Source organism: Saccostrea echinata, unplaced genomic scaffold (genome assembly GCF_033153115.1).
Source record: "Saccostrea echinata isolate AGI-Se365-2 ecotype Australia unplaced genomic scaffold, CSIRO_AGI_Sech_v1 ptg000086l, whole genome shotgun sequence".
Classification (NCBI taxonomy): domain Eukaryota; kingdom Metazoa; phylum Mollusca; class Bivalvia; order Ostreida; family Ostreidae; genus Saccostrea; species Saccostrea echinata.
The window spans coordinates 3,006,158-3,134,599 of NW_026889835.1; the positions used below are offsets into that span (position 1 = coordinate 3,006,158).

General features: G+C 33.9%; 2 protein-coding genes across 2 annotated transcripts; one reads left to right on the forward strand and one right to left on the reverse strand.

Moving 5' to 3' along the window:
* Window positions 1-27,090: 27,090 nt before the first annotated feature.
* LOC133177099 (ciliogenesis and planar polarity effector 1-like) lies at window positions 27,091-110,766 on the reverse strand. Its single transcript, XM_061312192.1, has 41 exons — window positions 110,667-110,766; window positions 108,768-108,909; window positions 106,257-106,376; window positions 105,235-105,461; window positions 97,219-97,325; window positions 96,736-96,990; window positions 95,491-95,673; window positions 94,865-95,163; window positions 92,119-92,965; window positions 90,835-91,022; window positions 89,648-89,707; window positions 86,183-86,257; window positions 84,896-85,116; window positions 82,385-82,556; window positions 61,718-61,943; window positions 61,247-61,380; window positions 59,013-59,239; window positions 58,449-58,616; window positions 49,260-49,490; window positions 42,617-43,977; window positions 42,417-42,503; window positions 41,910-42,261; window positions 40,914-41,705; window positions 38,736-38,845; window positions 38,601-38,643; window positions 38,240-38,381; window positions 36,888-37,018; window positions 36,665-36,782; window positions 35,880-36,016; window positions 35,350-35,633; window positions 34,180-34,324; window positions 33,714-33,919; window positions 32,913-33,056; window positions 32,386-32,632; window positions 31,373-31,841; window positions 30,775-31,098; window positions 30,513-30,632; window positions 30,252-30,350; window positions 29,079-29,198; window positions 28,619-28,782; window positions 27,091-28,020 (listed from the first exon to the last, which is right to left on the reverse strand). Exons 1-41 carry the CDS (start codon window positions 110,745-110,747, stop codon window positions 27,802-27,804), a joined length of 9,777 nt encoding a protein of 3,258 aa, XP_061168176.1. The 5' UTR covers window positions 110,748-110,766; the 3' UTR covers window positions 27,091-27,801.
* A 3,445-nt stretch (window positions 110,767-114,211) lies between these two features.
* On the forward strand, window positions 114,212-119,590 carry LOC133177105 (uncharacterized). Its single transcript, XM_061312196.1, has 5 exons — window positions 114,212-114,286; window positions 114,945-114,985; window positions 117,686-117,752; window positions 117,990-118,138; window positions 119,167-119,590. The coding sequence occupies exons 1-5, from the start codon at window positions 114,264-114,266 to the stop codon at window positions 119,400-119,402; spliced, it is 516 nt and encodes a 171-aa protein (XP_061168180.1). The 5' UTR covers window positions 114,212-114,263; the 3' UTR covers window positions 119,403-119,590.
* Window positions 119,591-128,442: the final 8,852 nt, after the last annotated feature.

A 128,442-nucleotide genomic window follows, 5' to 3' on the forward strand; every position in this document is an offset into this window, starting at 1 on the left:
TGTGTTTCTAAACTACTGGATCAGTCCATTGGCCTTCTGCGAAAGGGGTGACACATTCATTTCGCGCCAAATGTCACATGTAAATTATCTTCGCGACTTTTTCTTGGATTGTTCTATTGAATGGGTGTGATAACTTCTATGGAAATATTCTTTTAACCTTTTTCTTAAGCTTCAGATTTTTTATTAACAGTAAATTTTATCTCATTTTTAAAACACATTGCATATGGGTAGGCAACACTAAAGCAATGGATTTGCTGATTATTCTTACTATTTATCCCATAAGTGGACAAGTCCAATCATAAAAAACTCCCTCCACCTAGTAAATGGGACATTCCTTCTTGATTCAGTCTGTTTTCCACCTTTTTTCAATAGTACGTTTATTAATAATATACGTTACAACGTTAGGTTTTTAAAAAAGCTTAGAAAGTCAGCCAGTTGCATATTATTTCATGCTTTGTGAGGAACAAGGGCTTCCTTTTAATACAGTGACAAGAGTGTAGGTCAGTACCCGTAAAGGAATGGGCTTCACTCCCGTAAGGTTCAAAGTAAAGAATCGGCAAAATGAAGAAGACATCATGATCTGTACTGGTTTTCATTTCATAAAAAAGCACGTTATTATAATTATGAACAAGATGTTTTGTGAAACACTGATGCCCCCGTATGGCAGCTTATGGCGAAGGTTAAAGTTTCTTCAAATGCAAGTCAAAATCCAGGCCAAAAGATAAAAAATGTTGATACCCAAAGAAAGGTCTTGTCTCGAGGAATACACCCGTGAAATTTGAAAGACCTAGATACAACTGTTCAAAGGTTATGGCGAAGGTTAACGTTTTTTAAATAAAAGTCAAACTCTAAGGTCAAGGTCAAAGTGGTTGGTATCCAAAGGAAGATCTTGTCACAAGGATTACATATGTGAAGTATGAAAGCCCTAGCACCAACCATTCAGAAGTTATGGCCAAGGTTAAAGTTTTTCAAAAGTAGGTCAAACTCCTAGGTCAAGGTCAAAGGGTCAAAGTGGTTGGTATCCAAAGTAAGGTCTTGTCACAAGGATTAAATATGTGAAGTATGAAAGCCCTAGCATCAACTATTCAAAAGTTATGGCCAAGGTTGAAGTTTTTCAAAAGTAAGTCAAACTCCTAGGTCAAGGTCAAAAGGTCAGAGTGTTGGTTGGTATCCAAAGGAAGGTCTTGTCGCAAGGATTACATACGAGAAGTATGAAAGCCCTAGCTCTAACCATTCAAAAGTTATGGCCAAGGTTAAAGTTTTTCAAAAGTAGATCAAACTCCTAGGTCAAGGTCAAAGGGTCAAAGTGGTTGATATCCAGAGGAAGGTCTTGTCACAAGGACTACACATGTGAAGTTTGAAACCCTAAGCACCAACTGTTCAAAAGTTATGGCCAAGGTTAAAGTTTTTCAAAAGTAGATCAAACTCCAAGGTCAAGGTCAAAAGGTCAAAGTTGTTGGTATCCAAAGGAAGGTCATGTCACAAAAAATATACATGTGAAGTTTGAAACCCCAAGCACCAACTGTTCAGAAGTTATGGCCAAGGTTAAAGTCTCATAAAATTTAGCAAAAGTGGGTCAAACTCCAAGGTCAAGGTTCAAAAGGTCAAATATGATGGTACCCAAAGAAAGGTCTTGTCACAAGAAATATACATGAGAAATATGAAAGTCATAGCTCCAACCAATCAAAAATTATGGGCAAGGTTAAAGTTGACAACAGACAGACAGACAAACAGACAAACGGACAAACAGACAGACAAACGGACAAACAGACAAACAGATAAACAGACAAACAGACAGACAGGACAAAAAAAACAATATACCCCCGGGATCTTTCGATCCGGGGGCATAAAAAGGTCCTGAAATCGATTGAAAAGAAAAACTAAACAAATCTAAAACTGTACATAAAGATGTATTTTAAACTCATTTATAATACTTGTACATCTATATGTGGTAAAACCATCATCGCGTGAGTTTTGTCCCGGGGGGGGGGGGGGGATGTTATTAGTATATTGTTTTGCTCTAACTATAAAGTGTACAGGCCATTTACTTTGCGTCCTAGAGTAGCATTGAAACATTTTTGTCTCAAGCACTTCAAGACAACTTTCCCAGTTAAAACGGTTCATAATTTACTTCGTCGTCGAGAACGACGGAAAACAGACCAGTCTATAAATAGAGGCCGTCTCATCAATCTATCACTGACCAGAGAGTGTGCATGAAGAAGCGCGCCCCCTAGTAAGAGAGTACATGTAATATGAATTTCTTTAAAACGAATCATCAAACTATTTTTCCCAGAATTATTATCTACGCTAGCGCACTTGCAGTTTCATCCCAACGTAACTAGTCAGCCAGTGGGCTAACTAATAAATGACCAAATAGTGGCATGTCTTAGATATTCGTTAATCTGTAGTATTTGGTTATGAGAAAGTCAATTGTACATCTTGTGTAATGAAGTATCGCAACTATGTCGCTCCTTGATGACGGAAACGTTTAGCACCTCTCTTGCTTATACGTTCCATAGATATTGATTGATTAGTCAGGCAAGCTTTTTGAAAAGCTATTACTTGTGCAGGTTTAAATGTCAAAGTAAGCCATCAACCGTAAAAGTAGCGCTTCTCGCAAAAGTCCATCAAACGCATTGGCAGAAAATTTAATAAAATTCGTAAGATCCACGGATGCCAGTTATTGTCCATTTTTATACCCACCGTGACTTGCGCTATAAACAGCAATCATGTTATTTGGTGAAATCGAGGATAACTACGGCTAAAAATATAGCGGAATCTCACTATAATACTACTATTGTAGCGGAATTTACCACCACCACCACCCCTCCCACCGTCGCCCTCGTGGCGCAGTGGTTAGAGCGTCTGCTCTAAGAGTCGCGAAGTAAGGAGCCAATCCTTATGTCGCGGGTTCAAATTCATGTGGATACCCGTCCTTCGAATGAGACCTATAAACCGGTCCCAATAAACTGGCACGAAAAAGACTCCTCACTGCTCAATGGCCCTAAGTGCCGAGTAAAGGTATAAATTTGCAGCCCTCCACCGGCAAGTGGTGGCGTCTTCATATGAGTGAAAAATTCTCGAGAGGGACGTTAAACAATAAACACCCCCCCCCCCACCCCGTTCTATAAAGGCAATAGTCAATCATATTGGCAGTCTACATAAACACCGCGTAAATACGTGTTTGATAGATACACGTGCTGTGATAACTTACCTAGACATAACAAATACATATACATGAAATTATGAACATATTCGTTGCAATGCGTGAGTTTTACAGAAGCGGATATAGTTTCTCACTCTCTCTCCCAGCTTCATGATATCCCCATTCCAGTATAATTCGCGTTGCTAGTCTCAGAGAGTAGGATATCCTAAAACATTGCGAGGAATATTGCTTTCTCAATTCTAGAAAATGGGTTTGTCATTATGTAACAAACGACTTTCGATAAAAAAGACTCAAAAGTTCTGTTCAAACGAAAAATTTTACATGTACCATATCAATGCGCATCATTGTAGTTTTCCAGTAATCACTGTGTTTGCACAATGTATTTACATCGCTGATGTTTGTTTTGTTTATGACCCCAGATGGCTGGTACACTGGTAACCTCGGCAACGTGCGATCGAGGGACGGTAAAAACCGAGGTGAATGGTGAATGTACAGTTAATGAACATAAACCATTCTATGCTTAAAAGTTTTATATTACTTTTTTGATTCTTTATTTTAATGATAAAAAACGAAAAATAATCTATTCCTCTCTTTTATTAGAAGGCTTGCTCTAAAACTAAATAAAAAAGAAAGTTGTCACTAAATAATTTGTTAAGAAAACCAACGCCACGTTAAAAACCTCATTTTAGAAGATTATTAAAAATTAGCATTTAATGAAGTAAGGGGTATCATTTATAGCAAGATTGTTTCAGTTACAAGCATGAAGACTTCTCGTTCAGTTGCCGAATGAAAAGGGTTACCTGTTTACGGGTCAAGCTTTTTACTCACATATTACGCAATACTCGAACAAAATAACATTTTCATGAGATCAATAAGATATGAAAGAACAACTTCTCCAACTACATGTAACACCATATCAAAATATTGATTTTATATATCTGTTTTTGAGTCCTAGAACCCTAATTCTAGGGGCCAGTTCCTTTTAAGCAATGTCAAATGAAAACTCTTGAAATTTTGCATAACTTTTATTCTACATGTCTTTACAAAATATTTTTAGTTTAAAGAATGCAAAGGAAAATATGTCTAAATTTTCGCTCATTTTAGCGTCCCAATTTTTTACCCTTCTTTAGCACCCTTTTGAACGCAGAAATCAAAAAACAAAAACCGATGTGCACAATTAAAAAAAATTTATTTTTCAAATTCAATGGTAATTCTGCTGCGGTTTTTGTAGTCTCGGAGCCATTGTCTGGAAAACCAAAGCCTCTGAATTTTCAAACAAAGGGGAATAACTCGGAAAAGGAAAGTTAATACTTTCCATTACTGGAGCTCGGCGCGTTTGGTCGTCTGACTGGCACAACAATGACGTAGCGGAGAATACAAGCATGCCGATCTCAATCCGATTTTGAATGATAAATGTATTTGTCATTCCAGTTAAAGAATAGAATAACTAATAGGCATATGCGACATTGCAAAAGCTCTGAATTTAATATCCACTGATAAACATTAGGCCATTCCAAGTTTTTTTTCTATGTTTAGTGTCCGCGAACGGATTGGTTTTTAGGTTATGAAATTAAAAACAAACACAAATTAAAATCGACAAATACAAATCTTTGAAACGCAATTTACCTTCCATGCCATGGAGGAGTGAGCACGAGTCAATACTCTTTTTGGGAACGATATCGTTCTTTTTTTAAAGTGGTATACCAAAAATTGTTTTCTTTCAATATATTAGTTGTATAACTTAGTTAAAGTGTGAAGGGAATTCTCAAATGATGATGAGAATTTTTACAATTGTGCTCTACGTATCGGTATGAACAATTTTTAAAACGAGGTAAGTTATTGACAAACAAATTGATGAAACAAGAATATCAGCAGTCTCGTTTAAAGTCGTCATTTCGTAAGTTCTATGGTCGATACAATGACTTTGTCAGCAAATACAATTTATCATTAAGTCAAATGCTGACTGATGTTTTTCATACTAATTGTTAGGCCATTATTTACACACTGAATGGTCGACGGGTTTTTTCCGTTATTTCCTCATCATGACAAAGAGCATACGGCGGGTGTGACCGGACGCAATTCATAACGCTCCGGATTTCTTTGTTCACGACTGTTTATTAACTTGAAATTAAACATGTAACACTGTAAATATTTAGTGTGTGGTAGTTTAGTAGTAGTGCTAGTTGTTTTTGTTTCTCTGTTTCCTTTGTTTTTATGACTTCTTAACTTTTTCTTTTTCCTGAGGAAGGGGCAGGTCGTCCCGAAAATTTGACAATTATTATTGTTCGTGTCGTTGGTCATTTTTAGTGCTTTGTATATATATACATGGGCGGATACAGGATTTGTGATGAGGGGGGGCGTGGATAATTTCGTTCAGGCAGGGGGTCTGGGGGCCGCCTTAAGGCCCCCAGTAGGTCCAGGGCGAGCCCTGGTGGGGGCCCAGGGGGCGAAACCCCCGGAAGCTCCTGGGTTTTCGTGCATTTTAAGAGTAAAACCAGGCACAATTATAGGGGTATTGGTTAGTTTATATGGACCAAAGTTTGGCATTATTAATACTAGTCATATCATACTTTGAATAGAGGGGGCCCAGGGTGCGAAGCCCCCGGAAGCTCCTGGGTTTCCGTGTATTTTAAAAGTAAAACCAGGTACAATTATAGGGGTATTGGTTAGTTTATATGTACCAAAGTTTGGCATTATTAATACTAGTCATATCATACTTTGAATAGAGGGGGCCCAGGGGGCGAAGCCCCCGGAAGCTCCTGGGTTTTCGTGTATTTTAAGAGTAAGACCAGGCACAAAATTAGCGGTATTGATTTGTTATATACCAAAGTATGGCATTATTGATATTAGTCATATCATACTTTGAAAATTTTAGGGGGGGGGGGGGGCGTGCGCCCCCCACGCCCCCCCTTAAATCCGCTAGTGATATATATATATATATATATATATATATATATATATATATATATATATATATATATATATATATAGTTTAAAATTGTCTTGAAGAAGAGACCATTCATTATTTAATGTTTTAAGAAATACAAATAGGTGATATCACTAATTTATAATATATAATAACATTTAAACAAACAAAAACATTGTAAACAACGAGACTTTTCATACGACTATGGTATCTCATTCAAACCCTTGACTTCCCTGATATAATTATATATTTACCATTGAATCAAATTTCCCTTTTTTTGCTATTTTCAGTATTGAATAAAACTTCCCTTTTATTGCTATTTTGAGTAATGGCTAGAAGTATTCAAATCTTATACTAACTTTGTCGGTGGGTGCCTTTATATCCTTTCTTTCTTTTTCCCGGCATTTTCCTGTCGTCTGTTGGCGATATTACTCATAAATGCAGGCTAGTCCCCTTCCCAAACTCAATAGAGTCAACACCGTAGTGGTAAGGGGACCAGGCAACCTTTCCACTTTCATTTCTTTTTCGAAGAAATCACTTCGACTGTTTTTACTTAGCCTGATGACAAACTTTTTTTGGCTAATGATTAGGCCTTTGCGCGCCTAAGTGTCATATTGTTATTTGCTATAGAATGCACGCATTAGATGACATAATTAAATATTCAGTTTATCTTTTAACCCTCTGTGTGCATTCACCCCATGCATGGACTGATATAGGATGTTTGGCCTTGGGTTCTGCAGCTAAGGGATTAATGGAGAGTTTACAAGTGTTACCTAGATTTAACAGTCTAAATTAGATAAATTTTTTTCCTGATAAAGTTATGTTCTTATGCAAAATAATTTTTTTTTTCAAATACATTTAAAATTTTATATAGAAACATCAATGTAATATACATGTAAAGTGGTAGCATGTTTATTATTTTAAAACATTACATTTCTAACAAAACTCTTGGAGCAATTTTTAATTACATAGCATTTTATGCACAGTTTTATATGTTAAACGGAGAACTTTCATTCGCTAAACCTCGGATGATTCCGTCGCCTTCATCAAAGGGATGAGGAACGAATCGGCCGAGATGTGCCGAGTGGGAGAGCTTAGTTTTCTACATCACTATTTGTATATAAGCCTTGTTTTATTTACATCAAACTCGAAGTACTGATATAATGAAGACACATTAGCAAATTATTGCTATGTTAAAAATGTAACTTCCACTTTACAAAGTGTGTTCGCATTATTGGACTTTTGCGAGAGGCGCTGACTTCTACAGTCCATAAATTACTTTTACACTAGGACAATATACGGAAGCTCTTTTGCGATATAAATATTTAGCTTGAAAGTTAATTAAAATATAATAATAGGCCATTTCAAAGCACATATAACGTTTTCTAAGAAGGGAACGACAACTATCCTATCTTCAACCCTTTCCCTTCCCACCTTGACCAACTCCTGCCAAGTTTTCTTTCAGGAATGCTTTTTTCTTCCTTATTTGATTCTTTCAAAAAATGAGATTGAAAGGAGATACTACCCCTTAGGAATAACATCTTTTAAGTTATGTTATTCTGCCTCCCATCATCTCTTGTATTGATTGTATACCGGTAAATCATTTTAGCGCCCCTAACACCTTACCTATAATCACTACTAAGGTTTTCGTATCCTTTTTCAATTCCGCACCTCCATACATAATTGCCTGACGCCACGTGCGTCAGGCATTATAGGGATTAATTTTTCCATGATCCGAAACTAAGCGATCATTCTTAATGAACTAGATTTTGTGCAAGCTGATTCACATCGGAATTTGTTACCTGCATTTAAACAAATACAGTTTTCAGAAGAAAGAATCATATTACTGATGCAAAATAATGATGTGTTTAATTCCTTCAGTTTTTTGGCATGCACATGTTTACTCTTTGCGATTCTTTGTACGGATATGTCCGTTTAACATTTTTTCTGTGTTTCTAAACTACTGGATCAGTCCATTGGCCTTCTGCGAAAGGGGTGACACATTCATTTCGCGCCAAATGTCACATGTAAATTATCTTCGCGACTTTTTCTTGGATTGTTCTATTGAATGGGTGTGATAACTTCTATGGAAATATTCTTTTAACCTTTTTCTTAAGCTTCAGATTTTTTATTAACAGTAAATTTTATCTCATTTTTAAAACACATTGCATATGGGTAGGCAACACTAAAGCAATGGATTTGCTGATTATTCTTACTATTTATCCCATAAGTGGACTAGTCCAATCATAAAAAACTCCCTCCACCTAGTAAATGGGACATTCCTTCTTGATTCAGTCTGTTTTCCACCTTTTTTCAATAGTACGTTTATTAATAATATACGTTACAACGTTAGGTTTTTAAAAAAGCTTAGAAAGTCAGCCAGTTGCATATTATTTCATGCTTTGTGAGGAACAAGGGCTTCCTTTTAATACAGTGACAAGAGTGTAGGTCAGTACCCGTAAAGGAATGGGCTTCACTCCCGTAAGGTTCAAAGTAAAGAATCGGCAAAATGAAGAAGACATCATGATCTGTACTGGTTTTCATTTCATAAAAAAGCACGTTATTATAATTATGAACAAGATGTTTTGTGAAACACTGATGCCCCCGTATGGCAGCTTATGGCGAAGGTTAAAGTTTCTTCAAATGCAAGTCAAAATCCAGGCCAAAAGATAAAAAATGTTGATACCCAAAGAAAGGTCTTGTCTCGAGGAATACACCCGTGAAATTTGAAAGACCTAGATACAACTGTTCAAAGGTTATGGCGAAGGTTAACGTTTTTTAAATAAAAGTCAAACTCTAAGGTCAAGGTCAAAGTGGTTGGTATCCAAAGGAAGATCTTGTCGCAAGGATTACATATGTGAAGTATGAAAGCCCTAGCACCAACCATTCAGAAGTTATGGCCAAGGTTAAAGTTTTTCAAAAGTAGGTCAAACTCCTAGGTCAAGGTCAAAGGGTCAAAGTGGTTGGTATCCAAAGTAAGGTCTTGTCACAAGGATTAAATATGTGAAGTATGAAAGCCCTAGCATCAACTATTCAAAAGTTATGGCCAAGGTTGAAGTTTTTCAAAAGTAAGTCAAACTCCTAGGTCAAGGTCAAAAGGTCAGAGTGTTGGTTGGTATCCAAAGGAAGGTCTTGTCGCAAGGATTACATACGAGAAGTATGAAAGCCCTAGCTCTAACCATTCAAAAGTTATGGCCAAGGTTAAAGTTTTTCAAAAGTAGATCAAACTCCTAGGTCAAGGTCAAAGGGTCAAAGTGGTTGATATCCAGAGGAAGGTCTTGTCACAAGGACTACACATGTGAAGTTTGAAACCCTAAGCACCAACTGTTCAAAAGTTATGGCCAAGGTTAAAGTTTTTCAAAAGTAGATCAAACTCCAAGGTCAAGGTCAAAAGGTCAAAGTTGTTGGTATCCAAAGGAAGGTCATGTCACAAAAAATATACATGTGAAGTTTGAAACCCCAAGCACCAACTGTTCAGAAGTTATGGTCAAGGTTAAAGTCTCATAAAATTTAGCAAAAGTGGGTCAAACTCCAAGGTCAAGGTTCAAAAGGTCAAATATGATGGTACCCAAAGAAAGGTCTTGTCACAAGAAATATACATGTGAAATATGAAAGTCATAGCTCCAACCAATCAAAAATTATGGGCAAGGTTAAAGTTGACAACAGACAGACAGACAAACAGACAAACGGACAAACAGACAGACAAACGGACAAACAGACAAACAGATAAACAGACAAACAGACAGACAGGACAAAAAAAACAATATACCCCCGGGATCTTTCGATCCGGGGGCATAAAAAGGTCCTGAAATCGATTGAAAAGAAAAACTAAACAAATCTAAAACTGTACATAAAGATGTATTTTAAACTCATTTATAATACTTGTACATCTATATGTGGTAAAACCATCATCGCGTGAGTTTTGTCCCGGGGGGGGGGGGGGATGTTATTAGTATATTGTTTTGCTCTAACTATAAAGTGTACAGGCCATTTACTTTGCGTCCTAGAGTAGCATTGAAACATTTTTGTCTCAAGCACTTCAAGACAACTTTCCCAGTTAAAACGGTTCATAATTTACTTCGTCGTCGAGAACGACGGAAAACAGACCAGTCTATAAATAGAGGCCGTCTCATCAATCTATCACTGACCAGAGAGTGTGCATGAAGAAGCGCGCCCCCTAGTAAGAGAGTACATGTAATATGAATTTCTTTAAAACGAATCATCAAACTATTTTTCCCAGAATTATTATCTACGCTAGCGCACTTGCAGTTTCATCCCAACGTAACTAGTCAGCCAGTGGGCTAACTATAAATGACCAAATAGTGGCATGTCTTAGATATTCGTTAATCTGTAGTATTTGGTTATGAGAAAGTCAATTGTACATCTTGTGTAATGAAGTATCGCAACTATGTCGCTCCTTGATGACGGAAACGTTTAGCACCTCTCTTGCTTATACGTTCCATAGATATTGATTGATTAGTCAGGCAAGCTTTTTGAAAAGCTATTACTTGTGCAGGTTTAAATGTCAAAGTAAGCCATCAACCGTAAAAGTAGCGCTTCTCGCAAAAGTCCATCAAACGCATTGGCAGAAAATTTAATAAAATTCGTAAGATCCACGGATGCCAGTTATTGTCCATTTTTATACCCACCGTGACTTGCGCTATAAACAGCAATCATGTTATTTGGTGAAATCGAGGATAACTACGGCTAAAAATATAGCGGAATCTCACTATAATACTACTATTGTAGCGGAATTTACCACCACCACCACCCCTCCCACCGTCGCCCTCGTGGCGCAGTGGTTAGAGCGTCTGCTCTAAGAGTCGCGAAGTAAGGAGCCAATCCTTATGTCGCGGGTTCAAATTCATGTGGATACCCGTCCTTCGAATGAGACCTATAAACCGGTCCCAATAAACTGGCACGAAAAAGACTCCTCACTGCTCAATGGCCCTAAGTGCCGAGTAAAGGTATAAATTTGCAGCCCTCCACCGGCAAGTGGTGGCGTCTTCATATGAGTGAAAAATTCTCGAGAGGGACGTTAAACAATAAACACCCCCCCCCCACCCCGTTCTATAAAGGCAATAGTCAATCATATTGGCAGTCTACATAAACACCGCGTAAATACGTGTTTGATAGATACACGTGCTGTGATAACTTACCTAGACATAACAAATACATATACATGAAATTATGAACATATTCGTTGCAATGCGTGAGTTTTACAGAAGCGGATATAGTTTCTCACTCTCTCTCCCAGCTTCATGATATCCCCATTCCAGTATAATTCGCGTTGCTAGTCTCAGAAAGTAGGATATCCTAAAACATTGCGAGGAATATTGCTTTCTCAATTCTAGAAAATGGGTTTGTCATTATATAACAAACGACTTTCGATAAAAAAGACTCAAAAGTTCTGTTCAAACGAAAAATTTTACATGTACCATATCAATGCGCATCATTGTAGTTTTCCAGTAATCACTGTGTTTGCACAATGTATTTACATCGCTGATGTTTGTTTTGTTTATGACCCCAGATGGCTGGTACACTGGTAACCTCGGCAACGTGCGATCGAGGGACGGTAAAAACCGAGGTGAATGGTGAATGTACAGTTAATGAACATAAACCATTCTATGCTTAAAAGTTTTATATTACTTTTTTGATTCTTTATTTTAATGATAAAAAACGAAAAATAATCTATTCCTCTCTTTTATTAGAAGGCTTGCTCTAAAACTAAATAAAAAAGAAAGTTGTCACTAAATAATTTGTTAAGAAAACCAACGCCACGTTAAAAACCTCATTTTAGAAGATTATTAAAAATTAGCATTTAATGAAGTAAGGGGTATCATTTATAGCAAGATTGTTTCAGTTACAAGCATGAAGACTTCTCGTTCAGTTGCCGAATGAAAAGGGTTACCTGTTTACGGGTCAAGCTTTTTACTCACATATTACGCAATACTCGAACAAAATAACATTTTCATGAGATCAATAAGATATGAAAGAACAACTTCTCCAACTACATGTAACACCATATCAAAATATTGATTTTATATATCTGTTTTTGAGTCCTAGAACCCTAATTCTAGGGGCCAGTTCCTTTTAAGCAATGTCAAATGAAAACTCTTGAAATTTTGCATAACTTTTATTCTACATGTCTTTACAAAATATTTTTAGTTTAAAGAATGCAAAGGAAAATATGTCTAAATTTTCGCTCATTTTAGCGTCCCAATTTTTTACCCTTCTTTAGCACCCTTTTGAACGCAGAAATCAAAAAACAAAAACCGATGTGCACAATTAAAAAAAAATTATTTTTCAAATTCAATGGTAATTCTGCTGCGGTTTTTGTAGTCTCGGAGCCATTGTCTGGAAAACCAAAGCCTCTGAATTTTCAAACAAAGGGGAATAACTCGGAAAAGGAAAGTTAATACTTTCCATTACTGGAGCTCGGCGCGTTTGGTCGTCTGACTGGCACAACAATGACGTAGCGGAGAATACAAGCATGCCGATCTCAATCCGATTTTGAATGATAAATGTATTTGTCATTCCAGTTAAAGAATAGAATAACTAATAGGCATATGCGACATTGCAAAAGCTCTGAATTTAATATCCACTGATAAACATTAGGCCATTCCAAGTTTTTTTTTCTATGTTTAGTGTCCGCGAACGGATTGGTTTTTAGGTTATGAAATTAAAAACAAACACAAATTAAAATCGACAAATACAAATCTTTGAAACGCAATTTACCTTCCATGCCATGGAGGAGTGAGCACGAGTCAATACTCTTTTTGGGAACGATATCGTTCTTTTTTTAAAGTGGTATACCAAAAATTGTTTTCTTTCAATATATTAGTTGTATAACTTAGTTAAAGTGTGAAGGGAATTCTCAAATGATGATGAGAATTTTTACAATTGTGCTCTACGTATCGGTATGAACAATTTTTAAAACGAGGTAAGTTATTGACAAACAAATTGATGAAACAAGAATATCAGCAGTCTCGTTTAAAGTCGTCATTTCGTAAGTTCTATGGTCGATACAATGACTTTGTCAGCAAATACAATTTATCATTAAGTCAAATGCTGACTGATGTTTTTCATACTAATTGTTAGGCCATTATTTACACACTGAATGGTCGACGGGTTTTTTCCGTTATTTCCTCATCATGACAAAGAGCATACGGCGGGTGTGACCGGACGCAATTCATAACGCTCCGGATTTCTTTGTTCACGACTGTTTATTAACTTGAAATTAAACATGTAACACTGTAAATATTTAGTGTGTGGTAGTTTAGTAGTAGTGCTAGTTGTTTTTGTTTCTCTGTTTCCTTTGTTTTTATGACTTCTTAACTTTTTCTTTTTCCTGAGGAAGGGGCAGGTCGTCCCGAAAATTTGACAATTATTATTGTTCGTGTCGTTGGTCATTTTTAGTGCTTTGTATATATATACATGGGCGGATACAGGATTTGTGATGAGGGGGGGCGTGGATAATTTCGTTCAGGCAGGGGGTCTGGGGGCCGCCTTAAGGCCCCCAGTAGGTCCAGGGCGAGCCCTGGTGGGGGCCCAGGGGGCGAAACCCCCGGAAGCTCCTGGGTTTTCATGCATTTTAAGAGTAAAACCAGGCACAATTATAGGGGTATTGGTTAGTTTATATGGACCAAAGTTTGGCATTATTAATACTAGTCATATCATACTTTGAATAGAGGGGGCCCAGGGTGCGAAGCCCCCGGAAGCTCCTGGGTTTCCGTGTATTTTAAAAGTAAAACCAGGTACAATTATAGGGGTATTGGTTAGTTTATATGTACCAAAGTTTTGCATTATTAATACTAGTCATATCATACTTTGAATAGAGGGGGCCCAGGGGGCGAAGCCCCCGGAAGCTCCTGGGTTTTCGTGTATTTTAAGAGTAAGACCAGGCACAAAATTAGCGGTATTGATTTGTTATATACCAAAGTATGGCATTATTGATATTAGTCATATCATACTTTGAAAATTTTAGGGGGGGGGGGCGTGCGCCCCCCACGCCCCCCTTAAATCCGCTAGTGATATATATATATATATATATATATATATATATATATATATATATATATATATATATATATATATATATATATATATATAGTTTAAAATTGTCTTGAAGAAGAGACCATTCATTATTTAATGTTTTAAGAAATACAAATAGGTGATATCACTAATTTATAATATATAATAACATTTAAACAAACAAAAACATTGTAAACAACGAGACTTTTCATACGACTATGGTATCTCAATTAAACCCTTGACTTCCCTGATATAATTATATATTTACCATTGAATCAAATTTCCCTTTTTTTGCTATTTTCAGTATTGAATAAAACTTCCCTTTTATTGCTATTTTGAGTAATGGCTAGAAGTATTCAAATCTTATACTAACTTTGTCGGTGGGTGCCTTTATATCCTTTCTTTCTTTTTCCCGGCATTTTCCTGTCGTCTGTTGGCGATATTACTCATAAATGCAGGCTAGTCCCCTTCCCAAACTCAATAGAGTCAACACCGTAGTGGTAAGGGGACCAGGCAACCTTTCCACTTTCATTTCTTTTTCGAAGAAATCACTTCGACTGTTTTTACTTAGCCTGATGACAAACTTTTTTTGGCTAATGATTAGGCCTTTGCGCGCCTAAGTGTCATATTGTTATTTGCTATAGAATGCACGCATTAGATGACATAATTAAATATTCAGTTTATCTTTTAACCCTCTGTGTGCATTCACCCCATGCATGGACTGATATAGGATGTTTGGCCTTGGGTATTATATCATGAAACTATGTCTGATGTACTTAAGGACATACGCAACGTAGTTTGAACTTTATTGTCTTTTTCCCTGGAGTTGAAGAGTTCCAATACTTAAAGGAATTGTGTGCTACATTTGTATGTCTATATATGCTGTAGTACACTTCTTCTAAAACAAGTTTGGATAAACAAAACATCTAGAATATGTGTTTAGTAATTTTTGTGTATTTTTCTTTGAATAATACAAGAATTTTCATCAATTGATATCTTTTCAAAACCCCTGGTAATGCATTCTGATTTTTTGTCGACGAACATCTGATGACACTATAATCTTAAATTAAGAATATCTTGAAAAATTATCAGTAGGTAAGGTACGTTGCGTATGTCCTTAATACTGCATAAATTTTGTAAACATTATCTAATGATGTTCAATGGGCCTTTGCCAATTATTGTAATTGTGTTTGTACCAATAAATATTTATAGAGGGCGGAGCCCTCTCACGGGCCCGAAGGGCCCGTGAGAGCGAAGCTCTCCCTATAGGTAACACGTATGTATGTAAAATATATTGAATTCTATTGTAAACTATATTTTTATTACAATACCTATGGAACTGAGAACCTTGTCGCCAATATGGCGTCCATAGTCAATTCCATCTTGAATCTCGCGACAAATTCCCGCATAAACGAGATGCTGGAGAATCGTAATTTTAATTCCAATCCTGCGTTAATGAAGTTTTATAAATTCTAATAATCAAAAACACCCTTATAGTACACATCCTTGTTACTTTCGTTTTCATCTAGGCCTAGTCTAACTTGCACTCGATCGTCATAGACCTGACATGTGACGTCATTCATTGCATGAATCAGCGTAAACTGTTGAATTTTTAACAACCTGTAATAATTGATATTTCGTATGCGTACTCTCTTTTTAAAAACAAATTTATTCACCTTTTAATAAACCTTAATATGTTTTTGGTGAAGCAAAAAACAGTTTAACGAATTCCAGTGACGTCACTGTCTAGACTGCGTACTACGTACTATGGAGGGGCGGATCTTTCTGTGGTCCCTTCCACCAGACTTTAGGGAAAAGAAACAACTCTAATTTACTTGTTAATAAAATTTAGTAATTACGAATGTCTTCAGGATTATTTTCAATACACAAACTAGAAATAAAAGTTTTTTGTGACTTGGTATAATTTTCCTCTTGAATAATACATTTTAAAAATGTTTCAGTGGTAAAATATTGCATGAAAAGCTTTACTGAATTCTGGTATGAACTCAAGAAGGGGGGAAGGGGTATGCATTTTAATTTTTTTTTTTCATTTTTCATTAATTAATTAATTAATTCTTGTCTTTGATTACCTGCTTCTTCCTATATACATTTGCAGGTGGAGGCCTGTGTCTCATATTTGTTGTTGTGAATTTTTTTTTCTCAAAAGTTTTATCATTTTTTTTAAGTGTCAAATTTAGTTTCGTGAAGTTCCCCATCAAAAGAAGAATCTTTGGACATGTCTGAAGCTTAAACTACCACATCAAACACATGTTCCATTTATGGATACGCTTCAAATGATAAAAGAAAATGATTTCTAATTTTTATTTTTTTTATTTATGTGGTGAATAGGGATGTCACAAAACATTGATACTTCCCAGAAATGTACCCTAGCTATTATTCACAAGTTTTGGTTTTAAAATTCTAATAGTTTTGGCATAAACAATTTAATATCTGTAAAAAAAAAAATCCTTTTATTGAGTTAAATTTGTTTTTTCCAGAAAAGATTTTTATCTTGCTTTTATGTTAGTTTTAGAAAGCACTAAACACTATTCGAATCGGATTAATTTTTTAAAATGCAGAAATGTTGAATTTACTGTACATTTTTTTCGTTAAAATTAAGAAAATAATTCTCAGAAATTTTGCGATGCTGATACTTTTAGCCCTCACGATACACAGCCCTAGTGTTGGTCAGAGGATCAGTTTCCGAGTGTCCTGATAACCCAGGAGTTAGATCATCTTTCTGTAGTTTGGGTCATAAGTTCGACTTCCGATGTATTCGATCCTAACAATTGTCCTTATTTGTATTTGATGTCATGACCATGCATTGGAAGTAAAAGATGAGAATTAAATGACTTGATTTTTCTGGATTGGGATTTTTAAATTAAGTCATGAAAGATAAAGAAATGTTGCTCAGGCATATTCGTTTATTAATATTGTTGGACAGATACATAGGTGAAAGAGTTCTTGGGCTTTGGTAGGTTGAATCCTTGACTGGTCCAGTGCACGCTCTTTCCCCGTTATGCTACTTGATTTTGAGTGGCTAGGCAGTTCATGATGAAATAACTTAGAAAAAGTATTCCAGATTTATAAAACTAAATACCTTAAATTTCTTTATTTGAAATGAAAAATATTTGAGGTAAGAGAACTTGAAGGTTTTTTTTTTTAAGAATGAGGTCTTTGTTATGATTTTCTGACACTAACTACACACCAGTCCAGACGAACGCCAAAAACAGCGTTTCCGGAAGTAAGAAATTGAGACTGAAAAAGACTCCGAAAATAGAGTCCGTGGTCTACAAAAACTGTCCATGCAAAGTTTTGGAAAGTATGGCAATTACACCAGTACTCAGAAATGCTAAATAAAAGACTTCGGAAGAGATTTTTTATTTTATTTGCAAAAAAGGAGATATTTACTTTCAAAGTTGACGTTTGAAGTCAGATAAATTACAGAGAAAATGATACGTTTGAGAAGTAAATATGTATAATAAAAGGGATATATATGCAAAATTGGACAAAATACAATGTAACTGTTAAAATCTTGACTGAATTTTACACATAAATTAGCATTCCGTTTTTTTTTTTATCTGTGTACGATATCTGAATTAAATGCGCAAGTTCTTATCATCGTTAATTACCGAATTTTTATCACATACAAACAAATATTATTATGAAAACAGTTTAAAAACTATAATCTATCAATATGAAAACGAAAAACCACTCTTCTAGAAATTAAGGTCACAACATGTCTTCTAAAAATGAACCTGTGAATATCTCTGCTCCGTGGTGAAAAATACGCAATTTTCTGATTAAAATAAATACAAGTTGGTGTCTTCAAAAACAAATAAAAACACCTTTATTTTAGAAAGGACATAAAATTTAGATCAAGGAGACAATAAATCAAATAAGAAAATAATTCTTACCGGCGGTATTGAATTCGATCTCGTATATCCAATTTACTATTATGCAAGAGTTTGAAGCGATGAATAAGTCAATATCCACAAAATAATTTAATAAATGTAATTATCCATTCAACAAAAATTAAAATAAAGTCACGATGAACTAAATACAGCCATTATGCAGTCGTATATTTTGGAGAAAGCGAACGACAATCCATCGTTTGTTTACATCGGACGCCATTTTGCCGCAATGCATGATGGAGCCAAAGACTTCGTTTTCGGAGTTCACGCCGTTTTTGGAGTTGGTCTAGACTGCACACAATTTGATTTTAACACTGACTTATCATTAAACAATAAAATGTAGAAATGTTCACTTGATGGCTCCGCCCTCACCAACGGTCACACCGTCTAACATATTATTCGTATTTGTATTTTTTTTTTTACCCCGGCATTTTGCTGTCGTCTGTTGGCTATGTAGTTCACAAGTAGAGCTTTTTCAAAAAGCTTACCGTCTTTAGCAACAACCTTAAACAGTAAACTGACCTAAACCTATCAGGCCGTATAATTCTTAAAAATTTCTTGGCTTTGTATTTCTTCATTAGTTTTTTTCTGACATAAGCTCTACCAAGTGAAACGTTAACAGATGTTCGGCTGTCTCCGTAAATTTCGTCTCTGGTGCTGAGATCATTCGCAAAAGATGAGGTACGAATCGGCCGGTGTTGCCGAGTGCTGCCGAGATTAGAAAGACAGTGCAAAACAATGGGAAAAAGAATACATACAAGCTGTAAAGCTTGCATGCAATAAAGATAAATTCTGTTACAATGAAAATATAGAAACGTTTTTTGGAAATTGCCATAAAAAAAAACTAGCATGTTAATTAAATCGAATATATTAATTATTGCCAATTTCCACTGTTCGCTTTGTCATTTTTTTTTACGATTGAAAATCTTGAAAAATTGTTAAGTCGTACAATTAGATCACCCTTGCCTTGAACAGCAACCAATGAAATAATTGAAAATTTTCTCATCATGCAATTTCTACCAATCACAAAAGAGAGGAAGTGCATAGTCCGAAGACTGTAAAATACTTCAACTCTGTATACTGTCTTCCAAGGAATACGGTAACAAAGACTGGTCCCCTCCCCAAAATTCGCTGAAATACCACCGTTTCTTCACATATGAAGGAATCATGAAAAGTAAAACTGATCCCCTCCCCAAAATTCGCTGAAATACCACCGTTTCTTCACATATGAAGGAATCATGAAAAAGTAAAAGGAGTTGTTGTCCTCAATATGTGGACCATAGGCATGTGTTTCCAACAAAAATATTAAAAAAAAATCTTTCAAATGTTTGTTTGTTTAACGTTCCTCTCGAGAATTTTCCACTCATATGGAGACGCCACCACTTGCCGGTGGAGAGCTGCAAATTTTTTTACCTTTACTCGGCATTCTGGGCCATTGAGCAGTGAGGGATCTTTTTCGTGCCAGCACATACTGCGACACGGGACCTCGGTTTATACCGTCTCATCCGAAGGACCGGTCTCCACGTCCCACAGTTGGATTCGAACCCGCGACGTAAGGATCAACTCTACTCCGCGACTCTAGAGCGAACGCACTAACTACTGCGCCACGCGGGCGACGTTTATAATGACAAGCTTATCTTTTAAAAAGATTGGTGAGCTAGCGCTGTAGCATAATAAAATACAGAAGATATCTGAACCATTTGTTAAATTTGCTGAATCGATTAATTATTAACAGGAAGGTAGATTGGTGCACTGGGGGTTGAGTTTGTGGGGGGTGGGGGTGTCACAATTCAGGATGGTGAATCTAAGAGTGTGCTTCACGTCGGCAATGGCATAACTCCTAACTGTGATTTAAGCATTCTGTATTTTACTGTAATTTCAATTTCGAGGTGAAAAATAAAAGGTCAGTAGAACCAATGAGCACCTTCGGGCCTTTCCGGCAAGCTCGGAAAACATATCCGAGGTTGCCGCGGTTTTCCGAGCTTGCCGAAAAGATCCATGAAAGTAGATTAGAAAAGCTATGTATTCATTACAACTTTAGAAATAACAGTCTTGGTTTTATAAGACCCGAGTTACTGTTACTTTTTGTTCATTTACGTGCAGGTTAGACAACAAAACACGAAACTTCAGATCATATTATTTTCAGATGATAAACACTAAATTGACATGTCTTTCCGACATACTCTGAAAAAGATTTTTGTTGTTGCTGTTTTTTCCGAGCTTGTCGGAATTATCCATTAAGGTGGTAAAACTGTAAGGGAAGCTAGATGTCTAGAATCTTGGCATTATATGGCCAAATTTTTTCTTGTACTTTTTTATGTGTAGGTTAGACAATAAATTTTAAAAAAATTCAGAATCCGGATCTAGACTGGTTTTGTCTGTTTCTAACCTACGAAATGTATATCGCGCATATCAGACAGGAAAGGCCAGTGTAAATTCGGATCATTTCTATTTTTGTATGACAAAACGAAATTGTTATCGTACAGTCTATGTACAGTCCCCGACCGTGAAGTCGAGCATGCGTATTTCAGAAATAAAGACTAACGTAGTTGCTAGCGCTCGAGAGCGCTAGCAAAAATATGTGTTGTAAAAAATATTTCTTTTATCTTTAAACATGTTATTTTACAACTAATATTTTAATTACTGAAACTCTAATATCAGTTAGAAATACTTGATCAAGGCATCTTATATAGCCTTGAACTTTAAGGATGAAATGTTGGAATTAAATGGGGGTCATCCATGTATCACTACATGTAAAATGTTTTGCACAGGCTCAGTGTTAAAAATATTTCCAGCTTTAAGCAGTTGTTGTTCTTGACAGGGAAGACATTTCTGCTGAAGAGAGGAGAAATCTGTTAAAGACAGCATATGACACAAAGCCCATAGGAACTGGAAAGGGGAGGGATAATTTTGCCAGTGCATGTACATATGTATATACTTTACTATTGAAAAGAAAGCAATTTACAGTTGTGTCCCTCTCAATAATTTTGCCAGTAAATATTATAAAATTGAAATGTGAACTAATTTATTTTCGTACCCAATCAAGAATCGTCAGAAGACTTGTTTTGCTTGTCAAGAATATCTGTTACAATGAAGCGCACTGAAGTGGTAAAATCAGAATGTTGATTGTCATATAATGACAAGCCTATTTCTTTAGAAAGGAAAAACAACGGTCAAATGGTTCATTCGAATACCTGTGGAATAGGTATTCAATAAATATAATAGCCAATCAAATTGAAAGTCTACATAACACCAAGTAAACGCGTGTTCGACCGATACATCTGCTGTGGTAGCATTAGTAAACAAATTCATAATTATGTACACATATTCGTTGCAATACGTGTTTTACAGAAGCGAAGTCTTAAACTCTCTCCTCTAACTTTATAAAATCTCCATTTCAGTGTAAATCATGTTGCTAGTCGCAGAGAGTGGGGGTGTCCTAAAGCATTGTGACGAATATTTCTTTCTCGTTTCTAAGAAATGGGCGTGTCATTATGTAGCAATTCACGTTCGATAACATATATCCAAACTTTCCACTAAAACGAAAAAAATTACCACTTCAACTCATTGTATTTTGCCCCCTCCCCAACTGAAAATACTCCCTACGGGCATGGATGTACAAAATTAATGCCGGAAGTACATGTATGTCCTATCTTTTGTAGCCTAACCGTCGAATTTAATTTTTTCTTAATTCAAGCTGTAAAGCTATCTCAAATCTTACTCCTTTTTAAAAGATTGCACCATAGAAATCTCTCACTTAACTGATAAATATTTTTTTTTATATACAGTGCATGTGTACGTAAGTATTAATAGTATATTTTTGTAATTTACAAAATTAATGTGCATGTATGAATAAAAGTCTACTAGATTCTGATTTTGGATATGCTGAAATTAAATCAATACATTGTACAGCATTTCATCGAGTTTCAATGATGGGCGAATTCATACATATATTAAAGTACGACGAACTGTCCTAAGCGCAAGTTGTTCTATGGACGAACTACATGTATCTAGCATACTAAGGCATGCGCAGTCTTACTGTACCTTATCGCATCTATATTATTGAGTATCGATCAAAAGCAAGGTCTTGTCACAAGGAATACAAATATGAAGTATGAAAGCCCTAGCACCAACTGTTGAGATGGCCAAGGTTAAAGTTTTCGAAAAGTACATAAAACTCTAAGATCAAGGTCAAAGGATCAAGGTTGTTGGTATTCATAGGAAGGTCTTGTCACAAAGATTACACATTTGAAGTATTAAAGCCCGAGAAACTGTTCGAAAATTATGGCCAAGGTTAAAATTGAGTAAAATTCTGCAAAACTGGGTCAAATTCCAAAGTCAAATATGATGGTACCCAAAGAAAGGTCTTGTCACAAGGAATACACATGTGAAATATGAAAGCCATAGCTCCAACAATTCAAAAGTTATGGACAAGGTTAAAGTTTTAACGGACAAACAGACAGGCGGGCGGGGCAAAAACATGATATTCCAAGAATTATTTCAAATTAAACTAATAAAAGTACACAATTTTATATATCTTGACAGGAAGATCACAGCCAATAGAAATTCGATCAAGAATGTTGAATTATAGCAAAAGCCCGTGCCACCTTTGCAAACCTACGCAACATTTGAAGTCTTCAACATTATCAGAACCAAAAGCAAAATAAGGATATTCAAAACAAATGTTATTGGAGTCCTCCTCTAATTAACTGAGTCCTGGAAGGTGACAAATAAGATCACTTAAAAACTAAATACCTTCCAAACAAGATGTCTCCGTAAGATATTCAAGATATTCTGGCCGAACAAGATCAGTAATGAGGAGTTGTATGAAAGAACACAAACAGCTGCCATATCCGATCAGATCCAAGAAAAACAATGGAAATGAATTGGCCATGTCCTGAGAATGGAAACATCAGATATACCGAAGGTAGCTTTAAGATGAACTCCAACAGGAAAGCGAAACCGAGGGCGACTAAAGGAGACATGGTACAGCAAATGTCAGCGGACAGACAGAGATGGTGGTCCTCGGTGGAGGCCTTGTGTGCTCAAAGCACGAAGAGGACTAAATAAGTAAACTAATAGTTCTAGAACTACTTACTAGTAATTACCAGCTTACATATGTTGACTATGAAACCGATACGATTGCAAGTTTGGATCTTCAAACTTGCAAATTTTTTGAAAACTTTTACCCTCCATACCAAAGGTATTTGTAAGTTTGGAAAAAAAAATGGTACTGAAAGAAGTTTGACCCCTTCCCCTCTCCCCCACGACATAGGATTTTCGCATCTGGACAATTACTATTTTTCTTTCTTTCTTTTTTTTTTGCTTGTCAAGTTTTTTTCAGGTTCGAATTCAATTAGCCCCCCCCCCTTTCAATTTGCTTCCGACGCCAATGTTATTTTTCCACTACTTCCATAGAACATTTCCCAAAGCCGTTGTAAACAGCCCTCCTGAGCCTGGTAAATTTCGCCTATTTATACTGCCATTTGGATGGCAAGACAATTCGGTCCAACGTGCTTCGTACATAACTTGTACATACAATTTTGTTGTGGAAGTAGTAAACGAATTTGTTAGGAACACACGGTTAGTTAATATTTTTATATACATGTATACTGCCAAATAAATCGAGAAGCAGCGCTCTTTTTTGTGTGCAATAAATTCACTTTTTTTTTCAATGGGTGGCACTATAGCTCTCTCTGTCTCTTGCCGTCCATCCAAACTTTTTCAGACCAGCGAGCAACAGATCTGCAGCTACTCCAAATGTCTCCAATCGCATCTCGAGAATAAAACCCCGACTTTTGATAGTAACATAGATCAAGGGTTTTTGAGAAGAGTGGCAGATCAGAGACCCTTGGCTAGCTAAGTTGCAGGTAACGGTGAACTTCATTCCTGGAATTAGCTTGCTAGACTTTTCCTCTTATATCTATTTACCCTACCATGTCTCCTTCTTCTCTTTTCCTGTTCTTGCGTTTTCTTCATTCAGACAAACATACCTGTAACTGTTTCTGATACTGTCATAATAAGGTGAAATACACTTTTCCTAAAACAATCTTTGAAAAAATATGTTGACCTTTTTACTGATTTTCCTCTTTCATTCTTTTATATTTTTAGCGATGACACTACAACAAAACTTTTTTTTTGTACAGGTCTGAACTGGAAAATTGTATGTCGCCAAGATATATTTTTAAGTTAAGTTCTAATGTAACACCCCCCCCCCCCCCCCCTCAGCATAGCCATTGTCTGATTTGGTGGAGGGCTGTCTTTCCTGCTTCTATCCAGGTCCTGTAACTACTAGTTCTTCTGTCTCTGTATGAAATGTAACTGTCATGTCATACAGAAAAATAAATGAAAAAACTGTTAACCCAGTTTTTTTTTTAGATTATCATAGACAGCTACCAACTCGTAAGTTTTTCTTGTTGTGGGTTTTTTTTCTTTTTTTTTTTTTTTTTTTTTGATAGCTTTACTTTACTTTCATGCATTACCACAAAATACAATTTGTTTTACTCACACCGCAAATAAATAAAGGCAGCAATTAATTTTAATATCATGTTGTTTACGGTATGGTACATGGTGTAAACAACATGATTATTCTAAAATTGGTATTCGGTCATTTTTGGGACAAATTTGGCAATATTATGTATCGATCAACACACGCACATGGCACGGGGGTTTTCTCCCCCTCCACAAACTTTCTAGTCTTAGAATTTTCATTCGTTTGTCTCTCCCAAACTTTTTTGAAATATGGTCGATAACAACCCCCCCCCCCCCCGTTTTTTTTAATTGTATGACGTACTTTTTAAGACTCGGTGAGTTTTTTTTGGATTTTTTTTTGTTTTGCTCGTCAATGATTTTCTGGCTGTCACCCTTTTCCCATCCCACTTTAAATTTGAAAAAGCTGCTACGTGCTTGGAACACCAGTCACTTGAGCCTCTGGCACAGAGAAGCAAAAAAACTTAATCCATTCATGTATCCCAGACGAAAATTTAATTAAAATATAGGCCCTTTATATTAATTCCATTATGAATTTTGACATATTTTGTTCAGTAATAAAGTGCCCCGCCACAGCATGATACGCCCGTCAAATATTGTTCAATTGTCATAAACAGTTTAGAGTGCAACAAAATCATGTCAACTTGATACAAGGATTTCAGTGATTTTTCCATTCCTTATAATATTTGTTTATACATCTCCTGTGGTGTAGGCATTAATTATAACAAATGTTATATTATAGATCCTCAACTGGTTGTGTTAGAGCTTGACAAATGCCCATCTGCAGCCCCCCCCCCCCCCCCAGCTTTCAGATTTGTGAGACATTATGCTCTGAATTAGTTGATATTTTCAAAAGATTAAATAGAATTATCATATTAAACAATATCAATTTAGTCTTAACAACTTAATCTATATCAAATTAATATTTAAAAAAAGGCTGGCCATCAAATGACATGCTATAAACAGACAAGCAGTTCTTTTGTCTAATTCCCAAAGGACACAGATAAGAGCTGCTTGATCAGAGATCCTCTAACAGAAATGATTGAGACAGCTAGCCTTCCTACACTGAACTCATTAATTAATCTTTAACTGGATGCATGTCCACTCATTACTCCCAAAGGATGAATGGATCTATACATACTATCTGCTTTGTAGTGCAATAAAAATGCATATTTAAGTCATTCTGAAAATTATATTTGAAAACAAAAATTTATAAAAAGAAAAAAAAAATTGTGTAATCTTGATGCAACATTTTTAATAAGGTCCCTGCATTACTCTTAGATTTGTAGGGACTATCTACCATAATTAAAACATTTTTTTTTTAATTAATACTTGATTTTTTTTTTAGATTTAATGTCAGACTAGTTTTAAGCTGCAATCCATATGGACAACGGGCATGCTGATTCCAACCCCCCAACCCCCCAGAGTATAATTAGTTTTAATTATATTAAACAATATCAAATTAGTTTATTATACAATATAAATTAATTTATTATACAATATCAAATAAGTTTTAATTACTTTTCACCAAATTCATTTTAAAAGTTAGGCTAGCCAACTACATGTATTTAATCCAACACGGCTGATTCTTTTTGCCCAGTTCCCAAGAGATATAGATAACACCTGCTTGATCAGAGATGCTCTACCAGTTAGCTCCTCACACTAAACTCATTAATTTCTCTCTAAATTGACGTGCAATTTTCTGTTATCAAATTCTTCTTGACCAGTGCTTGATAATTACACCCATGGGAGAGGTGGAATTTCTCTTGTAACATTACATTTGTTATAGTAGATTGCTGTAAAGTATATACTGAAAAAAATAAGTATTTTCTTGATTTAACATTTTTTTAATAAGGATACTGCAACACTCTTGCATTTTTTGGGATTGTGTAATCTAATAGTAAGAAGACAGTTTTTTTTTTAAATTTCACTTAAATTAAAGGTCACAGTGACCTTGAAATAGATCGCGACACACCTTCTACCTAAGATGCATAAATTGACCAAGTTTGATGATTCTAAGTCCAATAGTTTTCTAGTTATGAGCCGGACAGGATTTTTCCATATTTGGCCATAGCATCTTCATTAAAGGTCAGAGCGACCTACTTTTTGTGCGCGACACACCTTTTACCCAAGAAGTATCAGCTGACAAAGTTTGATAATCCTAGGCCTAATAGTATTAAAGTTATGAGCCGGACACGAGAAAAGCTAACAGACAGACAGACGGACGGATATGAACGCCATAACATAATACGTCCCGTCTAAAGACGGGCGTATAAAAAGCTGTTCATAGAAATACTGAATGCTGTCATGTAGTCATCCTCACAATGTCAAGGTTTTGTGATTTCCGAACTTCCACGCAGTGTGGAGTTCCAAAATCACACAACCCTGACATTGTGAGGATGTCTTGTAGTTTTACTAATATTTTATACCACCACTCATAATAGTAAGTACATGTATGACTCGAGTTGGTAAATAAGAAATCAAAATAGTTAATATTTTTACTATTTTCAACATGAAATTGAAATAAATAAATAAATAATTGTATTCATCAATATCACAGATATTTCAATTGTTATACAGTGGAAAAATGGAAGGAAGCTTCAAAATGTTAATAAAAATAAAATAAGATTTACAGGTCTTGCTCACTTTTTTCATTACTTAGTAACTTTTGTCATACTTAAAGAATTCATTTCTACAATTTGGTACACGTTTTACCAGTAAAAGAATAAAAAATGCTGATCTGTTTCTTTGAATAATTATCACAAACTGACACAAAGTTTCTGGTATTCTGACTCCACTTTACAACCACATTATGTTACCAAATCAAATTCTAATACAAATACATGTACTTCAATATCATAGTAATATTTATGAATTTCATTATGTTTTCTATTTTCTAAATATATTTTATTACATGTAAACTAGAACTGAATAAAATTCCAGCAATTATACTAAACCCTATTAGCTCTATTAATCTGGATTGAATTTACATATCTAGATACCACTTACAATATAAAAAAAATCATGTAAATCCACTCCTTGTCCTATTTTAATCTTATGGTATTTCAAATGCATATAGCATTTTTTTTTTGGCCTCTATTCTAGGTGTCAATCTGAGTGAAAATAAGATAATGTACTGACTTGACCTAGCAGAAATAAATTCATCTCTCATTTTACATAATTCTAATAAATTTATTTGTATGTTTCATAAATGACCAAAAAAAACCCACAAAAAACAGCATTCTATCTAGAAATTAGCCTTGACCCCAGTACTATTTGACATCTGCTATAAGATCATCCACTGCGTCCCAATCAATGACACTCATTACACTACCACTTCTGACAGATGCTGCATCTGCTATTTGTGCGATCTCATCAATGTCCACAGATCCTAAATACTCATCATCCATCACAACATCGTAATAATCAGAGACACCTTCCGATATTGTGTATTCCATTGAGATTCCAGTATTGGATGTTCTGCCATACATCTAACAATAAAAAAGGACATATAATTCTTTTTTCCTAAAAACATAAAAATTTCTGCACCACAGCTTTATACTTTTTGAAAAAAAAAAATCAAATGTAACAAACTTACAAAACAAGGCACGAGTAATGCTTACTTTGATAGCCTAAAAGCAGCTTTTTAATTATTTTAAAAACTAAAATTACTAGCATATTGATAAAGTGAAGGAGGAGACAAATGATAGTTTTATGTTCATTAAATGGTCTAGTTTTAACTCATGCTGAGCATTATCTTATCCCCAACTTACTAATGCAACACAAAATATAGCAGAGGTCTAACTCTACCCATGCACAAAGTTTGTTTAGTATATACATTTTCAGTATAAAACCACCATATCCCTATCTAGAATTATGCATTCCCCTACTTTAGGGACTTGAATTCGTAATTTAAATTTATTTTTTTTATCTTACTTTTGCACTTTATGTCTAGAATAAAGGGAACTTTAAAAACTAGGTTAAGGTGTGTGAGAGAAGGAAACAAACAAGACAATTAAAGATCTGTGATCTCTAGTGACCTAAATAAACAACATCAAGACCTGACACTTAACACTGATTAACACTTACTGTTGAATGTTCATCCTCATCATAGAGCAGACGTTTGACATCATCATCCACTGACCAATCACTTAGCACCGAGTCTCTATCCCACTGGTCCTTGTAGGGGTCAGCATAAGGTCGTGAACGCACCTGACCTCTGGCTGGCACCATCCTCTTTGGTTTGGGATGTTCTACGCAGCAGAAAGCATATATAGGTGATTTAAGGGGATGTAGATATTTAAGTTTCATACAAAATTAATGCATTGTGTGGGCAGACTGGACTTGATTTTTTTCTTTTTCACAAGCAAGTTTCAGTGTAATATATTTTTTGTATGATTGATACTTTTTAAGAAAAATGATTCCTCTTTCTTACTTCCTGTTCCTGAAAGACTAACATTTCTCTACAAATGAATTTTTTTTTCAATCCTAAGATACAGTATCTTCCTTTAAAAATAAAATAATGCTACTTTAGTTACTCTGTGTTTACCTTTAAAAGGAGCCTGTATGTTCTTTAGCTGCTGTACATAAGTCTTTGGTTTGTGTAGAGGTTTATGGGACTTTAGGAATGTGTGACCTTGAACCATTCTTGGTCCAGGTGTTCTTATACCTGATCAATAAAAGGTATAAATCATTTTAGAACAAAAGTGAAACAATAAGTGGATGCTTAATTAAACATGTGTAATTTCGTTCTAGAAAATTTGGATTATTTCTTGAAATTCATGAATTATTTTATAAATTCTGAAGACTCTTTTTCATGATCCAATTCTTGCCCCATGGACCATGAAATGACCAAAACTTCATTTACACTGGTTGGTTGCATGTAGATTTGACAATTTTTGGCCTTGTAGATTAAACTTCTTTGAGAGACACAGTATCACTTTTGAGGCCCCTTCCCTACCCAAGAGACAATAGCTTGCATCAATCTAAATTTATATTTTGATGCTTGCATATAAATTAAAAATTTTGTATTGTACTTCTAGAGGTGTTTGAAGATTTTTCAGATACTTCTATGTAAAACTTTGGACTCCTTTAGTAACCACATCCTGGCCTAAGGGGTACCAGGCTTCATAAATCTGAATCTTCACTAATATTAGGAAATTTTATCATCTATGACTGTTAAGTTCATCAAGGATTTAAAACTCCTTTTAATATTCCTTTGTTTAAAGTTGAACACACTTGAAACTGCAGCAGTCACGAATGATAAGAGCCATGTGGCTGAGATTACATTGTGTCTCTGAAGAAGTCTGCAAACAAATGTTTGCACAAAACAAAAACACACTGTCAGATAACAATAACTGAGTGACTGAGGCACACAAATAAGCTATTACAATTTAAACTTGTGTTTTACAACAAAGTATCAAAAAGGATAACCATATTTTTTTGGTTTCGTAATGTTTTTTTTAGATTGGGGGGGGGGGGGGGGGGGAGCAACATAACTTTGCCACCCTCTCCTACCTAAGTCATGAAACTTTTCATTAAAGATGCACAAAATTGCATGCTGAGATATTGAACATGCTGAAGGTTCTTCAAAGTTATCATTCAGATTGTCAAAATTTGTAATTCGCTATAGCCTATTTATTCCTGGGTCCTCTAATAGTGGATACTCAGTATTTATCACACAAACAATGCATTACAAGACAGTAACATAAAGAACTCTTACGTGTTTTGCTTCCTGGATTTAGCTGCTGTAATTGTTCCACATAGGTCTTTGGTCTGTGGGAGGGTCCTATAGGCTTCCTCTGTACAGCTGTTGTCTTTGCTGCAATAAACATTTTCTTGGTTAATGTCAATGACCATTCATTCATTTGCTTGTAGGATTAAGTACATGTATTTGGAAAAAAACAAGCTTCAAGGGGTACTAAATTTAAATTAATTGGTCCCTTTCCATCAATTTTTGTTTCATCAAGGTACCAGAGTTTACCTGGAGGGGCATGCACTCGAGGAACAATTGGTGTGCTAAATTTAGGCTGGTTTTCTCTCATGTCTTTTAGCCTCTCAGCATATGTTTTTACCCTCCTTGGAGTTACCATTTTCTTGGGCTCTGCAAAATACCATTCAAATTCAGCATCAATTAAATGAAGTCAAATACATTGTATCACATTAATATTTTTCCTATTTTTCTTTCTTTCAAAAAAACATAAATGTATATTTTGCACATGTATATATTGCTATGAGCCACTAACCTTGAACAGTAAGCTGATCTTGACTGGTTCTGTCAGTTGGTTCCCCTTGCATCATTTGCTTAATTGACTCTTTTGCCTTGGGTAGAGTTTCTTTCTCATATTTTTTAACCTCTTTAAGTTCTTCCTCACATACATGTTCCTTTGACACCTGGATCCGAGCAGCTTTCCTGGTCACCTCTGGTCTCTGCAATCTCACAATGTCTTTGAATGACTTTTGTTTGTACACCTTGACTGGTTCTTGCTTCTCTGGTTCTCTGTCCCTCACAGTGATATCCTGACTGGCCTCCATGCTTTCCACAGCTCTTGCATACTCTGAGATCTCTCCTACAGGATATAAAAAAATATTCAAGACTGTATGTTGAAACCAATCAAATGCATTATATTCACATTATTTTGCACCAGTATTTGTGTACTAAAAACTTTCATCTGATTTAACACCAAGTAAAATGTAAATGAATAAAGGAAAACATACACTACAAACAGTGTTGCCACAAATATGCACAATAGACAACTTTTTAATTGACAACTTTTTGATAATGCAAAATTGCTACATTATTGTATTCACAGAATGCTGAATATCTTCATCTGGAATTCTAACCTGTTGTTTCACCAGTCCTCTGAAGGAATTCATCAGAATCCACCAGTCTCAGTCTCGGCACATGTCTACTTGGTGTCTTAGGACTAGCAGCCCTCCTTACTGCTGGTGTGATTGACTGTTTCTGTACAATCTCTTCGTCCTCGTCTATCATGTCATCATATTCCAGTTTTTCTACCTCGGCAGATATTCTGACAGTTTGGTGCCTCTTAGGACTGGGCTGCCTGTACACTGGCCTTGAACTGGTGACTTTGGGGCTGCGATCTCTAACTGGGGAAGTCTTGTGTAGAATTCTCTCCCGTGGAGGAGATTTGGATGTCTTTCGCCTGGGACTTCTTTCTCTGGCTGGTAACTCTGGTGGGAGTTCAGGTTTGTCTGTTAATATGTCTCCCAACAATTCTTGTGCCTCTCGGAGTCTTTTCTGCATGTTTTCTTTCCCTGTTGCCCCCTTCTCTGACACTTTGAATGTTCCCTATATAATTGAGCAAGACATGAATGCTGATGAATAATTTCATGCTTTTTTAAATATTGTTGAACTTTGGTATCTCGAGCACTGATACATGTATCTCGAACACCACAGATATGTCTAAGTGATTTGGAAGTCCCAACCATGTATTCTTTAAAAATTTTACCCTTGATATCTGGAATCCTCAGATGTCTCAAAGTTTTTTCTTGGTCCCATCAAGTTCGAGATAACGAGGTTTGACTGTATCTACACCTCCATTGAATACTTTATTACGGTTTTACTATACATACACAGCTGTACATGTCTTCAGACTGTTAGCCTCATGTGTTAAGTCTACATCTACATCATGTTTTCACTTCTTGCTACTAACTTTGAAGTTTCTTAAACATTTATATGATGAAATTGGTACAAAATTTCTACAAATCTTGGGGGTAAAAAAAAATTAATTTGCAAGGGAAGTCCAGTATATCATGTTAATTAAGACTTACTTTGGAGGATGACATAGATCTCATGATATTTTTAGATTTAGGGAGATCAAAATAGCTAATACCTTAAAATTGGAACTAGTGTCTGGTTTAAAAGGTCTCCTCTCATGTTCTCTGAGCTCAAATCTGTACTTTTTGTATTCCTCCATTCTCTCGTGTCGTTTCTCAATCATCCATGCCCTCAACTGCTCCTTTTCTTCAAGTCTTCTCTGTTCCTCCTCTTTGCTGTCTGGGGCTCTGGACATCTTCTCTAGAATCTCCAGACTGTGGCGGATTCTCTCCCTTTCCTCCTCTGTGTGGTCCGTTCTGGCACTATAGAAATGAAATAAAATGGGTTCACATTTCTTTTTCCAAAAAAAAAAAATGGACTTAAGGGTACAAAAAAAACTATCATAAATTTTTGGTCTGAATCTTTAACCAATAAACTGCTATTTTTTGTGCGAGATGGATGTTTTTTCCTAATGATTAATTTTAGACTAATATGTAAACCAATTCTGATACCTGTTATCAAGCTTTAACTATAACACATTTTTTTCAAATTCTTCAAGATGTTCAATAACATAATAATAATCAATAGTATCTGACACCATACCTAGTTTTTATTCGTTCAGCGAGTTTCACCGCCTCGTTTTCTGTAAAGCCAGCTTCTTCCAAGTCAATGTCCCCCTTCTCCACCATTTCTCCTATAATATCACTGATTCCACTCAACCCAGACATCTTTACCAGCTCACCAGTGCTGTTAATAAAACAGATAACAATAATCCTGAAAGGCCCCAAAACACAACTTTGGGAGTTTCTCATGAAGACCTATTATGTTCAAGTTGTTTTGCTTCTTTTTCTTTCTACATTGGAAAAGCTGTTTACAGGCAAGTTAACTAATTTTAGATATGGGGGGGGGGGGGGGGGGGGGGGGTGGAGAAACAGTTAGCAGATAAGTTCACTTTTGACTTGTTTGAATGAAAAACATAATTTTTATTCAGTGCATTAAATCATTTATATTTCTTTATTTTCATGTAGGTTATATCCTACTTATCCTAAATATTATTTGATACAGATAGTTTGTGACCTAATACTCAGTTATCCAGGGTGTGAAAGGGAAATCTGGGAGAGGCGAAGCCGAATCGCAATACCAATTTCTATTTCACTCACTGGATGACTCCATATTAGGACATAAACTAACTATGTTATGAATTTATCTCACTGTAGAACGTAACAAGATTTGTTAACATCTTAAAAAAAATATCATTCAAAATATCATTGAACATTCAAAATATCATTGAACATCATATATTCCAGTACTACATCATCACAGCTGAAGAAAATTTCAGGGCATCTTGCGATCTGTTTTTAGCCAATCAATATTCTACAAATTTTTCTGAAGCAGGAAAATTACCCTTCTTTTTCCTCCTCCAAACTAGAAGTTGTGGGTTGTGTCCTTTGTGTTGATCTCCCAGTCCTTGGGGTGGGGGATTTTCTGGATGATTTTGGTGTTCGTACAGATTTGCGGGAGGATTTTGGAGTTGGTACAGGCTCTTTGTCCTTTTCTGACTCTGGTCTGGTGTCATCCACATTTGTAAGAGTATCCAGTGTGTTCAGCATCTAAATCATCAGTTCAGTTTTGAGGTCAATAAAAGTCAATGTCACTTAAATATAATCTCCACACAGAAATTCAACAGAAAATCTGTTCCTGACATTTTTAAACCTCTTTTTTTATTATTTTTTTTATATGTATATCTTTCGAAACTGACCTTTTTTTTTTAATATAAATAATTTACAATGAAATTTTTCTTCATACATATTCTGAATAATACATATTTTGTTCAAAATAAGAATGAATTCAGTAAGTTTATACATCCTACCAATCTTGTACTATGGAAGTCTTTTTCAATATTAGCTGCCATCTGGTCAATAGCAGACATATGTCTGCCCATATCCCTGAGACGCTCAATCACAGCTCCTCTTGATCCCTCCACACTGTCTCTTGGCATCACCGCCACAGATACTCTAAAAAGAACAATATAACATCAACTCTGTCAACTGTTATCTTTCCTGTATCAATTGGTGTCCAGGCAAGTCATTCACAAACCAACTCATACACACAAGAAGTCAAGTGGCATACAAAACAGTAAAGTCAACTCAAACACAAGGGTTTTACATCTCTCTTATGACTGGTCAACTAGAACTTGATAACTTGAAGCCAAAAATGCTCTTCATTTGATGAAGGAATCAATACAGGTACAGGTTAACTTTTACTTTCTACAGTATGATGTACTCTGATAGCAATATCTCAGATTACAAAATTTATATTTAAAATTTTTCGTTTGTCATAAAGTGCCGTATCTTATTAATAAGTTTTCATCATTACCTGATGTTACATTACTTCTATATTTTCTTTATTAGAATGACAGTGAGAATTTGGAGCCATTTACAAAACATGCAGTATCTTACAACATTAATGCACACCAAAGTGGGGGCATATCATAATTAGCATTTTGCCATAGATCCAAGAAACCATAGCGCTAGTGTTGCTTTAACAATGTTTAATTTAATTCTAAATTAAGCAGGTGCTTTGATGTTAGATCACTTACAGAAAATAATATAATTTTTGTTTTGTTTTGCTTTGTTTTTTTTTAAATTTTTATAAATTTTTATATGAACAAGAGAACAAAGCCTTGAGTACAAGTTGACTTCTCACTTTTGTAAACAACATTATACATCACTTTTGTATACAACATTATATATCTACAAGAAAAAAAAACTTACATGTTTACTTTTAGGTTTTGTATAGGACATGACTTCATGTGTACAAGTTGGTATATGTACCAGTTGGTTTGTGTACGACTTGACTGTAAAACTATTAATTGTATATACATGTATTTCTAAGGAAAAATTACAAAGCAAATGGGCAATCATGTAGCAAGTGGGGTGGGACTGCAGGGTTTATCTTAGTTCATGAAAACCTGCATGAAAAGCACTCAATAATAGTTAGTACAATAAAATATTTATATAAGTAGAGACAAGACCCAGACCTGTTGTGGTGTGGAACATGAGATTCAAACATGCTGACTGTGACTGAATCCTGTTTAAATGGACGTTCCACAGGTGGTTGAGTGGGTTGCAATGCATCTCTCATTGATTCCTCAAGTTCTTCCAGATTACGACCTTGAGCTGTTGCCATGGTAACTGACTGTGGAGCCAAACTTAGGTCATCACCTTGCTTATCCTCTTTCTCTGGCAGTTTGCCAAGGTCATGAAGTACAGCCGAGGCATCTAAATCCACAACATTGATATAGGACCGACCTTTAGGTCTTTCCTACATGAAACAAAAATAAATCTTCATTAAAATACAAAAAGACTAACTTTTTTCAGCAATCTCACACATACACACAAAAATTCTTGAAAAAGCACTTGTCTTATAAACCACTAAGCATATAAAAAAAAATCTCCTATTTGAAACAGTTTCATTGAAATTTTTATGAAACGAAAACATTAACAATTATGTCTTGTCAGGTCTGTTATTATTAACATTTAAGCAGAAGTTAAGGTATACCTCACTTACCCCATGATGAACATCTGGAGCAGGTGGTTGGCCATTAGCATCAGCAAATCGCAGTCCAAGGAAAATGTCTGGAGGTAGTGCCCTCCCCTGCCGACTTCTGTTGTATTCCATAATGGCTTCCCGAATTGGATCCACACCTAAAATAATGAAAACTAATCACTAGTCCTCCATATTGGCTAACACTGAGATAATGCATAGATAGAAAAGTTCGAAGAACATAGAAAAATTTAAAATCTCTTAAGCCTAACAATAAATCACTATGTATGTGCATAGTTCATATATGTATGCTGAAAAGGTATTTAGTTGAAGTTTCAGTTTACAGCAAAATCTAACATTCCAGATATTTAAAATTTCATGATTTTCTGTTAGTATATTTCACTGTAGTTTTAAAATCCATCCATTGAACTTCCCATTATTAGATACTTGTGATTTTAAAAATTAATCTTTCAGTACAAAGAAAGTATGGGAAATTACGCATAACAAACATATCACATACCTTAAAACTCTATGCTGTTGTCATTATAACCTTATATTTCCTAATGATTTACTGTTTTATATCACAGAATAGGGAAACAGGGTTTTAATAAAGTGCATGGCATGTTTTTAATATATGAATGCTTATATTGGTATGTCCACAATATTCACAACAGCATAACGTTTGCAGCAAATTCTTTTATTGCAATCATAGTAAAATAAAAACCGTAATTTGCACAATGGTTTTTTTTTCCATTTGTTAGGTAATAACACATCCATGTAAGGTGCCAGGAATGATGAATCACGCCTACCTGTATCTTTGGTAATTGATGTACCCGCCTCAGCTGTTCTCACACTGTCTATTTCTAATGAAGCCCCTGTCTCAATCTGAGCATCCTCATAATTCTTTGTCATCATGGCAAAGTCAACCTTCAAATATAGACGCATACTTTCATCTTGTTTCAGATATCTGCAAAAGTTTTTCTTGATTGGACACTAATTTTTTTGTCTAATTTAAGTGTTGAGATATTGTACCTTTTTCCTTCTCTCTTTCTTTTCCTTGGCCAGCTGTTCCTTCATCAACATGGCTGTCCTGTACTGAACCCTAGCATTAGTGTCTGCCTCGAAATCCTCCTCATTCATATGCAGGTAATTCTCAAAGGCACCTGGAGGATTTTAAACACATTGTAATTAAGGCAAGCAAAAAGTGCTTGACAATCAGTTCCAAAAAAAAAATTACTACCTAAAAGAGAAGTGCTGTATTTGCCTCAAAAAGCAGACAAAATAAAAAACACCAGCAATACTCCCTAAGAGTTTATGTAGCCCAATACAATGCTTTCCCCTAAATGGTTAGTTTGGGTTTTTTTTTTTACTACTGTAACATTTATCTTGTGCATTATAGAATACTTGCTGTTGCAATTAATTTGATGTTTAATGATGAATTGTCAAGTACTCCAGTAAACTAATAGACTGGTAAAAATTACTGTTGAAAAGTTGACCAAATCAGCCCTGATTGGCTTGACACTGTTAAAAAAAATTCTTCTGTATGAATTTCAGGGTGGCCAAGGGTGCATAAAAATTACAAAAGACACAGATCTGTACTATAATAACAATTTACCATTCTACAGTTTCTAAAAATATAAATAGCAAGATAATGATCCATTTGTATAACATTCTAAAATTTGATATGTACAAAAACAGTTGAGCTGATAAAAAAATTGGTGGGCTTATAGATTTGACAAAAGCACTAGGCCAAAAAGACTAGTTTTTAGCAGAGTCTGAAAAGTATCCATAGTTCCTCAAAAATTGAAACAGAGGGACAGATATTTGATTTGCATTCAAGGAAAAATAGTTTAACATGTAATATATACATTAACATAAAAAAATTGAGTGGCTTTATCTCCGAGTTAGGTAAAGAAATATTCCATTTCCCTGCATGCTGACTTATAATTTCATATTAAAACATTCATGTAACTTTTTATGTCACAATAAAAAGCTCCTCTTTTCAGATGGAAAATCAATGGGATGACCTCATGCAGAGGCATACTTAGGCATTTACAGGGGGATGTATACAGTACACATACATATACATGTACTGAAGTTCTAATAGAAAAATCTATCCCTTTCCAGGGTAGCTTTTTTTAAACAGGGAGTATACCAGCTGTGGGAGTCAGGGACATTATTATTAAACAGAGAACACTATTACATTGTAACCATGAATTCCACTATCTACTTCCCTATAAACTAAGACATTATTTAAAAAGAGAGAATTTCTATCATGGATTCAGGATCTGTTCCTTAAAAGCATCTAAAAAGAAACAGATCTATAAGTACATGTATCTTGATATTATTATTTCAATGAATGGCCTTAGCTTTCAGACTCTGACCTGGTTGGATGGCGTAACCATCATGAATACCCTCCTCCTCCTCCTCACCCCCAGTCTCTGATTTCTCTGTGACGTCCCCTTCAGATCTTTCTGCCTCTTTGGGTATTTCCTCTTTAGCAGATTCAGGAGACTCTGAGGAAGCCTAAAAGATGTACGGTACATATAAATAATGAAATCTTATGAGGCATATTTATTTTCTAATACATTATTAGTGTACTTACTTTCATTTTCCTGTTTGTTGTTAGCTTCATAACCAGAGAATGTAATGTACAAAGGTTATTTCAGTCTACTGTAAATGTATATCTACATGCTTGTACAAAACATATCAATGTTTTTTGGTAGCATATGAGTCTTTGCTTACTTTTTCAGAGTCCTCTTTTTTTGTTGTCCTGAGCTTTCTTCTCCTTCAAAAAGAGTACATGCAAGTTTTTAGTGTCATCTTAGGGTATACTGGACGTTATATCTTCAGAACAAATTTATAAAGCTGTAAATATACCTGAGAGACCTATCCTTTTCAGCCTCGCCTTTCTGCCTCGGAGCATGTAAATCAGCCTGTAACAACTGACTTCCTAGCTGTTTCTGCTCCATTTCTTCCAGATTTTCCACCTAAAAAGAGTTTTCAAAAGATGCATTAATCAAGCAACATTAAAGGTTCTGACAGTCTGTAGTTTGTAGAGGTGGATAGGTTATTGAGAAATGATCAGGTCATGTTGCATTATGTCCCTTTTCATGGCATAATGACAAAATTATTGTGCAATAGCTCAAAAAGGGTCAAAAAGCTTACTGTTTATTATTTTCATTTTTAACTTACATCTGTTTGCACTACCTAACAACTCGTAGACAGGTACAATTCATCAAAATGTCAGCTAATCCAAAAAAAAAAAACTCTCCAAAGCAACAAGTCAAATCATCAATAATACTTGCATGAAAAAAAAAAAAAAAAAAAAAAAAAATGAACACTTTCTGATTCTATCATTTTCACTGGCAGAGGGAGGAATGATATAGAATTCCATCACTTCACAAAGGAATGAAAATATGTATACATGTATAAGGGCATTAGTAAAAAGGACTTAGATATTTTGCATTTCACACCCTGACATTTAAGAAGTTTTTACTTCCTTAAAGGCTTGGTCCATAACATCTCATATTGAATGTTATGCACCCTTTTTTTCTCTGTGGTAATAAAAATACGTAGCTGTTTTTGTATATTCTTTTTTCAATAAATCTCAATGAGTGTTGATACAGTAAAATCTCTTTTCGTGGGATCAAATAATCTTTTCCTGGTTTTAGGAACAAGTATTGATTTAAGGGGAGATAACTTCGTGGATGAAGAAGCTTCGAGAAGTTTAGAATGCTACATTTCGTGGTGGTCATGAATTTGTGGATCTCTTCATACCAAGACAACAACAAAACTCAATCTTTTTGAGCTATCAACTGAATCAGAGATTTCACATTTTTTAAATTGTCAAATCCATGAGTTCTTGTCATCTTGATGAGTTGTTTTCATGAAATTGTCTGTTGATGAAAAGTTTCACTTGTTGTTGAAAAGTTGACTTGTCTTTCAAGGAGTTGTCATAGAGTAAGTAAAATGTGAGAAGGTTGTATAGTAAAATGTTTTATGTTGCCAGCAGTGATTATAGGGATCATGATGTGTTTGTGAAACACTGATGCCCAGTATGACAACTTATAGTGAAGGTTAAACTTTCTCAAATGCAAATCAAATATGTTGGTACCCAAAGTAAGGTATATATCTGTGAAATATGAAAACCCTAGCAGCAACCATTGAATAAATATGGAAAAGGATACTGTTTTTCAAACGTAAGACAAACATCAAGGTCAAGGTCAAATGGTTAAAATTAATGGTGCCCAAGGAAAGGCCTTCTCACAAGGAATACACCTGTGAAATATGAAAGCCGTAGCACAATCGTTCAAAAGTTATGGCCAAGGTTAAAGTTTTTCAAAAGTGGGTCAAACTCCAAGGACAAGGTCAATGGATTACAATTGTTGGTATCCAAAGGAAGGTCTATTTACAAGGAATATACATCTTAAATATGAAAGCCCTAGCACCAACTGTTCAAAAGTAATGTCCAAGGTTAAAGTTTTTCAAAAGTAGGTCAAACTCCAAGGTCAAGGTCAAAAGGTCAAAGTTGATGGTATCCAAAGGAAGGTTTTGTCACAAGGATTACATATGTGAAGTATGAAAGCCCTAGCACCAACCGTTCAAAAGTTATGGCCAAGCTTAAAGTTCAGTAAAATTTTAAAAAGCTGGGTCAAACTCCAAGGTCAAAAGGTCAAATATGATGATACCCAAGAAGGGTCTTGTCACAAGGAATACACATGTGAAATATGAAAGCAATAGCTCCAACCAATCAAAAGTTATAGGCAATGTTATAGTTTTTGCGGACAAACAGACAAACAGACATCTAGACAGACAGACAGACAATGCAAAAACTATATACCCCAGAATCTTCGATACGGGGGCATAAAAATGGAATATTTACTGTTTTTTTTGTAGGGTGGTTGGTTTTGTGAAAATTTTGCCAGGACTTGCAATATTGATCGATTCTGAGAGAAGGGGGCTTGTACAGGGGAATGGATAGGGAAGCAGTTTGGAGAAGTTTCACCAATATATTCAGAAGAAAAATCTGGTCAATTCAAATGATATAAAACTGACCTGCTGTTGGAAAAACTCCCTGGCATGTCTGTACTTCATTGTTTCTTTCTGCTGCAGTTCCTGTTCATGAGCCACAAGCAAAGCTGGATCCAGCAAACGTCCGAAATTAGAGGCATTCTGAGACCCCAGGAAAGGTTTGTCTTCTGGAATTAACTTTAGCAGAGGCATTTCAATCGACTCTGGCACCATCTGAGGTTGTCTCTCAGGTTTCTGAGTAACAGGTGGAATAAAAAAGCTCTCTTGATATGAGGGAGGAGGGTGAGATACTGGACTTGGGGAGAAATGGGATACATTATAGTCAGGTGTCCTCTGTGGTTCTCTGTAAACCATGGGAGGAGCACCACCCCTGTCCAGATGAAGCAGAGGGATGTCATAGTGGTCCTCTTGTAAAGGTCTCTGAGGCTCCTCAGCCCATGCTGGCATTGGAATGGGAGGCAATCTGAATGGCTCCTCCTCAGTATCTCTCTCTGCTTCCACTCTAAGATATCTTGGAATAAAATCGGGATCATCTGCAGTACGTGGGAATCTTTCTTGCGACCTGCTTCTCCCTTCATGTAAATGCCTTCTCTGATGTCTATTTTGGTCCTCTGGAGAATCCTGTCTCCTTCTGGGTGATCTTCTCCTTGCCCTCTGCCTTTCCTGAGTTGTTTCTAGCTCCTCTAGAACCATAGTGTTCCTTGTGTCATTTCTTCCCGGAGGACTGCGATATACAGCTTGTCTCTGAGGAGTCACTGGTTCCTCCAGTGGATCCTCTAAAGCTCCCATCATAGCCATCATGCTTCTGTGCTGTGCCTAGATAAAGATTATAAACAAAATGTACAGCAAAAATGTAACAATTACCTTCTTCTTCAGCTACATCTTTACTATTACACATGTATTTACATTCTTCCTTGGTAAGCAGATAAGTTGAGGCAAGATCAGTAGAGTCCTTCCATCAATAAAAACCATTCTATCATCATATATCCATGCTAAACTTCAATAACATAAATACTTTACCTCCATCATCTTTCTGAGCTCCCCTCTGATGATACTTTGGATTTCAGAAGCCAAGTTGCCAGGAACAGAGGAGTTTGGTTGTCTCTGATATTCTTGTTGGGACAAATGACTTGGTTGACCTCTATGTCTGGGAGATTGACCTCTGCCCTGTGGTGACCTTCTCCCAGAACTCCTCCTATCCCTAGATTGTCTGCTTTCATCATATGTTGATTGTCTGAGAGTATCACTGCCATTTGTAGAATCCTGTCTGCTTGGGATTCTTCTACTAGAAAATTGTCTATCTACATTTATATTTCTGTAAGAGTCCTCATATTCAACATATCTTTCCCTGGAATTTGGTCTGCTTCCTGTTCTGTTGTAAAGATGGAAAAAAAATTACTTTTCAATACATGTAATGATATGTTTAGCATCATTCATTATTTAGAAACAAACTTTGACCTAAAACAGCCACTATAAATGTTTCATTTGAGAATATGATCAATGAAAAAGTTAGTCATGGAGCATTACTTGATATGTGAACTTGTGGCCTGAAACTCTCTTGTAAAAGCCTCTTGGTCAAGGGAGCTAACTTCCAGAGAACTGCTTTCATCCTTGCTATGAAAAGAATGTTAAAATGCTTTCATTTTAATTACAAATATGTAATACAATCTTATATTGAAATTAAGCAGTGCTATAATATTAATTATCAACAGATTGCTGTAACATACCCATTTAATAATTCCTCATATGCTGAGTGCATCTGACTGGCTTCTTGGTCTGGTTCATGGTCTAAACTGGTTCTGACTGGACGGTCAGCTCTCCGCCTTGGTCGCCGAGTTTTCTTCTGCAATGCCCCTGTCACTTCTGAGTTCACCTGTACCAGAAGGTTATCCAAAGACTGTCGGTCTGTCATTTTTCTACTCTCCCTCAGGGTCATACTCTTAGTTGCAGATTTTCGAGCTGTACTGTACTTATTTTCTAGTAGCCAAAGTGCCAGAACCACAAGGCGTGGTGAAACATCAATCTTCATGGTTGGTCGGAACTCCAAGTCCTGTTCACTTTTCCATTGCAGTCCTAGTGAATGTTGTTTTTTGCACCACACAGCTAACCAGTCCAAGCACTTTTGAAGGCGGGCATATCTCGAACCAAAATCTGCCTCCACCGACCATAGGTTTTCACTACTGACATCTTGACCTCTGTACAAAGCTTCCTCTGACTGGTAAAATTTGGATGCTAGGTTTGTCAGTTTTGCCTTGGCCTGTGAAGGGGAAGCTGTTTGTTCTGCAGACCCAACATTCTGACCCTGACTTCTATTCACCCTTCCTGGAGAAGACATAACCACTAAGTTTGTCTTAACATCACTGGGTTTGCTGATTTTATCCAGATCTTCAAACTCTTTAGAGCAGATATTTTCAGCAAATGGCATGAGAAGTGGAAAAGGTTTTGTAGTGCTTTGTTTCTCAAAATCCTCCACTTTGATAAAAGAGATGGCACAGAATGTGTCCAAGAATTCTAAATATGACAGTTTTGTCTCAAAGGGTCTGGATCCAATGCAGAATCCTAACATTTCTTGAGGCAGACTAGATGTAAGGCTCCCAGCTGGCATTCTACCACTACTGTCAAACACAAACTCCTCAAAAGCTCCAAAAACCTTCCTCTTCTTTTTGAGTACTTTGAGAACTGCTTCACATTGCTTGGAAAAGTAAATTGATAGTGACTGCCCTCTGGGTGAAGCCTGGTAAAATGTAACGGATTTTCTCCCGTCATTTTCATCCTCCTCCTCCTGCTCTGGCTTAGCCGATTTCCCATCATCCTCTGGTTCTATAAACACAGCCTGCCAGTCATTAAGAAATTTTTCCAATTTTTCCTGCACCTCAGCATCCAAAATCTCAATGTCATAAAAATGTTCTGCCAAGATATCTGCTGTGTCTTCTGAAGGGGGGAATTCTAACAGAAGGGACAAAATGACCTTGTAGATGCATCCCTCATCGGAGAGGAACCGACTGAAGGTCAACATGTGAACTGCCCACTGAAGCGTTGAGAAGCACTCTTTGTTCCATTTTTCACCTTCCTTTGACTCCCAGCTCTCCTGTCAATACGAAGTTCTACTTTAAAACATAAGATATTAAAATGCCAATGCATTACTGCAATATTTAGAAATTAATAAATAATAGATTTCTTTAAAAGACAATGATTTCTTCTTCTAAACAATACCTTGTACCCTCAATCATGACAAAATGACATTGATAACATTGATAACTAAATTTCTGCTTCAAATTCATTGCAAACCATTAGGACGTTGGTACAATTAATATACTTAAGTTTAAATTTTTTATTATTTAAGGACATTGGCAATGTTCCTAGATATTGTATAGAATTTTTCAAGAATTCTTGAGTAGGTTTAATTACTAAACATGCTATATTCTGGATTGTTTAATCTACCAAGCCAACCTTCTTTTTCAGATTTTGTCTTATCAGTGTTTTTACAATTCTCAATGCATTTCCTATCTGAAATGTTGATAAAAGGGACCTACATAATTTTTCACCATAATATTTCTCCTAAATCCACTTATTTCATATAGTTTTGTATTATATGCATTATTGCACAATGTATCTTCATTTCCTATGACTCCTAGATATTTTTGCTGAAAATGTTAATATAGAAACAAGACATGAAGATACTGGCACCAATCTTTATTTTTGAGTTACTTCTCTTAACAGTTATAATTATATTATTCATAATGGTCAAGAGACTGGTTGATTGTTTCTATCATGTAATTGACTGAATTGATTGAATACACATTGTCATAAAAATATTGGCATGGATTTATTTTTAATTTCTATTTGTAGTTACTAAATGCTGCTTCCATCACACAACCTAAGAACTGATCTCAGTCGGTCTACCTTTCAGCGTATGTCACATCTTTGCCTTTCCCAGCAAACTGAGCATAACTAAGGTAAATGATGACCTGTGGCTCTTTGTCCCCTGAATACAATGTACAACAAAGCCATTACTACTTTTCTTGCTGTATAGATGATTCTACCCGTTGAAGGAAGTACACGTTTCTGTTTACTTCTATAACATATGCTTTATTGGTTTTCACCGCTTAGAGAATTCTACACAGGAGATCACTCTCAATCACTATTTTATAAGTGAAAAAACCCATGTATTAAACCTTTTTTCTCGGAAAACCCTGACTTGCCAATGTCCTTAATATTTTAAATTTCATTGGTTCATGAATATTTACATTTTTAAATTTCTTTGTCTAAGATAAAACTACAAATAGTAAAAATTCTTGATTTTTACATAAAGCTACTGGTCCATCAATAGGCTTGGTAAAAAAAAAAAATCATGTGCAGGGCAGGGCGGGACAGAGAATGACAGAAGTAGGTGGGCCTTGTAGCACAAGAATTTATGGAATAAAGAGCATGTAAATATAAGGAATAACTGTCAAATTTTTTTGGTTTCATGACGATAATCAAGCAATTGGCTTGCCTGATAAATTATTGTGCAAGCCTACTGCTTGATCACATCATGAAACCAAAATATGACAATTATTCCGTAAAAATCATTTTCTGAACTTCTTAATTCTTATTTTTCTTTTTGAGAATACTATACATAAGAAATACATGTATTGCAAAATAATTAGACATGTTTAATTCTTTATTTAATCTTTTACAATTACTAATTTTCATGGGGGTTTTATTTTCGTTGTTTTTGAGGTATGAAGAGACCCACGAATTCATGTCACCACGAAATGTAAAATGTCATATACATAACTACTCATGTTCTTCATCCACAAAATCAAATCCCCAGGAACCCATAGTTTTTCCTCAAGCCACAAAAACTTGACCCCACGAAAATATGTGATTTTACAGTATTAAACATAGGTATTTTACTCCTACTTCTTATTGTATAACATGCAAGGGTATAAAAGTACAGCTTCACTGACTGTCCTTCAATATCCTACATCAATGAGCATTACATAAATATCAACATATGCAACATGAAATTTCAATTATCACCTGGGAGAGGCTTAATTTATTTTTAACTCGTCAAGGTTCAACAGTCGGTAAACTAAAGTTCATGGGAGAAACATGATATAACAACTGTGAGAAAACTTGTTAATTTCATTAACAGTTAATACAGCAAAAATCTTTATGAAAAAATGTGTACGTATTCAGTCGATAAAAACACTTTCCAATAAAACACAGCCTTTCAATTAAAGATGTACAACACACTTACCCCCAAAAATTCCTGTCATTTAATTTTTGTTCTTTTTCTTCATTTTAAACATGATTATATCTAATATGTGTATGCACACTTTGGATAAAATCATTTGAGTCATTTTGGACAGAAGCTCCAAAAGTAATACAATGCACCTCCCTTTGACTATTCACAGGAGAAGAAATTATCAACCAAATGACTATAAAAATCCATGACTTTCAAAAAAGTCTGGTTAGCCTAGTTGTTTAACTTTGTTGAATCACTGAATTGACCATTAAAGACACAAATAAAGAAATTTTGTTGTGGTACACATAGACAGAAGCAGTTTTAAGGAACATAAATTGAAAAACTATGGTTCATCATAATCTTAAAAAATGTGTGTTTTCCAATTAAAATATTTTTATGAAAAACCTTTTTATTTAATTTTGAAAAATATACTCTCTTCATGTAGCTGACTTCCAAATTAATCTTGTAATTAATGATATTTATTTATACAGACCCTGTAACATGCTACTAGGGCCTACCTCACATGCACACTGCATGAACAGTACATTCTCACTACACAATTTGCATGAAATGCTGCATACCTGAGTACATGAATTCAGCTTGCAAAACTGAATATTTATTTTATTATTTTTTAAGTGAACACACAACAGTGCATGAACATCAACTCCTCTATGATGTAAATGGAACATTTATATATAGCATCTTCATTACTTCAAACAAGAAGCCCCCCTCCCTCCTTCGAACAGTGGGCACTGTATTTTCCTTATTATAAGATAGACTGGTAATATGAATGTATATTTCATTTACACTACAGTGTAAACAAAAAGAAACAATAATCAAAACTCCCAATTCCATTTTCCTTTTAAATAGATTAGGATCATATTGCTCATCATTTTGATGCTTAACAATTAGCATCAAATTTGATGTTACGTTAAGCGTTTATATGAAATTGTGCGAGTTATCTCCCCCATTGTGTTGTACATCTTTAAATCTTAAGTTTTGATTTTGTTTAACACCTCAAGCAACTGAAAACAAGAGGCCCAAGGGCCTTGAATCGCTCTTCTGATAAACTGTACAACCTATCACTTCTACTTGAAGCCTCTAAGTATCCTGTATACATGTATTTAGATAAAGCCTTGAAATTCCAACGGTAGGTCATCATGACCTACATTTTAGATAAAGCACTCTGTGAACCCAAGATGATTCTAAACCAATTAGTACCTGAAAGTAGGTCATGGTGACCTACTTATCCCTTGTCATTCTCTGAGGACCCAAGATGCATCAACTAAGTTTGATGATTCTAAGCCAATTAATACCTAAAATATTTTTAAAATTATAACCATAAAATTTCAAAAGTAGGTCACAGTGATCTACTTTTCAGATGACATACTTTGAGGACCCAAGATGCATCAACTGACAAAGTTTGATTATTTTAAGCCAATAAGGTTCTTGAAATATTTAAATATAGCCATAAAATTTGAAAAGTAGGTCACAGTGACCTACTTTTCAGTTGACGTTTTTTGAGGACCCAAGATGCATTAACTTACAAAGTTTTATAATCATAGGCCTAAAAATATCCAATTATGCCTCTAAAACGCTTTGAAATCGAATGTCTGAAGTTCAAAAAGTAGGTCACTGTGACCTACTTTTTAATAAATATGTTTTATGGCCCCAAGATGCATTATCTTACAAGATTTAATGATTCTAAACCTCTCGGTATTCGAATTAATGACCTTGATTGTTTTGAAAAAGATTAGCCATAAAATTCAAAAAGTAGGTCAAGGTGACCTACTTCTTAATTGACGTACTCCGAGGACCCATGATGCATCAACTGACAAAGTTTGATGATCATAGGCCTTAAATTGTTCAAAATATGCCTCTAAATCATTTTGAAAAAGAAAGTCGCAAAATTTAAAAAGTAGGTCACCGTGACCTACTTTTGAGTCAACATGATATGACGTCCTAAGATGCATCAACTGACAAGATTTGATGATCCTAGTCCTTATAGTAAGCAAAATATAACATTTTAATAAAATGTAATTTTTGGTAAACTTTGAAGTGACCATGAGACCACACCCTTTGCCCCAGGGTGATGCCTTGAACAATTTTCAATCTACAACATATCCTCATCCTTTTGTGTAAGTTTGGTGATAATCTGCCCAGTGGTTCTTGAGAAGAATATTTTTTAGCAACCTGGGGCCCGTTTTACAAAAGAACTTACGAATAAGACCAAAACTTTAGTTGAGTGTAAAATTTTGCAAAATTATTTATTATGTTTGAAATTCCTAGCATACAAATATCTTAATAAACTCTTTTTTAAAAAACTAAAGGCATTTTCAAATCAATGTAAATTAGAAAGCAAGAAGCAGAATTAAATGTTGGTCTTAGTCATAAGTTCTTTCGTAAAACAGGCCCCCGTCCTTTTGTTTCTATTTTCCTAATTATCTCCCCTTGTTTAAGGGTCACAACCCTAGTTTTAGTACAAATGGGAGCCCTTGGGCCAAGGATACCCTGTGAAAAATTTGACAATAATTGGCCAAGGGGTTCTTGAGTTATGGCCCATATTCTAAAAAGTTTACGCACACCGCACAAATGGCCATGGCATTAGCTCTTTGAGCCTTTGGCTCAGAAGAGCTAAAAATACAACTACATTAAGATTTAGAGTTTGTTGACAAAAACCTAATATGTTTTATCCAAAACAGTTGCCCAGAGGGTTTTATGAAACATCTATTGATAATGCACATTTTGGCAGGGTATTCATAATTTGTTTCTTATAAATTGCAGCTGCTTGAATAAATACTTCTTGCAGATATTTCTTTCATGGGCCCTTTTTCCTTTTATACACCTAAAGGATCAATCCTTTTAAAAATTTATTTTACCTTGGTGGAGGTAATGCTATCAAGATTCATTGTTTCTGATAATTAGTGAAAATTTTATTACATTGTATAGGATTGTTTAGGGTAGAATTCAAATTAGCAATATAGTAGTAAACTAAAGCAGAATAAGTCCTTCTATCTCTCCATTCTCATAAAAAAGAAGAGTTCCTACAGGGTCTAGACATTACTTTAGAATAAGGAATAGGAAGGTATTCAGACATTATCCTTTTCTTCATACACCACTAAATATCAATTTCTTACCCTTAAATAATCCTGATAATTAACATCATTGAGGTACTTTTCCCGGCTGCGTAAATTAAATGACAGTTTATCTCGAGCATGGAGGAGCCACAACAGTGAACAGAAGTCTCTAAATCCCAGGAGGACTTGTTTTACAGCATCCACCTCCAGATAAGGTCTTAGTGAGGACTCCACCTCCTTGAATTGTTGTAAGACTTCTGGAAACTCCAAACAAGGTCCTTCTGTGGTAGACTGTAAGATATTAGAAAAATGCTTGAGCATTTTATAATTTTCTGAGGTGCTCCATTTTTTCACAAACAATCATACCTCATTATCTCAAACTTGATGGGACCAAGAAAAAACTTCAAGATTAGAGTTCAAGATAATGAAGGTAAAATACGAAGACAAAAGTGGTTGGGACTTCTAAATGACATTGATATCCATAGTTTTTGAGATATCAATGTTCCAAAGCATGATGTTTAATTGGACTGGCCTATATCAAATATAGGATTTATATGTAAAAGCTGTGAAACTGAGTGTTTTGAATACTCTATGAAACAATATGTTCCTCAAGATTCTAAGGCACTATTGTGTATTTATGACAGTCCAATTATCCTTTTTTTTTTCCCTTTTTCAGAACTATGCGATAAGTAGGATTCTGAAAGAATTTCCCAGATGTTTCAGTTAAATCTATTTATACGTAACCAAGGCAACACATTCATGTATCAGTGACATCAGAAACCAACATCTTGATATACGTACACAAACATAAATAAAAGCACTCAAAATTTAGCACAATATTCCTCTTTAATGAATTAATGCAATCATAAATTAAAGATATCTGCTCCTCAGCCAGGAATGATAACTCTTAAATTTATTATTTGAGGAAAAAAGGCTCAAAATGAAGCTTGAAATTGAAATCTTTTCGTGCAACAATTTTAATTTCATGCATCTCAATATGATTCAAAATTCTTTGAAGCCTTATTAGAAACAGTCTTGTAAAAAGTTGACATTTGAACCCAATAAAAGTACAAAACTAAAGCAATATGAGCTGCAACTTTGATGTCAGAAATTTTTGTTGCAAAATTGTAATTAACTATTTCAATGACCAAAAACAAAACCTTTTATAAACTTCTGTTGCTCATATTTGCAATGGAAGAACTATTTATATAAGCTTTGATTGAAGCAAAATTACATTATTGTCGTCCTGTACAATATTGATTTCTTATATAACACTATATAATATTATTTGATTGTACAGAATCCTTTATTCTGAAGCAATTTGATACCTTATTTCTGTCTAATTGATCAAAAAGGTTTGAATTATATACAAATTTATCATAATAACACATTTTAAAAGCAAAATAAAATTCTCAAAAATGCAGCTCATATTGCTTTAAATAATTTTTAGAGAAATGGAATTTCCTTTAACAATTATTAAATCTAGCCTTAGATACCAATGTTTATTAGCATGATATGAAATAGAAGTGATCTGTGATGTCTTGCAATGATAGCACAATCTTTTTACATTATGTTTTATATAACAGTTGAAATAGAAGACTGAAGTACAGTATAGGCATTAAAAACAAGTAATTTTCTCCAAATGCCTGGATATCTATAGTATTTTATATATTTTTTATAATTATACTTGTTGATAATTTTCAGTTAGAACATGCAAAGAGGATGTATTGATTTTCTGAAAATATGTCCGAGATTTGATAATTTTCCATTTATAATGATGAACTTTGAAGAAATACAATCATGGATAAATACACATTACGTAGAGAATTCCGAGACATTTTTGTGAGCCTTTTCAATTACACAATTTCTTATTTTCAGAACCTGAGGATTGGACTACCTTAATGCACTTGATTCTTGCAAAAACACGTTTTCGTTTGAACAAGAGGCCCAAGGGCCTTAACGGTCACCTGAGTATAATACAACAATTTAGAGGATCCCTAGAGTAGAAAATGAACTGAAAGGTGAAGCTTTGTTGTCCAAAAGCAAGAAAAATAGGGTGATCAGGATCAACAAAATAATTAGTCTAGTGTTCATTAACAGTACATTATAAAATTAGGTTCTAATCTGTTCCCCATTTATCACTCTCACCAGACAGACTTATAATCAGTGCTTCTGTACTCTTTTAATTCCCTGTTGAAATCTCTTACACTGGCCTTTCTTGGTCTTTGATGAACATTTAATAAGACAAGTTATTTTTGTCTCATTTTTATTTATCTGTTACTTAAAGTCTACCTGATCATTAAAACTATGAAAGTACTTTTTGTATTATACAATAAAAATTCTTGCATAATTCTCTTATTCTATTAACCTTTCAAGTACATTATTTACAGTGATTAATTATCACAAGTAAATGGCAAAGGGAAATAACTCCTCTCAGTAGAATACAAATTAATAGAGCCCTGGCCTGGACAAGAACACTTGACCAAATGGTTCTGATGTTCAAAATTCTGGTAAAAATACCCTTCCTTATTAAAACTTTTACTCTTTTTGCCTCTGATATGCCCAGGTGCAGAGAAGATTTTTAAAGCATTAATGCATTTTCACTATATAATAAATAGAGCCCCGCCCTAATATCAGAACCTCTGATCCAGGGGTCATGAAATTCACAATTTTGGAAGAGGCATCCTTGCTTATCGTAACCATGTATTTGTTTCAATAATACCCAGGAGAAGAGAAGATTTTCAAAGAAATAATGCACTTTCACTATATGATCTATATATCCCCGCCCTAGCACCAGAACCCCTGGCCCTGGGGCGATGAATTTCACGATTTTGGTAGAGGGCTCAATGCTTATTACAATGATGCCAACAGTTTGACTGCTTGATGTCCAGGAGTAAAGAAGTAGATGTTTAAAGATTGCATTAATTTTGATGGTTTTGGCCCCACCCCTCAGGCCCCTGGGGGGAAGGGGCCACGAATTTCAAAATTTTTGTTCCCCCTCACCCATAGATGCTATATGCCAAAATTGGTTGAAATTGGTTGGCTGGTTCCAGAGAAGAAGCTGAAAATGTTCAAAAGTTTACGACGGACGAACGACGGATGACGAAGGATGAAAAGAGTAGCAATAGGTCACCTGAGTGACTCAGGTGACCTAATAATGTATTAGCGTGTATATGAATTAGTCTAAACATCTGTATTAATTAGTACATGCTTTAATTTATATACATATCTGAGAGATTGTTAAGGTTACTTCCGTGTTTTCAGTCATTCATCATTCTGTTTCATGGCACAGAATACTTTGGGCAGTGGAGTTCAATGGTATTTCAATCCCCCCACATTTAATTAACAAATTTTACCACACATTTGGTCACCCAGTTTGATAACATTTTATAACATTACCAGTTTTAATTTCTAGGGGAAGTACACCATTTCATTGTCCAGCTAGAGTTAAACTTTCTCTCTGGGAAATACTTGCTTTGATATGTGACATAATATTTTTTAAAATGTCAATATATGCCCTACATTAATATGTCCATTAATACCTTGATGTGTGTAATACCTTGATGTATACACACACCAATTCATTGTCCAGCTAGAGTTAAACTTTCTCTCTGGGAAATACTTGTCTTAGATATGTTACATTATGATATTTTTTAAAATGTCACATTAATGATATGTCCATTAACACCTCTATATGTGGAGGTCTCAGGCCTAAGTCTGTAAGGTCTGAAAATCCTGACCAAGTCATCTTTGTAGTCAACTAAATTCTCCAAAAAATCAGTATCTTATTCCTATTACAGGAAAGAGGAAGTGGGGGAGGAGGACTAACTCGAGACCATAGTAATGGTTATTTTTTTTTATCCTATGAGTCAGCAAAATCAACTCTATTTATCATGCTTGAGTAATGTATACAATGTATTGCATGTATAAATTTGACAATTTTTTTTTTACAATTGTTTTTGACTTGAAAGATGCCATAGAAAATTTCAGATGCAGTCATAAATAGTCTGCCTCCACTGGGCCCTTCATCTGGCATATTAGAAAATGTCAAAGGTTGTTTCTTGTTACTGATGGCTAATATACAGTCAAACCTCGTTATCTCGAACTCAATGGGACCGAGAAAAAACGAGATAACCTATGATTCGAGATATCCAGGGTAAAATACTTAAAGAATAAGGGGTTGGGACTTCCAAATCACTTCAACATATCCATGGTATTCGAGATATCAGTGTTTGAGATACCGAAGTTCAACTGTATTTCAATTACTTGATAAAATTTTTGTTTGGGTCTTTCATTTTGGATAATACATATCTAATGTCAGCACTGAAGAGTTATACCAAAGCACAAGAGATATTCTTTCTGAGGTTTTATTTAGTTTTTCCTTTCCATGAATGATGTTTTTAAAGACATATTATTTTCAATCAAATTTTTTTCTGTTTTATTCCTATCTAAGTTTTTATTGGTACTGTAGAGAAAATATGCTTCCCTTTCAAAGAAATCTACCTGTAACTGAGAAAGTGGTTCCTAAAAGAGCTAGGTTAACTTTATCCATAAAATGGCCCTGCCCATATACCAATTAACTGACCAAGACCCAATGACACATTTCAAACATCAATATAAAGTAGAGACTTTGTGCTTTCATTTCCTACAAAAAAAATTCCTCTGAGGGTCCAGGTATTAGAAAACAGGCTTTGTGAAATTGTAATGATTTTGAATTTTACAGAAAACGGGTGTATTTGTGTAAGAAATAAAATATGAGTCCACTTCTCAATCCAAAAAATCAAACATACATTATAATCTCCAGAAATAGTTCTTTCATATATAAATATATACATTTGTGGTATCTCTCTATTATGTAAACATACAGAGAGCAAATATCTTCATACCTGTATGAAGTTTTTCGAAGGTCATAGGTCATTACTTACTCTACTTACAGTCCCTGAAACGTTCTACTTTCCCACTTGAACGGTGAGCGAACGGTGAACGAACGCTGAACGAACGCAGAGCGAACGGTGAGTGAACGATGTGTGAACGCTGAACGCAACTTGGTGAACGAAGTGTGAACGGTGAGCGAACGCAGAACGCGAACAGAGCGCGAACGCGAGCGCAAAGTGAACGGTGAACGAACGGTGAACGCAAGATGAACGATTTATTCGGAATGCCTCTGATCTTTTCCTTGCATTGAAACTATTCTATTGTATTCTTATGCATTGTGCTAAAAAAATAAATAAATAATAAATAAATAAACAAATCAGTGAAAATTGTCCTAAGAAAGATGATACATGCACATTAAGTTTTGATAACACGATTTTTATCGCTTAAAACATTGTAATTGTTACCGAACGCTGTTGTATAAAAGATAAAATTAATCTAGTTGTAAAATAAATATGTTTATTCTTATTTGATAAATAATAATCAAATAATGTGGATTTTAGAAGAGAAAACTACGGACTTATAGAATGAATTGCAGCGGTTGTAACAACCATACATATATTTCCGTGCCAAGGCGATTCTGTGTAAAATAATGAAAAAAAATTAAAATATCTTATAAACGTATGTGGGCGTTTATTGCATAAATAAACTAGTATTTTAAAATTTTAATGCAATAATATATTTATGTGTCAGTTTTATTTTTTATGATGATTTATTGAGTAGACTTCTACATGTATCTGTACATTTCCCGGCTGTGATTATACTCGGACAAGATGATACAAAGAGGCATTCATATTTTTTGTTATAGATTAAATTTTCACAACTTGATATTTAAGTAATATGCTGTCATAGTTTTTATTAAACAGACAAATATGAGAGAGAGAGAGAGAGAGAGAGAGAGAGAGAGAGAGAGATATTCGGTTTTAGCCCCCCCTTTCCTCGAATGTGTTTACCTATATCAAACAAAAATTCTTAATTTTTTTCAAAATATATCAGACAGTGAAAGTAACCATTTTTTATCAAGAGATCCATTTGTTTTACAGTCATAATCGGTTTTTATTTTCCTGCTTCAAGTTCACACGAAGTCCACGTGCTTGACCTGTCAATCAAAATCATTCGACACTGTGCAGGTGTGAAAGTCTCGTCACACGGAAGGCAAAGTGTTAGTATTTCCAAGAAGTTTTAACATTTTTTCTTATCATTTCTAGATCTGATTCCAACCTTTCTTAAAAAAAGTAATAAATGAATAAAATACATTGGGAGTAAACACTTGGAATGATTAAGCCGCTTGAATTTGAAACATGCTCCTTGCTAATTTAAAATATCACCGCCGGCACATGTATATCTTGAACTACTATTATATTGTTTAATGACTTTGTTTAGATGCATTTTTGTTTTTAGACTGAAGTTTTTGTGCTACAAAACACATTAACTTCTTTTTAAATGTTAATTAAGATATACTGGAAATACTAACGAAGTAACCTATTTAGGGGAAAAAGGGGGGGGGGCTCTTAATTATGTCGAATGGCAAACATATAATGTTATGGTGAAAAATATCATCACTGGAGAATCACCTTGGTTATGTTAATGATAATCATGTTATAAAGGCATTTCTCTCTCTCTAATTAAAGACTTTATATATGTAAAGTAGGAAAAAATTCTACAATGTATTACATTTTAAACAGATATTTTTTTAAAACCACACTATCAATTTAATTCGCTCTAAAGATATTTAATAAACTGGATATCTGCAGTACTCTTTATAATTCTCAGAACTAGTTCTAATGTATTTCTGTATTATTTTTTAAAAAAATGTGTTAGAAATAAATATTGTCGTATTTTTGCTGCAGTTAATTGCATAAATTAATTGACTCGATTATTATCTATCCATTAACGATTTGTCGTCTTTAACATAACGACAAAATGTCGCAGTGCTAGTATCTGTATTTTGCCTTGTATTTAGATTTAATTTTTCAGCATCGTTCTACATAGGTACACGTACATACACTGTACATGGACTTATAACAACATTTATTTTCCATATAAATTTAGTAAATAACCTTAGAGCTAAGTTAGGATAATAAAAATAAATATTGTAGATAATTTTTTCCCCATGAAATAATGATTCTTTAAACACGATATGTTAATTATTTAATTCAAAACCTGTAAATCCTTACTCTAAAAAAGATAAGTCCTTTCACTTCGGAGTTCCGAATGACAATAAAGACTGAACGATAAGTGAACGCTGAACGCAAGGTGAACGCAAAGTGAACGAACGAAGAGCGAACGCTGAACGCTTTGTGAACGGTGAACGCGAGCGCACGGTGAACGCTGAACGCAAAACTGTGAACGGAGAGTGAACGCTAAACGCACGGTGAACGAACGGTGAACGCACGCTGAACGAACGGTGAGCGAACGGAAAAATGGGAAAGTAGAACGTTTCAGGGACTGTAGCAAATATCACAGGGCCTTGAGACAATCTTAGCAAAATCGGGTATATAGTATAATAGGGGAGCTACTATATACCCGATTTTGCTAAGATTGTCTCAAGACCCTGTGGCAAATATAGCATGTTTTTCATGCATAAAAATGTACAAAATACTCAAGTAAAATAATAATCATTTTATTTACAATGTAAACGAGTAATTAATACAGTTCTTGATCGATTTTACATAGAGAATAGAAAACTACATGTTATAAATCTCATGTCTGAGCTGCATAGTCTCAACATTTACCCTTATTTTTCTTGTAGACCTCTGAATGCTACATTTTTTTTTCATTAAACTTTACTCACAATAAATTTGAAAATCTGTTGGAGAATATCAATGTTATGCAATTACACCACAAACAGCTGACAAACACTGCACTTCGGAAGTTCGGTAGGCACACCTCCATCATCGAGATCGTTGTCTTAACAATGTAAGCTGTCGCCTGTGTCTCCGTGTCAACATCATAATAAATATGCCTTATTGAAATCGTAGATTTTATGTTTCTGATCAAATTTTAAACTTGATTCCAAGTTAACTGGTCCGGACAAGTGTCTCCATCCATCCCTTTCCGACCAAAATTCCTCCAACTTTTTATTATCAAACATCGGACGTGTTTCTTGTGTTTTTTTAACATCGAATATGGGTTCTCACGAATATAAAAATTCCCAGACACCAATATGCTCACTATAATTGATCACAAGTAGCCTTTCACAGAATATTCCCTTCAAAACAGAATCCTTTGCCAGATGTATTTGAAGCGTAACTGCTTTTCAAGCCGATTTACACCTTGCGTAATTTGTCAAAATCTATGACGAACAGTTCGTGCAATATTTATATTCGATTATATTCAATTGTCCGTCTCAAATGTATATATAAGTAATAAATAACAAGTTTAAAAACTTCACTGGGAAATGAAGTGGGTCGGTACGTGACCAAATCTTCTGAGAAAGCCTTCGGCCTTCACAGGATTTGATCATGTGACTGACCCACTTCATTTCCCAGAGAAGTTTTTTAACTTATTTATTTCTTAATTAGGCATTTTGGATCAGAGGTTGGGTTCCATGCAAAATAATGAAAAACAGCTTAAACTTTTGACTATTTTTGAAGAAATTTTCAGGATAATGACACAGTTCATGACGTCATAATTAATTAAAATTACGTCATTTTTGATAGTTTGCAGTTGCCAAGGGTCCAAGCGAAATCTAATGTAATGTGATTTAGAAGTCCCAACCACTTATTCGCTAAGCATTTTACCCCTGGTATCTCGAATCCTCAGATATCTCGAAGTTTTTTTTCGGTCCCATCGGGTTCTTCATTACAAGTTTTGACTGTATTTTCAGCTAAAACTGAGCAGTTTTGAAATTCACAGGGCAAAACAAAAAAAAGCCCTAAGTGAACCTTGTTCTTTATTTGAATTTACCTCATACTTTTAAAATGCAATCAGACTGCAGTCTTCAGAAATGAGCTTTTTTAAAAAAGAAAAACTTTTTCCCTCAGCAATGTTCAGAATTGCAGAATATTCTTTTCCTGATAATTCTTTGTTAACCATCTTAAAAAGGATGAAAATTCATCCAAATTGAAAAGTCCAATGCATGGCAGAAGGACAAACACAGATGGCAAAAGGTCGTCTGAGCTACTATAATGACCAAATACATGTAAAGAATATTAAAGGACATGTTTCTTCTCTAAGATGAATATTAAAGCATGACTGTAGAATCTTTATACAGATTTTTGTCAATTAATCTACATGTATACATTATTCTTTATGTACAAAGTAACATTTAAATGAATGTAAAACTTAACAAACTACATAACATCCCTTATTTACCTTGAATTGAGCAGCCCTTTCCTGGATTGTGCTGAGTTCCTGTATGTACCAGCGTGTGACAGGGAGGGAAATGTGAGCACTGTTCAGAACTACGAGGATCAGTTGAATCAGGGAGGAAGCCTGGAACCTCAAAGTGCTCTCCCCCTGTACCTCCACTGACTTCTTATCCTGTAAGTTATATAACCTGTATAAAAGCTTGCACTCTTCTGCAAAGCAATATTGTCTAACATAACCTATATAAAACCTTACTACAATGCAATATTATACCATTATGGCTACAATGTAGGTCAATATGTTGTTGTAAGGACCCATGTCAAGTGATATTGATCAAGGTCGGTATCATTTTCTATGTCTGACTATGTGTGGACTATCATCTGTGTCTGACTCTGTATGGACTATTTTAAAAATACTAAACAATCTTGATCTGTATTTTTGCTGCATTTAGCAATGAATCAATTTATTAAACAAATGTTTTCTAAATAAAAAGATATTCTGCAAAACAAAATTTATACCGATTGGTAATAAAAGGCTATGGTCAACAAGGAAATTATAAAATATGTTCACCTTTCCAGTGTCTGCAGGCTGGGGGCAGTAAAGGGGAGGAGAAGGGAGATAAAAATCCTGGGGAACTAAGGGGGACAGCTGAGCCACTGTGTCCATCAGGCGGTGGACAAGGGTTGTTAAAAGCCAGGGGACAACTTCCACACCACTCATGATCCCTGCCGTCATAATGTCTTCCATTGTTCTGGAGAGCTGAATGATGTTTGTTTCATTACTAATTGGAATAAAACCTGGAAAATTAAAATACTTATGAATTTTCCTTCAGTTACACATATTTAAAGGTACACACACAGTGTAGTTTCATTTCAAAGAGACAAATATTTCATGATTTCAAAAAAAGGTACAAACAGGCACTCTAAAGGGGTCATAACCTCAGTGTACAAACCCCAAATGCTTCATTACTAGGAAAGTTTGTGTTTTAAAGAAATTAGAATCAGACTGAGATGGTATCCTTATCACTAATTAAATAAATAAAAAAGAAAACATATTGAATCAAATATATAACAGCTGACAGTTTTGTGTTGCCTTAACAAAATGCATTTTCACTATACATGTGTATTTTAATCATGCCGTTTTCTCTCCCTCTACTATTCATTCATTATATGTCATTACAGCATATTTTTCATGTTTCTGATCTGCCATGAAATATGGCAGTAAGCATGAAAATTAAATACAAATTAAAAACATATTTATTGATTTTTATTAAAGTTTAAATGTTAAGTTCATTGCAACCCCTTATGTACGAGATATTTTACTGTTAATTGTAAACACATTTTACATTAACAATTGACATGGGTTGATAATTTGATTATTTTTTTTTACAAAAAGGGTTTAAAAAATTATTTTGAAATTTCTTGTCTTTCTTCAAATTGAGAAGTACAATATACTGCAGCCAGTACATTTCTACTTCAGAAAAAAAGTATTTTTACATAGTTACATTTGTACATGTATATTAAAGGGTCAAATAGGGGTTACAGATCCTTAATAAATATAAAACAAATTTTTTTACATTAAAGAGAATAGCAAGTCAAAATCACATATTTCTTTTATAATATTTGTATCATCAATCCAAAGATTAATCAAAAATATGAATACAGTGGAGTTCTGACTAACTCAACCACACTCTAAAGCAAGCAAAGAGTGGAATGTGTACGTGCTGCAAAAAAAAAAAATTATTGTGTCTACAGCATTGTTGTTATTGTCTATGTTGACATCATGACTTTTATTTATGGCATATAACTTGCAAACAACACTGCATCTGAGATGCAAAGGTAAAGAATATATTCTGATTGTCTTTTTCAAACATTGTGTCAAAATCCTTTGTTTATTGACATTTTGGGACCTTAAACCATGGTAATTTATGTTTTCTGTGTTTGCATACAATAAGGATGAAGGAGTGAAGCAATATTTTTGTACTGGGCCAGACAAAAATTTATTCCCACAGATTTTTTAACTCTAAAATCTGCAATTTTATGAAATCTAATACTTTGAGAAATAAAAATTTCCTAAGCAATGCAGAAAAACCTTCTCTACCACCCACCCCCTTCCAATTAATTTTCCCATTTTGCATCACATTTTCTCTTTTCAAGTTTTTTTTTTTTTTCGTATCAAGGGTAATTTTGACATTATGGGTAGCATAAAACATCATGAATGATAATTTCCAAAATGTAAATTAAGTCTTTCATTATTTATGACTTATTGAACAATTTAAAAACTGCATGACAAATTCATTAGCATGCACCTCCACAGTGGGTACACGACCTATTACATCCTCATTGTATCCACCATTTGCGATATACCATAATTTACACCACAGAACACTCGTCCCCAATAGTTAATATCTAAAAATTTCTCCCACCTGCCATACTTAGTGAAATATCAAGATTTCAAGAAAGTTTTAAAACACTTGCTGGATTCTTAAGAAGATATCAAATGAAAGTTCATCTTATGATGTGCCTGTTTTGTATAGTAACATAAAAATCATTTAGCTTGCTTTGTTCAAGGACACATGTATTTTTTTTTGTACACCACTGCTTATGGAAACTATCAAATTCGTCTTGCAGAGACAAAATAAAGTCAAAACTGTTAACTAACACCTAAGATAAAATACAGAAGATTCTCACAAGTGGATACTATGTGGTTTACATCATGTAGAAGTTGAAGGAAGATCACATAAATAAATTACAATACAAGACAATGCCCCCCCCCCCCCCCCCAACAATAGTATTGTAATATACCTTCACTGGGAGCCTCCTGATCTGACCTTCCTCTTTGGCCCCCTCTTCTGTGGAGGTGAACAAGTGATTCTAACTTCTTCTGTAAGAGGGAAGCTGGCTCCAGGAAGTGAGGGATTTCTAATGGCTTCTTCTTTCTTTAATAAAAGACAAAAATTATTGAGTAAGAATTTCTGTCATACCTAAGTTAGGCATATCATAAACATATGCATTCATTAAAAAATTAAAGACATGCATCAAATCTTTATTCCTAGTTTATTCAGCAACCACATTTCCCTTTAAAAATTATAATGAAGTAAGTGGAATTACCTAAGCGTTAAAAAGTTTCCTTTTAAAGTATTGAATAATATGGATAATTTTTTCATAACCGAATAGCACAGAGAATTCTGTTTTAACAGTGACTCATACAAGCTTATCAAAAACATCATGATAATATTGTTTACCTAATTTCTTCTATATAAAATTCCGACTCACTTTTTATACACCTGAGGGGCAATACTTCTGTGTTGAGTGCAGGCCACTGACAGTAGAAATCCTACTTTCCAGTCCCCCATTTGCTCAGCAAACCAGGCAGCTTCACACACGAGACCACTAAGTAACAGGTACTCCAGCACCCGCTCTGTTGTCCAGACCCGGCTCAGCCCCTCCTTAGTTATCTGGGAGTTAACGTTGTCGTGATACTTAGGAATAATTCTGCTGTCTGTAAAGAAATTTATTGAAATGCAAGCTGAAACTTATTCAACATTGTTAATTATCATATACCCTGTTCACATGAATGTGCATTAAATATTTAATTCGCAGTAAATTAATTCAAAGTAAAATTATGCGAATTAAACTAATGCGAATTAAATTGCGTTCACTCAACAATCATAGTGAAGTAAACTAATGCGAATTAAAAAAAAAATATCTATATGGTAAGGTTATTATGACATCAATTGCAAATCACGTCACCTTATGCAGAGCAGATTATATTTGACATAAAATCATAGTATCTGTACAAATGTTAGGATAAACTTAATTTTTATTTGTTTTTTACTAAAAAAAATAGTATAAGTACTGATATCTGACCACTGACATATGGCAGGTGGCTTAATTATGTTCCCCAAACGAAGTTTGGGAACATATTGTTTTTACTCTGTTTCTTATTAAGGTCTTCTGTTTCAGTCGGAAGACCTTATAGTGATTGTACTGTTTATTAAGGTCTTCCGTTTCAGTCGGAAGACCTTATAGTGATTGTACTGTTTATTAGGTCTTCCGTTCACAACGGAAGACCTATAGTGATTGTATTGTTTCTTTTTATTATTATTATTATTATTCCTCCCAAATTTTGTGAGCGCGATTACTCAGAGATGTTTCGATAGATTTTCACAATTTTTCACTGGATAATAGGTTGATATATGAAGTTTATATAAAATTCTGTTTTTTGAAAAATTCACTTCCGGTCCGAAGTTACGGCCGTATTTCAAATTTTAAATTGCATTTTTGTCCGGTGTTTTTCTCAGAAAGGGTTTGAGGTAAAGATGTGAAATTTACAGGAATGATAGATCATGACATTCTTTTTGTTTCTACGTGATTTTCGTTTGTGTCTGGAACTTCCTGTCTAAACCGGAAGTGAATTTGTGTTTTGGTCAATTTTCGACTTTTTTGTTTTTAAACATATTTTCAAGATATTTTTAGGCGTAATAGAGATAGGTCTATAAGTGCCAAATATATAATTTGTTTTGAAATCAGGTCACCCGTTTTATAGATTTCAGCTACTTTCTTTTTCCTTTCAAAAATCAAAGTACTAAAAGTACTGATAGTGCATTTCTTACTTTAACTTATATGAAGGTTATGTTTACATGTTTCTCTGCATACAAAAATCAATACATACAGTATCATATATAAGAATGAAGACTACATTTAATTGCAGTAAATATCAAAGTACCTGAAGTACTGAGAGGACTGTTTTAGATACCCAATTTTTTCAAACTACAGTGTAGTATAAACAGGCAAGTTTTTCTATACATAAAAATCAATGCATAGAATAAGTTACCTATGGAAGGTATTTTCATTAGCCAATAAAAATCAAAGTACCGCAAGGACTGAAAGGATATTTACTATTCTTTTTTACTTCGACTTATATATAGATGTTTCTCTAAATGCAAAATTCAATTCATACACTACATGTATTAAATTTGTCATGTTTATATATAAGGACGGTGGATACTTTCATTTTTGTAGTGAAAATCAAAGTACTGTAAGAACTGACAAGTTGTTTTCTAGATAAAACCCCCTCCCCCATTTTAACTTTTAAATTTAAAATAGTTTAAATATACTTCTACTAATGAAAAAAAACATGCATACAATATCTTATATAAGGACAACAGATACATTCATTTTTGCAGTAAAAATCAATGGACTGCAAGTACCGAAGGGACAAATTTTAGATTCTTTACAACTTAATTATTACATACTGTACACGTTTCTCTACCAAAAAAAATCAATGCAAACGGTATCATATAGGAACGGAAGACCTTTTTGTTGCCATAGCAACAAGAGTCTAGTTATTATTATTATTATTTTTTTTTTCCCATTTTTTGTCCAAGCGATTTCTCAGAGATGGCTCCATGGATTTTCTTGAAACTTTCAGGGATTATGTAGAATTAAATAATCTAAAAACATTTTTAAGGATTTTGCAAAATTCACTTCCGGTCGTCAGATATGTCCGATTTCCGTTTTTTCAAAAGAGTTCATGTCCGGACGTTTTCTCAGAAACGGTAAAAGATTAAGACACCAAACTTTCAGGGATTATAGATCATGACAAGTAGGTTTGTGGAATATCTTTAAATCCGTCAGCCGTCACTTCCGGTCGTCACAGGAAGTGATCAAAGAAATCAGAAATTTTAACTTTTCTGTTTTTGATTAAATCTTGCATGACATTATTGCATCTGTTTTGTGGTTTCGAAATATGTTGGTCCCACCGGAAACAGAAACGTCAACTTCCGGTTATAAGCGAAAAACTACATAATTTGAGCATTTTACTTTCCCATAAATATCGCTTATAGATGAAGTATTTGAAATGATTTTTAGATATGTTATTTAGACTGCTAATGTCTAGAGTAACGTCAAATATCTTGGTAAAATTCACTTCCGGTCGCGTGTTTTACTGTCCGCAAAATAAGAACTTGTCAAAGTGAGATCTCAAAAACGGTAAGAGATTAAGACACCAAACTTATATGAGTAATAGAACTTAATGAGTAGGCAAAACCTTTTGGGTTAAGAGCGTCAGCCGTCACTTCCGGTCGTCACAGGAAGTGATCAAAGAAATCAAAAATTTTATCTTTTATCTTTTGAAATAAAACTTGCATCGTATAATTGAATCTCTTTCACAGTTTCTATATGTGTTGGTCTCACTGGAAACAAAAAACGACAACTTCCGGTTATAAGAGAAAACTATGTAATTGGGATTTTTAACTTTCCCAAAAATATTGCTTATATATAAAGTCTTTGAAATGGTTTTCATATATTTTATTGAGACTGCAATTGCCTAGTGTGACGATAACCATCTTATGAAAATGCACTTCCGGTCGTGTGTTTTTCTGTCCTCAAATTGAGATTTTGTTCACCAAATTGCTCAGAAACAGTACATTTCTGAAGTCTAAAACTTTCAGAACTAATAGTCAGTCCTCAGTTTATCTACATCATGTAAAAATCGTATGTTGCCGTCACTTCCGGTAGTGACAGGAAGCGATGAAAAAAGTGAATTTTTAAAGTTTTTTCTTCTTTTTACAGAAATGTTTGGCTAATGCGAATGTTAGGTAGACCATAACAATGCAAATTATTTTCACCGGAAGTGCCAACCGAAAACCCGGAAGTTGTCTCAAACATGAGTAGTTTTTCATGGAAACTTTTAAGGATGATCAGTTGTGAATAATTTAGGTGTAGAATGAACATTTTATTCGTTTGGAGCACTTTCGTTCACGACGAAGTACATAAAGAAAACAGGAAAGTAATTCCGTTTGTTCTAACTTGTATTTACATATCTTTGGAAGCCTTGTGATAACTTTTGTTAATTATTTAGAGTAATCTTATTGAGAAGATTCTGTTTGTTTTTCAAAGAAGTGAAGAAAACGGAAGACCTGTTATTGCCTAGGCAATAAGTATCTAGTTATTATTATTATTATTATTTTTTTCCCATTTTTTGTCCAAGCGATTTCTCAGAGATGCCTCGATGGATTACCTTGAAATTTTCAGGGATTATGACAAATAAAATAAACTAAAAACATTTTGAAGGATTTTGCAAAATTCACTTCCGGTCGTCAGATATGTCCGATTTCCGTTTTTTCAAAAGAGATCATGTCCGGACGATTTCTCAGAAACGGTAAAAGATTAAGACCTCAAACTTTCAGGGATTATAGATCATGACAAGTACGTTTGTGGAACATGTTTAAATCCGTCAGCCGTCACTTCCGGTCCTCACAGGAAGTGATCAAAGAAATCGAAAATTTCAACTTTTCTTTTTTTTAATTAAATCTTGCATCACTTTATTGCATCTGTTTTGCAGTTTCGAAATATGTTGGTCTCACCGGAAACAGAAACGTCAATTTCCGGTTATAAGCGAAAAACTACATAATTTGAGTATTTTACTTTCCCATAAATATCGTTTATAGAAGAAGCATTTGATATGATTTTTAGATATGTTATTTAGACTGCAAATGTCTAGGTAAACGTCAAAGATCTTAGTAAAATTCACTTCCGGTCGCGTGTTCTACTGTCCGCAAATTCAGAACTTGTCAAAGTGAGATCTCAGAAACGGTAATAGATTAAGACACCAAACTTATATGAGTAATAGAACTTAATGAGTAGGCAAAACCATTTGGGTAAATAGCGTCAGCCGTCACTTCCGGTCGTTACAGGAAGTGATCAAAGAAATCAAAAATTTAAACTTTTCTCCCTTGAAATAAAACTTACATCATATAATTGAATCTCTTTCACAGTTTCTATATATGTTGGTCTCACTGGAAACAAAAAACGACAACTTCCGGTTATAAGAGAGAAACTATGTGATTGGGATTTTAAACTTTCCAAAAAATATCACTTATTGATAAAGTTTTTGAATGATTTTTACATATGTTATTGAGACTAAATTGTCTAGTTTAAAGTCAACCATCCTAGGAAAATGCACTTCCGGTCGTGTGTTTTTCTGTCCTCAAATTGGGATTTTGTTCACCTAATTGCTGAAAAACAGTACATGACTGAAGCCTAAAACTTTCAGAACTGATAGTCAGTCACCAGTTTAACTACATCATGTAGAAATCGTACGTTGTCGTCACTTCCGGTCGTGACAGTAAGCGATGAAAAAAGTGAATTTTTAGAGTTTTTTTTCTTTTTACTTTTCTTTTTACAGAAATGTTTGGCTAATGCAGATGTTAGATAGACCATGACCATGCAAATTATTTTCATCGGAAGTGCCAACCAATAAAACAGAAGTTGTCTCAAACATGAGTAGTTTTTCATGGAAACTTTTAGGGATGATCAGTTGTGAATAATTTAGGTGTAGAATGAACATTTTATTCGTTTGGACACTTTCGTTCATGACGAAGTACATAAAGAAAACATGTACAGAAAAGTAATTCCGTTTGTTTTTATCTGTATTTACATATCTTTGGAAGCCTTGAGATAACTTTTGTGAATTATTTAGAGTAAATTTATTGAGATGATTGTGTTGTTTTTTTTTCGAAGAAGTCAAGAAAACGGAAGACCTGTTATTGCCTAGGCAATAAGTATCTAGTTATTATTAAGGTCTTCCGTCTTCACGGAAGACCTTATAGTGATTCTATTGTTAAGTCTTCCGTTCACAACGGAAGACTTATAGTGTTTGTATTGTTTCTTTTTAAGTCTTCCGTTCACAACGGAAGACTTATAGTGATTGTATTGTTTCTTTTTATTATTATTATTATTATTATTATTATTCCTCCCAAATTTTGTGAGCGCGATTACTCAGAGATGGTTGGATAGATTTTCACAATTTTTCACATGATAGTAGGCTGATATATGAAGTTTATATAAAATTCCGTTTTTTGAAAAATTCACTTCCGGTCCGAAGTTACAGCCGAATTTCCAATTTTTAAATGGACTTTTGTCCGGAATTTTTCTCGGAAACGGTTTGAGGCAAAGATGTGAAATTTACAGGGGTATTAGATCATGCCATTCTCTTTGTTTCGAAGTTGTTTTCGTGTGTTTCCGGTACTTCCTGTCCGAACCGGAAGTGAACTTGTGTTTGGTCAATTTTCAACTTTTTTGTTTTTTAATATTTTTTCAAGATATTATTATGTATAACAGAGGTTATTCTACAAATACTAAATATATAATTTGTTTTGAAATCAGATTCCACATTTTGCAGATTTTCGGTACCCTCATTTTCCCTATTTACCTAGTGTGTAGACAATGGGCAAAGAAAGATAACTCTGACTTGTAAGTGAGAATAGAACTTTCGAGATAAAGGCGGAAATAGTATCGATGACGTTAGAGACATATACACTCTCCATATCAAAATATTTAGACGTTCTACATTCACTCTTCAAAATTTAAGAGGACGTTGGTTACCGCTTCCAGTGCATGTAAAGTTTGAAGTTGCCAGTGTAGTGTAAGTCTGTATTGACAGTTAGTTAATTTACACATGAATATATCTTAAAAAAATTAATATATATATATGCTAGGTAGCTAATTCAAGTAAATATATTATAAGCACTGAATATACATTTATAGTGATGGACAGGCATGCAGTTTTATCTATTTCGTTTATTAAGTTCAGAATACGATAGTTATAAGCCTTCTATAATGCAGACGATTTATTATTCTCTATGATCTGAATGCGAAATTATCCCGATTTCCGAGTTTTACTTTCGATATTAAAAAATATTACATACATTCAAAAAGGAAGTGAGCGATAGAAAATTGTAATACAGTACTGTTTTAAAGCCTTTATAAATAAATTGATATCTGCCACTGAAAAGAAAGAAAATCAATCTATAGATTAGATTTGGTTATTACATATATATTTGATAAAAGGTTAAATTATTTATGACACATGATCTATACTCTAAATACCCAAGGAATTATAAAAGATGTGAAAAGGCGATTCTTGGATTCTTGTGAAATACTCAAAGAGTTAAAGAGTGTGTGAAATAATGGTACGCTATATGTTTCTTTTGAAAAAAAAAAAAAAACATGATAAAAAAATTGTACAAGTCTGTTGATATGTGGGATAAGTATATCTGAATGAACACAATTTTATGCAATGATATATAATCATACGTGTACATGCAACTGACGTCCGTACTTTTCCTTGTAATTCATAAAATTATCTAATTCCTTTGAAGCCCCCCCCCCCCCCCCCCGTCTTGAATTTGAATTATATATTCGTTTTAGATTTAAATCTGGAACATGTGAATAACATTACCATTTACATGTATACAGAATTTCGTATTTTTAATTATGAAATGTTCAATTTACATGTCTGAGAGAGAGAGAGAGAGAGAGGAGAGATTCCCTCTTAATCCCGATCCAGACCAAAAATTAGTTCTTTATCGGTCACACCCATTCTTTATTTGATGTTTTCTGATTTCATAGTCAGTCATGGTCACATCCTGTATATTTTTCAGCTTAAAAAGTATCACACGAAGTGCACGTGTGTTGACCTGTCAATCAAAATCACTTGACGCTGTATGCACTGCAATTAAGTAGCCTGAGTTCGAAATGATCTTGAAGTATGATCTTTAAGTAAATCTGCTGCAACAAACTTGTGAAAAAAATAGAATAAAATAAAAAATAAAATATCTCGGTATTATGAACTTCGACTGTGGGACGTGGAGACCGGTCCTTTGGATGAGATCGTATAAATCGAGTTCCCTTGTCGCAGAAGATGCTGGCATAAAAAAGATTCCCCACTGCTCAATTGCGATAAATGCCAAAGTATAGGACAAAAATTTACAGTCTCCACCGGCGAGTGGTGGCGTCTCCATGTGAGTGAAAAATTCTGGAGAGGGACGTTAAACAACATACGTATAATCAATCAATCAATCAATCAATCGATTGCTGAAGAATTACTGTAATTGAATAATTTGTCTTATAGGTATGTTGTCAAATCTTGATATTATAACTTTACACAACTCAGTGACTTTACGTTTAATGTGATACTAAATTAATTCATTATATTTTTTATAACACCATCACAATTATGCCAAAACATACACATGATAGTACGGTGTTCGTTCGTCTGTTTGTTTGTCTTAGAAATGATTGCAAACATTTTTTTTTTTAAAATTGCTAATGATATACGTATATCTCTTATAGGTGCCAAATGTATTATACAAGATTGATAATGAAAATCAAAGTACCTTAAGTACTGAAAGGACTTTTTTCCAGTTATTTTTTTCTTTCACAGTAAATATGATATCTATGTTTTTTACACAGAAAAAAGCACATTCTTACAGATTTAGAAGAACGGAAGACTTTTTTGTTGCCATGGCAACAAGAGTCTAGTTATTATTATTATTATTATTATTATTCCTCCCAAATTTTGTGAGCGCGATTACTCAGAGATGGTTGGATAGATTTTCACAATTTTTCACATGATAGTAGGCTGATATATGAAGTTTATATAAAATTCCGTTTTTTGAAAAATTCACTTCCGGTCCGAAGTTACGGCCGAATTTCCAATTTTTAAATGGACTTTTGTCCGGAATTTTTCTCGGAAACGGTTTGAGGTAAAGATGTGAAATTTACAGGAGTATTAGATCATGCCATTCTCTTTGTTTCGAAGTTGTTTTCGTGTGTTTCCGGTACTTCCTGTCCGAACCGGAAGTGAACTTGTATTTGGTCAATTTTTAACTTTTTTGTTTTTTAATATTTTTTCAAGATATTATTATGTATAACAGAGGTTATTCTACAAATACTAAATATATAATTTGTTTTGAAATCAGATTCCACATTTTGCAGATTTTCGATACCGTCATTTCCCCTATTTACCTAGTGTGTAAACAATGGACAAAGAAAGATAACTCTGACTTGTAAGTGAGAATAGAACTTTCGAGATAAAGGCGGAAATAGTATCGATGACGTCGGAGACATATACACTCTCCATATCAAAATATTTAGACGTTCCATATTCAGTCTTCTAAATGTAAGAGTACGTCGGTTACCACTTCCAGTGCATGTATAGTTTAAAGTTGCCAGTGTAGTGTAAGTCTGTATTGACAGTTAATTGATTTACACATGAATATATCTTAAAAAAAATTGATATATATGCTAGGTACCTAATTCAAGTAAATATATTATAAGCACTGAATATACATTTATAGTGATGGACAGGCATGCAGTTTTATCTATCTCGTATAGTAAGTTCAGAATACGATAGTTATAAGCCTTCTATAATGCAGACGATTTATTATTCTCTATGATTTGAATGCGAAATTATCCCGATTTCCGAGTTTTATTTTCGATATTAAAAAAATATTACATACACTCAAAAAGGAATTGAGCGATAGAAAATTGTAATACAGTACTATTTTAAAGCCTTTATAAATAAATTGATATCTGCCACTTAAAAGAAAGAAAATCAATCTATAGATTAGATTTGGTTATTACATGTATATTTGATAAAAAGTTAAATTATTTATGACACATAATCTATACTCTATATACCCAAGGAATTATAAAAGATGTGAAAAGACGATTCTTGGGCATGGAATCTTGGGAAATACTCAAAGAGTTAAAAAAAAAATATGTGAAAACGCGATTCTGTGTGAAATAATGGTACGCTATATGTTTCTTTTGAAAAAAAAAAAAACATGAAAAAAAAATGGCACAGGTCTGTTGATATGTGGGATAAGTATACCTGAATGAACACAATTTTATGCAGTGATATATAATTATGTACATGCAACTGACGTCCGTACTTTTCCTTATAATTCATAAAACATAAAACTATCTAATTCCTTTGAAGCCCCCACCCCCACCCCCGTCTTGATTAATATTTGGAGACGTTCGTGCAGCTATGCATTTGAATTATATATTCGTTTTAGATTTAAATCTGGAACATGTGAATATAATTACCATTTACATGTATGCAGAATTTCATATTCTATAATGGTAGATTTGTCATTATGAAATGTTCAATTTACGTCTGAGAGAGAGAGAGAGGGGGGGGAGAGAGAGATTCCCTCTTAATCCCGATCCTCCTATCCATTTACATAGACCAAAAATTAGTTCTATATCGGTCACACCCATTCTTTATTAAATGTTTTCTGATTTCATAGTCAGTCATGGTCATATCCTGTATATTTTTCAGCTTAAAAAGTATCACACGAAGTGCACCTGTGTTGACCTGTCAATCAAAATCACTTGACGCTGTATGCACTGCAATTAAGTAGCCTGAGTTCGAAATGATCTTGAAGTATGATCTTTAAGTAAATCTGATGCAACAAACTTGTGAAAAAATAGAATAAAATAAAAAATAAAATATCTCGGTATTATGAACTTCGATTGTGGGACGTGGAGATCGGTCCTTTGGATGAGATCGTATAAATGGAGGTCCCTTGTCGCAAAAGGTGCTGGCATAGAAAAGATTCCCCTCTGCTCAATTGCGATAAGTGCTTAAGTAGAGGACAAAAATTTGCAGTCTCCACCGGCGAGTGGTGGCGTCTCCATGTGAGTGAAAAATTCTGGAGAGGGACGTTAAACAACATACGTATAATCAATCAATCGATTGCTGAAGAATTACTGTAATTGAATAATCTGTCTTATAGGTATGCTGTCAAATCTTGATATTATAACTTTCCAAAACTCAGTGACTTTACGTTTAATGTGATACTAACTTAATTCATTATATTTTTTTATAACACCATCACAATTATGCCAAAACATACACACAGTGAAGTTTATGATAGTACGGATTGTTTGTCTTAGAAATGATTGCAAACAATTTTTTTTAAAATTGCTAATGATATACGTATATCTCTTATAGGTGCCAAATGTTTTATGCAAGATTGATAATGAAAATCAAAGTACCTTAAGTACTGAAAGGACTTTTTTCCAGTTATTTTTTTCTTTCACAGTAAATATGATATATATGTTTTTTACACAGAAAAAAAGGAAATTCTTACAGATTTAGAAGAACGGAAGACTTTTTTGTTGCCATGGCAACAAGAGTCTAGTTTCTTATTATTATTATTCTTTTTTTTTTAGACAAAATTTTGTGCACGCGATTTCTCGAAAACTATTTAATGAATTTCTTTGAAATTTTCAGGGATAAAAGGTCTTTATATGAATTTTATATAAAATTCCGTTTTTTGGTAAATTCGGTTCCAGTGCCAAGTTATGGACAATTTCCTGATTTTAAATTGAAATTTTGTCCTCGAAGGATCTAAGAAACGGCTAAAGATATGAACTGGAGACTTGTTAGAGATGATAGGATACGACTTCTAGATTTGCAAAATTGCCTTTTCGTTCGTCGTCAGTACTTCCGGTTGCTTACGGAAGTGATCAAAGAAATCGTTAAATTTCAACTTTCCTTTTTTTAATCAATACTTACATCACATTATTGCATCTCTTTTGTAGTTTCCAAATATGTTGGTCCCACCGGAAACAAAAATGTCAACTTCCGGTTATAAGAGAAAAAACGACATAATTTGAGTAGTTTTCTTTCCCATTAACATCTTTTGTAGATAAAGTATTTGGAATGAATTTTAAATATGTTATTCAGACAGCAAATGTCTAGAGTATTTTCAAATATCTTTGTAAAAGTCACTTCCGGTCGCGTGTTTTTCTGTCCTAAAAATGAGAAGTTGTCTTAGCAAGATCTCGGAAAGGGTAAGAGATTTAGACACCAAACATATATGAGCAACAGACCTTAAGATGTAGGTTAAACCATTTGGGTTCAGAGCATCAGCCGTCACTTCCGGTCGTCACAGGAAGTGATCAAAGAAATCGAAAATTTCAACTTTTCTTTTTTTACTTAAAAATTGCATCACTTTATTGCATGTTTTTTGCAGATTCGAAAGATGTTGGTCCCACCGGAAACAAAAACGACAACTTCCGGTTATAAGAGAAAAACTAAATAATTTGAGTATTTTACTTTCCCATAAATATTCTTTATAGATAAAGTATTTGAAATGAATTTTAAATATGTTATTCAGAGTGCAAATGTGTAGAGTAACCATAATAATCTTTCAAAAATTCACTTCCGGTCGCGTGTTTTCCTGTCCTTAAAATGAGAAGTTGTCTGAGCGAGATCTCAATAACAGGTAAAAGATTAAAACACCAAACTTTTATGAGTAATAGACCTTGAGGAGTAGGCAAAATCATTTGGGTTAAAAGCATCAGTCGTCACTTCCGCTTGTCACAGGAAGTGATCAAAGAAATCAAAAATTTTAACTTTCCTTTTTTGAATTAAAACTTGCATCACTTTATTGCATCTCTTTCGCTGTTTTGAAATATGTTAAATTCCACCGGACACAAAAACGTCAACTTCCGGTTTTAGGAGATAAACTACGTTATTTTGATATTTGACTATCTGATAAATATTGCTTATCGATAATGCACCTGAAATGATTTTATGTATGTTGTAGATACTGCAAATGTCTAGAGAAAAGTCAGAGATTTTTTTTTATAAATTTCACTTTCGGTCGCGTGTTTACCTGTTCTCAAAATTCGGATTTGTTCTCACAATATTGCTTGGCAACAGTAAACAACTGAAGTCTAAAACTTTCAGGACTGACAGTCAGTCATCCGTTTATTTGAATTGTGAGAAAATCTTGTATCGCCGTTACTTCCGGTCGTGACAGGAAGTGATGCAAAAAATTTAATGGTTAGCACGTTGGATTTTCACGCTGACGACCAGGGTTAAATCTCCAGAGTGTCTGAATTTCTCTTATCACTTTTTCAGCTTGAATTTTCGTTTTTATTTTCAGAATCGGACGGAAGACCTCTCATTGCTCGCAATGAGTTTCTAGTTATTATTATTAAGGTCTTCCGACTTCAGCGGAAGACCTTACTGTTATTCTTAGGTTTCTTTTCCACTATTTTTATTATTGTTTTTTTTTCCTACCGATTTTGTGCACGCGAGTTCTCGGAAACGGCTCGCCCGATTTTCATGAAACTTTCAGGTCTGATAGAGAAATAAAAAATCTAGACATATTTTTTTTTTATTTTGATGACGTCACTTCCGGTCCGGAGATTTTCGAGATTTGGTGATTTTCGAAGGTTAGTTTGTCCGGGCATTTTCAAGAAAAGCACTTAACACAGGAACGTGAGATTTTCAGTGATGATAGAGCAACATATATAGATTTGTACTTGGATGTTCATTTTTACCCAAAATACCAAACATCAACGTCCGCTACAGCCCAAATATTTATCTTTTTTTCCTACTTGTTTACTTTGATGCGTCATATCTTGGTTATTTCTCAACGGATTTTAATAAAAATTTCAGAGTTTATAGACGTTACAAAACTCTATCAGAATAATATAATATTTTTCCAAAATCCACTTCCGCTTTTGAGTTATTTCCCTTTAAGTGAAAATTTAGGGTCTTTAAATTCCAGACAAATATTCCGAGACTACAAAAGTTGGAACATAAATACTACTGAATATAAGAAACAGAAGCAATGAAGTTGTGAACATTGGTTTTTGTTTTTTGATTTCTGCGTTCAAACTGGCGCTAGATAGGGGTCAAAAATTAGGACGCATGAAAGAGCAAAAAATGACACATGTTTTCCTTTGTATCTTTTAAATAAGAAATATTTTATTAAGACATGTAGAATAAAAGATGTGTACAATTTAATTACCTTTTATTTGACACCACTCAAAAGGAGCTGGCCCCTTAAATTAGGGATCTAGGGCCCTTGAAAGTTTTTGCTTTATAACTCAAAAACGAGAAAATATGTCGATATGGCTGTCGATAAAAAGTTGTTCCTTTATACCTTCTTTGTCTCATGAAAATATTATTTTGTTCGAGCCTTGTATATGGTAGGGGAAAAAAAGCTAGACCCGTAAACATGGACCCGCTTTCATTTGGCTAGTGAAGAAGAACTCTTTATGCGTATAACTGAAATAAACTTGCCATAAATAATACAACTTTCAACGCTGTATCTTAATTTTTTTTTAAATTGGGTTTTAAACGTGCTCTTTGGTTCCTATTCAGATTATTCGGTGACAACTTTCTCTTTTTATTGTGTTTTAAAATAAAGAACCTTCCAAGAGAGAAAGAGAGAGGAACTGTACAAGAAAGAAAAGTATCTTTTCTTTGTTTAAATCAGAAAGCAAACAGTGTAAACGCGAAAAAACTTCTAATAGTCAAATAATTCACAATCATTAACTGCGTGATTCTTACATTCACCTGAACCCCAGATTCTATTCTGTTTACCGTTACGTAACCCATCCCTCGATCACGCGCGGCCGAGAAGATCTAAAGCGATCCACCGCGTGTGAACCATTGACCTACAGTCGTAAACAAAATAAAAATCGGTGTATTAAGTCTATTTTGTAAACACGACAATTAATGGACAATTATTAATATTGAATATTTGAGATTATGTTGGTTTATCTTTGTTTTAAATTTGATCATGATACATGTAGCCTTAATCCAAATCGTCTAGCCAGGTTTTGTGTTTGTTTTCAATTACGCAACCATTAACCATTCCTTCAATCGCTTGTGGTCAAAGCAGTCCATCGTGTGCATGTAAACCAGTGCGCAGTGATCAAACATTGTTGTTCTAAATCTAATTTACAAACACAACGACTTATGGGAAAATATTATTTTCTTTAAGTAAATCGCATCTTTCAAATAAATTATCTTAATAACTTAGATTTGATTTAGGTACAAAATGTTGATCAGTCTTAAATTTTAAATGTTTGTTGTCTCCATATTTCAATTGTTTTAACGTTACCAACAATTTATTTCCCAGCCGTGTGTAATTTTACTTTTAATTTGGTGATTCATTGCGTATGGACTAGCGATCTGCGGTTACTTTAATTATAACCATTAAACGCACAAGCTTAGCTCTTTCTCTACGTTTTGAAACAGTAAATTAATCCATTTCAACACTAGTATTTCCAGTCATATTTTTTTCATCACAGGTTTTTATCATGATTATACCAACTTACGAATCATAAGGGTGACCAGTCTTACTTCAAAAATGATTCGTTATTTTATTGGAAAGTTAACAAGGAAATGGATTAAACATTGTCTTTTGATAGGTAACTCCGTCACGTGGCCAAGGTCTGCACTTCATAAGCGACTTCTGTGTTGCACTATGCCTATTTATATTACAGGGTTGATAATAAAGTTTTAATAAAATACCTCAGGATTTTAAAGCAATGAATTTTGTTTTTATAATTAATTCAAAACCCGTAAATGATAATTTTTAAGTATAGTGTGCTAACATCATAATTTTGTTGTGGGATTAAATATCGGTAGCGGGTTATACATGTAGATAACAATAAACCTATATCGTATGTCCAGAACTGTAAATTTCAGAATGCATATAACATTTTTTTTTAAAATATCAATTGGAACGGAAAAGGTACACACTGGGAAAATTTTAGAATCACTTGAATATCTAACTGCAGAACTGTACATGTAGCTTTCCGAGAAAAAAAAAACAATTTGTGACGGACCGGCGTCTCTGGTCATCCATCCCATTTTTTTTTCAGACCAGTGAACTTCAGTGCAGCTACTGAATATCACAAATTTATCATTCTTAATTAATACACTTTGACAACTTTATTAAAATCATAATCGGCAGCCTTTGTATCATAAACTATTAAACTATTTGTATCGTTTACCGTATAAAATTGAGTATTTTCTTTCAAATAATTGACTTGTAACTTACGTACATTACTTTTCTGGGTTAGTTTTAAAAAATACGATCCAGAGAGAGAGAGAGAGGGGGAGAAAGAGATTTGCTCATGTACATATATACCAGGTAATTCCTGTATCAAATATTGTTCAATTTTCTTAATTTTATTTACAATATCAATCAGAATCTCTCTATTATGTAAATCTATTTGTTGATTATTTTCAACTTCAATCACAATATGTAGTACTAAAATGAAGTCCATGCAGGGGTGCTTTTGTACACCTGGAAATATTTTTTATTTGATTCTTCTTCCATGCTTTCCTCCTTCACGGAAAAAAGATTAATTAATAAATTAACCGAACGAGGTTGAAAAAATGCCAGACTATTTTTTTTCTCAAATAAACTGGATTGAATATACTTTTTTCATTTCACTGTACACGTGTCCTGAATAAAACTGCGTGGTTTGGGTTTGTCAAAGTGTTTCTAGACCAAGATAAGTCAGTCGCAACTTCTCGGGCCTTTCAAACTAACGTAAAAAACTTCGGATGTATTACGTAGACCCCCCCCCCTTTCCCAAACTTTGAAATAAATGACTATTGAGTTTAACTTTATTGAATTTAAAGATATTACCTAAAATATACTAATTAGCTAGAAGGGACTTTCAACTCCGTCTATCCTTTATAAATAGGAAGCGACTCCATCTTGTATAAAATTTCAACATCTGGTAATGTTAAAACATTCGGAGTTGTTTTTCCGACCTCTGACGGAAACGCCCGAGATGATGCGATTGCGGAATCAGGATTTTTAAACATCATTGGCCAGTTTCTCTTATTTTGCACTCCGGGGTTTTTGAAAAAAATGTGTTGATCGACATCCGAATAAAATGGTAATTAAATAGAGTGCGAAATATATCATGAGCGAAAATTTGTATTATAAAAAGTGGTTCTTACAAATAGATCTATACATGTAGATAACCCTAAATAGCTAAAAATTTATTTGTTTTGTCTATAACAGATGTTTATTTAGTTCTTAGCTGACATTAACTTATGTGTATAAATAAATGTAAAAGCCATGTAATTGTAACCAAATGTTCCGAAGCAATCATTAATATTTATAGGACTGATAGTTGATTAAATTTCCTCTCATCAGTATACATTTACATATCCAGCCCCCCCCCCCCCCCCCCCAGGAATAGATAAAATGCTTCCCTTCAGAGGAAAAGTTTTCAGTTTTTTTTTTTTTGGGGGGGGGGGGGGCGTCAAAACGGCGATCGTAAGAAAAAAATATTGAATATATAAAAATAATTTCAATTTTTAATCAGTACCCCATCTCTCATGCCAAAGGTTAAGTGAGATTTTCTGCTCATAATTTGCTTGTTCTCCGACTTCGATGCTGGCTTTCTCGGTGTAAGCATAATCGACGTTGTGGCTGTAAAACTGGTACTTGTAATTTTTTTCTCATTCTTATCTTTTCAAGAATGACTGGGTCAATACCAACCAAACGCTGTTGATCAAATGAATGACCACATTCTCTTCCAACATAAGATAATTAAGAAATACGAGTAGTAAAAATTGGAAAGGGTCATTTAAAAAAAAATTATTCTCTAGAAACCTGTGGGCCGGAATGAGAAAACATACTTATAATATCTCTCTGAAATAGTAAAGTTTATTTTTTTTTCAAATCAGAATGGGTGTTCAAAATTTAACATAGGAATTTATATTCCCCGCAAACGAAGTGTCCGGGCTGGGGGGAGGGGGGATTAGGAATCATATTGTCCGTCTGTCTATCCGTTTGTCTAGGTGCCCTGTCCCTCCAAATTTTCCCAGGCTATGACTTTTTGGATTAACTGGAAGCTCATACTTGGTACAAAGATTGCCAGTGATCCTAGGGTGTGTCGTGGTCTTGATCCAAGGTCATTCCGGCTAATTCAAAGTCACGGAGAAAGAATAAATGTTTTGTCCGAGCCATTTATTTGTAATTGAGAATCACTGGAAGCTCATTCTTGATACAGAGATTGCTTGTGACAAAAAGGTTTGCCTCGACTTTGACAAGGAAAATTGTATGATTACGAGCTAGGCTGTGTAATTTTTTAAGTTCGTACTTGGTACAAAGATTGCTTATGTTCCGCTGGCTTTAGATGACTTCAAATAAGGTTATTTCAGCAAATTCAGGGTCACTGGCAGAAAAAGTTGTAAAATGCCTGTCTGGGGTATGAATTTCTAAAGGGGAATCATTAGAACCTCTTTCTTAAAACAGAGGTTGTTTGAGATTGATTGTTTGTATTGACACCGATCCAAGGTTATTCCGTCAAGTTCAAAGATACTGACAGAAAAAATTAATTTCTATTTCATGCTATGATTTAGTGATAGAAAATCACTGGAAGCTCTTACTTGAAACAGAGATTGCTTATGAACGGATGCTGTGTCATGACCTTGATCAAAGGTCTTTCTGGCAAGTTCAAGGTCACTTGCAGAGAAATAAAAAAAAAACATGTCCAGGCATAATTTTATTATGGTTTTTTTCCTACCGATTTTGTGCACGCGAGTTCTCGGAAACGGGTTGTTTGATTTACAGGAAACTTTCAGGTCTGGTAGAAAATAAAAAATCTTGATATAGGTGTTTTTATTTTCATGACGTCACTTCCGGTCCGGAGATTTCTGCGATTAAGTGATTTTTAGTGAGTCACTTTGTCCGCTCTAAAAAAGCACTTAAAATAGGAACTTGAAATTTTCAGCAATAATAGAGCAATGTTCATAAATATGTAATAGGTAGTTCAATTTTTCCAGAAGTACCGCACTTTTACGCTTGGTATGCTCCAAAAATATTCTTAGCGAGAATATAAAAATTTTTAGCATGTTTTCAAGAATGTCTCTTTACTTGTAAATATTTTGTTAAAACATATAGAACAAAAGTTGTGCAGAATGGCAAGCTCTTTCATTTGATATCAACAAATAGGGGCTGACCCCTAAAATAAGAGATCTACAGGGGCTGAAAGTGTTTTCTCAATACCTCAAAAATTATTGAGAATTTGTGATACATCAAAGAAGCAAAATTGTTCATATTGACAAGTAGAAGTGAATAAGATTGTGGAAAGTCGTCAAATGACGTCACTTCCGGCCAAAACGGAAGTAGTCAGAAAATGCATATTTTTGCAGTTTTCGACATGTTATTGGTTAATTTATGTAACCAGAAGCGTCCAACCAAATTTATCATCCCTCAACATCACTTCCAGTCAAACCAGAAGTAGCCAGAAATAGCTTATTTTGCAGGTTTTGATACAAAATTGTAATTTTAAAGTCTCTGGAGACGTCGAAACTCATTCCTTTCTCTTGTTGACGTCACTTCCGGTCAAAACAGGACGGAAGACCTACTCGTTGCTTTGCAACGAGCTTTGCTCTAGTTATTATTATTTTTCTTCCTGGGTACTTTTTTGTCCGTGAGTGATCTCCGAAACTATACATTCGATTGAGTTGAAACCTTTTTAGGGTTAGTAGGAATGTTATGTAGATTTGCGGAACGAAGGTCATTTTGCGCGCACGTGCATGCACGTGCGTGCGCGTGCAATGAGTAAAATGACCAATATACTTGATATAGCCATAACTTTTATATCTTTTGATGAAATACTTTGATACTCAGAATATAAGGATATATTAATAGTGTAGACAAGATGACATGGTCAGAATGTACATGCATGCACGTGCGCGCATGCGCATTGATTGAAATAACCAATACAATTGATATAGACTTTACTTGTACATTTTTTGATGAATTGCTTTGAAACTCAGAATATAAATATATATTAGAAGTGTAGACAAGAAGACTTGATCAGCGCACACATGCATGCACGTGCGTGCGCGTGCAATGAGTAAAATGACAAATATACTTGTTATAGTCATAACTTTCATATCTTTTGATGAAATGCTTTGATACTCAGGATATCAGGATATATTAATAGTGTAGACAAGATGACATGGTCAGAATGCACATGCATGCACGTGTGCGCATGCGCATTGATTGAAATAACCAATACAATTGATATAGACTTTACGTGTACATTTTTTGATGAATTGCTTTGAAACTCAGAATATAAATATATATTAGAAGTATAGACAAGATGACATGATCAGTGCGCACATGCATGCATTTGCATGCACGTGCGTGCGCGTGCAATGAGTAAAATGACCAATATACTTGATATAGCCAGAACTTTTACATTTTTTGATGTAATGCTTTGATACTCGGAATATATAGACATATTATAAATGAAGACAAGACGACATTGTCAACATGCATATGCATGCACGTGCGCGCGCATGCAATGCTAAAATGACCAATATACTTGATATAGCTGTAAATTTTATACTTTTTGATGAAATGATTTGATACCCAAAATATGTAGATATATTAATAGTGTTGACAAGATGACATGATCATCATGGACATGCATGCACGTGCACGCACGTGCAATGCGTAAAATGATAGATATACTTAATATAGCCGAATTTTTTTTATCTTTCAATGAAATTTGAATATAAAGATGTATTAAAAGTGTAGACAAGTTGACATGGTCATTTTGTACATGCATGCCCGTGCGCGCGAGTGTAATGCGTAAAAAAAAACCCAATATACTTGATTGCCTTATTTAATGAAGCTTACAGGGAATAAGACACCAAAAGGAAGTTGGGGAGCGTTTGGGGAACATCTGTAACGGTCCCCGTTACAATTAATACTAGTTTTGCTATTAAGCATGCATCAGAATTTAATTCAAATTAGCTTTGCTTAGTGTTCACATGGAGCTAATGTGAAGTTATTTGATGTACAGTTAATTAATTTGAATTAAACTAGGCATTAAATTCTCAATGTGAACGTGGTTCATATTTAATTCACAGTAACTAACATTTAATTTGAATTAAACTCTACTTGTAAACTGGACAAAAAAGCTCAAACACCCAACTAAATTCATTGAAGTATAATATATTAAGGTATATATTCATTCTATTTTATGGCACCCAGTACTTTTTCACACTGATATTCCTCGGTAACTTGAATAATGTTCATGTATAATAGCATAAACCATCACTGTATATGTACATGTATATATTTTCATAGTTTTCCACATGTAAGTGCAGAGTTTGTATTTTTTTCATTTACCAAAATAGTATTCTTATGACAATTTTTTTTCTCTCTATATTACTAATGTTTGCACTGTCTATGATTTTATATCTTCAGTCAAATTTTACCAGATACAAAAGTGAAATTGAATTACTATATCAGGATTTCTTTTATTGATCTGTTATGATACCTTTGATTCTTGCCCCCAGGTGGATGGAGGGAAGTGGCTGAGGGCTATGGGGAGGGAATATGTACAGTGTCTCATTGGTAAAGTAAGCCGCCATGAAGCGGGCCATGCTCTGAACTAGCTGTCTCACTCCCCGATCCCTGATACAAGGCACATGGTGTTCTCCTCCATAGGGCTACAAGACAATCAGTTCACAAAGTGAAAAAAAATTAAATGTTTTAATAATACTTGACTACAAAGATGTAAATATACTGGACACTTATACATGTATTAATTTGTAGACAAAATGTTGATAATAATCACTTGGGGGGGGAAGGGGGGGGGCCAGGTATTTTGATGTCCAAGTGTGTCAAATGTGCAAGGGTGTCAATGCCAGTGTGTCAAATGTGCAAGGGTGTCAATGCCAGAAGTATACCTCTTTCCTATTCCCCCACTTTCAGTTTTAAACATTTTTTTAGGTTGACATCACACAAAGAGCTCAAATCATGTACAGTACAAAGTTCATTCTCAACTACATACATGTATAACTTTAAAACAAACTAGTACATCATGAATTATTTAAAATTTGACCTTTTTGTAATAATGGATACTCTTTAATCTTTTGAAATTTGACCACTAATTTTCATGGTTTAAAGGTTTTTTTGGTAAAAAAAAAAATACAATGTGTTTGATACATATAACAATTCACAGACAGCTATCTAGTCCTCTTCTATCATTAGTAAAACTTGTTACTGTGGAATGATTTTAATTCGTGGGGGTCAATGTTTGTAGGCAAGCAAAATCATACTTGTTCATGAGGACGTAATTTCGTGGATTACTTGTTCATAGGATAGATTCAATGAATCAATGTTTACAAAATAAACATTTGTGGGGATGTAAATTTGTAGGTAAGGGTGACCCACAAAATCCATGAACACTGGTCCCCCACGAACAACGATGATTCCACAGTATTTGTTGATCACCAAATTTTTTGTCTGACTTAACCATGAAAACAACAAAAATTGGTGACCATAAAAAAAACATAGGTAATCAAAGATTACGAAGCTCACCTCGACGAAGGTTATCTATAAGTAAGGCAAATCTCACATCATATTTTTTCTAGTTAGTGTACATCCCAAGATCAATATCTATACAAGTTTGATTTAAGAAGGACTTATAATTACTTGGAAATAGACCTGCTCAAAAAACTTTAACCTGGTCACTCATCTGGAAAATCTAGGTCAGATTCAGCATCCGAAGCAAGTGTGTAGTGTTCATCCCTAGATGCATCATCCATGCAAGTTTGGTCCAGGTAGGGCGTATAGTTACTTGGGAATGGACCTGCTCCAAAAACTTTAACCTGGTCACTCATCTGGAAAATCTAGGTCAGATCCAGCATCCGAAGCAAGTGTGGTAGTGTCCATCCCTATATGCATCATCCATGCAAGTTTGGTTCAGGTAGGGCTTATAGTTACTTGGGAATGGATCTGCTCCAAAAACTTTAACCTGGTCACTCATCTGGAAAATCTAGGTCAGATTCAGCATCCGAAGCAAGTGTGGTAGTGTCCATCCCTAGATACATCATCCATGCAAGTTTGGTTCAGGTAGGGCCTATAGTTACTTGGGAATGGACCTGCTCCAAAAACTTTAACCTGGTCACTCATCTGGAAAATCTAGATTAGATTCAGCATCCGAAGCAAGTGTGGTAGTGTCCATCCCTAGATGCATCATCCATGCAAGTTTGGTCCAGGTAGGGCTTATAGTTACTTGGGAATGGATCTGCTCCAAAAACTTTAACCTGGTCACTCATCTGGAAAATCTAGGTCAGATTCAGCATCCGAAGCAAGTGTGTAGTGTTCATCCCTAGATGCATCATCCATGCAAGTTTGGTCCAGGTAGGGCGTATAGTTACTTGGGAATGGACCTGCTCCAAAAACTTTAACCTGGTCACTCATCTGGAAAATCTAGGTCAGATCCAGCATCCGAAGCAAGTGTGGTAGTGTCCATCCCTAGATGCATCATCCATGCAAGTTTGGTCCAGGTAGGGCTTATAGTTACTTGGGAATGGATCTGCTCCAAAAACTTTAACCTGGTCACTCATCTGGAAAATCTAGGTCAGATCCAGCATCCCAAGCAAGTGTGGTAGTGTCCATCCCTAGATGCATCATCCATACAAGTTTGGTTCAGGTGGGGCGTATAGTTCCTTGGGAATGGACCTGCTCCAAAAACTTTAACCTGGTCACTCATCTGGAAAATCTAGGTCAGATCCAGCATCCGAAGCAAGTGTGGCAGTGTCCATTCTAGATGCATCATCCATGCAAGTTTGGTCCAGGTAGGGCTTATAGTAACTTGGGAATGGGACTTGCTCCTAAAACTTTAACCGAGACGCCGACGCTAACGCCGACGCCAACGCCGGGGGTATAGCATAAGCTCATCTCGACTTCGTCGAGGTGAGCTAAAAATGAATAAAGAATAAGACAATGGGTAAGTAAATTTCTGGACACTCATACATCACGTGTAATAAATTTTGTATACCTCTCTCTTCATGGAGTTGTACACTATTGTCATGAGTGGTGGCTTTTCCCATCCTGGTCCACTTGCAGGCAGTTGGTGGTCCAGAATAGAGTCAGAAACATTGCCCTGGACAACCAGAGAGTCAACAAAGTCTACAGCTTTACCTAGTTCACCCCGCATGATGTACGTGTACAAAACAGAATGGAGGACCTTGCTTACCCTCTCAGCATCCTCTGCTTTATCTTCAAATTAACAGGGTTTTTATTGCACTTAGTAGTTAAAGGTGCTTAGACACAGATTTGAAGTTAATATTTTCTCAAATTTTCTGTATAATATCATGACTTATATATTGCAATAGCATTTCACACGAAAATATAATTATAAACTTATTTTATCTGGAAATTATTGGAACTATGAATTCCTGGACGCGTTTGATTAACACATCCTTGCACTTTCACAAATTTTATCTTTATCCTTAATATTTAAGAAAAGAAGCAATTTTGTTGTGTATTAATGAAAAACATTACATCTATAATCCAGAAAATTCAGAGTAGAAATGTGCGAAAGCAAACCCCCTCACTAATATCGTCAGCCCGTGCTCAGTGTTGTGTACAGAGTTTAACAAATTGAATACACCTGTGAAACGTAAACTGTTTTTGTAAACAGGGCACGAGCTCTGTTATTGTTAATGTTTACGATTCACCGAGTGTGTTCAATTGTTAAAGTCTGCACACACCACTGAGCACGGACTGACAATACTGTGAGTGGGTTTTGCTTTCGAACATTTCTACTCTGAATTTTCTGGATTATAGTTTTAATATTTTTCATTAATACACAACAAAATTTCCACTTTTCTTAAGTATTAAGAATAAAATTAAAATTTGTGAAAGTGCAAGAATGTGTCAATCAAACGCGTCCAGAAATTAGAAGTTTCAATAACTTCGAGATGAAATAAGATTTTTATTATATTTTAGTATGAAATGCTATAGCAACATATAAGTCATGATATTATACAGAAAATTTGAGAAAATATTAACTTCAAATCTGTGTCCAAGCACCTTTAATATAAATATGCAAGATTCTTATTTAATTAACGTGATTGATGTAATTAATATAAGTATAATTATTATATATATACACTGTACATCACTTAATAGTAAATATAAATATGCAAGAGTATTATATAAGTAAGGTGATCAATGTAATTTTATGTATATACATAGGTACACTGTACATCACTAAAATACATCATTTTGTTAAATTGTTTAATTCATAAACAATAAATTGAAAATATGAAAGTACATCTACCTGTCATGTTTTGTATTTCTTGTTTCCAAGCATCAACAGCTCGGGTATGCATGCCATCTACACTAAGTTTCTCCCCTGAAATAATCGGTAAACATTTTCTAGTTGTCTGCAACTCAAAAGAACATATGGCATTGTTTAAAGGTCAGGGGCCCATTTTACAAAAAACTTACCACTAAGACAAAAACTTCAGTTGATTGTAAAATTTTGCAAACTAAATGATTCTGTTTAAAATTGCTAGCGTAAAAGTATCTATCTAGATACCTTTTAAAAAGATTAAAACCATTTTCTATTTAACATAAATTAGAAAGTTATTAGCAGAATTAAATTTTGGTCTTAGTCGTAAGTTCTTTTGTAAAAAGGGCTCCTTAAAATTTTTTGTTGTGAACTTCTCAGAGACACTGCTTTTCAGTCAAACAGAAGACAATATGTCTGCTTGATCACTGACGCGAGACTTAACCTGAATTGTTCTATAATTATATTTTGGTTGTAATATGCGATTTGCCTGGATAGAAAAATTAGTTTATATCATATAAACTTAGTTGCCTACATTACAATATGACTTAAGTCAAAACCGTACAGTAAAACTTGTTTAGTACGAACACAGATATAGTGAATTTCGGATATAGCTAAGTTTTTTGCTATCCCCAGCAGAATTCTTCACTATTCCTAATAAAATTTTAGGAATATAACGAACTCAGATATAGCAAATTTACGGTTATAGTGAACTGACTTTGTGTCCCCAAGAAGTTAAAAAACAGTGACATTTACGTCTTTTATAACGAATTTTCAAAGATCTCAATTTTTAAAAAATTGAACTTACATTAAGTTTGTAAGTACATATATTTTATATTTGAAACTCAATTTGTCCAAAAACTTTTGAACCCCAAGGTAAATTTTGTATTTTATTCATACCTAAATACATTTGATAGTCATACTTGAAGAAAAAAAATCTACATTGCAAATTCGCTTTGATTACTTTGACAAATTTGTAATATGGATATACATGTAATGAATTATAGCGAAGTAACTTCACAGGTCCCCAGAACTTCGCTATGACCAAGTTTTACTGTATCAATCTGCTTGATGTTATCTTTAAATCTTATACAATTTGAAGTCAAATTTCAAGGGTAAAAAAAATATATATGTATAAAGAATCTATCTAATAGCTACTCAAGTTAAACTTATATAACCTGGGTTGTTAATGCTTTTTTATAAACTGCTTCATGATTTAGCACAACCTGTCCCAACCCAGTTACACAGATTAACTTGAGTAGCTATTAAATTCATTCTTTAAAGAAATCAGTCTAGCATTTCTTATTTTTGGATTGTCAAGTTTTGATGATTAATACAAGTCTTTTGTATATAAAATGTTTAACAGCACATTCATGTATGTGTATTGCCAGTGTGCATGCATATCTTCAAAATAAACGTGCTTTTACAAATACCCCAAGCCACATAAAATACAATAGTCAGTGCTTACTTGCCCTCTTCAAATGTGACAGATATATATATATATATATATATATATATATATATATATATATATATATATATATATATATATATATATATATATATATATATATATGCCATTATAAACCAACTCTTGAATAAAATAACCATTTCAATAATAAGAGTTTGAAATACTTGCCAATAAGTTTTAGAGAAAATGCTATCATATTTTCATTTCCATTCAGGAAACCTCGTATTTGTACAATCTTTGTGTAGATGAATATCAAAAAAAATGTACAATCAATGTACTTCACAGTTCTGGAATGTTCTGGAAGTCTAGAAGTAAATCATCTACCACTGGTGTGCACCAGTCATCCAAATGAGTACTATAGGTATGGATAGTGCAATTCAATCCACTCACATGTATACCCTGTCCTTTGATAAACCATTCAGTTCTCAAAATGCTGGCCAGCTGCACATTTTTACGTGATTAAATAGAATAAACATGATAAAGTAGATGATCTATTGATCATGTGACTTTGGCTTAAATCATAGTGGAGTTGACTAACCGACTAATTCAGAGCCAGATTTACAAATACAGGCTTGATGTTATCTCAAAAATATCTTGTGTTGAACAAATTGAAGTGCATGAGGACACTTTTTTTCAAGAAAATGCTGTAAGGGCCAAGACAACAAGTAAAGCAGATATCATTAAACAAGGTTCTTGATAGATGAATACATTTCTTATCCCATATAAGAAAGATGAAGAATTTATATTATTGCACATTTGATGTACCCTGTTGGTTATAGAGTGTAAGACAGTAAAAGACTGACCACAGAATGAATACTGTCACAGGGAATTATTATCAGTTTCTCACCAAAAAACAAAAGACAAAACAAAAAAAATTGATACTGTTGTCCTAGAAAAACATAGGTAACCAGAGATTACAGAGCTCACCTCAATGAATGTTGTCTTTAAGTAGCATGAAGTCCCACACTAAACTAATAATCTAGTAGTGTGCATCCCTTGATGCAAAATTTATGCAATTTTGGTCTGATATGGCTTGTAGTTTCTTGGGTATGGACTTATCTAAAAACTTTAAACTACCGTAGTCACTCATCAAGAAAATGTAAGTCAAATCCAGCATCTGAAGCAAGTTTGGGAGTGTTCATCTAATGATGCATTATCCATGCAAGTTTGATTCAGTTAGGCCATATAGTTTCTTGGTAATGGACCTGCTCCAAAAACTTTAACCCAGTCACTCATCCAGAAAATGTAGGTCAGATCCAATATCGGAAGCAAGTTCAGTAGTGTGCATCCTTAGACGTATCATCCATGCAAGTTTGGTCAGTATAGGGCTTATAGTTACTTGGAAATGAGATCTGCTCAGAAATGGGATCTGCTCCAAAATTTTAATCTGGTCACTCATCCAGAAAATGTAGGTCAGATCTAAATCCGAAGCAAGTCCAGTAGTGTGCATCTTTAGATGTATCATCCATGCAAGTTTGGTCAATATAGGGCTTATAGTTACTTGGAAATGAGATCTGCTCCAAAAACTTTAATCTGGTCATTCTTTAGCTGAAATTGCAGCATCTGAAACCTTGACTGGTACAATGGAACACACTAGAAGCATCCTCCATGCATCTCTGATTAATTTAGGGCATACAAGTACTTAGAGTACTGGGATGCTGATGCCGATGCCTAGGATATTACATAAGTTCCCCCAACTTCTTTGAGGTAAGCTAAAAATCTAAGATGGTAGTAATGTTTACCTTCCAATTTATTGAGTTTTTTTGGGGGGTGGGGGGTGGGGGGGGGACTGTAATTGAAGTGTCCTAGTTCCTTTATATTCAATTTTCTACATTACTCACAACTGTTTCCTCTTGTGAGATAATTACTCGTGCAACTGGCCAGAAGAGAGATTCAATTCATTAGTACTCCATTTACACTTTAGTAAATCACCAATGGAGTAAACTGGCACAAGATTAAATAAATCTGAGATGACGTCTTACAACAGAGAATCATGTATTCCTCCTGACAACAGTTTAAATAAAGTTGGTCTCCATGGAATCCTGTATTAAAATAATATATATATTTTTTTATATTATTTTTTTTTATATCACATTTTACTGCTTGTACCTGAACTATCATGTATTGGTTTTAATCATTTTTTTGTTTGTTAAATATATTTAATATTAATATGACAGATCTTGATATTAAGTGGGGTTTTTTTTTTTGGTTGTACCAGAGCATAAAAGAAAAAATGGCCAAGAACACTAGTCACTAGGCAAAATATTGTAAATTATGCCTGTACCTTACCTCAAGGGACCATCAAATGATTGCTTTTGACTTACTGTAAGTTTGAAGCATTGCCATCTAATGATAAAATAATGTCATAGTATTGTCTATATTCATTCCCAGAAATTAAATTTGGTATAGTGACAAAGACCGCTTCTTAATTAGTAATTGAAGGGTATACTTACAAATTTCTTAATATTCTAAATTCAATTTGCTTTTTTCTACGCAAAATTAAATTTGGAAAAGAAAAATGATACCTTTGGCTCTATTAAAGAATAACAACATAAAAATAGCATTGCATGTTTACATGTAATAGAGAGTATATTTAGAAAAAACACACAAAATTGCAGGAGTTTTTCATAAATTCAAAAATGCCTACACTTCTTTCAAGAAAAAAAAATTCTCTCAAAAATTCCTTTTATCAGGCTTAGATTTTGAGTAACATATCTCAAAAAAAAAAGTTTCCAATGTCTTTCAAGACAGGACAGGAAAATTTCACTATGACATCAGAATGGATCTCAGTGCAAAGCACTAATTTTCTGAATCATTACTAAATACTGTACATGTACATAAATTGGTGTATTCAAAATTTAGCGCAATCACTAGGTACTGAGTGGTTGGTGTAATCATGAATTAGCACTACACATGTCCGTGCTGGGTATTGTATTTATAAATAATTTCTTAGCGGTATTCATGAATTAGAGCATTGTTGTCCGCGCCAAAGCCGCTAAAATATAAAGCCCACTTTTTCAAGTACACATACAGTATTTTCTTTCATTTGTCCAAGATTTGCTGTTCCTGATTTTTGAAATATCATAATTTTATTTCACAAGTGAGATCTATAATTAAGTACAAGGAACTAATGAGATGTAGCAACACTGATATCAACGTGATGTCTGACCTTGTGGTAATTTAGGAGTCGCTGATTTATCGGGTGGAGCACTGCCATTTATTTGATGAATGATCTGCTCCAAAGCAAAAAGGAGACTGCGCAGCTGCTCGACATCTCTCTGGGCTCCACCATGTTGCTGAAGGTCAGACTGAAACTGTAGCAGACTGCGATATAGCAATTTCCATGTCCCACACAGCCTGTGAAAAGAGATGAAAGCATCATTTATATCTTCATATTGTACTAGAAGGACTAAACAGCTTTGAAATGTCAGAGATAATACATGTACTGAGCTCCGGATTTCTAATGCAAAATAGGATTCACTAAAGCATTAGTAATATAAAGAAGTTCTGGTCCAGACCTATTATAAACAAAAAATTCAAATGTGAGATCCAAAATCAAATGATACTTAGATTTAATTTAAGACATACAATTGCAATCTAAGAAATACACGTAATCTTCTTCCCACATATTGAACAGAAATTGTGATTCCACGGAATTTTGACCCTGTGGGAAAAAGTATGTTTATAATATATGATATTCAGATATTGTTGCAGAGGAAAGGTGTAAAATCCCATCTAGTTCTGTTTTCTCTGAAGTGTAAATTATGGTAAAGATCACAAAATATTAAACACATTTTTATTGTTGTAATGTAGATCTCATTTTACTTTCTTTTTTCTAGTGACATTTTAAGGTCATATTGAACCAGAATAAAGCTAATTTTATACCTTTGAGAATTTAATACAGTGTAACCCTAACAGACTATTGAATTTACACTACGTGAAAATGCCTCCATATAAATATGACTAATCATGCCTTTGCTGTTCTTGAGAAGAAGACGTACATAGATTTTTTTTCCTATATATTCGTATTTAAAACTTTAATTGCCTATTGTGGCCCCATCGTACCCCAGGGGGTTATGATTTGAACAAACTTGAATCTACATTATGTAATGAAACTATCTCATAAGTTTCATCCTTTCTCACCCAGAGGTTCTTCAGAAGAAGATTTAAATTTTCATTCATTCTTATTTTTCTCCCCTTGAAAGAGGATATGGGCCTTTATATGAACAAACTTAATTCCCTTTCACCCAACAATGTTTTGTGACAAGTTTGGTTGAAATGGCTAAGTGGTTTTTGTGAAGAAGTTGAATGTGAAAAGTTTACAGATGGACACTGGACAAAATGTGATCAGAAAATCTCACTTGAGCTTCCAGCTCAGGTTATCTTAAAAAAAAAAAAAAAAAAAAAAACTTGAGCCTTAAAATTGATTAAGTGATCTAAAAATAAAAACCACCTCTTTCCTGGGAGCTGAGCTTGCTGGTCCAAACCAAGAGTTCTTGGATCGGTGTAAATTATCTCCCTTGCAACAGATCTCGGTGACAAATGTGCCTTCATCAAAATGGCTGGTTCATAGGCATGTCTCTGTTGTCCTCTGACCTCTAAAGGTAAACCTGTGTAGGCAGACGAGGATTTGGGTACCCACACATACACTCTGTTCAAAATTGATTCTGAAAATTTCAGGAGGGCATAACAGCCTGACAGGGTTTTGATTCTTGGGTCAGAGGCATCTAATTCTCTGTTGTTAAGGACAAGTTCTAAAGTATGGTGAACAAATTTTAAAGCAGGAGGCATCAGGTGTTGATTGATGATGTCAAATCGTAAAAGTTCCATAATCTTCTTGAAAGTATTGACAATAAAGAAAAGTCTTGGATTTTGAGCAGTGGAGGGCTTTAACTGCTGGAGGGATAGAATGTCTTCCATATTTGGAAAATCAAGAATGATGGAGAAAAGTTTAACAAAATTATGGGTGACATATTTCGTTGTTGTATCTGTTTCTGCATTCCAAATATCAGTAAAGGAAACTGCCAACTTCCAGCAGGTGAATAGAGAATTTTCTGCCACTTCAAAATGCCTGGCAATGGCCTCGAGATTTGTCAATCCATCTGTGTTATCTAAATCTATCACACCATCATCACACTCTGCAAATAAGATCTTGCCGTGACTGAGGGCATCAAATCCTCGACTCTCTGGTTCCAGAATACTAGTATCTTCACTGTCCAGTGTGCCGTTCAGTGTGATATCTGGTTCTTCAAACTGAAAAAATCTTTTCTTCGACAAGGGTAATCTTCCTTGCTTTGCACCTACACAGGAAAAAAAAACTTTATTGTGTTTCCAAAAGGTAGTTATCAATATTTTTTTCACTCTGCTTTCTTATTAAAGCTGAACACGACTTGTAAAAGGAATATGTCCGCCATATTCTTTTATTCCGTAGTTATATCTAAGGGCCCCTATATAAGCCCTTCACTTAGTCACTTATATTCAGTGTAATCAGTTGTCACCTGTGTAGACGGACGTATGCTACATAGCTATTGTAAAACACTTGGTAGCAACAAAAGTAACTGTGTGCTTCTTCCAGAGCAGGAAAAAAAAAAGATACCAAAGAAACTTACAACAGTTGCACAGGTCAGTGCAGTATACAAACAAACACAAATACACGTAAACTGCAAAAAAAATGTAAACACAAGTAATATTAGATAACCAGCACGAACACTAGTTGTCCATTTCCGTGACAAGAAAGCTGTCAAGTGTGTCAACGAATGTGAAGGATATACCCCAGGTCTGATAATGGAGATAATAAATCTAATATGGCATATGCCTATTTATGAGTCGTGTTCAGCTTTAAGTCTGTCTTGTAGAAATCCTTATAGGTATATACTGTTTTTCATAATTAAGACGTTATGATTTTATTCAAAAGACTCAAGTCTAGGTCTTCATTCTATTTCCTGTGTGTTGATATTATTGTTCCTTTTTCATAGTCATTGCGATAGCAGCAATACAGGGAATGATTTTTCATAGTCATTGTGATATCAGCAATGCAGGGAATGATTTTTCATAGTCATTGCGATATCTCAGCCACAAAAGGAATAACTTTAACAATTTTCTCAGGGACAATCCATCATATGAATATTTCCAGACCTTTTTTTCTTATTTTTGTCCTATTTTCATTTTTTAAATTGTCGTTTAATGTGTACATTTCTTCAAATAGACTGAAGATAAATTATAATTTTTTTCTATGGACTCTTGATTTCAATTCAGTTGGAATAGAAAGTATTAATTATAAAATATAAGAATATGTCTACATCTTGGTAAGATTATGCATCTTTCATATCTATATTTACAAGCTACATTAACTGCTTGCTCTATGCTTCTCCTTTTGAAAAACTGTGTAGGCCTATCAGACTAGACAATGACATCATCTCAGCCAGTACAGCAAGATTAAGCTCCCTTACATTCTGATCACTTAGACTACAACCAGATGATTTCCAAATCAGTCTCTTTACATTATTTATGGGAATCAATATTAGTTGAGCTTTTTTTTTAAAAAAAAAAAACCATATGTGTTTATTCATCCAGATTCCTTTGCATTGTTTAAAATTATGTCAAATATTTTTATGAACCTCTGAATGGGTGAATGTAATTATGTGCATCCTTAACCTATTTGTAGATTTTAAAGCATGGCTTTCTGAATTTAAAACATTGAAATACTGTAGATCACTAAATTTTCATGACACCCTATTTTCGCAAGATAGTCATTTACTCTTTATTAGTGAGACAGAATATTCACGAATTGTGGTTATTGCTCTATATAATCTTTAGGAATACTAATATAAACGAGAATGAAATTTTTGCGAGCACACTGTCTTGCGTAAATAAAGTTCTCTCGAATGAAAAGTGATTTACAGTAATTTTCAAAACATTGTACCTGGGAGTTCCTATTAAATTCTCATTAGCAAATATAAATCAAAACTAATAACACATAATGTAAATGAAGCATTGAATAAGAAAATATTTTTAAAATCATAATAGAAATATCACGTTTAATTATGAAAACAAGAACTTACGTGAATCAGACATTAGTGCACAAATGAAAAGCTGAACATTAACATTTATTCCATGATATTTTCATTAAGCTATTATCCAACCATGATCTCTATAATTTTGTCTTACTTTTTCAGACTACTGCAACAAACAACACAAACCTGAGTGGGTGGGAAGATTGTAAGCTGTGACAACAGAGTGATCCATGTTCTCTTGTTGCATGATTTTCTGCATATGATGGGAGGACAATAGAATTAAGTCCCTCATTAATGACAGACAGGTGACATCTGCACTGATCTGGATCACAGTCACCATGAATCCATCAGAGAAGAGAATTATGGGTAATCCGGGATGAGTGGTGACAGAAAATCGCTGGCGCATTTTATCAGCCTCAGAAATGGTGGAACTTGGAGAGACTGGCCGGCCATCAGCAGAAAACACTTTCCCTTCTTCTCCAGTGCTGTAGAAAAGAAGAATCTCTGAGAAGTCTGTAGCTCTTGAACTTAGGAATGACTTAAGGGAAAAACTGCACTTGGATTTGTTAAATTTCTTTCCAAACTTTACAGTAACAGATATGCAAATTCATGTTTTCTGAATTTGTACCCAGTTTTATTCTAAATTTGACAAATTAAAATGCTATTAGCCTTATAATTTTTTTTTATTTCAAATTTTTTTTTATCATTATTTACATGATTACATCTGCTACCAGGATGCAACAAATATAATAGGATAGATCATGTTCTGAAGAAATAAGACACATGTTGTTGGACACCATCTTCACTTTTACCTGATTATCTGTAAGGGATGCAGAGGGAGATAGTAAGACGGTCCCAGATTTAGGCCTTGTCCCTGAATGTTGAGGATCAGTGGTTCTCCTAGTCGACTGACCACACAAACAGACCCACTCTTCATTATACAGACCAGAAACAAATCATCTGCTGTCCAGGCCATATCTGCCACCCAGTAATTTCTAGATATCCAAAGAAACGCCTCATTAAAAGCTGAAAACTTTTCATGTGTATACTGTCAAATTGTGAAGGTTTCTGTCTAATACTCTCTACTGTTCTTTGTGAATTATGAGATTAATTACATACCATATAACAGCCATTTTTTTAGCAACTGGCAAATTTAGCTATATTCAATATCCTAAAAGAGGGTATTCATTATTATCATTATTAATTTTTAGCAATTTAAGGGTTTACTTTCTTTACTTTCTCAGACATGTTTGTGACTTAATTACACTATAGCAATATTTATTTTTAGCATTGCCAAGAACTTCCCTAAAAATCAAAAATTAGATGGTTGCTAAAAATTTCCATTATAGGGTATACAGTAAAACTCATTTAGTGCAAACATGGATATAGCGAATTTACGGAAATAGCGAAGTTTTTTTTCAATTCCTGGCGAAATTCTTAACAATTCCTTGTAAAATTTTACGAATATAATGAACTTGGATATAGCAAATTTATGGTTACAGCGAACTGATTTTGTGTCCCCTAGAAGTTAAAAATAACAAATATACATCATTTATAGCGAATTTTCAAAGATCTAATTTTTAAAATATTAAAGAACTGACATTTATTTTGAAAGTATTTGTATTTAAAACTCAATTCATCTGAAAACTTTTGAACTTCAAGGTAAGTTTCACATTTTATACCTCCCTAAATACATTTGGTAGTCTTATTTGAATGAAAAAAAATCTATATTGCAAATTTGCTATGTATATACTTTAAGGAATTCGTTATACGGACATAACGAATTACGGATATAACGAAGTAAATTCGCAGGTCCCCGGAACTTCGCTATAACTGAGTTTTACTGTATTTATGTTGTGCAAATTTTACATTTACTTTATCGGATGAGTTGAAATGCTGTATATCTCTGTGAAGCTTGTCAAGTAAATACACAATTTCGGTCATCAGTGGAATGTGCATGAAAATCATGCAATCCACTTCTCTCTCTATAAAGCACTACTGGTTGAAAAAAGCTTTGGTTTATTTAATGCGTTTGTGATATAACATTTTTCCCCTACCTTCCTCTGAGTGACCTTTTGTCCTTGACCCCACAACCTTTAAGGCTGGACACAAGAACAGTGTCAGTGAGAGGTGAAACAAACAAAAGACTGGTTAGAGCTGGTCTATTCTGGTTCATAGCCACTGCCACAATCTGCCCACTTCTGATGTATTTAGTCACAATGGCCCCTCTTGATGACAGAGGCTGGAATCGCACGTTGATGTGTTTGAAAGGGTACTTGATGACATTCCACTCCACATGGAATGATGGAGATCTGTGAAAAATACAATGAACTATTTCCTGCCAGAACAGTTTTAATTTTTTTATTTTTCTATAGCAGATTGTTTGTAAAATTTCTTAATTACAAAAATGTGTTGCTTATTAGACTTTTTCTACTCATATCACTTGTGAAAATCAAATAGTTACAAATCTGAACAGAAAATATTGAAACATTTTGGTTTCCTTAAAATATTATCTGTTTTCATAGCCATTATAAACTTACCCATCATGACTGGCATCGATCCTGGTAAAGCGTAGTAAGAGCGTGATGATACATACATCACTGCCATTATTGTAGACAAACGAACATTGGCAGCAATGGCCTAGACTCTATAAACAAAAGTAAATCATACCAATTACAGGCACTATCTACCAGTATTACATTACACAAAAATGAGCAAAAGTGTATTGAATGCAGGTAGATGATGTACACTGTATGAACCAGATTAACAAAACTTCTTTAGTTCTGCAATGATGTCATTTCCTTATCATGTACTGTAAACCAACCATTATTTGCGTCATCTTTTCCTAGCGATCAGTTTTAAATCAATCCGAGATGATTAATTTTTGCAACTGAGAAACATTCTCTGCATATACAAAGCAAAATACATAGTTTGCGGCGATTCATAATATTCACGAGTTAAATTAGGTTGCATATATTTCTCGCACGCGAATAAAAGTTGGTTTACAGTATTGTCAAACTTTCTATAAGTATTTTGGGGATATTTTACAAAAGATACCCTCTCTTCTATACAACCAGAAGTGTTACAAGTTGTCTTTGTTATGTTTCATTCTTATCACAACTATTTTGCAAGCCATTCTCAATCTGTATCTTTGATTAAAAAATTTCATTGAAATAGACCCTACACACTACTGTTTACTCTATGAATATCACACATTAGTATTTTTTATACAATTTTTCCCTGTATGAATATCCATCTACTGTCACATTTTCTTCCCTTTTTTGTTATTTTGTGATAACTCCATCATACTTAATCCTGTTCTTTCAGTACAGGGTGTAGCATAATATTTTGATGCCACGATATATTGAACCCGGGTTCATTTTTTCGCTGCGATATAACAAACCCCCTTATAAAATATTGAACCCGGTGGGTTCATCATATTATGGTTATAATATATTGAGTCCCCTACTCTTTTAATTTAAGAGGGAGGGGGTTCAAGATATTATGACCATAAGATATTGAGTCCGGGACTTCCCCTTAAATTTAAGATGGAGGGGGTTCAAGATATTATGACCATAAAATATTGAGCCCCCCTATCCTTTTAATTTACGAGGGAGGGGGTTCAAGATATTATGACCATAAAACATTGAGTTCCTCTATGCTTTTAATTTTGAGGGAGGGGGTTCAAGATATTATGACCATAAAATATTGAGTCCCCCTACCCTTTTTATTTAAGAGGAAGAGGGGTTCAAGATATTATGACCATAAAATATTGAGTTCCCCAGCCCTTTTAATTTAAGAGGGAGGGGGTTCAAGATATTATGACCAAAAAATATTGAGTCCCCCTATCCTTTTAATTAATGAGGGAGGAGGGTTCAAGATATTATGAATGTAAAATATTGAGTCCCCCTACCCTTTTAATTTAAGAGGAAGAGGGGTTCAAGATATTATGACCATAAAATATTGAGTCCCCCTACCCTTTTAATTTAAGAGGGAGGGGGTTCAAGATATTATGACCATAAAATATTGAGTCCCCTACCTTTTTAAATTTAAAGGGGGAGGGGTCAAGATATTAATGTGGCAAAATATTAACCCCCACAATTTTTATTTTATTTGGGGAGAACAAGTGGTGTCCCTATGTACTGTATATACTCGCCTATAAGTCGGTTTTTTGGGAGTTAAACTTTGGTCCAAAACTCTGTGTCCGACTTATAGGCGAGTCATAAAATGATTGGTATTTTAGAGGGTCAATCCCTCTAATATAAGCTTAAAAAATGCAACCGACTTATAGGCGGACCGACTCATAGGTGAGTATATACGGTAGTCTTCTTCAGTTGAAAGAGGGGGTTCAATATATTATGACCATAAAATATTGATTCCCGAAAAATTTTGATTTAAGAGGGGGATTCAAAATATTATAGTTACAAAGTACTGTCCTCCATTACATTTTAGTGGTCAGGTAGAGGGAGTTTTAAAGTATTATGGTATTATGCTTGTTTAGAAAGGGAGGGGATTCAAGATATCATGACCATAAAATATTGATGGCCCTCTGGATTTTTGTCTTTTGGGGTTCAGCAGAATAGTGTTTGTGAAATATTCAACCCCGTAAGAGTTCTCAAAATCTGGGAATAAAATAATATGGCTGTTAAAAACAACCTCACCCTAAAGGTTAATTGTGGGGTTGGGTATATCGATTGAACAGTAAAGATATCATAAAATATTGAGTACCTTATTGTATGTGTGTGTGTGTTTTTTTTTTTTTTCATGAGGAGTGTAATAATTTCAAGTCATTATGATTGCAAAAATATTGAATTTCTGTTACACTTTTGAGGAGTTGGGTTTTAAATATCATGGCTGTAAAATATTGACCCCACTTAAAGGTTCATGGAAACTGTTTTCAAGATACAATGGCTTCAAAATATTGACCCTCCCTCTTACATTTTAATTTTTCAATAGGTGGGTGGGGGTTCAAGATTTTATCGTTGCAGAATTCTGACACCCCCTCCCCTTTTTTTTACTTCAGTGGTCAAAAAGAGGGGTTCAAATTAATATGGCTGGTAAATATTGTTCCCCAATTAGACTTCCTTAGGTACTCAATTCTGTTTAATGTTGCTCTCTCCCTTCATAAAACACCAAATATTCCAGTTACACTCTATGGGATGAACTATTGAATCTCTAGCCCTTTGTGTTGACTGGCCATTCTCGTCTGTCTGATGGACTATCGAGGAAATTAACCAGATCTGTGTACTGAAGATGATGTTGTAAATGATTGTATTTGCTTTGATTAGCTCGATTTTAACACCAGAATGATGTATGTAAGCTAAAAACCCCTCAAACTGGGCTACCAAATTTTTTACACTCTCTAAACACTGTATTGAATAATATAAAAAAACCATCAAGGGGAAACAATAGACAGTTGGTATTGTTGACCTGCAATGACACCTCCCTGTGTACACACAATACACAGGTACTATATCCCTGTTACTTCCTCAAAGGAGAGATATTACATTGCTCCTTGAATTTTCTTTTTTCAAATTGTAAATTTATATACAAAAAAAATATAATAATAATAAATAAAAAAATAAATACCTTATGGGATGGGGTAAAAGACAGAGAAATAAATATTTCATAATTGTTTTCCATCAGACATATCAAGTTATTTTAGTTATTTGATGTAGAAAATTTGGGATTTGATGGTAAAAGACAATTATTTTTAATTTCCTGATGGCAATTTCAGACTTCAGTATTTTGATTATATTATTTTACTCTCACTTCTTTAGGTATTGCACAGATATGAAAAAAAAATACAATTTTAATATAAAGATACCCAACCCTTGAGATCTAACAATTAAATCAAAGTTAGTGTATTTGAGACAGGTGTTAGATACTTTCATTTCCTTTTCCATAGTAGTCTTTAAATGGAGGTTCAATACTTCTCAGCCATAATATTTTCTATCCTTTATAAAATGTTGTGGGTTGAACATTTCACTGCCATATCTTGAACCCCCTCTTACCATTCAAAAATTATTTTTAGGTCAATGATTTTTAAAACAACCTCCTAAACACATATATGTCTAATAGGGGGTACAACATTTTACAGCCATAAATCCTATCTTAAACCTCCACCCCACCCTACCAAAAAAAAATTTTAAATAGGAAGTACAACATTTCAAGGCCATAATCTTAGGAACCTCTATGCTTTAAACAGAGAATGTCTGTAATGGGGTTCAAAATATTATTCTGCCATAAGGCTATAATATAATGAACCCGGGGTTCAAAATATTATGGCCACAAGGCTATAATATATTGAACCCCGGGTTCAAAATATTATGGCCCTAAGGCTATAATATATTGAACCCAGGGTTCAAAATATTATGGCCCTAAGGCTATAATATATTGAACCCTGGGTTCAAAATATTATGGCCATAATATTTTGAACCCCTGGATCAATATTTTATAGGGGGGTTCAATATTTCGCAGTGATATTTTGAACCCGGGTTCAATATATTATATGACACCGGTACTAACGACAAGTGGCTAAATATGAAGTGTACATAAATACAAACTAAAATTTTAACAACACTTTAACTTTCCATGTATTATCTTAAAATGTATTATAGAATGAAAATATTTCTTATATTAAACCTAAACAAAACTGTCTAAAACATTCATATGGGTTGTTTAATCATAATATATCACAAAATTTTGTATAGTATAGGAATTTTTTGCAATATCAAAAAACATGTATTTTCAATTATTTGGGGGAATATGTGGCAAGTGAATTAATATTGCAAAAAAAAAAAAAAAAAAAAAAAAATCTCAAAATACAGATATTCAAATCCTTTGTGTCCAAGTCGCTTTAACTTCAAATAGCAAATATACAGGATTTGCAAAAATAAAAGCACAGAATTTTAATTGAAAATTACAAAACGGCAGAAATTACCCCATTGTATACTGCAAAACCAAGTTACATAAATATTATGAATTCTTGTGTTTTTCCTAATTTTAATTTTTTTTTCTATTTATATGATATTGCTGTGACAATATATTGCTTCCCAATAAACTGGAATCACATAAATTCATGAAAATATTTGGAACACAACAAAATCTTCTTTTCAGCTAAAAATAAAGGTGTTAATTAACAAATGATTAATTCTAAATGCAGCAGTAATGTTTACTGAATGCTTCAGGTCCTTGTACATGCTTAATTTAATTCTAAAGAATGAAAAAAAAAAACATCAAGTCTTGCAATTGAATACAACTACTTCCTGAGATTTCCAGTAGCTTCAACACATGAAGTTTCCACTTTGAAACATACTGGTAACTCCCTTTTATTAAAAAAAAAAAAAATTCCTATGTATTTGAATACCTTTTAAGATTTATCCCAACAAATGAATAAATTAAAATAGAAATATTACATATATTTCCCTGAAAGTGGTATAAAATACTATCTTTATGACATATGAAATGATTGTATGATTTGTGATCATATCATATGATTGTTGCATGTGAAATTATTAAAAACTAGTAATCAGATTATTCATTAACTGTGACTGTGTTCATTTAGTGATCAATGTGATTTCTATGTCAATGTTTAATTCTATATAAACAGAAATTTTTTTTTTTTACCTCATAAGAATTTTCTTTTAAGTGACTGAGTTTGAAAGCTAAATTAATCAATATTTGAAAAGTAACATATAATTTAGATTAAGCACTGCTTTCTGTATTATTCCAAAGATAAGGGGGAAAATTATAAAGTAACTAAAGGAAATAATAAGTTTTTTTTAAACTTACCTTATTATTATTATTTTTTTTTTTTTTTTCTTTCTTTCTTTTGTTTCATTAAATTTATGCATCATTACTAATTTTGCTCACAGTTTCATATAACTTGTTTCGATGAATGAAAAAATTATTCACCTCTCTTGTGACAATAGCTACATATAAAATGTTACAGTCGAATGTGCCCTGCAGTAAAACATCACTCTTTTGGCCTTTTTTAAATATCTCAAACTGTGATTAAGTGTTAAGTGTGAATTTCAATGTAAAACAAGTCCTTAAAATGGTGATTTTACATTAATTTAGATAAACTGTGATTTCACTCCCGACTCAAAGTGCCACTTGAATGAGGATGGACATGGAACGAGGTATGAAATTCTTAATGAACTTATGTTTCATTTGCCTTCAATGTTTAAATCTTTATCTCCTGAATCACTGGGTAATTCACTTTCCTTGGGTAAGGATAGAGGAAATTTGGAATGTGCTGGTCAAAACTTACACAGAAAACTTACCTTAATTACAAAATGCTTATACTAAGTGAAAAATGCATGAACAAATTAAAATAAAATCACAATCATTTTTCAACAACCATAATACTTTTTTAACTTACCATTTTCATAAAATAATATCACTTACACTGCACTTTCACATTTAGAATTTTAATTTTACAGTAGCATATATTTAATCATTTTTACCGATGACAAAGAATTATCAGATAACAGAATCACAGTGAATACATGTTTTTAACAGGCAGTTTTGTCATTTAGTAGTAAATACCAGTAGTCATAAAACTATTAATAAGATTTCCTTAATTATAAAATGGAAGTACATGTACCGATATACAAAGATTACAAAGCCCATCTAATCTGTGCTATAACTATATGTTCTCTTCTTTTAAAAACTTAACTAAAAGATCAAATGGTACTATTCATTTTGTCCAAACTACTAATTAGGACATACAACCCTTTGATTTTGGCCTTGATCATTTAGTTCTCCAATGAATAGGCATGTTTCTCGTGTCATCAACTTTGTAGCAAGTGTTATGGTTTGGGCTGTGGATATTGGTAGCTCGGTCGATAGAGCACCTGACTAGTGATGCAGGGTCCCGGGTTCGATTCCCGGTCCAGCCATACATTTTCTCTTTTTCTGTTATAGATTTGGTGCTGTTGACCACCCCTGGACTTGCATGTGAAAGTCCTGCCAGGGGCTAATAAGAACTTGGGTTGTGTCTTTGAGGGTGAAGACAATTTAACGAGGGAGGAATGTACCTAATGGTTTGGGCCGTGGATATCAGCCTGGGTAGCTCAGTCTGTAAAACACCTGACTAGTGATGCAGGGGTCCCGGGTTCGATTCCTGGTCCAGCCATACATTTTCTCCTTTCCTGTTACACAAGTTTAACACTAGTTAACAACCATAGTACTCTAAATATCTGGTCCGCAATATTGTTAAGAGGAAACCCTTACTTTGACTTTATCCTGTGACTTTTTCACTCTCTAATACTTATAGGTTCATTCCCCAATTCACCAACTGCCTTTGTAACAATTTTGAAACTAAAAGGTCAAATAAAACTCTATGTATGATGTCCATAACATTGTCAAGAATGCATGCACATACATACATGCAAGTTACTACACATACCTTGTAACTTTGTTGCAAGAGGATGATAAAATTTATTAATTTCATTTCAAAATTGCCATTTGCTATCTCCACATAGAAGATTCATATATCTTGGTATCACTATATCTGACAGTGCATTCTTAGATCCACAACCATTTGTTAAGCTTGGTTTCAGTATCACTTGCTACAAACCTAAGGACCGTCTTTTAAAAGAGTCAGTGAAGCATGTAATGTAGGTCAGATATGGCATCTGAACCATACATCTGAACAAGCATCCTTAGATACACCAAATATAACTTCTATTCCCAGATTAGAATGACTGTATTTACATACAAGAGGCCCATGGGCTTCAATGGTCACCTGAGATTCGTGAGATTCCCAGGCAATTTACATCTCAGTCCTATTTGAATTCAACCCCTGTGACATGAATTTCATAATCTGGAGGGTGACTCATTATCTCTGAATGGAGTTTCTCTCCTACATGCTCAAAAGTAAAGAGTTTAGCCTATCGCACAACAGATGACAAATGTTACCTGAGTGACTCAGGTAACTTTATACAATTATATACATGTCTTGGAAATTTGTGTTCAGTTGAGTCTTTCACATAAGACTCCCCGATCAACATATACTGCTACAGGAAATATACATATGCAGAATCAGCATCTGAAAACATTTTGATGATACAGAAATGAAAATTTTCATAAAAAAGTAAAACATGTGACAGAATACAAGTATATGATGAGTTTTATTATAATTTCAAATGTGAAACTAATTCTGATATTTTACATAAGACCTTTTTGAGGAAAAAAAGTATGCATGCCTTCTTGAAAAAATGGTTATTTCCTCCAAATGTTCTTTCATATATGTTCCTTCGTGTTTACTATTAACAAAACTTAACAACAAGTGAATATTTCAATAGTATACCGGCATGTATATGTTCAAGTATTTCATGAAACTCAAATTTTTCTTAACATTGCAACAAATCTTATGCTTCTCCCTTCTCCAAGCCCACCATTTTTCTCCAATATGTCTAAAATCAACTTGTAAATGAAATCCAAAAGTTTTAATTTACTACAATAAACACTTGAGACTGGAAACAACAAGGAATACCAAACTGTAATTTTTCTTTTTTTGTTTGTTCAGAATGCCCCTTCTACAGTACCTGATGAGAGAAAAACACAGCCTCCACACTCAGTTCCCTACAGTCCGTGGATGGTGGCATCTGTATGTCATGTGGAACATTGATTCGGTTCCAGTGACCTTTGACCTCTGGTACATTGGAGTGAAGGAAGGTCTGACCCGTCTGCATGACCCACACATAAACTTGGTCCGACCCGACTGTGAGGAGAATGTTACGGCAATCATTTGAGCCATGAAGACTAACTTTTTCTGAGGAATAAAACAAAAATCATTGATTCTCATCAACAATAGCATAAACTTTTTGTGACTTTATAGTGTAAATTATCTAGTATTCTTTGTTGATTAATATACATGTAATACACTTAGAATTGTTCCATACAGAGATAATTTAATTTTAGATGATTTCATAGAAATATCAGAAATTTCACTGATTGCTAATGTTTTCTTTACCAGTTTGTACTTGTATGAACTATGCACTCTCAACCAAAATATGAAATTGTATTATACCCCAAAGTATGATAAACACAAATTACATACACATATTTTAAAAGGTATTTTTATCCTTGTGCCTGACTAGGTTACGTTGCATTTACCTTAGTGTGAGAGACATGAATGTGTTTCTACTCCTATTTGAAATGCCTCATCACTTTAGAGATACAATGTTGGATGTTATTATGGAAATTAGCTTATAGACTTCAAGGCTCCCTAACATTGACTTCAAAGTATATTTATGTTTATATGTGAAAGGCAATACATTTTTTTTTTCTTTGTTTAAAAAAAATGCTTTTCTTTGCTGAGGAAAGCAAAAACTTTGGCACAAATTGTTCATCCTGGAACTCAATCTTTATTTCCATGCTGCACTCATACCTCCCAGGAAAATTAGAAAAAAAAAATCCAGTAGTGTATTCTGAATCTCGATGAAAAACTCTAATGAGACAGAATGGTAGAAAAATAGCAGGATGGAAATGAGCAAATGTTAAAAGCCAAGTCAATTCATGACAGAGGCATAAATACAATAATATCAATGCATGGAGATATTCTCACCTTTTCTTAAATCATTCAATGTAACAATTTCTTCTAAACCAGGGATGGTCTTTAAAATATCTTTGTCTTTAAACCAAACAAATAGTTCTCCATTACTCTGTAATCCTATCAGATAGTGACCTGTGTAATAAAAATGAAAATCACGTCATTTTTTTAACTTGGAAAATATCTCAACATTTGAAAGCTACAATGCTAGTCACTCATTTGCAATTAAAATCAATCATGTATAGCATTAAAATATTCAGTTAATAAAGGTACAGTTCACTCAAATTTGGACTCTTTTCGCTCTTCAAATCTGCCAGGGTGGTGACACCTGAGAGGGGTTTGATATTTCACATCTACATGTACAACATAATGAATCCATAGAAAATCACTAAAGGACTCAAATATTTTTGCAACCATAACAATTAACCCCTTCTCCTCTTTAATACCTCTTGAAAGAGCTTTATATTTTGTGGCAAATAAATTTTGGCATGGATCATGAATAACAATAAATAGGATTAAAATTTTGCAGCCAATTTCAACTAATTCTGACAGTGACATAATATAAAGATGATAATGGTTATCATGGAGTCCAGTGGACCCCTCTTCAACATGACAATGAGTCCAAAGGCCAAAAAAACTGAGTACAAATCTAAGCGTTTCCCTAGGACATAAAGGAAATTCGGGTCAGTTATTAAAAAGTCTTGCACAAAGGTGCAATTTTGGTGTTATATAGCATTAAGTGGATAATGTTATCAATTTGCAGCAAGAGTATTTAATTCATACTGTGAAAATATTTTTTTCATCTAAACTAACTATTAAGCTATTCTGGTTCTATTTTATATTGCAATATTACAATCACAGACATTGTACTATTACCAGTACATGTAACAGGTACACCTTTGTTCCAAAATGTACCCATCATTTTAAAGAAAAAAATATCAACATTTTTAAAATAAATGAAATACTGATTGAAAGAAAGAAATTGAAATATAACACTTAACTAATCATTCACATATACTTCAGAATTGGGCTGTATCAATATATCGATATATCGATACGTATCGATATTCAAGAATGTATCATATCAAAAAAATAACTTCCAATATGTATCAGGCAGGCAGTTTTTCATATCATTTTGTAAAAAAGTTGGGAATATCAGTCACCAAAGATTATATTTTAATGTTTTGAATTGAAATTGATCAATAATGATAAAAAAAAAAATTAAGGAGAAAGCACATCTTAAATAATTAGTACAAAATACATAAACACATTTTTTTAACGTTTGATTTTATAGTCGTTAAAAGTTTGAATTTGAAGTGCGATTTGTAATGAAAGTGAGACAAGAACTTTAAAATGAGTTGCAAAACAATTAGTTTTTTATAAAATTCATGCATTAAATTATATATATAAGACTTTTTGATAGACTTGCTAAAGAATCCAATATATCGCATATTGCATTAAAAAATATCGTATTGTGTCATATCAAAATTTTTCGCTCAATACAGAGCCCTACTTTAGATGCTTGTTGGCTCCCACTTTTTGTTGCTGTAAGGTCAAGCAAGGGCAAATTCCATGATTTAGAGAGTTAAGGAGTTTTTTCTTTTTTGGCTTGTCAGAATATTTTTGGAAGTTGCCCCCCCCCCCCCCCCCCCCACTTTTTGGACAATTTACAGGTAGGTTTTTTTTTTTGGATTGTCAGATTTTTGGGAGGTTGTTCCTCACCCCCCAACCCCACCCCATTTTTATAACTGTTGCTACCGGTCTGCAATGACATGCGAAACTACCAGGTAGCACATGGATATGATGCAATCAACAAAAGATAGTAAGCCAATGTGAAAACTAAAAATATTTTTAAGCATATTTCTACCTCATTGTTTATATAATTATTGATGTCAATGATGCTCTTTTCATTAAAAAAATTGTGTCAAATTGACCTGGTTTGGGAGCAACTTTATATTTATTTCAGTGGCATTGTAACTAAAGACTTCTAACCTATCTACCACGTCCTTTATCATTTTAGCTCATTGGTCAATGCAATATGTGTCAACAAATGAGACACATGAGTTCAAACTTGTGCCGAAAAAACAATGAAATCAATACAATCATGTATCTTTCTAAATTTACTGTGTACATTAATATGGATGCATATTTATTGGAATCATGGATCCTGAGCCAAAATTAATGTGTAATTTACGCAGGACGCACACCAAACTGAAGCACTATGATAATATCATGAAGCTATAATAACTGTCCAAGAGGTTCAGTATTTCACAGTCATAATAAACAGCCAAATTAGACTCCTCTTTTTGGAAATGAACAATAAATGGGTAAATACTACACATCAACAATAGACTTCTCCTTACTCGGGATTGAAAATTGTGAAGGATTTAATATCTAGCAGTTATAATCTCTCATTCATTTTATGACAACAATAATAAATCTTAAACATTGGGTTGACCTCCAAATTTTTGTGTACTTATAAATATGTTGCAGGACATTTCCCTTTGCCCAGACTGACATACAAACCATTTTTTGTGGCTTGCACTGTAACAGTATTCAGTATCAAGGGTGTTAACTTGGCAATTCTCTTCTTGGTTTTTCCAGATGGAACATACAAGACACTGATTCGATGATTAGCTTCATCCAAAAGAAGAAGGCTTTCATACTCCTACAAAGCATAAGTAAAAAAAAATTCTCATTTAACAAGATATCTTTATACTGTAAATCAATTTTTATTCATGAGAACTTTATTTTAGCGTAATTACTTGAGATGTCTGCTCATGAAAATTTCATTCTCGCGCATAATTCTACTAAGTGAAGATTTTACAGAGCAATTAACAAAATTTGTGAAAATTTTGATTCCCTTATAAATACCAAACAACAATCTCAAGAAAACAAGGTGTCACGAAAATTAAGTGATCTACAGTTTACTGTATATAGGAACATTTAGCTTTGATTCTCTCACATTTTTGCTGCTTTTTTCAGAACCTTTCTTCTGGTCCAATAATGCTAAATTAAACAGTTAATTAAATGTAAGTAAAACTCTTGAGGATTCCTTGTGTTAATGTTATCTAAATGCTTGATTCATATGTTCACATCTTCAATACTGATTGCATTCCCATAATTTATATTGACTTTATCAATTTTGGTCACTATCTTAACAACTACATTTATATTTCCCCAGATCATAGAATTACTGAACTCTTGCTTACTCGGAGCTCCAGATAAGGTGCGTATTTGCAGAAATATGCATTGAATTTTTCAAAATACGCATTAAAATTTAAAACAGGGCGTACATTTACGCATTAGCAATCATAAATAAGCATTACACTATGAAAGTACTGCGTACAATGGATTGGATTTTAACTCATTATGTGAATTGAAGTCAGCTCAGTGTTTGAATTTTTATCAAAAGGAAATTTTGATTAAGCGTATTTGGAATAACCTAGACCGATTTCCAGTTCGAGAGAAAGATTTGAATATTAAATACCCGTACTTTGTCTGAAAATATCACAGATTCCCACTGTTCATATAACATCCAAATTTTCGTTTTTGACACGTACAGGTGATATTGTCAAAATTGGGCAAAATTGAACACGCGTTGTGTGTAATTTATTCTTTATCACTGTTTATTAAACAGTTCTTGTATATTAACCATTTTCTGTAGCAACAATATCATCTATAGTCCGTCGACAACTTTTATTAATTGTATGAAAATATTGCTTTTTTGCGTTTCACATGCTCTTGTGCTATGAATAGCACCACGCGACTTTTAATGCAAACGGGGAGTAACTCTAAAACTTTTACCTCTATCGATGCCAACAATTTATATAGCAAAACCTAGTATATATTTCTGATTAAAAAGACAAACAAACAACACGGAAAACAACGGGGCTGGATATTTTGAGAGGGGCAGGTGGGGATTAGAATCTAAAGATTAATTTTATTTGGCCAAAGGTCTCGGTAACTCTTGCTACGATCGATATAGGCCTAGTCTTAAATAGAGTTCAGCGTGCCCGTGGTAACTTTGCCTATCGTATGGTCTTTCTCGTGAAAAAAAAAACGAAATGTTTCTCAGTTATAACTAAAAGCTGACAAAATTTTTAAAATTTCATTAACCTAATTGATAAATGCAGAAGCTAACATTTCTTTTACATTCCTCTTTCAAAAACACTTATATCGATAACAAGCTAAAAATCTTGTTGAAAACATAATACGGCGGTTACTCGAACATTCCCGCCGCCATTTATGATCACTGTCCAACATTAGATGTCAAAAGAGCAATTGGTTAACATAATACTCTTTGATTATTTTGCTGAAAAGCAAAATCTGCATTGATTTCAAAATCAGGGAGTAAATACACTTTGAGGTAAAAAATTATCTGGAGCTCTGCTTACTTCGTGTTTTAGTATAACTGAGTCTTACCTCACCAATCCATATAATCTTTGGCCAGGGCTTTTTCCTTTTAATGCTAGATGATGCTAGCACCTCAGTTTTTAACTTCATTTTTGTTTAAAACATCCACCTGTGCATCAGAATGTGACTGTCTATCTTCATTTTTTGCCTGAAAGTAATTCATTTAAGTCATTTTTTTCATAATTTATTATTCTAAAAACAGAGCTAAACTGGAAACCACGACCTTATGGTTAAAAAAGTGGAGGATTCGTGGATACCACACGGTATTCAATAGGATGTGGATCTAAATTTATAAAAACATAAACAGATCAACACTTCATGAGAATGGTAAAGTAGATTTATTTAGTTGACTGATTTTGACCAGAGATGGACTGATGGTGACCATCTCTGGTCTAAACAGGCAACAAAATAAATCCATGTTTGCTTTTTCACGAAGTGTTGGTGATCTGATCATTCTTTAAATTAATTAAATAACTATTAATATTATGCAGAACTGTGGAAAACTTTTTAAGATAGTCAGTCATTTGGATCGATGAGAAGGAAAATAAGCCAGTCTAAATAGAAAATACAAATTAAAAAAAACTACAAGACACTTATTTACTATCTTTCAATACGGTAAACATCTTCATACTCTTTGATTACATTTTTCCAAAGCCATCATTCTCTTTCAGCAGCTGTTCCATGTCCTTATCAGTGTCTACCTCACTGCTGAAAATGACAGGCAGTATTTGAATTGGCAACAATACTACAAATTATGAACCAAAGAAGTGCCATCAGAATTTCATTGTTGGATCAAAAAACTCTGGAACTTCATCACAGAATTTTCATGATCTGTTTAAGTAGAGTATTTTGAAGTTTACTGAATTGGTACATAAGTTAACTTGTGGTACTGTCATTGTTGCATGTCATTTTCAATCCATCAAATTTTAGCTATCCTTTCCCCTTCCTTATTATACTACATAAAATATATACATGTAGTATATATTTTAATGGTAGTTTTTTAAAATTTTCTCAGAAATTACTACTTACTGAATGCCCAGATTTGTCAAATTTTGTTCAGATTTTCCATTTTACTGTTTTTTCTGCATATGTTGAAGCAAATTTTGAAAAACAAAAATTGTTTAAAAATTGTTAAGTAGCATTTCTCTGCGAGGGTTGGGGATTTTTGAGATACATGTATGCCTCATGCATGGATTGGAATGTGGCAGATGCAGCTGTATTTTCAAAGAACAGGTAGGTATTGTAAACAAGCGAGTTGAGCAGATTTCCTTATCAGGACAGCATTGCTTTTTTTTTTTTTTTCTTTGCATATTTTATATAGTTAGCATACGTTATTGTTAATAAACCAAGACAGATCCAGTACAATCAGTACATATAGCTATGTAGCTAAAATTACCTACCGTAGCCTTATTTATCTACCTCGGTTAGCTTTTTTTTTTAGCTATTTCAAGACAACTTTTCACAATTTTGCTTTTTATTTTAAAAAGACAAAAAAATCGCATGTAAATGTCTACTAATATTTATTCTAGTTACTATTTAAAAAGCAAACCAAAGCAGAGATAGTTTTAACATTGCTGCGTTTGAACACTTTTAAGGAAAAGATGTATATCCATTGTTTGAGTAACTGTACACCACCTTGTGTGCGATGAGCTGTCGATAAGTATGATTACTTCACATTGTGCTCATGTTAACCAAAACTGGGGTTTTTTTTGTTATTTCACTCAAGAAGTAACTGTTAGGTCACAAATTAACTGTTGTATATGGTCCCAAAACTTTTAGAACTTTGATTGCAATTAGGCAGAAAAAGACACATCTCCAAGTTAGAGTGATTTTTTTCATGAATTGTTTTCAGATGAGTTCAAAGTTGAAAATTATCATTGCATCAAAGTGCAATTTTCTGCATTTTCTGAGAAAAATGCTAATTTAAGAAATAAGTTTGATTTAGTAGCTACTTCGGGTAAAATAAAGCTATGTAGGTGAATCAAGCTAAATCTAGTGATTGTACCAGACCTGCAAGATTTTGATCCAAGTGACTGTCAAAAATATGATTCATACAAGAACTGCAAGATCTCTTCATGAAGCTATATGGCTTTGATAAATTATTCAAAATAGTTGATTCAGTTATTTTAATTCAGTATCTTATCAATATTGTTGTGTCTTTTATTCATTGATTGGAGCAGAATGTATGTTTGAGTTAATCACTAAAAGGACCCTGATTCTGCAGTGGCAGCTGTATGAAGAGCTATTGTAATCATTCAGTCAAGTCCAAAACAATAAGATTATGCAAAAATTCTTACGTGTTTATCCTGATAAAGCCACTGGCATTGAGAAGCTTTACATGATGATTTGTCTTGTTGATACTTGTTTTGAACCGCCGCCATAGATTTAAAACTGAACAACGAACCCGATCACTTTTCGATTTAGGTCTAAGGCCAACTTCAAAATAATGTTTGTTTCCCCTCTCCCGACTCAGGATGAAAAAATTGGTTCGGTAAATAGGTGCGAAATTTTATTTCCCAGAAATTTTCAACATCCATGCTGCATTTTTAATTCATTATCTGTAATGCATAAAAAAAATCATTATCTGGAATGCATAAAGAAATTAAATGTTTCCTGGAGGTTAAAAAAAGTTTTCAGTCGGGTCATTTTTAGCCAGTCGGTCGGGAGAGGACAACCAAACATTTTTTTTTTAAAGATGGCACAAACGACTTATATGAATATTAAAAAACAAAAATAATTTTCAATGTTTATTTCCATCCTAATTTGTATTTTACCATCATCATGTACATTGCCTATTCCTGAAGTTACAAGATTACAATTTAGATTTTTACTGTAGGTTGTGCTACTTTTTTATACTCTTATTAAATATGTACAAATTTGGACAGGTGGTGCTAATAATGGATTTCCTTTTCATACAACACTATACATGTAGCGCACTGAGTTGAAGCAAAACACAACTAAGAATAACCTCTTATCATTAAGATGACTTGGTAATTAACTTTTAATGAGGACCGTAACTATTTTCTAAGTGAAGATGGAAATAAAAATTCAAAAGAAAACGAGCAAGGAAGTGAAGCATACCATATGGGGATAACATTTTGATTCACAAAGTTTTTTATAGGGGGTCAGTCTCGGAAAATTTCTGTTATAAGTCTTGCATAGTAGATCAGGTATATGTGTGAAGATGCAGGTTACATCTGTCACGTTACGATCTAAATTATTTTACCAATCAAATCATTTCATCTCTTGCTTTAATTGAAATAATCAAAGAAATGCGTGCTTAGTTGCCGCTGTAACCGTTTTCACTGGTACACCGCCAGAGAATGTCCTCACACTTTTATTACCTTATATGAATACAGCTAAATAACAAAGGTTAAATTGGTGTGTCATAAGCGCTTTTCAATTTTAAAGACAGTTTATCTTCCTCGTAAATGTCAAGAAAATAGAGGATGGCTAATTAGAGATTATTTAAAAAGTTCTTGTAATTAGGAGTACATCACAAGTGCCAACACATTGTGATTACCTGTTTAAAGAAGGAGGGGCTTGTAACAAAACAAACAGCTGAGCACCCGGTGTGTTACAGTCTTACAACGCGCGTCTGACAGAATGGAAACTTCATATCTTGTTTTGTAAGTGATTTTCTTCTAAGTATATATTTTTTAAATGATTATGTATTAGTTACCCTATTTATTGAATGAAAATAAATGTCAATATTTAATACAAGAGAACTACATTTAAAAATATAAGTTAATAATGTCAGAGGCACAACTGAATAGCTTTGTTTTTAATAATGTTATTGTTATTAATAAATCACTAATAAATAAAAATATGTTACATTATTTGAAGAGGAGACATCAAAAATTATATATCTAAGGTTATAATCATTAAAATCACTAATTAAAAAAAAAAGGCTGCATTATTTGATTGAGAGGGAGGGGGGGGGGGGGGGGCAAATAACTATAAAGAATACAACGTCTTTTTAGAGTCATTCTCTTACTTATTATTTCATGGATTTTGATACATTAATGTGGAAATCTCGACGCTTGAAAACAAGCCTGAAATCCTAGTATACCAATACATAATCATTTGTGTCACTTTGGTATGTTTGTTCATCGAGTCAAAAGAAAATATACATTTAAAAATACACATAATATTTAGTTTTAGTCATCCAACACATCAATGTACACATTTGCAGTCATTTGCACCCCTGTTTGCTTTTTACACATTAGTTGATATTAATATTGCTTTATCTATGAATAATGCTTTGCTTACAAAATTACTTTTCAGGTTTTATACCTTATGCAGCATATACAGTGTTGTTAGTCAAAGTAAGTAAAATTCTCTCTCTTTCTCTCTCTCTCTCTCTCTCAATAGAATATCCAATTATAAAGTATTTTTATTTATTTTCTTATCCCAACAGGGGACATAGTTATCAAAACTGACTTAAGCAATTAACTGCGATTATCACCATAAAATGTTTTTCACAGTTCTCGTTAAACCTTTTATCTTCAGTAAGCATGTTTAGCTTACTCGTGGATTTGCTAACAACTCACCTAAAGACCTGTATAATTCAGACAATTAAATTTCTTTGTCTATTTGATCCTTTGAAGACCATTAAGGGCTTTAATCAGTGATTCTTACCCTTTACACAAATCCCGCATTATCCTGTAATAACACTTTTGGGATGTTTTGGTTTCTATAATAATCTCTGCTACCATTTATTTGAAGCGATAGTTTATCAAACTTTTACAATAAGGTAGAATAATGCGATGGCAAGTTTGCAGGGTGGCAGGAAATGATTTTGGTCAGTAGTGGTGAAATTTCTTTCCAGTCCGGCGCGGAGGGAGCGATAAAAATCGACAAACAAATAGTCCCTATCATCGGTAAAATGATAACCTTAAAGAAATGATAACATTTTTCACAAATTAGGCAATTCGCGTGTCTGTCTGTCTTCTTATCTCCTTTATACATTCACTGACTTCTTCGTCACCGTGATTCATAAAACAATATAGTAGAAAGTTCAGAAACATAGTACTTATCTAGTATTTTGACACATTTCTTCGTATTTTTTTTTTTCACAGAACACACTTTCGTAAAGCATATGATATACTATAGTTCATAAATCTCTTGAAAAAGAAAATTCTATTTCTAACAGAACTTAAACCTAACGAAAAAAATCCCCATATATATAGTTGAACAAATGAGAACTGAAATACTAAAACTAAAATATGGTTTGTTTGTTTTTTTACTTTGAAGTATTCAGTTAAGAAAATTATAAAGTATTATAAAATTTTACACAGTAGTATGTCTCTAGTATCAAAATTTACATAAATTCGTTCATATCAAATATACAATTTTTTAGGAACTCAATTTATTTCGGCAGGTTCCTCGAATATCTTTTTTGGTATCTCTTCATAAAAAATAGAAAAATATTCACAATTATCCTTACATGTATCTGGTGATTTTTAAACTGTTCAAATTGTATTTTAAAATAAATAATTTACTGATTACACTATTTAAAGATTGTGATATTGTCAATTCAAGAGATTTCCAGTTATATAGAAACCACCATCATTTGATATCTTACAAATGCCAGGTAATTTTAAGGTATCTCAATTTTTTTTTTTTAGGAAACTTGTTTAAATAGCAATACAATCACTAACTCTTAGGGAAATTATATTTTTATATTTTTGACAATACGATCGTACTTTTCATCAGAATTTCCACACAAATCGCTAAAATATTTTCCTTTTTTCTTGTTGAATCACAGAACGATATTTGTTTAAAAAAAAAATTAGCACAATTTCGTCTTGTTATTAGCAGACCTATTTTTGTATTCATATGAAACAGAATTTATTCAAAAACTTATACATGAGAAGAAGACACTTGCTGTGGCTTTCAACTCGACATTTAGATATATCCACGATGCATTATCTATTAACAATAGTTTCTTCCATTGATATGTCGATTCGATATATCCCAGTCAACTCGAAATAACAGATACCACAGAGTGTGACACACCCGTTTCATATTTGGACATTTTACTAGAAAAAGACGTGAATGGTAACCTAACAACAAAACTTCATGATAAACGTGATTACTTCAACTTTTCTATTATCAGCTTCCCTTACTTATGTAGCAATATACCCTCATCACCTGCATATTGAGTTTATATCTCCCAGTTGATTCGATACGTAATTAAGATCAAGCTCCACGTACGAACAATTTCTAAATCAAGACAGGCTATTGACAAACAAGTTATTGAAACAAGGATATCAACAGTCTCGTTTGAAGTCATCATTTCGCAGTCGATACAATGATCTTGTCAGCAAATAAAATCTATTATTATTTCACATGCTGACTGATTTTTTTTTTTCATACTTATTGTTAGGCCATTATTTAAACACTGAATTTTCTAAGGATTTTTCCGTTTGCCCTATCATGACAATAAGCACACGGCGGGTGTGACCGGTCGCCAGAGAATGCTTACTCCTCCATGGCACCTGATCCCACCTCTGATGTTTTTAGAGGCCCGTGTTTGCTCTGCTTCTGATTTGTATTGTTTCAATGGACTTTTGAGCTTGATTACTGTTCGTTTTCTCCTTATTTTATTTCATACCTTAAATTACTAATAATAATGCTTAAAATACAAGTATAGCATGTGCAATCAACCACTAAATTCGGGACCATACGTTTTCTTATGATCGCAATATTTGTACATAGACCTGAAAAGTTCTGTGATTGTTTGGCAAATGTAGAAATAGGCGGTTATAAACTATGTGTAACTAAACTGTAAAAGCCAAAGAGAATTATAATTATTTGTCATATTGAGAATTTTCATTTTCTCAATTTTACTAACATATATACAAATTATAAATTTGACATTTTTAATACATAATCTTTCTTGTTTATTGAAATTTAAAAAAAATCTACAATTATTTATATATATTTAAAACATTTACTCTCAATTGTTTCTGTTACATGATTAGATTCTGATTTATTTTGTGCATATGTTTTATTTTTGACAGATGCTGTAAATTCTTGTTGTAAAAATGGTGGTATTTGTGTCCTCGGCAGTTTTTGCAGATGTCCAAAGTAAGTCAAATCATAGCTCTTTTTTTCGATTTTATAACCTAGTCATTTTGTATATGTGGTAATATGAAATATAGAGAGGCTTATTTTGCTTTTAAATTCAATTATTCTGTTCATTTTTTAAAATAAATTCTGTTTTGATCTTTAAAAAAATCAAAATAATATGCTATATGTAAATACTTTTATTCTGGATGTTTTTGTGTGTTTGATTTATTTTCTTAATTTAAATTTTACTTTCAGGTTTTATATTGGAAGGTACTGCCAGTATGAAATTAAGTATAAGAATTGTAAAAACGTCCCCCATGGATATTGGATCCGCTCCGATTGCAATAAGTGTCGGTGTTTCAACGGAAGGGTTGTTTGCATCCCGAAATATTATTTTGGTTGCGGTAAGATAATTTTGTTTTTCTTCCAAAAAGCCATATTTTTTCCCTTGCTTGAAAGTTTCAATTAAAAAAAACATCTCGTTTCTTCTAGAATATTTTAATTAATAAATTTATTTATATACGGTTTGAGAAATAATTTATTTTTGACATTGGGACTTCGGTTGAGAAAAATAAAGTTGCGGGATTAAAAATATTTCTTTGAGAAAATGCCCATTAAGTTCCATATTACAAATATTTTATGAAAACCACACCTTGTGTTGCATTAAACATGTTTTAAAGTACATCGACCTTTTGATAAGAGAGATAACTCTAACTGGGTTAAATGATTTTGGTTGTGACGCACCCTATGATTGAAATTGTGTTGACTTGCGTCTGAAAAGTAGCAATCCGCTTGGCGTACCAAATTTATACGGTATATAACTGGGTTGGAGCAGATTACGCTTTTTTTTATTTATTATTATTTTTTTTTTTAATCTATAGATATGCCGCTCCCTTTAAATTTAGAAATAATACTAGTTCATATTTCTATAAAATTTTGCACAGATAGGTGCTCTGAAATTCTCCGCATTTTAAAAACATGTGTGTCATTTAGATTTAATTTTCAAATATTATCATTGAAGCAGTTTTTCTTATGAGTCAGCAGAAGGATGATGAACCAAAAAATTCTATTGATACTGCAATTTACATCCCTTAAAACGTCGTTCTTCCCATGCTAACACTGTGTTGATACCATAAATAGCAAAGGTTGTTGACATCGCCAATCTGAATTTCATCTAAATCAGTCGATTTTAGGGCGGAGGTGGGGGTTGGGTCAAAATTATTTTTACGTTCAACAGGAACATAAATACATTTATGTACAAAGTATTTTTTTTAAATTGAGAGTAAGTAAGTGTTCGTTTGTTTTATCTTTATGGATATAAACGAACAAAAGTGTTGGGGGGGGGGGTACGTCACTTTTTGGGGGGTTTTCATACAAAGTAAAATGGTGGTGTCAGTACTTTAATCACCCGATGATCGTTGTATTTTTACAGAGGACGACGACGAACCATTGGATCCAACCAAGAAAATCGATCCATTTAGTGGAAAGACCATCACCTTATATGCAAAAGACCCGGATGTTCAGTATCATCCTACCCCATCACCATCAGCCGACACTGGGGAGCTTTATAATGACGATTATTATTATAGTGATATTTCAGACAGTGCCACTTATGCTCAATTTTCGTTCATTGTTTTTGTTTGTTTGGTGTCCATCAACTTTTTGTGATTTGTGCAATGATTTTGAAAACACTGCATGCGTGTTGTTTGTTTGTTTGTTTTTTGTTTTGTTTTCTTTTTCTTTGTGTTTGTGTTAGGGGGGATCAAATGCTGCAATAGTATAACTGTTGTATCTCTGTGCTAAAAGGAATTTCACTTAAAGTGAAATGTTACCAAGTCGTTTCATTTGACTGTAAATATACCTTATTTATCAAACATTGAATACATTTTTAACATTGTTTGTTTGTTTTGTTTTGTTTTCTTAGCTCACTTGAGGCACAAACTTGGTTTATTCTTCTCGAAAATTTTTAAGCATCGACTTGTCGCATGTCACTGGTCGTATGTTGTCTTTTAACTTTTGCAAGTTTTGGCTTCTACGGTCAACTTGAAACAAATCTGCACGAAGTAAAGGGTATTCAATTTTGTTGAAAGAAAGGCTTTTCCCAATTTCGTAGAGAGATAACCATGAAATATGAAAAAAAAAATCATTTTTAATTCTTTCATTAGAATCAAAGAGCAAGAACATTTTAAAGCAATCAACCGAACTATATATATAACTGAAAAAACCAATGAATGCCTCCTTATAGGTGTTAATTATTATATAATTATTGCTGTTTTTTGAGGTCAATACGATGATTTAGACACCTGAGGAGTACAATATTCACCGAGCCCGAAGGGCGAGGTGAATATTGTACTTCGAAGGTGTCTAAATCATTGTATTGACCTCAAAAACAGCAATAACTGTTTTATTATATGATTATCTATTTTTGGTCCAATGTTGAATAAAGAATTCCTTATATTGAACTGGAAATAATTCCTTATATTGACCTGGAAGGTCACGTGCAGGTCAAAATAATGTAGTATTTTTCTAACATTGTTGGATCTCAGCCAATCAGAGAGATGGGAATTATTCAATCATATAATAAAATATTATATAGCGGGTGTGTGTATATATATATATATATATATATATATATATATATATATATATATATATATATATATATATACATACATACAATGTATATATATATATATATATATAAAGCACTAAAAATGACCAACGACACGAACAATAATAATTGTCATATTTTCGGGAAAACCTGTCCCTTCCTCAGGACAAAGAAAAAAGTTAAGTAGTCATAAAAGCAAAGGAAATAGAGAAACAAAAACAACTAGCACTACTACTAAACTACCAAACACTAAATATTTAGAATATTACATGTTTAATTTGAGTTGTGAACAAAGAATTCCGGAGCGCTATGAATTGCGTCCGGTCTATCGGGTGTACTCTGGTGTACTACACCAGAGTACACCCGATAGAGTCATTCCTTAAGTACAGAACAAACTTTTTTGTGGTCGTATTTCGTGACCATAGTCCACCATACGACAGGGATAATATGGACATACCCCTCCCCTCTCCCTTTGTTTCATGGTGTCTCAATATTCAAACTCCTTCAAGTCAGCACGGAAAAGAAACAAGGAAAAACAAGAGGCCCAAGGGCCTTAACGGTCACCTGAGTATAATACAACAATTTAGAGGATCCATAGAGTATAAAATGAACCGAAAGGTGAAGCTTTGTTCCCCAAAAGCAAGAAAAATAGGATGATCAGGATCAACAAAATAATTAGTGTGTTCATTAACAGTACATAAATTTGGTTCTAATCTGTTCCCCATTTATCACTCTCAATATACAGTATATAAACAAACTTATAATCAGTGCTTCTGTACTCTTTTAATTCCTTGTTGAAATCTCTTGCATTGGCCTCTCTTGGTCTTTGATGAACATTTAATAAGACAAGTTATTTTTGTCTCATTTTTATTTATCTGTTACTTACAAGTCTACCTGATCATTAAAACTATGAAAGTACTTTTTGTATTATACAATAAAAATTCTTGCATAATTCTCTTATTCTATTAACCTTTCAAGTACATTATTTACAGTGATTAATTATCACAAGTAAGTGGCAAAGGGGAATAACTCCTCTCAGTAGAATACAAATTAATAGAGCCCTGGCCTGGACCAGAACACTTGATCAAATGGTTCTGATGTTCAAAAATCTGGTAAAAATACCCTTCCTTATTAAAACTTTTACTCTTTTTGCCTCTGATATGCCCAGGTGCAGAGAAGATTTTTAAAGCATTAATGCATTTTCACTATATAATAAATAGAGCCCCGCCCTAATATCAGAACCTCTGATCCAGGGGTCATGAAATTCACAATTTTGGAAGAGGCATCCTTGCTTATCATAACCATGTATTTGTTTAAACAATACCCAGGAGTAGAGAAGAAGATTTTCAAAGAAATAATGCACTTTCACCATATGATCTATATAGCCCCGTCCTAGCACCAGAACCCCTGACCCTGGGGCTATGAATTTCACAATTTCGGTAGAGTCACCATTGCTTATCATAACTATGTATTTAATTTGTTTAAAGAATACCTAGGAGTAGAGAAGAAGATTTTCAAAGAAATAATGCAGTTTCATTATATGATCTATATAGCCCTGCCCTAGCACCAGAACCCCTGACCCTGGGGCCATGAATTTCACAATTTCGGTAGAGTCACTCTTTCTTATCATAACTATGTATTTAATTTGTTTGAATAATACCCAGGAGTAGAGAAGAAGATTTTCAAAGAAATAATGCACTTTCACTATATGATCTATATAGCCACGCCCTAGCACCAGAACCCCTGACCCTGGGGCTATGAATTTCACAATTTTGGTAGAGGGCTCAATGCTTATTACAATCATGCCAACAGTTTGACTGCTTGATGTCCAGGAGTATAGAAAAAGATTTTTAAAGATTGCATTAATTTTGATGGTTTTGGCCCCACCCCTCAGGCCCCAGGGGGGCAGGGGCCACGAATTTCACAATTTTTGTTCCCCTTCACCCATAGATGCTATATGCCAAAATTGGTTGAAATTGGTTTGCTGGTTCCAGAAGAGAAGCTGAAAATGTTCAAAAGTTTACGACCGAAATCAAGCAAGTAAATTTCAATGACCTATTTGTTTGGTGTTTGGTAACATATGAAAACCTAGCTAGGATATATCCATTTGTTTAAAAACTAGAAATTAACAGCATTTCAACAAAGGTCCAGCTTTATTGTTAAATACATGTAATTATATTGCCTTGGCAGACAAATCTTACTTCTTTTTTATGACAAGATTTACTGGCACACACACACACTTGCCTACCATCTGTAAACCCCTACTTTCTATTCAGAAATTGTTTACCGTAAATGGTTATCAACTACAAACAGAAAGTATACTTTTCTGAGAATATTTTTTTCCGGGTGATTTTTTTAAAAAATGATATACATGTACATATATTATCAAGGTCCTGATAAAATATCTTAATATACTATGTATGACATGAGCATATGTTATCAGTCATTTAAAAGGATGCCTTTTTAACTGTCATTTTATAAATATACGATCTGGTTTCGTTATATATTCGAGTTACAGCAAGAATTTATACAATCCAGACGGACAAAAATCAAAATGTCGTCACAGAGACTATACGGATTCTTCCGATGTCCTGACTGTAAAACGCTCACTGGGAGAGTTCCTATACCTACAAAAAGTCTAGTAATCCAGAGGTATGGTTTTCACCTATAAATTTAAAATCTTATGATTTAGAGGTTATATTTTTTTATTTAAAGACGTACAACACACTGGGGGAGATAACTCTTGGGATTTCAATAAAAAGTTTAACATAACGTTAAATTTGACGTTAATTACGAAGCGTCAAAATGACGAGCGATACGATCCCGATGTAATTATTGTAAAAAAAAAAAAAAAAAAAATAGAGGTTTTTATTGCGGTTTCTTTAGGAATACTAAATCCTATCCTTGATCATTTGCGCAATTGCAATAAATCTTCCCCCTCCATAAAAATGAAAAAAAAAAGACAGGTTCCTTAAAATTCTTAAATTTAAATCTAGTTAATTAATTCTTTAATATTGTATTTATGATATACACAAAGGCAATGTTTTAATAAAAAATGTTAATGCTACTCTACATTGCTTTTTCCCGTCACAATCGGCCGCATAAAATTGAGAATAAATATTACCGGCATGTCTAAATATTATCATATTACGAAAATAAACAATTTCTTGCTTTTCTTTTCTTTGAAAAAAAAAATGAAAAAGAGTAACCGTTTTCAGAAGGTCATTGATCAAAGAGAAACAACTCTAAAAATGTAGAGGTGTATGCCTTTCCTCCTCTTAGCTGAGTTATTCCTCCTGTTTTCCGAAGAATTATGGGTTTTTTCCCCTCACATTACATTTACAGTGTGTTGCAGGGAACACAAGAACTGAAAGCGAAAGTTTATACAAATTAAAGTAAGTATCAACAGTGAAAAATTATTTATTGAAATTAATACAACGGTTGCACCCCACTGAGAAAATCCTTTACTGTAGGCCTAAACAGTTTCAGTTCGCATTTCCTCGAATAAAAACAAAACGATTGATACCAATGTAGATGATACCATTGTAGATGATTCAGGCACATGATTAATTTTAATATTAATAAATAATTTACAATTTGGTACAATTGAAGTTAATATGAACGAATACATCGTTTCCATTTATTGAAACAAAAGAATGATACAATATCCGGGAGGGGGGGGGGCACCACCCCTCTCGTTTGAAAACAAAAATAATTAAAAAACTGTACGTACATATATTCCATTTTCATCACAAGACAGTTGTACATACACCACTGTTGGTTAACTTAAAAAATAATATTCAATGCAAGTAGAAGTCATATAAAGGTTTGAAATTGCACCTGTGTGCATGAACTCCAAACCTGACACGTGGTCAAAAAAGCCTTAGAAAAAAAATAGTTTTACTAAATACATGTAAATATAAAAAAAATAATATTTAGAATAACAAAAAATTTTATTAATCAATATTTAATCTGTATACAGGAATGAAGGACATTACTTAAGGAGTTCAATATATCAATTATTTATATTATGCAGACGTAACCGATGTTTTTTTTTCAAGCTCGAATGTCCTGCATTGCAGAGAATAATGGGGGGGGGGGTCTTAAAATTTCAGAAATTGCTTATTCATCTTCATTTAAATGCAGATGTAAAGTTTTATATTTGTGATAAATATAATGTACATTACATTTTTTAAGTAAAAGATATTTTCCAGCTAGGAATTTTTATGTGTATTTGTAGATTCATAGCATTGCTTTCGTCCCAAGTCCGAAAGACGCTGTGAGAAACGTAACTTACGGAGAGAGGGAGAGGGGAGATTTTCCGCTATAAATTCAAAACACGTCGTTTAAAATTTTTTAAAAAAATTTTCAAGAACATTTTGATCATCAGTTACAAGAAGTAACTATTTTTGTCAAAATTAAACGACAGATTTTTTCATAAAAAAATATTTCATTTGAAAATCACGCATTTTTCAATGCAAAAATGAACCATAGTTTTTCAGTTTAAATTCTTCAAAATCGTTTTTCTCGAAGTGTGCCTCTACAAATTCACTTTGTTTGTGTGTTTAATAGTTAAACGAACGATTCAGCAAATTTTGACAGCTAGGCTAACTTTAAATATTTAAAAATACGGGATTTTATAGCTAGTTAGTTGAAATTTTTTTGTACTCGTGATCAGCCAAAGGGGGGTAACTTTAGGAACTTCCTGTCCAGATTCGGCTCGAACAATTTTGACCAAAATGTACATACACGTAGCAGATATTGTCATGTATAAGATATACAAAAATAGCGAAAATTCAACGACAGACAATTTTTGGGGTAGGTGTGTTGTACATCCTTAAGCAACCATGAGTCTTTGATAAGATTGTTTCTCTACTTGTTTGTTCACAGGACTTGAACACACTTTTCTTTCGTTTCACATTTACAGAATTATACAGCTTTATCAAGTTCATGTCTAGATGCATTTATGGGGGGGGGGGGAGAGAGAGAGAGAGAGAAACATGATATTTTAGTGCTTTTTTTAAGACTAAGCTTATAGGCCTAGCACAGCACTGGGTATGTAAGTAATACTTAGTGGATTACTTCCCGTCAAATCTAAAAAGGCTTTCATAATGTCCTGTTCACACGGAGAGTTTAATTCGCAGTAAATTAATGCGAAGTAAACTAATGCGAATGAAACTAATTAAATTGCGTTCACACGACAGCTAATGCGAAGTAAACTAATGCGAATTAAATTTTTATTTCTACAATAAGGCTATATTCAGTAAGGCTATTATGACGTCATTTTGCGAATCACGTCACATTGTGCCGAGCAGATACATTTGACCACTGATTTGACATATGTCATAGTGTATGTACACATTTTAGTGATTATCATAATTTTCCTTTGTTTTCCACTCAAAAAATAGCACAAGTACCTATATCTGACCATCGACATGTGGCCTGTGACTTAATGCTGCCCTTACGCATGCGTCAAAATTTAATTCGAATTAGCTTCGCTTAGCGTTCACAGGGAGCTAATGCGAAGTAATTTAATGCGCAGTAAATTAATTCGAATTAAACTAATTCGCATTAAGTTCTCCGTGTGAACGCAGATCAAATTTAATTCGCAGTAACTTACGTTTAATTCGAATTAAACTCTCCGTGTGAACAGGGCATTACTTCGCATTAATTTACTGCGAATTAAACTCTCCGTGTGAACAGGGCAATAAGTCACATGCCACATGTCGGTGGTCAGATATAGGTACTTCTGCTATTTTTAGTGAAAAACAAAGGAAATTATGTTAATTAATTAAGGAATGTTTTTAAGTTTTGTGTGATTTATTGGTGTGTAAATCACACAGACTTGTCACGTAGGCATATTTCATGAAGCGCGCTAGCGCTTCATGAAAAATATGCCTACGTGCAAGTCTGTGTGATTTACACACCAACAACTCACACTAAACTTAAAAACATTTCTTATATTTACATTTCATATGTTTAAATGCACCAAAAATATACTCAATGTTTGAATTTTTCGCTGCCCTATATCGTCATATTTTTATTAACGTCGCTTTAGCCTCACTGTGACGTCACTTTAGCGCGAGTTTCACCGTGTATATTTCTACGCGTAAGTATACACAAAATGGCTTTCAAATTAATTTCAAAGTTGGCTTAGTAAAAAAACACAGCAAATGTAAATATTGAAATGTGTACAGACACTATGACATTATGTCAAATGGATCTGCTCTGCATAAGGTGACGTTGATTTGAAAATGACGTCATAATTGCCTTGCTAAATAGCCTTACTGTAGAAATAAAATTTTAATACGCATTAGTTTACTTTAGGAATGACTCTAATTCTTGGCCAAATTATTCGAGGATAACCTGGTTTGGGTCAGTTTACGCTTTATAATCCGCGAAGCGGATTATAAAACAGCGTAAACTGATCCAAACCAGGTTATCCTCGAATAATTTGGCCAAGAATTAGAGTCATTCCTTATAATTTAATTCTAAAATCATTAAACAACTGTGGGTGTAAAATTTCGTTGCTTTTTATTAGTTCAAATTTGCCGCTCAATAATACAACCCTAGTAACGGAAGTGATGGGAAGCGAGGGGAGGTAAAAACTTATACATAGTCCTAGCAGCCATGTTTTTTGTTTACATATGGTAAGATCCGAGTTACTGTTTGAAGTTAAAGGTACATTTATTAAATCTGGAATTTTCCATGAATCCCAAGGACTGGAAATGAGAGGATTGCATGGATACAGACGATTCAGCTGGTTGTCAGGGGTGTGTGTCCCCATACCAAACCAGGTTATACAGAAATAATTTGTGTTCCTTTTTGGATATTAACCAATCAGAGGCTAGAATACAAACAAAATTAAAATATTTCGCATTAGCTGTCGTGTGAACGCAATTTAATTCGCATTAGCTTAATTCGCATTATTTTATGCCATGCCCTGTTCACACGGAGAGTTTAATTCACAGTAAATTAATGCAAAGTAAAATGATGCCAAGTAAACTTATGCGAATTTAACTGCGTTCACACGACAGCTAAATCGAAGTAAACTAATGCGAATAATAATTTTATTTTTACAACAAGGCTATTCAGTGAGGCTATTATGACGTCATTTATAAATCACGTCATATTGTGCAGAGCAGATATGAATTTGACATAATGTCATAGTGTCCGTAAATATTAAACATAATTTTCCTTTGTTTTCCCTAAAAATTTGCACAAGTACCTATATTTGACCATCGACATGTGGCCTGTGACTATATTCTGACCTTACGCATGCGTCAATATTTAATTAAGGAATATTTACATTTGCTATGTTTTTCTACTAAGCCAAGTGTGCAATTGATTTGAAGTTCATTTTTGTGTATACTCACGCGTAGAAATATACACGGTGAAACTCGAGGTAAAGTGACGTCACAATGAGGCTACAGAGACGTTAATAAAAATGTAACGATATAGGGAAGCAAGTTTGGGTCAAATATATTATATGTTGTTGATCGGGAAAGAGGGAATGTTGGCGTAAAACGAAGTAATAGTGCCGCATTCCTAGGGCTCTTCCCGAAATCACATATTATAAATCCAAAGTAACGGGTAATTTAGTTTCCGAGTTTATTGATAAAAACATTTAATTTAATGATGGTCAACAATTTTAACATTCAAGAAATACATGCGGGGAACACAGACGGAAGTGGCCAGTAATGCGTCAGGCCTCCGAACTGCCACATACAATTCAGATACTTCTATATATACTAATAAAAGAGTTCTTTGAAAACAATTAGTAAATTGAGTGACAAAATGACATATGTTGAGTAAATTACAATCTGTGAAAAGTTTTGATAAGATGGACATGAAAGAAAGATAAATTAAATAATTACATGAATGTTTTTATAAGGTATTAGAAATAAGTGATTGTGTTAACTCTCTGTCCCTTTGTAGTTCTCAACAATTGTCCAAACAGTGTCACTATGCAATTAAGTAAATAAATCAGTATTTCGTAGTAGAACATTAAATTGATTCATAACTTATTTCAATGAAAATAACTGATAAAACATATTTAATTACAAAATAAAAGTTCAAGAGAAAATTTGTAAAAAG

Excerpts from the sequence above, each read along its gene's own strand:
- LOC133177099 (XM_061312192.1), bottom strand. The coding sequence starts at position 110,747 with ATGAAGTTAAAAACTGAGGTGCTAGCATCATCTAGCATTAAAAGGAAA. Across the intron at positions 33,920-34,179 it reads ACTTCCATAGTACAAGATTG|ATGCTGAACACACTGGATAC; the intron begins GTAGGATGTATA and ends CTGATGATTTAG. Across the intron at positions 32,633-32,912 it reads GCTGAACGAATAAAAACTAG|TGCCAGAACGGACCACACAG; the intron begins GTATGGTGTCAG and ends TCATTTCTATAG.
- LOC133177105 (XM_061312196.1), top strand. The coding sequence starts at position 114,264 with ATGGAAACTTCATATCTTGTTTT. Across the intron at positions 114,986-117,685 it reads ATACAGTGTTGTTAGTCAAA|ATGCTGTAAATTCTTGTTGT; the intron begins GTAAGTAAAATT and ends TATTTTTGACAG. Across the intron at positions 118,139-119,166 it reads GAAATATTATTTTGGTTGCG|AGGACGACGACGAACCATTG; the intron begins GTAAGATAATTT and ends GTATTTTTACAG.